This window comes from Cololabis saira, chromosome 5 (genome assembly GCF_033807715.1).
Source record: "Cololabis saira isolate AMF1-May2022 chromosome 5, fColSai1.1, whole genome shotgun sequence".
Taxonomy (NCBI): Eukaryota; Metazoa; Chordata; class Actinopteri; order Beloniformes; family Belonidae; genus Cololabis; species Cololabis saira.
In genome coordinates, this window is record NC_084591.1 from 30857752 (window position 1) to 30979384 (window position 121633).

At 39.8% G+C, this 121633-nt stretch overlaps 9 protein-coding genes, 1 long non-coding RNA gene and 2 other non-coding genes across 18 annotated transcripts in view; 6 read left to right on the forward strand and 6 right to left on the reverse strand.

The window, feature by feature from the left end:
- Positions 1 to 13561, reverse strand: part of man2a2 (mannosidase, alpha, class 2A, member 2) — a 21091-nt gene extending 7530 nt beyond the window's left edge. The window contains exons 1-11 of one of the 5 annotated variants that reach the window (XM_061721517.1): positions 13458 to 13561; positions 10630 to 11518; positions 9471 to 9728; positions 9220 to 9364; positions 8138 to 8309; positions 7757 to 7884; positions 7242 to 7415; positions 6638 to 6824; positions 2672 to 2849; positions 2270 to 2472; positions 1 to 169 (exon numbers count right to left, since the gene is read on the reverse strand). The exon at positions 1 to 169 is cut by the window's left edge and continues 14 nt beyond it. In XM_061721517.1, coding sequence (XP_061577501.1) covers positions 1 to 169; positions 2270 to 2472; positions 2672 to 2849; positions 6638 to 6824; positions 7242 to 7415; positions 7757 to 7884; positions 8138 to 8309; positions 9220 to 9364; positions 9471 to 9728; positions 10630 to 10761 — 1746 coding nt within the window. In that variant the 5' untranslated portion in view covers positions 10762 to 11518; positions 13458 to 13561. The other 4 variants (XM_061721515.1, XM_061721516.1, XM_061721514.1 and 1 more) reach the window with 4 other exon arrangements.
- A 3912-nt stretch (positions 13562 to 17473) lies between these two features.
- Positions 17474 to 24608, forward strand: unc45a (unc-45 myosin chaperone A). The gene is made up of 19 exons (XM_061722576.1): positions 17474 to 17615; positions 17696 to 17888; positions 19023 to 19198; positions 19311 to 19400; positions 19545 to 19712; positions 19963 to 20131; positions 20239 to 20409; positions 20566 to 20737; positions 20863 to 21163; positions 21758 to 21852; positions 21995 to 22136; positions 22267 to 22407; positions 22542 to 22669; positions 22748 to 22814; positions 22915 to 23028; positions 23132 to 23247; positions 23724 to 23841; positions 23920 to 24075; positions 24161 to 24608. The coding sequence occupies exons 1-19, from the start codon at positions 17592 to 17594 to the stop codon at positions 24440 to 24442; spliced, it is 2823 nt and encodes a 940-aa protein (XP_061578560.1). The 5' UTR covers positions 17474 to 17591; the 3' UTR covers positions 24443 to 24608.
- Positions 24609 to 25149: 541 nt separating this feature from the next.
- On the forward strand, positions 25150 to 29405 carry LOC133444058 (RCC1 domain-containing protein 1-like). Its single transcript, XM_061721519.1, has 8 exons — positions 25150 to 25419; positions 26248 to 26445; positions 27661 to 27820; positions 27915 to 28036; positions 28132 to 28233; positions 28406 to 28576; positions 28954 to 28983; positions 29121 to 29405. The coding sequence occupies exons 1-8, from the start codon at positions 25212 to 25214 to the stop codon at positions 29300 to 29302; spliced, it is 1173 nt and encodes a 390-aa protein (XP_061577503.1). The 5' UTR covers positions 25150 to 25211; the 3' UTR covers positions 29303 to 29405.
- Positions 29406 to 29415: 10 nt separating this feature from the next.
- LOC133444059 (calcium and integrin-binding protein 1-like) lies at positions 29416 to 32567 on the reverse strand. Its single transcript, XM_061721520.1, has 7 exons — positions 32401 to 32567; positions 32039 to 32073; positions 31864 to 31963; positions 31576 to 31729; positions 29954 to 30072; positions 29733 to 29821; positions 29416 to 29634 (listed from the first exon to the last, which is right to left on the reverse strand). Exons 1-7 carry the CDS (start codon positions 32449 to 32451, stop codon positions 29613 to 29615), a joined length of 570 nt encoding a protein of 189 aa, XP_061577504.1. The 5' UTR covers positions 32452 to 32567; the 3' UTR covers positions 29416 to 29612.
- A 4975-nt stretch (positions 32568 to 37542) lies between these two features.
- LOC133444060 (titin-like) lies at positions 37543 to 45733 on the reverse strand. Its single transcript, XM_061721521.1, has 4 exons — positions 45570 to 45733; positions 44995 to 45106; positions 38019 to 44282; positions 37543 to 37936 (listed from the first exon to the last, which is right to left on the reverse strand). Exons 1-4 carry the CDS (start codon positions 45585 to 45587, stop codon positions 37902 to 37904), a joined length of 6429 nt encoding a protein of 2142 aa, XP_061577505.1. The 5' UTR covers positions 45588 to 45733; the 3' UTR covers positions 37543 to 37901.
- Positions 45734 to 47277: 1544 nt separating this feature from the next.
- gdpgp1 (GDP-D-glucose phosphorylase 1) lies at positions 47278 to 51484 on the forward strand. The gene is made up of 2 exons (XM_061722577.1): positions 47278 to 47433; positions 49875 to 51484. Exons 1-2 carry the CDS (start codon positions 47364 to 47366, stop codon positions 50978 to 50980), a joined length of 1176 nt encoding a protein of 391 aa, XP_061578561.1. The 5' UTR covers positions 47278 to 47363; the 3' UTR covers positions 50981 to 51484.
- Positions 51485 to 55974: 4490 nt separating this feature from the next.
- Positions 55975 to 64630, forward strand: rhcgb (Rh family, C glycoprotein b). The gene is made up of 11 exons (XM_061721523.1): positions 55975 to 56349; positions 59747 to 59939; positions 60787 to 60937; positions 61294 to 61441; positions 61542 to 61708; positions 61863 to 62000; positions 62107 to 62243; positions 62372 to 62496; positions 62596 to 62669; positions 62890 to 62957; positions 63636 to 64630. Exons 1-11 carry the CDS (start codon positions 56127 to 56129, stop codon positions 63682 to 63684), a joined length of 1473 nt encoding a protein of 490 aa, XP_061577507.1. The 5' UTR covers positions 55975 to 56126; the 3' UTR covers positions 63685 to 64630.
- A 10076-nt stretch (positions 64631 to 74706) lies between these two features.
- On the reverse strand, positions 74707 to 82662 carry LOC133444705 (uncharacterized). The gene is made up of 3 exons (XR_009782735.1): positions 82528 to 82662; positions 80555 to 80809; positions 74707 to 75015 (listed from the first exon to the last, which is right to left on the reverse strand). It is a non-coding gene; the product is annotated as an uncharacterized LOC133444705 (long non-coding RNA).
- Positions 82663 to 88615: 5953 nt separating this feature from the next.
- trnar-ucg (transfer RNA arginine (anticodon UCG)) lies at positions 88616 to 88688 on the reverse strand. The gene has a single exon. It is a non-coding gene; the product is annotated as a tRNA-Arg (tRNA).
- A 219-nt stretch (positions 88689 to 88907) lies between these two features.
- On the forward strand, positions 88908 to 100481 carry polg (polymerase (DNA directed), gamma). 2 transcript variants are annotated; one of them, XM_061721526.1, is made up of 23 exons: positions 88908 to 88977; positions 90320 to 90917; positions 91079 to 91274; positions 91370 to 91537; positions 91679 to 91825; positions 91945 to 92024; positions 92123 to 92305; positions 92454 to 92596; positions 92718 to 92841; positions 93216 to 93440; positions 93687 to 93804; positions 94233 to 94313; positions 94434 to 94547; positions 94678 to 94838; positions 94916 to 94969; positions 95070 to 95187; positions 95314 to 95449; positions 96162 to 96408; positions 96494 to 96616; positions 96716 to 96884; positions 97418 to 97626; positions 97723 to 97883; positions 98595 to 100481. In XM_061721526.1, the coding sequence occupies exons 2-23, from the start codon at positions 90346 to 90348 to the stop codon at positions 98657 to 98659; spliced, it is 3594 nt and encodes a 1197-aa protein (XP_061577510.1). In that variant the 5' UTR covers positions 88908 to 88977; positions 90320 to 90345; the 3' UTR covers positions 98660 to 100481. The 2 variants fall into 2 exon arrangements, with proteins under 2 accessions (XP_061577510.1, XP_061577511.1); XM_061721527.1 differs by having other exon boundaries at positions 91679 to 91807.
- fanci (FA complementation group I) lies at positions 98065 to 110366 on the reverse strand. 2 transcript variants are annotated; one of them, XM_061721524.1, is made up of 37 exons: positions 110136 to 110366; positions 108730 to 108802; positions 108422 to 108552; positions 107545 to 107698; positions 107365 to 107422; positions 107142 to 107183; positions 106872 to 106995; positions 106648 to 106733; positions 106375 to 106507; positions 106191 to 106268; positions 105947 to 106083; positions 105197 to 105377; positions 105007 to 105094; positions 104786 to 104916; positions 104625 to 104695; positions 104357 to 104471; positions 104086 to 104208; positions 103854 to 103922; positions 103665 to 103766; positions 103406 to 103588; positions 102906 to 103027; positions 102649 to 102810; positions 102226 to 102405; positions 101947 to 102113; positions 101764 to 101834; positions 101505 to 101621; positions 101373 to 101424; positions 101158 to 101285; positions 100277 to 100342; positions 100102 to 100198; positions 99815 to 99999; positions 99669 to 99725; positions 99510 to 99569; positions 99339 to 99413; positions 99147 to 99242; positions 98936 to 99037; positions 98065 to 98802 (listed from the first exon to the last, which is right to left on the reverse strand). In XM_061721524.1, the coding sequence occupies exons 1-37, from the start codon at positions 110226 to 110228 to the stop codon at positions 98740 to 98742; spliced, it is 3972 nt and encodes a 1323-aa protein (XP_061577508.1). In that variant the 5' UTR covers positions 110229 to 110366; the 3' UTR covers positions 98065 to 98739. The 2 variants fall into 2 exon arrangements, with proteins under 2 accessions (XP_061577508.1, XP_061577509.1); XM_061721525.1 differs by lacking the exon at positions 108730 to 108802 and having other exon boundaries at positions 110136 to 110245.
- A 539-nt stretch (positions 110367 to 110905) lies between these two features.
- trnar-acg (transfer RNA arginine (anticodon ACG)) lies at positions 110906 to 110978 on the forward strand. The gene has a single exon. It is a non-coding gene; the product is annotated as a tRNA-Arg (tRNA).
- The last annotated feature ends 10655 nt before the right edge of the window (positions 110979 to 121633 follow it).

Sequence of the window (121633 nt, forward strand, 5' to 3'; positions counted from 1 at the left end):
GATGACAACATTTTCCTTGGCAGTGCCGGTGATGGCGTCGTGATGCTGGAAGAGGGCGACCGACCGCCTGGCGTCCACTAGCAGCGCGTAGTCCGACACCGGGAAGCGTCCTTCCATGCCTTCGTGCCGAGCGTTTGCAACCGCCAGACTGTAAAGGATTTCTGCCCCCCTGAAGGACGAATATGATCATTAGTGAGGAAATCTTAAATCAGCGACTAGTGTGTCCAGAATATTAGGGTTATGCAACATTGCTAGCGGTTCTTGAAAAGTATGCTTAATTTTATTAAACAGCAAAGCTGGTTTAGATAAAAATGAGAATTAAAGGCTCAATAAAGTATTTATGTAGTGGTAAAACAGTGTGGTTATATACCCACATAAAATATGACAGGATATGAGAGTAGCAGTATATGAGATATGTGATCAATAAAGGCCCTTTTCATGCTGAAAAAAGGAGCTTAAACAACTTCAAAGAATGTTGGCTTAGATTTAATTGTTTCATAATAATGCAAAAAAACTGTCCAGCTATATAGAGCATTTCAGAAATAACAGAAAAGACATCTGAAAGTGGACAGGTTTTAAGGGATTAGAACATGGGTGATGTGCTGTATTGCAATGGCACCATCAAGAACTCTAGTATGTAGGAGGATGAAACAGAGCCTTTTGTGCAGAAGAAGCCCATGCTGCTGGATATCCTCCCAGCCTTTTTTCTACAAGCGAAAAAGTGACGGTGTCTGCATTATTAACCTGATAGCGAGTTAAAATTACAGCTCCATGTTTAGAGTTCTGCAGCCCCTTATCACGCCTCTGACAGAACCGTTTCCTGACTTCAAAACACTGGCTGAACTGACTCTGGTAGCTGTAGCCTCTGGTGTTGCAGCGGAGCGAGGATTCAGGCTTCAGAACAAAGTTAAAAAAAAATGCAGAGAAAAGTTATCTGTCCAAGGTAAAGATGCAAAAACCCTTCTAGAGCAGTATCCCTCAATGCTTTTAATGAAGCACAAGCCAAGACCTGGGTTAAATGCATGCAGACAAGGAGGAAAGCTGGAGTTCAGGACAAGCTATAACAGGTCAGCTGATTTAGTTTAATTTAATTTGATGTAAATTATAACTGTGCAGCTCTTTTAACTTGCACTGTTCATATTTCAAGGTTTAGGTATAATGCCTGCTGTGTTTTTGAACCTGCATCGCTGCAGGGAAAAAAAAAAAAAAAAAGATCATATGCTTTCCGTGATGTTGGCATAAAAAGTGGGCACAGTCTTCGTCTCTGCTCGTATTTTGTGTTTTGGCATTATCAGGGTTTCGTATGCAAATTTGTTCAATTCTGATCTTTCTTTTAATGGAACAGTTCCTGAAAATGAAATGCTATCAAATAAGGTTTGTCTCTTAGGCATTAGATAAATAATAAATAAAAAACATAAATAAAAATGAAATATAAATAATGATGGGAAGATAGGGAGAAATGTTATGGCAACCCCTGGTTCCATCATTCAATTAAAGTTGCCCTGTGCCTATATTGTACGCCTTCATGTTCTTTGGACTTCAAAGACAACATTACATTTTTCCGAATTAATCCACGTACAAAAAACGGTCCATTGAGGAATTGTACAACCAACATCACTCAACACTCAGTACGTTCACATGCAGCGATTCAACCTGGTTGCAGATCGGTTGCAGACATCGTTCCGACTTTTAAACTGCATGTAAACACCTCAACCAGGTCAAGTCAACCTGGTCAAGCTGGATTCATCAACCAGTTTGGAGCACCTAGATAAGCCAGTCGCAACCAGGTTGTTAACGCCATAGATATTGCAGTCTGCGCATGCTCGAGGTTTTCCCCCGGGGGAGGGGATTCAACCGGAAGTGAAAGGAGACGACGCGTGCTCAGTAGTTGAAAAGGAGGCGGCGCGTGTTTAGCCATTCTTTAATTCTTCAAAACATGTCTAGGGGAAGAACTCATTTTTGGTCCGACGAGGAGACGCGTTTTCTGCTACGGCAGATGCAAGAGTTAAACATTTTGAGGTTCATGGATGGGCGGAAAAGTAGGAACGCGGACCTTTATAGCGCCACCTAGCGTCACGGAGTCAGCCATGCTCTGGTTACAGTGGCTTATTCAATCTGATTCAGTCTGATCTCAGAACAGCATGTATAATCAGACAAGTGATCCAATCTTCTGCATGTCATTATGTGATAAGATCTGCAACCAGGTTGAATCGCTGCATGTGAACGTACTGACTTATTCATCAGTGATGTCTTATTAAATCTGCCTCACCTCAAATGAGACTCAATCACACGATCCAGGCTTTTGTAAAAGGGACGCGATGTGAAATAACCAGTCCAGTAGTGGTCTTCGCGGTCCGCATAGGCAAAGAAATCTCCGCTGAGAACTGGATAGTCAGCTGGTCTGGATCCCTGGGCCACTCCGTTCACTTTGTAAACCGCATTGAAGTAGTCGGAGAGAGTCCCAAACTGAGCCTGGAGGAGCCACGTGATCCATGGTTGAGGAGGGAAGGAAACAAAAAACTTTTACTCAAACACAGCTGAACAACATAAATAACATATTTCATTGTTATTACGTGACAATACCTGATAAACACTGATGATGTGAAAACAAGAGAACTAAAAAAGAAAAAAATATTAAATCTTGATTGGTAAGAGCTGATCACTTTCTTGCCTGAACGTGCAGCTCGGGATGAGAATTCATGTAGTCAAACATCTTCTGATAATTGCCGTACTGCTGATCCCACTCCAGGGCCTTGTCATAGCGGAAGTCATCTCCCAGAGGAACGAGAAGCACCTTGCTACGGTAAAGTTTGGACTTTTTACGGTACTGATCCAGGAGCAACTGTGCCCTGCGCGAGAAGAGGAGCAGAGGAGAAAGAATATTCCAGTTTAGTCCGGTAATCACTTTGACCCAGGAAAGAAACTGACCCTGGAGACATTTTCCACAGGCACTTCTTCTGAAAGTTGCTTAAGGTTGGCTCCAAGACGGGGAGCAGTGCACCCTCCCTCATTTCATTCCTGCTCTCTGGCTGTTGTCACAGGCACAGGTCCAAATCCAAGTCGAGTTTATTCAGGGACCATTACCGAAAACAAAAAACTGGAAGACCAGCAGCCAATCTGTGTGTGTGTGTGTGTGTGTGTGTGTGTGTGTGTGTGTGTGTGTGTGTGTGTGTGTGTGTGTGTGTGTGTGTGTGTGTGTGTGTAAATGAACACCAATAGTATGCAAAAGCTAATATAACTTAAACATCATACAATAGATACAATACCCTAATCCAGTGTCTCCCAACCTGGGGTCCGGGCCCCCCCTGGGGGGGCGCCAGAGATCTCTGGGGGGGCGCGAAACTTTGTCTCCTTTGAGGATATGCGGTTGTAAAAATTATATTTATACATGTTAAATAAATTAAAAAAAATAATAAACACACCTAATGGAATACAGTATACAATACAGTAATCCAAGTCTGTATATATATATATATATATATATATATATATAATATATTTTGGTCATTTAAGTTATTCATCAGGATAAAAACTTATTATATCATTATTCAACATTTAATCATACTACTACTCCGACAGGTTGTTAAAGGAAAAAATTTAAAAAAAAATGTTGCTTTCTATTCTCTATATTAAAAGAGACATTTTTCAGAAATATTTTTATGTCCTTGCAGTTATTTGTGCGTATTTTATACATTGGTGACACAAAAGGAAGGTGAGAAAAACAAAGTACAGGGTAAACCAAAGAGAAATGTATCAAAAAAACATAATTAATGTTCATTTTTTCAATTAAACGTTTGTAACGAATAGCTTTACTCTTTTGGTGCTAGTATGTACGGGTCGGGGGGCCCGGCTGGTCTTAGACAAAAGTAGGGGGGGGGCTCCAAGGAAAAAAGGCTGGGAACCACTGCCCTAATCAATACTTGATGGTTTACATAAACGCAGAACAGAAATAGGTCTTTGTCACTACAATCAGTTTAAGTATGGTCAGGTCAAGACAACATGGGTCATGAAGTTGATAGAGACCTTTTTTTTCCCCAGACAACTTGTACCTACTGGACATGTTCGCCTTGTATATATGAATGAGCAACCAGGCGTGCTTTGACTTAAAAAGAGAAAAAGGATGGACATTTTACAAGACCTGTGTAACGTTCGAGCATCGCTTATAGCATGGCACAAGCCTGAAAGACACAGTCACCTTAGCAGATAGGCATGTAGAGCTGTGGTGGGAAATCCTACTGATCATATCAGCAAATAAATAACTGAACCGTCCAAAATGTTTTTTCACAGGGAAAACAGTGGAGCATTACCAAAAAAACTGTTCAGTGTATGAGCCAAACAAACGGCAAATTTATTCTGAATATTCTCTGGAGCATTTGAGTACCGAGCAGCAGGCTCTTCACTAACTCAGCAGACAAAAAGGAGACAGAAGAGAAGATAAGGAACCCTGGTGAAGTTAAAAATATCTATTTTCAAGACTGTACAACACAACATACAATGTATGATGTGTGTTATAAGAACATTGGTCTGTGCTACTAATGTCATCACACCAGGGCTATGACAAAGACTCATCTGTGCTGTGCATGAAACATTGCTCAATAGCACATTACTGAAGGATGTGGTAGCTGTGGTGCATCATTACCCTGCCTAGAATCTACACATTCAACACCAATTTCCACAATTTCTCAGTTTCTGATGCTTATTGGATGGCCAATTTAACTATTTGCGAATTAAAAGTATGGCTAGATCAAAATGGACCCATGAGGAGGAAAACACAGCACCTGGTTTAGTATTTGTAGCAGCAGTAAAACAGGTGTCCTCATCTAAAGCTGAGCATACACTGTGCGATATTTTAAAATCGTATGAGACTGCCCCATCTCACACTGCACGACTAGATCGCGGAGTTCAAAAGTTCACAGCCCACGATTTATGGTCTCACACTGTACGAGCCGATGCTCGGATGCGACCCGTCTGCTCACACTATACGATCATAATCCTCACGTCGGACCTCTCTGTACTAGAACTTGAGGCCGGTTTTGGGGCAGGGGTAGGCTGTTCCAACCCAAACGTGCGTCCTGCCCACCTGATCAAAGGTTATCCTTTATTTTTTTATAATTATATATATATATATATATATATATATATATATATATATATATATTAAAAAATGCCAAAATAGCTGTACCGTTTCTGATTGGGTGGGCACTGTGCATCATTTTTAGACACAACAAAGAACGCATACCGCAAAAGTTGTGTCTCGGTGGAGGAACCCGACGTCCCAGCAAAATGAGAAGAGAAAAAAGAGAAGTGTTCCGAACAGCAGACAGCGCACACACTAAAGGCTGATTTATGGTTCCGCGTTACACCAACGCAGAGCCTACGGCGCAGGGTACGCGGCGACCCGCACCATATGTGGAAATGCTGTCTTTTTTTGCTATTAAAACATGATTTGTAATGTGAATTTGCAACACTTAAACTACAAATAATAGTTTTTGACGTGGCATCAGAGATTGCGCATGCTCTCTGCAAAAGGATGAGGCAAATCGGGTCGCAGCTGCTTCAGCTGTGCGACTCCTTCACGAGGAGCGACCAGGATTTCAAACACGCTTGATTTTCTTGCGACCTCACGATTTGTGATCGGGAGCTGGTCGTGAGGTGTTAATCTCTCGTTGTTACCCCACGTATACTGCACGAGGCACGAGCAACAATTGGGTCAAAATCGGGCCCGATCAAAAAAAGTCGCACGACTGGAAAATCGGCTCAAAACGAGCCGATAATCGCACAGTGTATGCCCGGCTTAAGAGGAGCAGCAAGTCACTATTCATGAAGTGGCCAGGAGACGCCTCGCAACCTGTTTTCAAAACCATACTCCTGTTAGTCATATTACGCTCATTGTTACAATGTATCCTTCATTTGTTTGAGTGATTATTGTGGTAAAAACAAAACAAAATTGTGTGATTGACACAATGACACTACAGATACGGTCTTGCCGTGACTGACATTCATTCCTCAGCTTTGCAGCACACCTTCTTTTACCTGCATGACAGATCACAATGTCATCTGCAAACATCATTGTCCACGGAGACTACTGCCTGAGCTTATCTGTCAACCTAATCATCAACATGGCAAATAAGAACGGGTTCTGGGTTGGTCCTTGATACAGTCCGCCTTCCACCTGAAGCTCATCTGTTACTCCTACTGTTCACCACAATGCCGTCATGCTTCCCTAAACACCTCCTGTATTACTCAAACACCCCTCTCTGCCACTCCAGAAATACTCAATAATACGTGATAAAACTCATCCTCCCCTGGCACTTTTTTGTACACCATCTCCAAGCATCAATTTAAAGGCAACTAATCAAAAAAAGAAAAAAAAGGGGAGCCAGAGGCCAAAACAAATTTTTTAATATTTAAAGCTCACAAAGAAAAATCTCTTCTATTTCTGTACTGAAACATCCTATTAACTAAAATCAACTGACATGTACACTGGGGAAGCAAATATTTTTTTATTACTTAGCACTTCAGTGAATTTTGCTCTTTCAAACTAAAATAAAATAGATAAAAATATACAAGCCACTGCCAGCAGATTAAAATTACTCTAAATGTATTTCAACTTTAAGTAAATTGAATAAATGCTCACCTCTCTGCTACATTGGCCTCCACCACGGGTTTTGGTGGCACCTTCCAGGGACAGTTAATGCGACCTCCTGGTAACCTCTTGAAGTCAAACTGGCAGCAGATCTTTGGATCAGGGCCACAGGTGTGAGGCACATCGTAGCTGTAGAATGGCATCATGTGGCAAAAAATATCTGTGTTTGACCCAGAGTCTGTTAAATAAAAACAGAAAACAAAAAAAACAGTCAGTTTAAATTCATCCCCTGTGCAAGTCTCACAATGTAGCTGGCAATAAAACGATATCTTGTTCTTAGTATTAGTGATTGATGGCACGCTCATCCACTTGCTGGCTAACGGTATGCTCTGGGGATGTTTAAAAGTTATTCTGGATGAAACTGTAAAAGGTAAGAAGCATATCTGATAATTCCATTTAAAATAAATGAGCAGTGAATCTTTGACAGATATCCAGTTCGGTCTGAAATAATAAGGACGACAGCTCTTCTGGGGCCATGTACTTCCAATATTCAACTCTCATTCAAGTGCTATGATACATGTCACAACTTATCCTTCAATATCCTTAACGATTAAGTACATGCATGAGATAAAATGTTTGGTCCCGGTACACTCACCCCATGCCTGCCTCCACATGAACTCCAGACTGTGGGTTGAGGCAAAATGTTTTTTAATCGAGTAGTGGACCCTCTGGATGAGCATGCTGGTCAGGTTGGCCCTCTTAAGCACATAGGCCATGGTGGCACTGTGACCAAAGGGGTCTACCGCCCACCCGCTGCGAGGAGTTATACCTATGACAGCAGGCAGGACACAAGTATTTCAGACACACGCTGGATGGAGACAGGAACACAGTTTCAGGAAATCACTCTCCACAGTTGGATGCACTGAAAGAACCACAAATCATTTTATCACCCGCTGAGCAAGACGTTACATCTGCTGCATGTGGGATGACGGGCCTCAATTTCATTATCAAGCACCGTGAGGAGTGGTGTAATTTAAAACGGTGTGATCACAAAGGTCGTAAAACTTCCCAGACAGAGCGAAGCCTCAGAAATGTTTCACATCATCCCTCTGAATATAAATGAAAGATGTTGAATATTTAAGTCTTTTTTTTTTCCAATCGAGTGTATACCTAAATTTCTCTCCAACCACTGATGCCCTTCAATGAGCTGGTCGATCATTGCAAAGTAGTGAACGTTGGCTTCATCTGTCATCACCCAGCCTCCTGTGGCAATCTCTAGCTGCCCTCCAAGGATTAGCCTGATGAAAGAAAAGATTAAGAGAACAAGGTGAGGATAATCCAGCCCTAAAGAGAGAGTCACATTAACAGATAATACGCTATATTTAGAATTTCCACAAGCAGACAGCAAATACCAAGCACTGTGTAAAATATTTTACTGGGGGGTGGTATCGTCACAAGTCTCTACTAACTCAAGCAATGTTTTAGAGGGGAGGGGGGGGGCAATAATTGTCTTAACCATACACAAGTGTTGTACACAAAGCTGAGACTCACTTGCGCACGGCCTCCTGTTTATGTACGTCTGCAGTCTCCCACCACTTAGAGAAGAAGGAAATCTCAGACCAAATGAACTTCCTACGAGGATCTTCCGCCAACTTCACAACCATGTTGTTTAAAATATGTTGGGTCTGGTCCGTGTAATACTTGTCAAACGTCTTGATCCACCCTATAAACACAGGAACACAAGAGTTAACCATCTCCATGCATTTCTGCGGAGCGGACTGGCCTAGTGGTTGGGGCTTCGGGCTCATCATCCGAAGGTCGTGGGTTCGAACCCTGGCACTTTGTGCATCCTTGGGAAAGATGCTTTACTCTCGGCTTTCCTCACTTCACCCAGGTGTATGTATGTGAATGGGGAAGTATCCAGCGATAGACTAGCGTCCTATCCTGGGGATGTTACCACCTGTACGTTTGCGCTACAGAAACCGGAGATAAACACCAGCTCTATGGACCACAAGGCTCGAAAAGGACATACTACTAAGCATTTCTGCATGGCTGAAAAACAATATAATCAAGTCAAATATTCATCTTTGCTGTCAGCTGTCAATTTTTCTGAAATAAAAAACAACAATATGGAATCCTAAACACTTCATATTGAAATCTGTACAGCTCAAAATAAAGCCTACTCCAATTTTTAAAAGACAAAATGTGCAGGTATCCACAGCCCATCAACCTTTAAATAACTGTCAAGTTAGGAAATGCATATCACAGGCTGGTGAACAAGTTCAATGGACATGTCAGTCTAAAATAAAATATCTGTCCCATTGTAGCTACAAGTGTTTAAGTCCAAATATCTTCCTGATCTCATTATCAGTGGCCAATCAGTCTATCACTCCAGCATTTTACTGATAATGACAATGGATAAATACATTTTAAATGATTGACACAACGCTGTTTCTACACTCCCACTCAAGGAAGGCCTAAAGTAATTAACCTGACTTCAAAAAAAAACAAACCTGAAGTTTAACTTCTTCAAACAATATTCTCCCTGTACTCAAAGCTGTGCCCCCAGAAATACTCACATTAAACTATCAAAGCCCCATTTAAACATACTGAACATTTAACAAGCCTCTCACCTGGATCATTGTGAGAGTGAGGAACTACAAATACTTGTAGTGGTTCATCATCCCACTCATTAGGTTCATAAGTAATGTCAAAACCCTGTTTCCATACGCCACCGTCAGGGTTGTCAAACTCGAGCAGAGAGTACACATCCAGCATCTAAAAGTTAACATTTGCTTATTAGTATGACACCAAAAAATATGCATACAATGGCATCTACATATAGCTAGAAAAGCATATACGCTTTGAACTGTAGCTACTTTACCTGAACATCTGCTTGACCGTGGCTGACATCACTGAATTGGCAATCCTGGGGCTTGACAGCGAGGAAAGTGGGACGACCGTCAAAGGGTAGGACCCAGGAGCCATTGGCACTTCTGAATGGCAGGTGGCCACTGGGAGACACAGCTCCTGTGTCTGTGAGCTCCATCACAGAGTCTTTTATGTGGCTAATGATTTGATGGTTTTCCTCCAGAAGCTGCTCCAGCTGCTCTATCCGATTTTGCAGGACTGAGATTTGGCTCTAACAGACAAAAAAAAAAAATGTTGTGGTTTGTTTTTTTTTTTTTGTTTTGTTTTTTTTTAAATTACACTGCTGCATGCTTTCAACCCAACCATTGTTCTCTTCTTTTAGATCCTCCTTAGATCCTTTAGGTTTATTATGAAGCTACAGATATCTAACAAAGGTAAAATATGCCAATGCATTCAAACATTAGGAATGGGCGATATTTTACCGTTCATTATAAACCGTCATAAAAATTCCCCACGGTAAGAATTTGTCATCTCACGATAAATTGAGGAAATGAGAAAAAAGAAAGAAAAGAAAGAAAGAAAGAAAGAAAGAAAGAAAGAAAGAAAGAAAGAAATGAGCCTGAAAGAAAGAAAGAAAGAAATGAGCCTGAAAGAAAGAAATGAGAAAGAAAGAAAGAAAGAAAGAAAGAAAGAAAGAAAGAAAGAAAGAAAGAAAGAAAGAAAGAAAGAAAGAAAGAAAGAAAGAAAGAAAGAAAGAAAGAAAGAAAGAAAGAAAGAAAGAAAGAAAGAAAGAAAGAAAGAAAGAAAGAAAGAAAGAAAGAAAGAAAGGATTCCCTTTGATGACACTTTTTGTATTGGTATTTTTTTTATCGTCATTTTTATCGTTATCGGGATAAATGCCAGAAATTATCGTGATACATTTTTTAGTCCGTACCGCCCATCCCTATCAAACATACAGTACAATGAATGATAGTGATCTAATATGTCTGTTTGTATACTGTAGAAAAATATATTGTTTTCTTACAGGATACTTTTTTTTTTTTTTATAAATGCCTTAGAGATTTCAATCAATGTGCGTTTATGATTTTCTTGGTACATCAAACAATCAGAAAAACAGAGTACTGTAAAAAAAAGATAAAATGTTCACCACTAAAAGGAGGAGTTATTCTTACCCGTGGAAAGTTCCCTCCATTCTGCCGCCTCGCAGGGTCATGTTGAACTCGATCCAACATCAGATACAGTGAAAAGACAGCCACACAAAATATGGCCCCTCCACACACTGTCACCTGTTTCCTTAGCTTCATCCTCCCGCCTCTTGAACGCTCTTCTCTTCAGGATTTTTGTATTTTTCTTTTTTAACAAGCTTGCCTGGAGAGTTTGTTATCAGCACAAAGGGGGAAAAATGAACTCCTTCAAAGTGCAAAAATAAAATGATGTAAAGTATGTATTTATGCCAGTGTGAAATCTCTAGTCCCACTCCTGTGAGGCTTGCAGCCTCCACACACCATAATGGAGACCACAGTTATGGGGGTGGCAGTGGTAGCAGTGAAGAAGGGTACTAAATCAGTAATCACTGGCAAGAAGTCTGTGAGCTCTGGCCAAACCACATCCACTGGTGGTCTCCTTCAAAGTGGCCCTTGTGCTCCACACAGAAGGGCTCAAATAGGGAGACCTAGTGTCTCTGCAGCATGATGTGCGTTGGTGCGAGCCTGCTCCTCTGGTCTGGTCCCCACTCCCAGAGCAAAGTGCAATCCTCCAGTACAGACAGTCAGTGCCCTTTTCCTCAGCTGGTCTCCTGTGTCATAATGGTTTGCATACTGGGCAGAAGCAGTGCAAAGGAGTAGGCTGACAATGAGACCAACTCCGCTCTGAGCAGCATCAGCAACTTTTTCATCAAGCCTCAACTCTGTCCAAAGCTGCTCCAGGAATTAAAATGAGACAAATGTCATTTCTTTTCTCAGTGGCATAGCGATTGAACATTTACTGCGGCAGCATGTTTGGTGCATCTGTCTTTAAAGTCAGGGCCAGCTTTAAAAATCACATGAGGGGGGTCCTCTTCAACTGCTGAGAAAAATGTTAAGATAAGTTTAACCTACACAAACAAATATCCAGTCTGCCATTTCAATGCTTAGGCTTTCAGCGACAAAATCTAACTGAGTGGATTGCCTGGTGCTCCTAATAGGTGTTGTTATTTTCCTCAGAGTGTAAATCCACAGCCATAATCCGCTCACAGCTCACAGCCGAGACCATCTTAGACTCTCCACAGAGACTTAACCATTAGGCATTCATACCTGCAAAGACCGCCTGAAAAGCACCATCGATATCAGCTACGGCAAGACTTTATTTCTTAGACCATCTAGGGCCAGAAAACATCCAACTTGAAAGGGTTTCAAGTTTCACAAGGATGTGGATGACAGAGCCTTCAAACGACTCCAGCCCTGTGTTCATGTCACAGTATGCAAATGTGGAGCTTATCCCCTGATGCTCACAAGACTAGACTAGATAACCAGCAGAGGGGAACAGTCCAAATGGTCCAGTGTATATCGCATTTCCTCTGCCCAGTATTATCCAGGTTACTGACCGAGTGGTTAACACCATGTCAGTGACTCAATTTGGCAGGATGTTACAGGGTTCCTACACATTTTTCAAGGTCAAATTCAAGCACTTTTCAAGCACTTTCAAGGGTCATTTTCAAAATCTTCAAGCACCTTATCGCTGGGGTAATTTTTTTTCAATCACAATTATGTACATTGTATCATGCTGTAAACATCTAGTTATGTTTCATCTTTCACCAGGCCTGCTCTCAGTAGCCAGTGGACAATAATATGACAATAAGATGTGCAATAATATAAGATGTGCAATATCTGCCAGTCTACCTCACAACACTCCACCTGCTTTTTCTGCACCGTTTCTTCTTTCAACCAACTGTATATACTGTTCATATTCTGTGATTATACATATTTTATATGTATTTTTTATTTCTGACTTTTCAGTCTTTTTACAACCTCCCCTGCATGTGTGTGCTAAGTTACTGCTGACAACAAAAATAAGTTTCCCCACTGAGGGAGAAAATAAAGGATATCTTATCTTATCTTACTGATTTTATTTCTCCTTGTAATAACTAAACCATACAGTCTGATCCCAATTTTATGAAGGACACAGAGTTATAATTTCAAGCACTTTCAAGCACTTAAACTAAAATTCAAGCACTTTTCAGGCCTTTTCAAGGGTCATTTTCAAAATCTTCAACCACCTTATCGCTGGGGTAAAATATCTACAGGAATATATATACTCATAATTATTTTTTCCACTTTTTTTAATCACAATTATGTACATTGTATCGTGCTGCAAACACCATCGTTATGTTTCATCTTACTGATTTTATTTCTCCTTGTAATAACTAAACTATACAGTCTGATCCCAATTTTGTGAAAGACACAGAGTTATAATTTCAAGCACTTAAACTAAAATTCAAGCACTTTTCAGGCCTTGAAAACACAACATTGAAATTCAAGCACTTTCAGTGATCCCCAGCCCCCGTAGGAACCCTGTCCATCACATATAATACATGCATGTATCGCCTTTATCTCGTCTGAGCTCAAACGCAGTCGTCAATGACATTATCTCTGCTGGCCATGATAAGTGTCAAACTTAACCCGTCCCAGTCACGTCCAAGCCTCAGGAATAAAGACAGATATGCGGCTAAAACAGGGCTAGCCTTAGCCACCTGTGCTGGGAGAACCACAAAGTTACCACAAGTCCACTCACTCGCAAATTGCAGTCAAAGAGTGGGAGAAAAATGTGCATGAGACTGAGAATGCCCGGTGTGTTGCTGCTCAGACAGATGTGTCACAGCCAGCCCAGCCGGGCTGGTAACCAGGATAATTCAAGGAAAACTATTCACTTTCTCTATAAACCTCAGCCAACATGTATGTAAGACCTTCTGTCCCCCGTTTCCCTGCAAACGAATGAGGTTAAACAATAATAATAAGTACGTTACCCATCGAAAGACAATAATCCGGAGGATGTCAGCAGTCTCCGTGCCGTTAGCGCTGATGACAGATCACCTATTAGCACTTTTAGCTTAGCGCTTAGCACCGCCGAGCCGCCGCAAAGCATTGTGGGAAGAAAAAGACAAGCGATCCACCAACAGCTTGATACCAATACTGCGCATGCGTGTAAGCAGCAGGCTCAGATTTTAAGGGTTATTAAAATAATATATAAAATATATAAAATTAGTGATTTGATTTGATTTTTATAATCATTTTTTTTTTTTTTTTTTTTTTTTTTTTTTTTTTTTTTTTTTTTTTTTTTAGTGGCTTAGTGGTTAGCACTGTTGCCTCACAGCAAGAAGGTCCCTGGTTCAACTCCCAGGCCCGGCAGGGGCCTTTCTGTGTGGAGTTTGCATGTTCTCCCCGTGCTTGCGTGGGTTCTCTCCGGTAATCCGGCTTCCTCCCACAGTCCAAAAACATGCATATTAGGTTAATTGGTGATTCTAAATTGCCCGTAGGTGTGAGCGTGAGTGTGGTTGTGAGCATGGTTTGTGTTTATATGTGGCCCTGTGATGGACTGGTGATCTGTCCAGGTGAACCCCTGCCTCTCACCTGAAAATAGCTGGGATAGGCTCCAGCAGACCCCCGTGACCCCGCAAGGGATAAAGCGGGTATAGATAATGGATGGATGGATGGATTAGATTTTTTTAAGGATGAAGGTAACATGTAGACTGCACCTTTATTTTTAATTTTTTTTATTTCTTGAGGAAATGTTGTTATCCCCATGGAGGCAATTTGTTTTACTGTCAGTCTTTTCTCTTACTTCTTGCTTTCATTTCATTACTTTAATTAATCTTTTTGAGGGTAGGCAAATAATAAGCTTTGCTTCAGCCTACACCTTTTTCGGTCTAGATGGTATTTGTATATTGGACATTTTTTGTAATGTTTTCTTTGAACAGTGTATTAGTTTTCTTGTTGTCATTTTTATTCTTTTTTTTTAGTGATGTCATGACCGAAATAAACTAAACTAAACTAAAAAAAAAAAAAAGGGGGGGTTTGTAAATTGCTTTAGATTTGTGTTAACTCAGTTTGTCAAGATACGAGCTGTGACAACGGAACTGTTTCAGTAAACACATATATCTATTTATTTTTAATTTATTTATTTAGAATAGGGACAGCGCATAAACATTTAAAAAAGTACATACAGGACTGTCTCAGAAAATTAGAATATTGTGATAGTTCTTTATTTTCTGTAATGCAATTAAAAAAACAAAAATATCATACATTCTGGATTCATTACAAGTCAACTGAAATATTGCAAGCCTTTTATTATTTTAATATTGCTGATTATGGCTTAGAGTTTAAGATTTTAGATTCCCAGAATATTCTAATTTTTTGAGATAGGATATTTGAGTTTTCTTAAGCTGTAAGCCATGATCAGCAATATTAAAATAATAAAAGGCTTGCAATATTTCAGTTGATTTGTAATGAATCCAGAATGTATGACATTTTTGTTTTTGTAATTGCATTACAGAAAATTACAATATTCTAATTTTCCGAGACAGTCCTGTACATAAATGTAAATATGGCAGATATAGCCATCAGGCTAATTTTCATCTGCAGTCCCTTGTCAGGTTGATGTCAACAGAGTAAAAGAAGAAGTCACAATTACAAGTGCACAGTACATATAACATAGACCTAGAACTTACTCTACACAGTAACACACCTATATACATAAAATCAAATATACATAAAATGTTAAAATGATGGCTAAAAACAGGCAGTCTCTCTCTATCTCTCTCACTCTCACACACACACACACACACACACACACACACACACACACACACACACACACACACACACACACACACACACACACACACACAGCATATCAGTGTTGACACTGTTGGTTCTCCAGGAGCCACTTCTTAACACTACTTTTGAGAATGAGTAGTAGGATGGGGACTCTCTAATTGATTGTGTCACTGAATTCCACTGACGGGATGCGTTGAAGGAAAGACTCCCTGTCTCAATGCACTGATTCTAAATGGGCATGTGCAGTCACCCCTAGCTGCACCTCTAGTAACCCTGGTTGAGGTAGATTTGAGTTTGACGAACCTAGATAGAGGAGGAGGAGCTAACCCGTGCATGATTTTAAAAACCAAGCAGAGATTTTTGTATTCAATAAGATTTTCCCAGCTAAACAGATTATACTTTTTTTAAATATCCATATGATATTTCAAAGTATAGTCATGCAAAATACTATAGTAGTCATTTAGTTAAAACACTCATAATTATTAAACCTTAATCCAAAAAATGCTTTTAACACTTTGAGTTCTGCCAATATAATAAATAGATTATAAATATATAAAACGGTTACATTAGGGGGGTAGTGGTTGGTATTTAGATCAGGTCATAGCAAGTAACTCTTACAATTACTTGTTGCTATAAACAAAGCCCAGAATTCAAAAATGTGGCACTATTCAGTCAGATACCAAATTTGTTCAAAGTTGACCCAATCAGGCATAAAAATGTTTCCAAATTAATTTTTTAATGTTTAGAAAAAGCAAAAAAAGTATAAGGGAGACTGAGGCGAGTGGAATGAGGCAACTTTTGAGTTTATTGCTGTAATGTTTGAGATAAATTGCTAAATAACTGCTAACAATGTAAAGATAACTCAAATATAAACATGCTCAGTTAGGTAATCTACCAGTCAATGGGACAAAAGGTTCACTATTTTGTCCTTTATACTGAGTGCTTGCAACAAATGCAGGTCTTTAAAAATTGATCGCAGGATGTGCTTTTATTGGGCTTTTTCAGAGGCATTCCTGTGACTGTTCTATCTGACCTCCAGACATAAAATCTGAGAGCAAAATTCAAACAAAGTGCAGGTGAACAACCCTTGACAAGCGGTAAATATAATGGTGAGTCCCATTGTTGGCCCATTCAGTAATCTTTTGTGTTTATTAGAACAGGAGATGAGCTAACGCTTCAATAATAAATCAGTCGGGACATGCTGACATGACCAGATGGAGTTAATTTATTTTGAGTCCATTCCATGGAGACAGCTTACTTTAATGGGATCTACAAAAACTATTAAAACATTTAAGAAGCAATGATTAAGGTGTATGACATAGTTATTAGGTTCGGCTCTCAAGAGTGTACCAGTGATGACAGCATAATCTCCCACCAAACACACTGGCGATATGGAACAAATGTTTGCACAGCTGCTTTTGAGTTTGAATGCTGGAAGTCTCTGCTGTGTCCCTGGCCGTGTCACCGAGCCTCATGGATCTCCCGCAGTTATCTCTTATGCGTGGGGTTTCACAGAAAGCCCTGCCCCTGGGAGACAAACACCCATTGTCCAGGCTGGATATTATTTTCAATTAACAAAGCTCCCATGGTAATGTGAGAGTCCAAACAGGTATGGGATCTACCTGGCCTCCAAGGCAACAGACTCAAGAATAATAGTGCTTAACTTAACTACAGAGTTTTCAGGGGGACTGATACAAAGAGTGGCATACAACCCCAACTTCAGTGGTTTTACTTATCTGTGCTACATAAGAGTACAGCTAGTTATAGATAGATCCATCCAATCACTCAATAATTTTTGTATACATGCGTCAGTCCTGTTCAAGGGACAACAGATGAAAAATAGTCAGAAATATTAATTCATGTGCATTGTCCCTACCAAATAAATACCATTTTTTAAAAAAAGGTCTTAAACAGCTCATCCTAGCTGACACTATGTACTATGTCCTTTATAAAGCCTCACATAAAATACTTACTCCAACTGAATGCATTAGAAATAATTTCTTATGCATCTTATTCTCTTTAATGTCTTACACAAGTATCTTAAAATAACCTTCCTTGTATGTGCAAACTGTAGAAAGCCAAGGGATGGATGTGTAACCAAATAAAGAAAGGAGGGATGATTTCGCTCCTTCATTCCTTTTATGGTCATGTCTGGTGGGAGGATAGGGGCGGGGCTTACGTGTCGACGTCATCGCCGTGCAGCGGATACCCGGAAGAGGGGCAGGATAACCAGCATGTTTGATGAAAGTTGTGTGAAAATAGTGATATTAAACTGAAAATCCATCGTACTAAACCACTCCGAAATTGTATCGCAAACATTGAAGATGTGTGAGAGTGCGAAAGAAAAGGTAAGGGAATAATAGCATTTTCTAGAAGCTCTTCTTCCTAATCCTTGAAGTCCGTTGCTCACCTTTCCTCCTGAATTTAGGACCATTTGGCCCTAAAGGAAAAGGGAAACACCTGCTTCAAGGCAGGAGACGTGCAGGGCGCTCTGTGCAGCTACACCAAAGCCCTGAAGCTGACAGACAGCCCGGCAGACCATGCAGTTCTGTACCGTAACCGCTCTGCCTGCTACCTGAAGCTGGAGGACTACAGCAAAGCTGAGGCTGATGCCTCCAGAGGTTGGTCTGTCTGTGTTGCATTATTCACCAAAACACGGAATAAGATACCATCTATATTGATAATAATAATCACACATGTGTAATTTTGAATTGCTGAGACCACGCTTCAGTTACCTGCTGTACAGGCTGTCCAATACTTTTTATGGTCACTTGCAAATGTTCATATCAGGGGCTGTACATCATGCAAACTAGATCCCCGAATTTGGATGGTTGCCACAAAGCATGAACATTAAGAAAAAATATAGAAATAAACTGATCAGATTAAATCATAAACTAAAGATTGCAACATTTTAGGTAGAATAAGAATTGGGTTACTAATTGATCGTGAGACAACACTTTGGATTCCTTTGCTGTCTATGCTCAAGCTGAAAAAATTGCACTTCTTCCTCTTCTTCTTCTTCTTTTGCTTTCGGCTTTTCCCTTCAGGGGTCGCCACAGCGAATCAGTTGCCTCCATCTGAGCCTGTCTTCTGCATCCTCTTCTCTTACCCCAAATACCTTCATGTCCTCTTTCACTACATTTATAAACCTCCTCTTTGGTTTTCCTCTGAGCCTCCTGCTTGGCAGTTCATAACTCAGCATCGTTCTACCGATATATTCACTATCTCTCCTCTGGACATGTCCAAACCATCTCAGTCTGGCCTCCCTGACTTTATCTCCAAAGCCTCTAACATGTGCTGTCCCTCTGATGTACTCACTGAAAAATTTTCACAATCTGTATTATTATTAAGCATCAAACAATAGTTGAACCACCACACTAATGAACTACAAATCATTCACTCTTGTATCTCAAGTGTTTATTGGTTTACATGTGTCAATCTGGGACAGATATGAAACACGTAGACCAGTGAATGCTTGGATACAAGCGCTGATCTTCATGATGAGGAGCAACCAGAATACACAAATGCAATTGTCCCAATGCCTGTTTTATTTCAAATAGAACAATGGACTCTATTTAAGCGTAGGCAACAGCGAGTTAACGCTGAGTTATGGTTCACTTACTGAACACTGTTGTTTAGTGTACATTAACACAAGTAACTATGATACTCCACAGAAATGATCCGTCAGCATGAGTTCTGTCAAATGTGTGCGCGTCTCTATTGCTACAGTGAATGTCGTCCCTTTCCTTTTTCAGCACTTGAAACTGACCCCGGCGATGTGAAAGCTAGGTTTCGGAGAGCCCAGGCCTTTCAGAAGCTTGGTAGGCTTGACCAGGCTTTTTTGGATGCTCAGAGGTGCGCTCAGTTGGAGCCCAAAAACAAAGCTTTCCAGGATCTGCTCAGACAGCTGGGAGCACAGATTCAGCAAAAGGTAAAGTGGCATTGACAAGGCCGTGGATTTTTTTTTTCCTATTGTATTTGGAGCAGAATCTTCATGAAACTTTCACTCATCAAAGTTTTATTTTTTCCTCTCAACCCTTTAGTCACAACAACTAAACTCCACAGATGCTCGTGTGCAGCAGATGTTTTCCCTCCTCTTGGACGCTTCTTCCAAAGAGTGTGATCGACAGAAGGTTAGCAAGGTTCCTATGTCCAAACAAATATCACTCTTTCTTTCTTAATATATTTAGATTTTCTTCTTGCATATGTGAAAGGAAAATAAATCAAAAAGTTGTTTTTTTTTTAATAAAATTTTAAAATTCCCAACCCATTTTCAGGCAGCTCAGAATCTAGTGGTATTATCTCGAGAAGAGGCAGGAGCCGAGCAAATCTTCCGCAACGATGGAGTGAAGCTCATTCAGAAGCTTCTTCAGTCAAAGCAGGAGGATGTCATCCTTTCTGCCCTCAGGACATTAGTAGGCTTGTGCACGGGACATCAGTCGAGAGTAAGTGCAACGGCTCACTCTAAAGTTAGCCAGTGTATCATCTTTAAAGTGGTGTTTTTATCGGAAACATTGTTAAGGTGGGCAGTGCATAGTAATAGTAGTCATAGTAATAGCCATATAACAAGTGTTATAAGTCTTGTTCACAGGTTATCATCAGATAAAATTCATATGTACAAAACATGATTTCAACACTTAAAATGGATGGGTTTGTTTGGATTTTTAATGCTGACATTTGCTGTTTTATTGCCAGACTATGGCTATAGTGAATGAGTTGGGAATGGACCAACTGTGCGCAGTAATGGGTTCAGGAGCCTCCACTGTGTCTCTGGCTGCCTGCCACCTGCTGCAGGTGATGTTTGAGGCTTTGACTGAGGGCATGAACAGAGACATTAAAGGCAAAGATGAAGCTATACTTCCTGGTGAGTTTGACACATTTGTTGTTTATATCTGAACTTTGGATGTTGAGATACAACATGCTTTTGTGTTTGTCAGCTGTTTGTTGATTATTTCTATGAATTTTGCACAGAGCCTTCCAAAGAGCTACGTTCAATGTTACGCCATCTTTTGGAAATGATACCAGCATCTAATGTGTCAGGCCCGGGCAGAGACAGCGCCATTAACCTTCTGGTCAAACAAGTGCCTCGAAAGTCCATGAAAACCTCTGACAACTCTCTCACCTTATGGGTGATAGACCAGGGTATGAAACACGTCTGCAAAGTCTATTGCTTTGATAGATGCAAAACAACGCCAGTACACATTTATTACTTTATTATGAGAAGAACATATGTTTTTAAGCCTGTTTTATACTGGTTGACTGTTGCTGGATTAAATGAGTACTGTGTTTCCCCTACAGGACTGAAGAAAATCCTGCAGGTGGCTGGGACCGTTCCTGAGCTCTCACAGGGACCAACTCTCACTGACAACACTCAAATGAGCTGCTCCGTTTTGCTTAACAAACTCTATGATGACCTGAAGAGTGAAAAAGAGAGGGAAAACTTTAACAAACTATGTGAAGAATATGTTCAGTGAGTTGATCACCAGCATTTTCTCTTTCTAGAAGTGATTGTCAAAATAAAAGTCATTATCAACAGCTTTAAAAAAATATGTTGCATGAATAATTCTGATCTTTTTTTTTTTTTTTTTTGCATAGACAACACTTCAACCAGCATGGGTTAGATGGCAAGTTGCATGCCATCCAGACAGTGTCGGTGCTCCTTCAAGGGCCCAGCGAAGTGGGTAACAGAACTCTGGAAATGTCAGGAATGATGGATGCAGTAATTTCTCTCTGTGCCTCCGAAGATGTAACTCACCAGCAGGTTGCAGTGGAGGCTCTTATACATGCTGCAGGCAAAGCCAAGAGAGCCTCCTTCATCACAGCCAACGGTGTCGCTCTTCTGAAGGACCTTTACAAGAAAAGCGAGAATGACAGGATACGTGTGAGAGCCCTTGTGGTAAGTGTCTCAAGTAGCTGGAGAAAATTACATTTTTAAATATAGTCTGAGTAAAGTAAACATTTAATTTAATTCTGAGTTTGTCACAAAAGATTTGTAATCAACGGTTCAAATTAAAACAGGCATGAAGTATGTGAAAGCTAGCTTTCAAAATCACAAAAAAATGAGGATGTTTGTTGACAGATCTCATAGCAGCTTAAATGAAAGGTAAACTGAGCAGTTATTTTTAACAGAACCAAAGCTCTTGGATGTGAAATCCCAGACATGAATTATTTTGGTCATCTCACAGCTGTCAAATAAGTTTACAACATCATTACATTTTCAAACTTAAACTTTAACAGCGAGGCAAATTTGAAATATTTCAGTGCCAGTGTCTTAATGACCTTTCCCTGATCTCAGAGCAGCCCTAAAACTCCTGGATAGAAAATTGATTGAAATGCAACAATCTAACTCCATAATCCTGTCCATCTTCATTCTCAGTCTCTTAATGTCTTTTAGGCAGCTGTTGTGTAACACATATCCATGTAAATCTTTTTATATCCCTTAGTCTGAATCTACGTGAAACTTACAATTTTATGTGTGCTATAATGGCAGGGTTTGTGCAAGCTCGGATCAGCAGGAGGGACAGATTTCAGCATGAAGCAGTTTGCAGAGGGATCTACACTCAAGCTTGCCAAGCAATGCAGGAAGTATGTACCTTATATTAAATCTGGAATATGTGAAGAGATGTGTTACTCTATTTTTAAACGATCTAACTGAAAAAAAAAAAAAAAAACAGTTAAACCTTGATTTCATGGCCTGAATATTTAAGTTAGCCTCTTTCTCTCATAGGTGGCTGTGTAATGAGTCTCTTCCCCCAACCTCCCGTCGCTGGTCTGTGGAAGGTCTCGCCTACCTCACCTTTGATGCTGATGTGAAGGAAGACATGGTGGAAGACAAGAATGCTCTCTTGGCCATGTTTGAATTAGCAAAGGTTCCAATATTCATTTTATTTATAGAATATATATTTTTTGTGTTTTAGACACAACAACAAAACAAAAAAAACAATTAATAAGCTGGATTCACGACAGATGGTCTTATTATTTTATATATTTTTAATGCAGTCAGAAGACAAGACTGTGCTCTTCGCTGTGGGCTCAACGTTAGTGAACTGCACAAACAGCTATGATGTGGAGAAACCAGATCCTCAAATGGTGGAGCTGGCCAAGTATGCAAAGCAGCATGTGCCCGAGGAACATCCAAAGGTACCTTTTTTTTTCTTTTTTTTTTTCTTTGTTTTTCCTGTCACATAATGTATCTTTAATACAACCCAAACTTTTTCCTATGTCTGTAGGTTTTTTTTCTTTATAAAGTGAATATTTTCCTTTTTATATGTCAGGATGCATCTTCTTATGTGGAGAAAAGGCTGGTTAAGCTCCTGGAAGCTGGTGTGGTGTCTGCATTGGTGTGTATGGTCAAACAAGAGAGTCCTGCCCTTACTGAGGCTTGTAAAGAATGTATTGCCAGGTAAATTACAATAAGATAGGTGTTTTACACAGCGTATTATTCCTGTGGATTTTTGCTTAATACACTTTGTCATGGCAGAGTTTTTTTGGCTGTGGTGGAGCGGCAGGAAGACAGAGGCACAGTTGTGGCCCAGGGTGGAGGAAAGGTAGAACACCATGAAATATGCAGACCTTTTCATGCCCACTGATCTACAGTCCTTGTTTCGGGCGGATTAATAATTGATGTTTTGTATTTCACATCTGCAGGCTCTCATCCCGCTTGCAACTGACAACACAGATGTAGGAAAAGTCAAAGCTGCACAAGCACTGGCAAAAATAGCCATTACATCTAACCCAGAGATTGCCTTTCCAGGAGAGAGGGTAAACATACAGCCAGTAACACAAAGCACTTTAGTCATAAAATCAACTTGAAACCTTTTCTTTTTTTCACTTTGTTTAACCTCTCCTAACATTGTGTTGGCAGATTTATGAAGTGGTCCGCCCGCTTCTGAACCTTTTAAGTCTTGAGTGCACCTTGCTTCAAAATTTTGAGGCACTCATGGCTCTCACCAACCTCTCCGGCATCAGCGAAAGACTCAGGTTGGCCACTAGAGGGAACCCTTTACCAAGAAATACACAGACACTAGTCATGTTTTTTGTTTTTTGCTTTTTAAATATTTAATTTAAAGATTTCAAGCTCAACTCAATATTTTTTACAATACTGTCAAAATATTACAAATAAAACATTTTCTTCATTTTTTAGGGCAGTGACAAATGAATAGTCCTCATTAGAACTCAATTATTGTATCAATTCAAATAATACCCTGCCCAGCCATGTAGCATATTTTCAAATGATATTGCTGTCTCAGTTGTGTGATCGTACAAGGCACACCTGGTTTCTTCTTCTTCTTCTGGTTATGATTATGATTATTATTATGTTTTACACAGTTACATATTGGCACTTAAATTGTCTTGGTTTAAAGTCTGATAGTGTGACTTTCTTGAAATGCATCTTGTGTTTTAATGATCATAGTGCTTTTGAGTTTTTGAATTTAATAAGTATTTTTCTTCCTCAGACAAAAGATAATAAAAGAAAAAGCAGTATCAAAGATTGAAGGTTACATGTTTGAGGAACATGAGCTGGTTAGAGCTGCTGCCACAGAGTGCATGTGTAATTTGGTTTTAAGTAAAGAGGTAAGTCACATGTTATTAACCAAATAATTTGTGATACATGTCTGAAGAAACATTGTACTAACAGCAGTGTGTCCTCAGGTGCAGGAGCTGTACTTGGCCACAGGGAATGATCGTCTGAAGCTGCTTGTGCTTTACAGCGGTGAAGAGGATGACAGGCTCAGGAAAGCTGCAGCAGGAACTTTGGCCATGCTGACAGCTGAGCAGCCTGAGCTCTGCTCCCGCATCCCTGGAACTGTAAGAAAACCCCTTCAGCAACATTTTCAAGAACATCATTCACTCAGGTTTACCTCACATTACCCCTGTTTGCCTTTTTTCTTAGACAACCCACTGGCTAGAGATAGTGCAGGCTCTGCTGCTGAGTGAAATTCCTGACCTACGTCATCGCGGAGTGGTAATCGTTCAGAACATGATGCAGGCAGAGAAAAGCTTGGCTGAGGCACTAATGGAGAGTGAAGCCTTGGAGATTCTCTCTGTCCTTGCAAAGGGGGGAGGGGGCATACCAGAGCCAGTCTCCAAAGTTGCACAGAACTGCCTTGACCAAGCAGTGGAGTATGGTGTCATCAGAGGCAGGGATGGGAAGGAAACAGGAACTGAGCCCTGACACCACAGATGCACTATGTCGATGCGTCTCCAGGCAGTTTTAGCTACTTGGAGAATTATTTTGAATAGTAAAGTCATTTAATTTTTGTCACAAATGGGTTTCTGGATTTCTCAAGAGTCTTTTTTTTTTTTTTTTTAAGTAAAAATGATCAAGTAATTGAATGAAATGAGATATCAAATGAAAACCAGAACACACGTAAGTATTTTGTCAGCTCAAACGAGCTTTGATTCCTGTCACAATGAAACAAGTGCGAATTCCACTTGTGGACCAATAAGGCTTTTCTAAATTGTATTTCTTTTGCTAAAGATGGCTATTTTCTCATTTTCCAAATATGTTATTTTATTGTTATCCCACAGCTATATTGTTTGTAATTACACTTTGTTTAACGCACTACTTAACTCGTCATTTTCCATTGTTTTAAAACGTAAACATTGTGTGCTTTTGGTTTGTTTGCTTTTTGGAATGTTTCTCTTTTCAATAATATTGTCATTTCATCACATTCCTGGTATATTAAATGTATACATTTCTGTGTTTTAGCATTTGAACTCAGCACAAACGAAATAAATAAAAAAGAAATAAATAAAAAACGCGTGTAAGTGAATTTATTGACCCATTTGTTTTATTTTGCAGATCGGGTTCATTCATTGGCCACCATGCCGTTGTCAACACAACAGCGCATGCGCAACACTTCCTAGTTGCGTTATTAGCACAAACGGTGCAGGAGTGTTTCTGTGACAAACTGAAAGTAACGGAGGCACAATTTGATTAAATGCGCTGGTTTGGTTTTGGTTTCAACGCTTTTGGACAAATACGTGTCCAAGAGGGATTAGTAAAAGACGAGAATAGTGAGGCTGTAAAAGAAGTCAAAGTGAGTGAACCGACGGAGCTGAGCTGTCATGCAGACAGAAGAGGCTGCTGCAGGAAACCTGCTCAAGTCAGGGCGAGCTGGAGTCGAACAGCCTGTTTGCATTTCGATGGTAAGGGAAAAGCCACGACCTTGTGAACCCAAGGCAAGTACGCATATTATTTAATCACAATGTGAGGTTGTGTTCAGTGGCGTCAATTCAGTGGAAGCTAAGGTATGGCAAGGTTTTGAGTCACAGAACTTAACTAGAGTATCAATCAACACGTCCAGCAAATACTCATCACAGAATTCTATGTAGCTTATCTGTGTGGTCAAGAAAATTGGAACTTTTTCAAATGCAGTCTCGCTCACCGCAAAAACTCAAAATCTTACCAGGAATATTTGTCTTATTTCTAGTTAAAATGTCAAATTTTTAGTCAAAAAATCTCATTACACTTAAAACAAGAGTCATCACCAGATGATTTCAAGTAAATTTTCACTTGAAATAAGTAGAAAAATCTGCCAGTGGGACAAAATTCATCTTCTCATTACAAGCAAAAAAATCTTGTTCCACTGGCAGATTTTTCCACTTATTTTAAGTGAAAATCTACTTGAAACAGGTGAGAATGGTTGTTTTTGAGTCTTGTCTTAAATGATATGAGATTTTTTTTTACTAAAAATTAGACATTTTAACTAGGAATGAGACAAATATTCTTGTTAAGATTTTCAGTTTTTGCAGTGTATAATAACTAGTGAAATCAATCATGTTGTTCTGATTTGCATTTGTAGTTATTCTATATGTATTAAGTAATAGAATAATCAATACAAATAGACACAGAGTAATTCCATAAATGTATTTAAAAAACAAACATTTACATTTTCCCTTGAAGCCAAGGTGTGGCGGCTGCCATACCTTGCCATACCCAATTGACGCCCCTGGTTGTGTTTCCCTGTCCGGCAGGAGACAGCCGTGTGAGTCTGGCAGGTTTCGGTGCGTCCATCTCCAACCAGTGTTGTGAAAGCGGCGGCTGCACGGATGCATTCATCACTGAATCACACCTCACACTCGCTTTCCCGGACAGGGTGGAATCCTGGGATCTGCAGAAGAAGGATAAAACTCCATGGAGCATGGAGGTGCCCTCTCAGGCAGGCAGCTCTGGTAATTATTATTTTATATTTTTAAAACTTTGTTTAATTAAGATTTTCAGTTTTGTTATAAAGACAGGTACTAAAAACAAGATTATGGTCAACATCTGTTTTTAAAGTCGCATGTGTTGAAATTCTGGGACATTGTCAAACTAAAAACTCTACAAATCATATTCAAAGTGAGAACTGATTCACTTCCAGGGAATTTAAAGAAAATGTTTTGTGACAGGGAGGGGGGTTATAATTTAAGAGGAAAATATAATTTCAAAAAACAATGTGTTCATTCTAAAAGGAAAAGCATGTGTATCTCAGTTGTTGGAGTGGATCTATGGAATGGGTTGGGTGATGGGTTGAAGCAATGTACAAATATAAATCAATTAAAAAAACGGTACAAAAAGGAAGTTCTGGGAAGTTATTTGGTTGAGGAGGAGTTATGTTAAGGCAATATGGTGTTTGTTAGCTGGTTATTCCCAAAGGCACAACCAATGGGAAAATTGGTAGCCTGTTAGGTAACTGCAGCTATTTATTATTAATATTTATGTTTAATTTATGATAGAGGTAACAAAGGGGCAGGGTTAAATAAGTTTTACTTCAACCTGCTCCTTTTCGGACACTGTTTTTTTTTTTTTTTCCCCCCTGTTACGTTTTTGTTGTTGTTGCTTTTTTTTCTGTATGTTTTGAATTTGTTTTAAAATCTTATATTTTTTTATGTGTTTGAAATAAACAATTCAATCAATCAAATCAATCTAGGTAGAGGCAGAACATGCATGAACTACAATATAAAACATGGTATGTACAATAAAGTAAGTGATACCCTCAGCAAAATGTAGTCAGAGATAACAACAAAACAAAAAAAAAACAAGTAGGCACTGTCACACATGACGCATGGGGATCAGAAGAAAAGATGCATGGTGGTTTTTAAATTGGTAGGCAGGATTAAGTGATTATGGGACTGCAGACAATTGAATATTTTCTTTAATGTGTTTCAGGAAAGGGTTGCACAATTTAGAAAAGGTTTTAGCAGAGCCTCTCATGGAATGCTTTATTTTCTCTAGTTTCAAAAAGTAAATCCCTTATCCAGTGAGTGAAGATGGGTGGGTGTGCCTCCTTGCATTTGAGTAAAATGAATCGCCTGGCGAGCAGAGTGGTGGTAATTATTATTTTTATCTGTTAGGTTTGTTCACTTGATCAGAAATATTAAGTTTCAGTAATTGTTTTTTTTCTGCAGCTGTGAATTTGCCCTTGGTTCCTGGCGGTTATGTAGCCTTAAAACTGCCTTTCTTCCGCACGTTGTCACCTCAACTCCAAGCCAAGAGCCTGGCACTGGGTGGGGAACATGCCACCCTTCTTACTGCCACTGGGGCTGTCTACACCTGGGGTCAGGGCAGGTACAGCTGTTACTGACACACAACAGACACTGGAGTATTAACACCTTCATCATATCCATTCTTGTGTGTTTGGTGACACGTGCTTATTTGGCAGCCACGGTCAGTTAGGGCATGGAGGACTCGTCTCTGAGGAGGAACCCAGGACAGTGGAGGCTCTCTGGGGGATGCCCATGAGCTCTGTGGCTGCAGGAGGATGGCACACCGTCTGCATTAGTGGCAAGTATTGAATAAAGATAAGCTAGGTCTGGTGCAAAAGATTACATCATAAACTGGAGAGGTAAAATTGATATTGCAGTGGCTTTTCTTCTCAGATGCCGGTGACCTGTATGTGTGGGGCTGGAATGAGAGCGGCCAGCTTGGACTTCCTTCACGAGGTCTAAGAAAAGCTTCGCAACAAAAAAGTTGTCAGCAAGGTTTGTAATGGTTAAATAGAAAGTTTTGATATAAGCAGACATTTTCATAATAGTAGTGGGGTATAAAAACACAGATAAATCATCCCCCAATAGTATAAAATTGTCTTCTGTACATTGCCTATTTCAGTGCTTTTTTAAGGCACTTGTTGATGGTATCTTCTCTACTTAACAGGAGAACTGCATCCCGATGCCAGCACATCTATTTGCAAGGAGCAACAAGAGGGGGAGAAACTTGAAGAGGTGTTCATTTCAATCCAGGCGTTCCCAGCTCTGCTGGATGTTAGTCCATCCTGTGAAATTAGGACAGTCAGCTGTGGCTCACGGCACACTGCTGCAGTAACAAGTAAGCTTTACATGGTTTACATGGTGTTTTTTCCCCTTATTTTCTAAAAGCTTCAAGTACAGTTTCTTACTTTTAGTGCTAACTTTGATAATAGATGGTGTTAAAGTTTCATAACTCCTGTATGAGCAGACCATTTGACAAGATACCTTATTTTGATTAAGGTGTTGCATGTTTATATTTTACCTCAGCGATGTAACTATGACCAGAATACTCCATCTTATAATGATTGTTTAGTTTTAAGTTTTTGAGGGCTTTTTTAAAATTATTATTAACAATGTGGTCTTTATCAACTAAATAATGGAGTTCTGTTGTCCATGTACATGCATTGCCTGATGCACTTTCTTTTCTTATTTATATGTCATATATTATCATTTCAGCCACAGGTGACCTCTACACTTGGGGATGGGGTAAGTTTTATTTCAGGCATTTAAACTGTTAATGAAAAACTAACACTAGAACTGCCAAGTGAATAAGACCTAAATGTAATGTATAATAAGTGTTTGTTGACCATTTTCAAGTGTCTCTTCTTGTATTATCTTTTAAGGTGAATATGGCCAACTAGGACACCAAACATCTGTCAGTTCGGATGAACCTCAGCTCGTGGAGTTTTTCAGGGAAAAGCAGATGCAGGTTGTTGACGTGGTGTGTGGGCCGTGGAACACTTTCACTGCAATTCTCGAGGAGGACGTCCTTGGACTTAAAAATACCACAAAATCCCCCACATGAACATCAACGGTTAACTTTGGTCAGGGTATCAGGAAGTACAAATTATGCCAACAAATACTTTGACATATGGAATTTAAAATATTTTGTATATTAAAAACACATTTGGGAATGAATGTTTTGTGTATATTTTTAATTATTAAACCATCATTAAAAATTAGTAATAAATTCCACACATAATATATAAAACAGTTAAGGCAGTAAAATTCACACGTAAAGATAATTTAAGGCAAGTATCTAAAAATATTTTTCACTTAAAATTAAACAGTTAAATGAGAAGGGTTGATGCTTTTCCACAGCCCGTAAGAGGTCTTCACAGCACGATCTTAAAAGAACTGCAGAGAGATTAAATGTTAATAGGTGTTAGAGCGAGAAAAATTGAGTTTCGTAAAATGTATATGCATTGAAATATTAAGTCGAGATTTTGATTCACCTGACAAAGTCTGGTGATCTTGAGATGACATGCTGAAACTCTGAGAGGTTCACAGTCCCATCTTTGTCAATGTCTGACTCCTCAAGTATCTAAATAATATACAAGGGAAACAAAGTTTAGGCCCACAATGCCTCAAGTTAGCACCCTACAACCACATGCTGTTTGAACTTAGCACTATTCCTCCATTTGCCACCAAAGATAAGGAGCCACATTGAACTCACGTTGCTGATGAGCTGTTTCATCTCTTCGCTGGATAGCCTCGTCTCCTCTGTCTCACCAGTCAAGCGGTTAACCAGCTTCTCCAGATCACCACAGTCAAGAGTTCCATCGTCATCAAAGTCTGAAAATGCCAAACTCATCAGTACACAGATTGGCATCGTTACATAACCGGTCGACCAGTGCTTTAAGTGGGCCGGTACGGAGCAGTACGCAGTACCGGCACTTCTAAATTTTACCCATCAGCGTACCGGAAATTATTTACTGTGTGCGGCGCGTACCGGTACTGTTCTTCCCAGATTCCCCATCAGTCAGTAACTCCCCCCGATCTCCCCAAAGTCTACAGGTTGGATTTGTTGATTAAGGTGTTTTGATGCTCAAAGCTTGCCGTACAGACGTAAAGGCGCGCTTGGCCAACCCGCGGCTCGCGTGCCGCATGCGGCTCTTTGGCCGGTGTCATGCGGCTCTTGCAACTTTATTTGATAGATGCAGTGAAAGACAGACTCGTAGGAAGTGGGTGCAAAATATGCCACAACTGGAATCGTGTGTACGCAAGTCGCCTGCTCATCCCGTTGAGCTAGACGGGCGTGCTCGCGGTTGTGACGGAAATAAGTTGGAGGGACAAAATGCACGGCCAAACGGAAATATGAAGGTAAACACAGGAGGTTTTTAACAGAGCGGGAGAGTTTAATATATATATATATATATATATATATATATATATATATATATATATATATATATATATATATATGTTTTTTCTTTTGATATATTGTTCAATTCTAAAAAGAGTGTTGTTATGATCTGCAAAACAAAGGACAATCTGAAGCTTACCTTTCCCTCTTTTTCCTTGGCAGGAGAAGTATTAGAGGTTGTAAAGAAGTTTAAATACCTGGGCCATAGAATTAGGGATGATTTCTGTGATGCTGATGATTTGCAGCTTCAGTGCTGTAAGCTATATGGCCAAGCCAATATGCTGGCACGTAAGTTTCATATGTGTACGGATAGTGTTAAGGACATCACTGTTTAAAACATATTGCACTCCGCTATACACTGCTCACTTGTAGTGCCATTACACAAGTGCTAAAATAAAAAAGCTACAGGTGGCATATAATAATGCTTTTAGAATTTTTTTTTAAAACTCCCTAGATGGACAAGTGCAAGTGTAATGTTTGTGACCAGTGATGTACCCACTTTCCATGCTGTATTGAGGAATTTTATGTTTAGATTTATGTGTAGACTGAAGGAGTCAAAGAATGTTTTAATTATGGCCTTAACTGACACGACACAGAGCGATAAAAGGTTCTCCTCCTGTTTCTGGAAACACTGGAGGAAATGTGTGTATGTTTTTAGCTAACTTGAATGGCACAAGGAAATGTTTGTATGTTTTTAACTTATTTGAAGGGTACAAGTGAATCTCTTTCTGTCTATCTTGTTTTGTATTCTGGACCCAGTGTCTGCAAATAAAGTTTATATATATATATATATATATATATATATATATATACACATATACAAATTTACATAGTCCCATATTTGTATGACTGGAGGGGGAGAGTACCGGCACTTATTTTTTCCCACTTAAAGCACTGCGGTCGACCAACTCGTATGTTATTAACTTATTTACCAAATATACGGAATGCATAGTGGGATTTGATTTCCAGGGTGGCGGAGTCACTGAAGGCACTCAAAAGGTCTAGGAAGTCTTCAAAGGTGAGGCTTCCATCTTTCAGATCAGATGTGGAGAATACTTGGCAGATCCTGTCTTTGAAAGGGTTGGACTGGGATGGAAACAAGTACAAGGGTCAGTTCAGGATGACGACACATCAGTCACTCCACAACAGGTTACAGGATCAGCAGCTATAAAAATCATAATACCGTGTTTCTTCCGTCTTACTGTGTAACATGTTCTCACCTTAAGCTCGGGCAGAGTGAGAATCCTTTCCAGGGGAAGTCTGGCACTTTGAAGACTTTTCTCCTCTCTAGTGAGCAGCTCTGTGAATCTTTTGTGTGCCCTAAAAACAGCAACAAATTAATCACTAATCACAATACAACGTGTTCAGTTAAATGGCATACATCTTATCACTTACAGGAGGATTTCTTGTTTGGTCAGGAAGGTCAGCTCCTATAAGCAGAAGTTTAAATCATTATAAATACAGTGATGACTGCTAATCTAGACTTTTTCCCCGATTCACTATGTTTATTACGTATTTTGAGAAAAATGCCAGTGAAGTTATGTTTAACTTACAAGAAATACTTTGACGACAAAAGTCAAAACAAAAAAAAATAGTTTTTTTTCTAAGGCAAAGCTCTTAATAATGTTGTTTTGCCTTGTTTAATGTAGTTAGGGTTATTTTAGTTTTTTGCGACTGAAAAAAGAAACTGTTTCCAAACTTTAGCCGCTTGGTTGATATCCGTGAAACAGCAGTTAACATAGACAGTGATCACTCACCTGATATTCTGATAGCATGTCCTTTCCAAGTTGACTCGCCGTAGTTCCCATCTCGAAGGTTTGGATTAGAAATTACGCTTTAGTTTTTGTAAACATTTAACAATTTTCGATCCACCCGAGGCTGCTCGGGTTACTGACTTCCGGTTTCTGCCGAGCGCGCTCCCGTAGCGTTCACGCGCCTGTAACCATAGCAGGTAACAGTTTCCATCGTGACGCGGGTCATTGAAACCTGCTGCTATAACCTGTCCCTATACACTTTCTCACTGGCCTCAGTGGCGTCAATTCAGTCGAAGCTAAGGTATGGCAAGGTTACGAGTCACAGAACTTAACTAGAGTATCAATCAACACGTCCAGCAAATACTCATCACAGAAGTCTGCTATGGAGTTTATCTGTGTGGTCAAGAAAATTTGAACTTTTTCAAATGCAGTCTCGCTCAGTGCAAAAACTCAAAATCTTACCAGGAATATTTGTCTTATTTCTGGTTAAAATGTCTCATTTTTAGTCAAAAAATCTCATTACACTTAAAACAAGAAAAATAACTTGTTATTTGACCATTTTCACCAGAAAAATAACTTGTTATTTGACCATTTTCACCTGTTTCAAGTACATTTTCACTTGAAATAAGTAGAAAAATCTGCCAGTGGGACAAGATTTATCTTCTCATTACAAGCAAAAGAATCTTGTTTCATTGGCAGATTTTTCCACTTATTTTAAGTGAAAATCTACTTTATTCTTTATTAGCATTTGTAGTTATTCTATATGTATTAAATAGAATAATCAATACAAATAGACACAGAGTAATTCCATAAATGTATTTAAAAAACAAACATTTACATTTTCCCTTGAAGCCAAGGTGTGGCGGCTGCCATACCTTGCCATACCCAATTGACGCCCCTGCTGGCCTCTGGTCTCAAACTGAACATTTCAAAATGTGAGCTTCTGCCAGTTAAAGGTTGTAGACAGTATCTCAGGGATCCCCGTCAAACATAAGATTAAATATCTGGGTATTATAATTGAAAAAGACCAAAACTCTAGATTGTCTGAAAATTTTGATCCTCTAATTGCTTCAGTCCAAAAGAGATTTAATCTTTGGCTTCAGAGAGATTTGACCATTACTGGAAGATCCTTAGTAGCTAAAGTTGAAGGCCTCTCCAGACATATACAGCTATGGCTCTTGATGTTTCAAAAGACATATGCACAAAAATAGCCAAAATTGTATTCAATTTTATTTGGAAAAAGAAAATACATTATATTAAGAAAGGTGTGATGATAAACAAGTTATGCTCTGGCGGCGTGTCTTAGATTTCACTTCCCTAAATGCTTCCTTCAAGGCTTCCTTCAACTTTTCTTGAAAAATTCCAACTCAATTTGGAACTTTATTACTGCCCATTTGTTTAATTTATTAGGAGGACAAAATTTTCTGCTCAGATGTAATATTTCCAAATTACCTGTGAAACTATCTAACTTTCACAGCCAACTTCTATTATCCTGGTCCATGATGTACACACACAATTTCTCTCCCCACAAATATTTCATTTGGAACAATCAAGATATTAGATTCAAAAACAAATCTTTATATATTAAGAGATGGGTTGATAATAATATTTTACTGGTTAGTCAACTATTGAATGACAATGGTCGATTACTCAATTATGAAGAATTTCTTTCAATCTATGGTTTTCCTGTTACTGCTAGAGAATATTCAGTTGTGTTTGATGCAATACCAGATGATGCTAGAAGGTTACTGTGTTTTGCTCCTAAAGGTAGAAATTGCAATATTCCAAGGTTGAATCCTGATGACGTATATGTTGGTAATATTTGTCCTTTACTAAGTAATAAAACTACGAATCATTGCATTAGATATATTATACAGAGAGATATTGTTTCTAAACCTGCAGGAATAACTTATATAATGAGATGGATTGGAAAAACACATGGGTCTTGTCAAGAAAATGTATTATTACAAACAAAGTAAGAGAGGTTACTTTTAAAATACTTCATAGATACTATCTGTTCTTTTTGTGGTAATGTGGATTTGCACATTTATTATATATTCTGGAATTGCACATATACTCATGTTCTCTGGATTGACCTTAATAATTTTATAAATGCTAAAGTTGATTCTTCCTTTAAGTTGAGCATTCAACATGTACTATTTGGTGTATCAAAAAATGATATGACCTTCTCTTAATTATTGCTAAATATCATATTCACTGTACTAAATTTGCTAGCCAACGTCCAAATATCTATCAAATCTCAAAGCTAGTCTTAAACAGAGCATAAACCCCAAAGCGTTTAAAACGAGAAGCCTATGTGAAAAAATATGATATTTCCTGATCTTTTCTTTATTTATTTTTCCTCCTAAAGCTGTGCAGTCAAAAGGTACATGTTCCATGCTTGCCTTTGGATTTTCTATATTAGGTTAAACATTTTGGTTTTGCTACTTTGGCATGCAGTTCATTTGGAATTATTGTACTTTTCACTTCACAAAAAATATATTAAATATTTATGAGTTAAGAGCAACATTATAGATATACATAATAGATTAACACAATACAAAACAATACAAAGAAAAAAATCCAAAGATCAGTTTTTTTATTTTTTATTTGTTAATAATAATAATAATAATAATAATAAAAACAACAAAAAATGTATCTTCTTATTCTTATAACAATTCTTATCATTATTATTAGTAGTAATACTTGATGTATGTATTTCATACACGCAAGATGTCCAGTTAGGTTCAGAAGTATTTAGAAAATCATAGTTTTTATGATTTTGCCATTATATGCCCCAATTCATTTTAAACAAAGCATGTGGTGTATGTTTTGTTCCTTTCCTTTTCCATATTTTTTCCCCTGTTGTTCTGAGATCTTAGTTTCATCTGTCCGAATATTGCAGACAACATGTAAGCCCGGTCACCGGTCCTGTTCATAATGTTTATGGACAGGATTTCTAGGCGCAGCCAGGGGCCGGAGGGGATCCGGTTTGGGAACCTCAGGATTTCATCTCTGCTTTTTGCAGATGATGTTGTCCTGTTGGCTTCATCGGACCAGGACCTCCAGCATGTGCTGGGGCGGTTTGAGGCCGAGTGCGACGCGGCAGGGATGAGAATCAGCACCTCCAAAACCGAGGCCATGGTTCTCCATCGGGAAAGGGTGGCGTGCCTTCTCCGGGTGGGTGGAGAAGTCCTGCCTCAGGTGGAGGAGTTTCAAGTATCTCGGGGTCTTGTTCACGAGTGAGGGAACGATGGAGCGTGAGATTGACAGACAGATCGGTGCAGCGTCCGCAGTTATGCGGTCGATGTACCGGACCGTCGTGGTGAAGAAAGAGCTGAGTCGAAAGGCGAAGCTCTCGATTTACCGGTAAATCTACGCCCCTACCCTCACCTATGGTCATGAACTTTGGGTAGTGACCGAAAGGATTAGATCGCAATAATAATAATAGATCGCGGATTAGATCGATACAAGCGGCCGAGATGAGTTTCCTCTGCAGGGTGGCTGGACGCTCCCTTAGAGATAGGGTGAGGAGTTCGGTCACCCGGGAGGAGCTCGGAGTCGAGCTGCTGCTCCTTCACATTGAGAGGAGTCAGCTGAGGTGGCTTGGGCATCTGTACCGGATGCCTCCTGGACGCCTCCCTAGGGAGGTGTTCCAGGCATGTCCCTCCGGGAGGAGACCCCGGGGAAGACCCAGGACACGCTGGAGAGACTATGTCTCTCGGCTGGCCTGGGAACGCCTCGGACTCCCCCCGGAAGAGCTGGAGGAAGTGTCTGGGGTGAAAGAAGTCTGGGCATCTCTGTTGAGACTGCTGCCCCCGCGACCCAGGAACGGATAAACGGCAGACAATGGATGGATGGATGGACATGTAAACCCTCTTGATTTACATTAATGAAGACTTTTCTTGATTCTAGAGTTTGACAACAAGTTGTTTACCTTCTGCACAGTATTGTTGAAGTCTGCTGATGATCTGACAGGGTTTTCAACAAGGACATGTCTCTTGGATAATTCACATTTCTTGTCTTTTGTGGTCTTCCAGACGTTGAGTTCACCAGTGCTTTATCTTCTTAAGAATGTGTTGATTTGTCCACACATAAGCTTTTTGCTGTCTTATAGGTTTAATCTACTTGTGACCTCCCTCACATTGAGATCTTCTTGGACTATTACTGGTTCCAATCAAAAAGCTGCCAATGATAACTTGGCTCCTGAAATCAATTCCAAACCTTTGATCATTTTAATTTGTGTTAAAGTAAAGAAGGCATAGACTTCACCTACACACTTACTGTAGGTACATTACCCTTTTGAGTCCCTGAATATGGAGGTACTTTGCTTGAAATGACTGTAATTCCGACATTGTAAATGCTATATTTTTGTGAAACCTCTTAAATTAAAGCTGAAAATCTACATAATAATTAGATCTTGATTATTTTATTTTAAATCTATGGTGTGTGTTGTGAATTGTGTATAAAAGCAAAGTCATAAAAACTGACTTTGCCCAAATACTTCTGGATATATCTGCATATTTAGGACTAGAACTTTTTATTCCTGACATTGATAAAGAAATTAAATATATAAAAAATTGTCAGCTGTGGGGTAAAGTCATAACTTTTTTTTAAAAAAAGGCTATGAATTAAGAATGTTAAAAGTGATCACAGTATATATTTTTTTTTAATTATTAAAAAATGTATGTTATGCATATGTTCTTAATCTTTGTTGCCATAAGTTTCTTTCTCAGTTACAATTCAGGCTCAGTGGCGTAAAGATATAGAGAAACTACTGAAATTGCATTACTGCATCAGACATCTCCTTTGTAACACTTTTGGGTCTTGAAATGAAAACAGTTACTGTAATATCACAGCATGTCTTGTTGCCCTATCAGTTGTTTTATAATTATTAATATGTTCCCGTTTTGTTTTTGTGTCTTGTACGTTCAGTTAGTCTGTAACTTTGTGTTTTGCTGCTGCCTACCTAAAACAGGTCTCTGTTGTAAATGAGACCCTGGGTCTCAATGAGATTTTACCTGTATAAATTAAAGTTATAAATAATAATAAAATAAAACAGGTGATTATTTCATTGTATTCTAGTTTAAAAGACAAATAAATACATTTTTTCGCAATGACTTTCCCTGCTGCACAATACAATTAATACATTTTCAGATGAATATCTTTGAATTTTATTGTCATTTGAAAGAAAACAGTGCAACTGGTTCATTCTGATGCTATAAAAATCTTAATTACTGTATGGTCTCTAGAATCAGCATTTAAAAAGTTTGCTGTAATAACTTGATAATATAGAGGCTTTTTATTTAGTTATCAAACACAATATCACAAATCTTTCACTGACTGAGAAAATACATTTAATAACACAATACGTTTAACTTAATCCACAAATATTTAGAACTAAATTAACACTTCAAAGGAGAAACAACAAAGGCATTGCAGATCAGAAGTGATCTTCTCAAAAAAATAGATGATGGTTCTTGCAATAATGACAAGGAAACAGCCTAGGCTCCTTGGTTCGTCTCCCAGTCTGTTGTATCTGGAATAGGACAGTAAGAATTATTTATAAATAACATGCAGAATTATATGCAGGTGAGATAAAATACAAAATATTTGTATACCTGTCATTTTGGCCCCCTCTTGGGTCTCGGCTGGAACCCCAGTGCCATATTCATTTACACCAGTGACTCTAAAGAAGTAGATTCTTCCCTCTTCCAGGTCAGACACCTTGTAGGAGGACCGGCGGCATTTGTCCGTGAGCCTTGTCCACCCCTTTCTGCTGATGTCACGTATGTCAACAAGATAGTGCTTCACCGCGGCTCCTCCCTCGTTCTCTGGGATGTCCCAGGTGACCGTGGCAGAGTTCTTGGTCACATCTTTGACAGTTATGTGAGAGGGGGGACCAGGTGAATCCAAAACCCTCACATTTAGGGTTAAAGATGCAGATCCAGCATCATTTTGCAGTTTAATTGTGTATTTTCCAGAATCATCACGTGTTGCTTGCTCCACTGTGATGGAGCTGACAGTCCTGCTAGTGTTGATAATTCCTCGGACCCTAAGGTCTACGTCTGCTTTCTCCCATGACACAGTGGGAGTGGGTTTGCCTGCAAAAGGCACGGTCAAAGTAAAGGAGCTGTTATCTTTAACAAGCAGGGTCTTCCTCATCTCAGGGGAAATGTCAAACCTTGGCTTCTCCTCTCTCTCCATGGCAACTTCAGGATCAGTTTCAGGGCTGGGCTCACTGATACCGACCTTATTCATGGAGATCACTCTGAAGACATACTCTGCCCCTGTTATGAGTCCATTTACTGTAAACTCTGTCTTATCTGTGTTATGAACACCAATTGTCCAGTCTCCCGCGGGTAATTTTTTTAATTCAACTTTGTAACCTGTAACTGGTGCTCCACCATCAAACAGTGGCTTGTTCCATGTCAGAGTGATGGAAGACCGAGTTGAATCATTTACAGATGGCTTTGCTGGAGGAGACGGTAGAAATTTTGGATCCTCAGCCAGCGTTAGGGGGCATGGTGGACTGGGTTCACTTAGACCACCAGCATTTTCAGCGAAAACTCTGAATTCATACTCGCATCCCTCATGCAAGCAGGAGGCTTTGACTCGGAGGTCATAGACTGTTTTTTTATTGACCCTGACCCAACGGACACCCTGCTTCTCCCTTTTCTCTACAATGTAACCACTGATGCGACTGCCACCATCAGAAGCAGGCCTCTTCCAACAGATAGTCATGGCGTCACTGGTAGCACTTGTAACCTCAACATCTGTGGGAGGAGAGGGGGATGTGTAGGGATCTAGCGCCTTGATTGGTTCACTTTCCAAAATCTCACCCTCCCCATATTTGTTCACTGCCTTCACCCTAAAAAGGTATTCATTTCCTCTGACCAGCTTCGTTATCTTACAAGTAGTTGTCAGTATATCCCCATACACAAGGGTCCAGGCAACACGACTTGTTTCACACTTCTCAACAATGTAGTACATGATCTCAGAACCACCTGTCTCATGAGGAGCTCCCCAGGACAGGGTGCATTTTTCTGCTGACAGCCCAGACACTTCCAGAGGTCCACCAGGAGGACCTGGCCTGTCCAGCACCTTACAGGTGACACACTTAGATATTGTACCACCTGTGTTCTGCAGGGTCAGAGTATACTGTCCAGAGTCTTTCCTAACAGTCTCTCTGATAACAAGGGAGGTGCATGCTTTTGCTGCAGTTATCTCAACCCTTCCCTTGCTGCCAATATTTCTTCCATTTTTTGACCAAAAAACTGTTGGGTTAGGGCGGCCTGAGATGGAAGCATCTATTTTAATGAGGTCTCCTGCTTTGACAACCAAAACCTGTCTAAACTTGTCATCCATGATCATTTTGGGCGGCTCCACATCATGTTGCACTGTAACCAGTCCAGTGGTTTCAGAAGGTGCACTTAAGAGCTCAGCTGCATTCTTTGCTACAACACGAAAGTCATACTGTTCACCCTCCGTGAGGCAGGTCACTTCCAAGAAGGTGTCCTGTAAATTTGTGAAGTTGCACTTCAGCCAGCAGCTATCTGGTAGTTCTTTGCGCTCAACAATGTACCCAGTTATTTTGGCTCCGCCATCATATTCTGGTTTTACCCATGAGAGTGAAACCGAAGTATTAGTTATATTGGTGACTGTGAGGTTGCCCGGGGGGTCACACTGGTCCCTTGCTGCTACAGGTTCAGACGGATTGCTCCATGGTCCAACACCTGCCATATTCTCAGCACAGACCCGGAACTCATATATCAGACCCTGTTCAACACTTGTAACCTTGTATTGGTTCTCTGTCACCGGGTTTCTGTTTAGTTTTGTCCACAAAATACTGCTTTGATCTTTGCTTTCAATATGATAACCCACAATAGGGCTCCCACCATCACTTTCTGGTTTGCTCCACGTAATGACCACTGCAGACTTTGAGGCCTGTATAATATAAACATTTGTTGGTGGAAAAGGTGGTTTGAAAGGATACTGGGCAACAACGGATTCGGTTTCCACAAACTGGCTCTTCCCATAACGATTCTCTGCAGCAACACGAAACTGATATTCAGTGCCCTGGGTCAATCGGTTGATTTTGATGGATAATCTTGCCACTGTAGCTGAAACAGTATGCCATATTATGCTGCTTGTATCTCTTTTCTCTACAACATAATTAGTGATTTCACACCCCCCAGTGTGAAGTGGGGGTTGCCATGACAGAGAGACAAAGTCAGCACTCAAATCATCCACACTGAGGTCAGTTGGTGGTCCAGGTCTTTCAAAAACATTCACAAAGATTTCAGCTGATGCCGTTCCAACAGAGTTGGTCATAGTCACTTCATACACGCCGATATCAGTCCTGGCTGCATCCTTGACAGTCAGTTGAGATACTGAGTCAGATGTCTGTACATTTACCCTGCTTGTCTCTTTCAGTAGTTTACCCTCTTTTTTCCAAACTACTGTAGGTAGTGGCAGACCCTTGACTGGAACATCAATCTTCAAATCATTCCCTGCCTTCACACTGAACGTGTTGGACAGAAGAGTAATGACAGGCTCCGAACTTGTATCCATAACTATAACAGGTGCCAACAGGGACTTTGGTTCACTCTTCCCTTTTTCATTGACAGCACTCACTCTGAAGAAATACTCATTTCCTTTAGTCAGCCCATCAATAGTCATCTCCAGTACCTTACTCTCTGAATATTTTGTCCATGTTTCATCACCCTTGGCTTGCATTTCTACAATGTAACGTGAGATTTTGCTTCCTCCATCATGAGCAGGCTTCTCCCAAGTAAGTCTTGCATTATTGGAAGTGACATTACAAAGTGTGATTTTACCAGGAGGTGGGGGAGCCTCAGAGACTTTGACAGGCTCCATGGTCTCTACTGGTACTCCAGTGCCAAACTCATTTACAGCCAGGACACGGAAGTAATAGAAGCATCCTTCCTGTACATTTTCAATCTTATATGAAGTCCTCATACAGTTGCTACAGACGCTTGTGAATGCCTTCCTGGACTCTTCTCGCTTTTCCACAATGTAGTGTGAAATATTTGATCCTCCATCAATAAGGGGTGATTCCCAGGAGATGGACACAGAGTCCCTCTTTACATCTTTTACTTCTAAATTTGTTGGTGCACTGGGAGAATCCATCACTCTAACATTGATGAATGCTGATTTGGAGCCACTACAGTTCTCAGCAGTCAACACATACTTTCCACAATCATTTCTGTTAACATTTTCTATCAGTAAGACGGTATAGGAGCTTGTTACCTCAATTTGGGCACCCTCACTTAGACAGCCACCTTCCTTTGACCATTTAACTATTGGGTCTGGCCTTCCCCTGATGGTGACAAAGAGACGTAGGGTTGAGCAGGCTCTAACATTAATGATTTTCCTTAAGGAACTTTCCAGCTCAATCTCAGGTGCCTCAACTTTCTCAGTCGGTATCACAGATCCAGGCAGATCCACATGTTCTCCGACTCCAGCCCCATTTATTGCACGTATACGAAAACTGTACTCTGCATTTTCCGTTAGTCCTTTGACGGTGTAGTTTGTGTCTTTTACACCTGTGCTAGGTGTGCATGTAATCCATTCATCTTGTGTGGCTCCTTTCATCTCAACTACAAATCCACAGATGGCTGCTCCACCATCATAGATGGGTTTTGACCAAGTCAATGACGTGGTACTACTGGAGTAGTCTGTCACTTTGGGGTTGGTGGGTGGACCAGGGGGGTAAACAGCTTCACATACTTTTATATACTCACTCGGTTCACTGGGTGCTCCCACACCAGCTGCATTTTCTGCAAGGACTCTAAACTGATAATAATGTCCATTTGTGAGCCCTGTGCATCGGAATCGCAAATCATTAAGCCTTCGTTTGTTGCATTTCGTCCATCTGATACCATCTTTGTCACATTTCTCCAGGATGTAGCCATCAATTTCTGAGCCCCCATCACTCTCAGGCCTTTCCCATGTTAGCAGTACAGAGTCATCAGTCACAGCACCGGCTGTAGGAGTAGACGGCGCGCTAGGTGTTGTGAAAGGATTTTGTGCAATGAAGGGCTCTGATTCAAGAAAGTCACCAACACCAAATCTATTCACGGCAGCAATTCTGAATATGTATTCTTTGCCAGGCCCCAGTTTTGACACTTTGTAACTCATGGCTTCAATGTTAGAATCTACCCCTGTCCATGTAACACGGCTGGTCTCCCTTTTTTCAATAACAAAGTGGGTGACAGGGGCACCACCATCATTTAGAGGAGGGTTCCAGTGAAGATGACACTTCTCTGCACTCACAACTTTCACCTTTAGATCTCCATCAGGAGGACCAGGTCTGTCTAATACTTTCACATTAACTGGAATAGATATACTTCCACCAATGTTGGTGAGGCTTAACACAAAGCGTCCTCCATCTACACGTGTGCAGTCCCTGACAGTGAGCGTTGTATGGGTGAGGGTGTTTTTGAACTCCATTCTTGGTGTAACTTTGTCAATCTCCCTTCCGTCTTTCATCCATATCACTTCTGGAAGAGGTTTCCCAAAGTAATCGGCATCAATAATAAACGTCTCCCCAGACTGAACAGCAGTAGTAATCTTGTACTTAGGGTCAATGACAGCAGTGGGTGCTTCAATCACATCTTGAGCCAGGATGATTACACCTTCAGAGGGTGTACTCCAAACACCAGCACCATTCTTCGCGGTTACCCTAAACTCATACCTTTGCCCCTCTGTCAGCCCTGTGACCGGGAATAGATTCTCAATAACATTAGTGAAATTTGCCTTCATCCATCTGCCATCTGGGAGCTCCTTCTTTTCAACAACATACCCTGTAATACTACTTCCACCATCATACTTGGGTTTTTCCCATTGGAGTGTAATGGTCTCTCTGGTTACAACGACAGCTTCAGGTCTACCAGGGGGATCACAGCGGTCTCTTGCCACATAGCATTCAGATGTTTTACTAGACGGACTGAGTCCAGCAATATTTTCAGCAAAGACTCTGAATTCATACTCAATGCCTTCCTCCAAGCCGCTTGTTTTGAAGCGAGTATCAGTTATAACAAACTTGTTTAGTTTGGTCCATAAAATACTGTTCTTCTCTTTACGTTCAAGGTGATACCCAGTGATGGGGCTGCCTCCGTCTTTGACTGGAGGCTCCCACTCAACCACCATGCTGTATTTTGTCACAGTAGACACCCAGGGGGTACCAGGAGCAGCAGGCACACTGAATGGATATTGTGCCATTACAGCTGGAGAGGTGATTGCAGAACTTTTTCCATACCTATTTTCCGCAAACAGTCTGAATTGGTATTCACTTCCTGTCTTCAGCTTGGTAACCTTGATTGTGGTTCTCACCGTTGTTGCTGACACAATCTGCCAATCTGTGCTTGTAGTTTCCCGTTTCTCAACTACGTAGTTGTCTAGCTGACAGCCACCTGTATATTCGGGTGGCTCCCATGAGATGATGGCATAGTCAGAACTAATCTCATCGATCCTCACAGGCCCTTTGGGTGGATCTGGCTTTTCAAGAACAACCACGGTGACTTCTCCAGTGAATTTTCCAGCATCGTTACTTGCTGTGACAGAGTACTGACCAGAGTGGTCCCTTGCAGCATGTCTGATATGAAGGACAGTTAATGACGCTTTAGTTAAAATCTCTAGTCTTGATGTCTCTTTAACTGCCTGACCATCTCTTCTCCATTCAATCTTTGGTGTTGGGTGCCCAGCCACAGGGATCTCTACTTTCAGATCTTGGCCATTCTTTACCGTGAATGTGGTAAAAGTTATCTGCAGTTCAGGCTTGACAGCATTTTCTTTTTTTGTAGCAGAGGCGGTCTGGACTTGGAGCTGGTTTCCTTGATCTTCTGCAGAAGAAGGCTGACCTGGGTTGGAGAAGTATAAGTATTAAATAAAGTATGTCTTTTGAAAAAAGAAAATCCCTTCAGAAAGACAATCTGAATGTCAAACACACAATATTCATTTTGAAATACGGATGTATTATTTCACTGCCAGTGAGAGCAATGGTCAGCTCTCTTTGTAAAGTAAAGAGAACATTTGTAGAGAGAAAGGTCAACATTAACAAAGGTGGAAACAAGAATTCATTTTTGGTGTTGATTGGGACCACTTTTCTAACAATGTTCAAATATAGCATGTGCGTGCGTGCGTGTGCACTCTTTTATGGAGTATCTGAGCATTTCATCTGTCAAAAAATGTCATAAATAAATATGTCAAAAGCATAACATTTCTTAGGGATTTGAAAATACAATTTTGACAGTAATATAAATTGTATGACTACCATTTGAATCAAGGTACTGTTAATATATATAACAAAAGGCTTTACAAATGTATAGAATAGAATATAAATGCTTTATTTATCCCATGTGGTGCAAAAAGCTAGGATGAAAAATGTAATATGGAAAAAACAAGTTTGAGATATGTACGGACAAATATCTGTACAAATATAAATAGCTGTAACAATCTATGGTCTTACACTGTCACACTTACACATATGACTAACGTGTACATGATTTTATGTGTAGAAAATACTGTAATGTTAATTTAAAATATCTATTAGTGGGTGAGTGCCCAGGATACCTTGGACAAAAGGTCTGGAGGATGATGAAGCAGCTGCTGTGAGCTCTGCATCAGACTCCTGTGTCGTGTTTCTATTTGGAGCTTGAGCGTTTGGTCCCGCTTCATCTTCCACCTACAATAGGGAATGGGTAAAAGAAAAATGAAAGCGAAACGTGTTCCCTTTGAGAAATCAAAGGCAAGCCAACACAAAATGTTTTCCTTTTTTTCTTGTTCTAAGCAGAAATTCCACATTAAATGGTGTAATCCATAGCCCCTTTACAACTGTGTTTGGGGAAACTTTCCAACATGTTTGGAAGCCATCTGATTGTTGGTAACAGCAACACTTGACAGTGCTAAAAATAGATTTAAGATCCTGCAGAGCTGACTGCTATCTGCTTTGCCAAACACAGGAATGTATATTATTATCTTACTCTCAAAGTTCTAATTAAATAGTTCACTTTAAGAAATCATCAAAAGGAACAATCAATAAAATAAAAAATAGTTATGACACTACCTGAAATTATTCTATACTATGCTACAATACATTTGAAGACACAAAATGTCAAGTAACCAATGTCAAGCTCAGCTTTACTTACAGTTCTGGTTGTCTCCATCCTCTTTTTCACTTGAATTTGGGATATATATCAAAGTCAAGCGCGCTCTCAAAATCCAGCTTGTTCATATAGTTTGCCAAGAAGCACAGAGGGAGATGAGTCCATGGGTGAGCCCCGAAACTTGTAAGTAGACACTCACAGCCCACTGCCTGCTTTATCTCCAACAGCATTGAATGACCAAAATAAACACTGAGCTGGGTTGGTCAGCTGCTCATTCTTTCAGAATTAGTTTAGCCCATGTGGGTCAACTATGAAAAACTGGAAAGTTACTCAAGGGTTAGATATTGTGCCCCCACTATTATGTGAAATTAAAGGATCACATAACTTTACAAGTCAGTTGCCTTCTAATTATATTTGAATATGTGTGTAGTCATGCTAGGGTATATAAGTGAGTTGTCCAGAGAAAAGCAATCAATATACTATTATATATAGGGTGTTTAAGTATAAGGTCCGAGTGGGACTAGGAGTTTCATGTCCAAGACCAGAGCACTTCTTTTCAACATGGTAATAACTGAAAAATTAATCAAACAAGTTCTTACAATTCTGTAGTTTGAGTTAGGAGTTGTATCCATATTTCTTTTTTTATAGTAGAGGAATGTTTCACTACAGCTGAAGTGTTTCTAAGTATGATCTTATTTTCAGTGGACTTTTCAGTGAACATGAGCATTAAACCCACTTTAGCTGGTGAGGTTTTGACAGTTCACTTCACATTGTTTAGTCTTGAGGAGCTTCTCTCACTTGCAATTTAAGTAGGCTTCATTGGGTAATGAATAGACATTTTAGACCTATCATTTAGATTGTAATAATATATTGAAGTTATTAAAGAACTTGCACTCCCCCATGACTTCAGCGCCCACACCCTTGGTGGGGTTGGCAAAAGGGCCTTTCTGTGTGGAGTTTGCATGTTCTCCCCATGTTCCCTTGGTAGCTAATGTGAGCTACCCTCACAAAAACATGCACACAGTCCTGGGCACATACACATACATGCCCCCTCTGGCCAGCCGGGGCGCCAGATGGGGTGGGGGAGATCTGGCCGGAATAACGTGATCCTTCCATGCACTACGTCCGGCCAGAGAAACCCCACCCTGTCTGGTGAAAAGAAGCGGCCTGCTCACTCCTCGGGTTAAGGAGGAGACTTGAGCTCAGTGCAGGGCCCTCCTGGGGTTGGTAGAGGATGGCAATGCCCAGGACTGACTTAGGTAGGAGCACGGGGTGGTAAAAATGAGAAAAAATCGGGGATAAAAATATACATATATAAAAAAAAGAACTTGCATTCAGTATTAATCAAACTGACTGCTCTGAACTTGTTTACTATGAGTTAATCTGATAGGACACTGCTTTCCTGTGAGTGTGAAATGTAAATACTTCATGTAAGTTCCTTATGGTAATAGTAAGCTTTAGTATGCCCTCATCTCTTTACAGCATTTCTGTATATATATTGACATTTTACATGGAGGTCAATGGAAATTGACCATGAAATTTACTCACTTTTACAGCAACCCCCAGTGGTCACTCGAGGAACTGCAACTTTAATTATTTTCCGAGTTCAAGCAAAGATTAGAATGTTGGCGCTTGTACTTTAACACAGTACTTTACAGGCGATTCAGTCCGAGTTTGGAGTTTAATTCAATTGCATAAGCATTTATTTTGAAAAAAGAAACCGGAAATCCAGAAATGCCAACGAGGCGGAAGCGGGCCTGCTGCTCAGCTGGTCCGGCTCGGTTACCGGTGGTCCTCGGTTTGTGGCGACTAGATACTTCAGCCGGGCTGATACAGATGTCTTCAAAAGGGCCAGTGGGCTGTCGCTTTCAAGATGTTGACTCAAAGCCGAAGTCCAAAAGTAGAGGTGAGATCACTAAAAACATGAAAGCTCTATTTACTTTTGTTAGAATTTAAGGTGATTACCTTCACGCTGTTCATGTCAAGTTGCCAGTGACTTGTTTATAAACGAAAATATTAAGAATACATAAACTAAAGTTTCTGTGTCATTTTACCTGTGTCATTTTACCAGTGGCGGCTGGGGCAAAACATTTTTTTTTTTGGGGGGGGGCGCAATTTACCTTGGCGTACATAGGGGTGTAACGGTGCAAGTTTGGTACAATAAGGAAAAAAGAGGTAGAAAATAATATTTTGGTCCTTTTTTAATATTGAAAAATGTAACCATCCAACAATGGCTTATTGGTCATAGGTTTTAGTGAAGCAGTTCAGTTCTGCTGCAGTGGAAAAAGAGAACTGAACTGAAGTAGGGGTTTATCATTTCAACAAGTCCACTGTTATTTTGTATTGTTTTTTTTCTTCCTGGTTTGGGTTCAGTTTATTTTTACACATTAGAGAGAAAAATAACATTAACATTTTTTTGTTTTGTTTTTGTTTTGTTTATTCACTTTCACACATGTGAATTGGTCTCCTGGAGAAGCTATCAAAAGCTTATGGTAGGAGCCAATGAACATACATACAGTAGGCAGGAATACATACATACACTTGCACTTAATACACACATAACACAACAAAACAACATGCACATTATACTAGACTACCACTTACATGCAACGTATCACATTACAAACACTTAACATGAAACATTTTGTGATCCCGGAGTGTACGTTTATATATATATGAGCTTAACAATTGATTCTTTAACTGCCGTTTAAATATGGAGATGGACTGTGACTTTTTAAGGTTATCATTCAGCTCATTCCAAATCTGTGTTCCCCGACACACAACACTCAAACTTGTTCCCACAAGTTTACGTTTTTTCCCTATAATGAGGTGTTTGTGTCTAGTTTTGTGGGTGTGCTGGGGAACGGAGATTGGGATGAGTTGAGTTAGTCTGGGATTCAAACCTGAGACCACCTGATATATTGTACATGCATTATGGGAGTAGTTATATTCTTTGAGTCGAAGAATACCATAGTGGGCAAACAGATGTCGAGTAGGTGAGTTAAATTCAGTCCAAGAGATGGCACGGATAATTTTTTTCTGTAAAACTTCTAATTTTTTTAGATGACTGGGGTAAGTATTACACCAAATAATATTGCAGTAATTTAAATGAGGTTCAAACAAAGTTTTATAAAGAGTGAGAAGGGCAGAGCGTGGAAGCAGGTGTCTCAGTTTGAAAAACAGACCGACATATTTAGATAGTTTTTCCACTAGGTGATCTATATGACATTTAAAATTTAGACAGTCATCAATGAGGATTTCCATTGCTCTGTCTGGAATTTATATTATTTGAAAACATAACGTTCCTTTCTTACAGATATTTGATCATATACAAAATCAACAAATATTATTTCAAAAGCAAGTGTTATTTAACCTATTTAAAACAGACATAAAAATCTGTTTTGTGTAGTTCGGTTTGATTTTCTAAAAAAGACGGGGAAGGAATTGTCCAATCACATTAGATAAAAAGGGACGCACTAGACTGCGTCCCTTTTAAGAATCTGATTCAAACCAATTAAAAGAGATCCTCGGGTCACGTGATTATCAAATGGATTCTGTTTGACAGGCACCCCTTCCGGAAGTAAATAAAAAACATTTTGTAACCAAATAAATATTTAAACAACATTTTATTACTACTGACATTCACCCAAAGACTGAAATAACACCTTCTTTTAATAATTATATGCATCTTACACATGTTTTTTCTTTTTCTTATTCTTCTTCTCTTGATTTGATGGGGCAGCGCCCTAGCGCCCTCTACTGACCAGCCGCACTGCTTTATACTCATAAATATGACTTGCTTTTGGGTATTTTGAAAAGTGTAAATCCTCGTTTGGGAAAATGTTTTTAGAGTATTAATAAATAAAACATTTATAGGGTACAACTGAGTACACTTTCCTCCTGCAGCTATCCTCAAATCGTGAGTGACCACATTTATTTTCTTCTCTTCTTTGTTCATTTTCTTTGTTTTGTTCATTCGTTTCGTTTTCTTCTTATTAGTATCTTTTGTTTAGGAAGTCTGCCTTTGTTGAAAAGGATAGGCAAAATAAGCCATGAGGCTTCAGCCTATACCTTTTTGGTCAAAAAAAAAAAAAAAAGGAAATGTGTACATATATATAATATATATATTTATACCTGTGTGTATACTGTACATATACAGTGTGTATGCAAACATCTTAAAATGTAAATGACCAAAACAAAATAAACTAAACTAAAGTACAGATTAGTTCATGTTCACTTGTAAATAGATCTGTCGGGGAGGACTAAGGAGAAAAATACTTACAATAACACATTGGCCTCGATCTATTGTCAGTTCTCACATCTCCCTGTTGTTCTGGTTTTGAACAGATCCAGCCATGCCACACCTGTTTGTGTACAGCCGCCAGGACTTTGTCAAAGCTGTGTGTCGTCACAGTGAACACTGTCCTGCCGCGGTGGCAGTGCCGACAATGTTCGACTCTACTCTCCGAGCTGGCTGGACTCAAAGAATGGAGAGGGGGCTCTTCCGCTACCATCTTGGGGATTTAGAAACTCGTATCCTACCGGGTCCAAATGGCTATGTGGCTCAGCTGAATATTCAGCGAGGGACAGAAAGAAGGAAGCCTGAGAAGATACTGAGCATTCAGCAGGAGTTTAATGCCAGCCAGTTCAACTTCAACAAGATAAATCCGGACGAAGTTGTATTTGAGATGACGAAGGACACGTATGGAGACACGACTTTACGTGATGAGGGACAGTTGTCTGATCCCTGCAGAGTGGTTGTATTGATCAATGTCAGCCCACTGGAGTTTGGACATTGTCTCTTTGTTCCAGATCCCTCACGCTGTTTCCCACAGATCCTGACGAGGTCTGCAGTCCAGGTTGGGATTGACTCTGTGCTCCTAAGCTCAGATCCGGGTTTTCGTGTGGGGTTCAACAGTCTCGGAGCATTTGCATCTGTCAACCATTTACACCTTCACGGATATTACCTGGACCATAAGCTGAAGATAGAGTCCATGCAGGTTAAGCCTTTGATACCTGAAAAGGGATTGTATCGTATCCAGGTCTTTCCTCGAGGATTCTTGTTTTATACAGAATCAGAAGACGTAGACAATGTGGCAAAAGCCATCTGTCAATGCACAGATTTTCTTGTGAATGAAGATATTGCTCACAATCTGTTCATGACCAGAGGTTGTCCACCATGCCGGCGCTTTCGGAGAAAAAACGATAACATTTTAAGAAATGGCGTACGTATTGCCATATGGCCTAGAACATCCTGCTTTGGTGCCAAAGAGGAATCTGCTTTCAACGTTGCACTTTGTGAACTGGCTGGGCATTTGCCATTCAAGAACAGAAAGGATTATGAGTGCACAACTGAGAAAGATGTCATTGATACAGTACAGAAGTACCTTTTACCGGATGACGCATTTGTCAGGTTGGAGGAGAAGCTCACTAATCACTTACTGACTTTATAATGCGTGGACAGAATTAAGCCAAACAATGACATCACAAGCCACATCAGAAGTCAAACATCTTCACACAGCTAAATAAATAGACTGCATTTACATTGGGATCTACGGTACTAGTTTTGTTGAGCACTTGAAGTACTTTACCCTACACGCCACATGTTCTGCAACAGTTTCTGTACTGTTCTTTCCAAGTCTGTGCTGGGCTCTTTCTCCATCATATTCACAGTCACATATCAGTCAGAATGTACCCAAAAGTCTTTTGTTGTGAAATGGATGTGTGGATTGACCCATCTAACAGTCCTGCAAACATTTGGTGATGGCTAGACAATGTTTTTTTTTTTTTATGAATATTTGAACGCCTTTGGACCACTGAATTGAAAATGGTTTTAGTTTCATCACAGAACGCATGGGTGACACCTGCTGGTACAGTGGTTGTACAGCCTTGCATGTGGACTGTTGAGTCTTGTTGAATTGAGAAAATTACTTAAATAAAGCTGATATCTAACTTAATTTAATGTCTGCTTTTCTTCATTGCCTTATGAAGTATCTTTAAATGAAGTGTTGAACACAAACTAACATATTAATCATACACATATTAATTGGGTAATTCATTTAATCAAAATAACTACATTGTGTATAAATTAGATTAATTTAGAATGATGGTATTTGGTACCATATGAATAAAGTTGAATTGAAATGGTGTGTAATTATTGATCATTACACACTTGACACAACAAATATTTACAGGGTTCAATGAGACTGTGATGTAATTATTAGAATATAGTATTTGGGATGTTATTTATTTTTTTACTTATTACTGGTGTGATTGGTGCATACAAGTGCAATGCATTTTTATGATATAGGCTCATACAAAAAATAGTTTCTCCACAGTAGATGGTTTAAGACGACTTCCCTTTTTTTGAGACAGCTTCCTCATCTTTGGAGAAGACCGGTATCCTAAGGGGTCACTCACATGGTTTTTCCAGATTTGAAGCAAGCTTTGCACCACTTCACAATGATATCTGGTGGAGTCTGAGGCGTGGTCCGGAGACTTGGAATCAGGGGCAACGTCACTACAGTTTTCCAAGAGTGGTGGAGTTTGGCTTTCACTAGGGGAAGACTGTGCTGCAGTGGTGCAGGTTATTGCAGCAGCAGCAGCAGGTACACTGGCTGTTTCCACTCAGCTCATTATTTCCTCCTGCTTTATAAGGAGATATCTGGATGGACACAAACAAAACTGTATTATCTCTAAAAGGTTCTTAAACTGGATTTATTATGTGTTGCTGAAAGGAACCAACAGTCGCTACACTAAACTCTGCTGGGATCCAGTGTTGAGATTATTAAGTTATTTCATCTATCGATTTGTTTCCACTAGCACTGTTTTCTTTTCTTTTCTTTTTGCCCCTTCACACAATTTTCAAACTGATGTATTCCAGTGGGAACTTTCTTCTTTTGACTTCACCACATTTCAGACACCTCCCACTCCCACCCCAGACCTCAAATCTGTTTCAAACTCTGAGGAATTTTCCTCTTTTTGCCTTCTCCCTCACACGGTTTTCAAACTCATGTATCTAATATGGGAACTCTCTTTTTTTTTTTTGTTTCGTTCCTGTTGTATCTTCCTAAAATAAGTCACTGTCCACACATGAAACTCTGTTTGTGGTGTTAACTGAGCCAGCTTGCAACATACATGTCTTATCTCAGTTTACAGTCTTCTTCTTCTTCTAACATCCTTTACCTCCAACATCCTCAGCACGCCCCCTCCTGGCTGGACTATTAGGTACTGCAACATACGTGTTATTGTTGTTAACTCCATATAACTAAATGTAAGAACAAAGAATATAACTGCAGGAACAAACGCAAACAAAGGATCCGCTGCAAGTTCCCTTTTTCTTTTAACCGTCTTCATATTTCAGTTTTATTCCTAGATCGTTTCCAATTTAAAATTCATGTCATAGTTTACAAGCACAACAGCAACATTTTAATGTTTTGTTTCAAGAGTTTTTGGGATTTGCAATATTATCGTTATTCAACTTTTCATCAGTGTCATGTTTTATGGTTGAATTACGTTTAAATCTAGTCGAGAAACTGTATTTAATCAAAGTCAAGTTGGGGGATATCTCCACTGTTGGTGGAGAACGAAAGGGCAAAGATCCTGTGGGACTTCCAGATCCAGACCGATGAACTGGTGATGGCTAACTATAGTGGTGGTTGACAAACTCCCACACGGCAATCCCAAGCAACAGCAATATCAAGAAGGAACATGAGAAGCTGGAGCAGTACCAGGGGTTGAAGGAGGAAGTAGAGAAGATCTGGAAGGTGAAGACAGCAGTGGTGCTGATAGTAGTTGGAGCACGTGGAGATGTGACCTCCAAACTGGGAGAGTTGCTCCAGCACATCACAGGAACAACATCCGAGATCTCAGTCCACAATATATATATATATATGTATATATATATATATATATATATATATATATATATATATGTATATGTATATGTGTGTGTGTATGTATATTGTCAAAGACACAAAACGGAGAAACGTTCCTTTAAGCAAGCCTAATAGGGTTGCTGAAAACAAGGAGAACCAACATAACACATGGTCTCTGAAGGGCACATCAATTGCTAGAGTGACATCACCACGGCAGCAGCGTAGAGCTGAGCTGAAGGATCACTAGATACCTGCTCATTCATGTGAATGAGGCTCCTCATCAGGGAGCTCAGACTGCTTATCAGCTATGTTCACATACTATATCCTATTTCCAAGGCTTCACAACATGTTTAACTAAAAACATAAAGGAAACAACCAAACTTGTGAGTGATTTAGCTAAAGAAATGCTGAAAAGGGACCCCTGTGCCTTTGTAAAGCCTTTTGAATTGGCTTTGTGTATGAAATGTGCTATACAAATAAACTTGTTTGCCTTGCCTCAAGTATATTAACTTTAAGCAGAATAAATACCTAATTCATCTTACCATACAGAAAACTTTTAGTCGCCTAGTTCTTTCATGATCCCTCCAGGTGAACCTCAGATGACCTCAAGTTACACAGTTTAACCCGAAGCTGAAATGTGAAAACTCACTGAGGTTAGAATGTATTTATTAGTTGGCCCTGTTGTATTAATATATTTTGTTGTTTTCTTTTTTGTTTTAAGGATAAAACAGAGTATGAGGCATTGTTTTCCTTTAGGTTTTTCTCAATAATGTCTTACTTTAGGGTAAAACTTCGTTTTAAAATGTTTAAGACATGTTTTGCATTTGTTTATCTTTTATGTCTGATTTTTTTCCAGCACCCTCGAGGATTTTTCATTTCACAGAAAGCACATGATGTTTTCTGATCCAGGTGCTTTTCTAATTCCTGTCTATTTGACTTTACTTGCATTGTATTTACCGTAAGTACAGTTCATGGATCGTTACTTACGTATTTGCATTTGTCCTGTTCTTGTCGTGCTGCTTAGTGCAAACACAAAAGCACTGTACCTTACCTTTATGAGAAAGTAACAAACACTACATTTATACATGATAATAATACTCATGAATATTTTATTTGTCTTTTTTCAGATAAAACGAATAGAACGAATAAATTGTCAATTACCGTGTTTTCAGTTTTTTTTGTCCTGAGACCAAATCAAACGAGAAGTCTCTCCCTGTTTCATCTGTAAATTAAAATAATTATTTAAAATATCTTGACTGTCAGTTAGTCACGCAAAAAAGTTTTTACAATAAATAAAAAAAATCACATTTTGTCTAAATAATTAAAAACCCTGGCCATATTTTTGTCATTGGTACTTGGATATTTGTCTTAGCCTTGAATAATTTACTTTTCAGTTTAATTCATTTTATTTGAAGCTCCCAGACCCCTGAGGTTCATCTGGATCTGGTTTGTTGTGTCTCCCAAGAACCAGAACCAAGCAAGGTGAGGCAGCGTTCAGTTATTCTGCTCCTCACCGGTGGAACAAACTTCCTGTAGACCTGAGGTCTGCTCCAACTGTAGATCCTTTAAATCAGGCCTAAAAACATTACTGTTTACTCAAGCATACTCCTAAATTAAATACTTACCTGCTGGACTCTACTGCCCTTATTTTTAACAGCTTGTGCTTTTTATTATTTTACTTCTTTTCTTATCATCTTATTCATAATTTTATTCAATTTTATTTTTTATTTACTGTCTAATTATGTCTTGCCACTTTTAATGTCAATGTAAAGCACTTTGAATTACCTTGTGCTATATAAATAAACTTGCCTTGCCTTGCCTTGCCTTGTACAACACCAGTTCTCAACTAAAGTCACCCCCAGTCACTTTACACAGAAAGTAAAATAAATTCAATGCAGTCCAGTTATACAGTCCAGTTGATTGTAGTTCAGTTCTAGTCATGAGTCTAAACATGAATCTGTGACGGCTACTGCATCAAACCTCTCATGTTTCTCTCTATTGAGGTTACACATAATTTACAGTTCATTCTTCGCAGGTGCAGATTTGCACAAAGTAGATGAGAAGTTCTCCAGAAGGAAAAAAAACAACAACAGGAATAAAAATGCAGGTTCTGACTGGAATTGCTGATGAGACGTGTGTTTTTCAGGTGACTGTTGATTTTGACTGACTTTATGTTAAGGGAGGAGAGAAGGAGTCCTCCCTAAAACTCGTGGTTAAACTTGATCGACACTTTCAATAAATTAAGCGGATGAGTGTGAGCAGCACAGCTCTTAAAAAACGCTCTTAAAATAGTTTTCTGGTTCCTTCTGGATATAAAGGATGTTTGATCTGACCTACAAAAAAATAATAAGAATGTCAATCAATGTTAGATTCATGTTTTTTGTTAAAAGGATACTTAGAATATTATTTGAAAATAATATCAGTAATAATACACTCACCATCCACTTTATTAGGTATACCACAGGTGCATGTACTGAGGCAGTGTAACTGAAAAACACGTCCCTGTCAAACGTCTGGCACCTTCCTCCCGAGCTGAGGGAGTGGCGGGAGGAGTGTCTAGGCTGCTTTAGACTTCACTTGAAGATGCTCCGGACTGGACAGTGTGTGTCACTTACAACTTGCTGATGGCAGGAAAGCTGAATAATTCAAGTCTTTAGAGATTTAAACACTTTCATAGGATATTTTAATTGTAATTATAAAAGATTTGAGATAAGCAGAAACAATGGGAGCTGTTCAAAGCTTCAGGGAGATGTGTGACCGGACAAAAAACACTAATGTTCGTCTCAGTCTCCCGGCTGTTTGTATAGTGTGGCAAACAGCCATGATCATCTTGTTTGGGGTTTTTATTCGGTACAACGCGGAATCGGACACGCACTGGATAGAGCACAGGAAAAAGAAAAATATATCCAGTGACATTGAGAATGATTTCTACTTCAGATATCCAAGTAAGTGTGTTTGTATTTTATAAAAGATCATTTCAAATTAGTCTATGATTTCCTATACTAACATAGCAGCTATGTTTATTCGGTAAATATTCTGATTAATGCTCTGTTTAATTATGTTAATTCTCACTAATCATACTTCTCATATTGTGATGACCTTTCATATTATCCCATATTGCTGACAAAGATCTGACACTGGCAGGTGCGTATTTCCCCGAGGAGTTCTCTCCCCTGAGCCGCTTTTTTTTTTCTTTCACTAAAGCTGACGTATCAAAAGCTTATTATTCAACCTGGGTAAAGCATATATCTAATGTTACCCTTTAAGTGTCTTTAAGTGTCTTTGTATTATGGAACTGAGATGTGTTTATGTGTGTTCTCCATGGGTGCGGTTGTTGTGTACAACACAGAACCCCAGAAACTGGTGTCAGTGTCAACTTATCATGAAACCATCTCATATCCGCTGTTATAAGTTGATGATAAATTGCTTTCATGGCACAGTTTAGTGTGTGAGATCAAACAGACCATATCACGAAGTCATGAAATAACGTGGCATCTTCTGTCAGAGTCGGCAGGAAACTCCAGAGGCCTTCGTGTGCTGTGACAAACACGGACTGCAAATGCGTTTGGTTCAAATACCACAATGAAGACTATAATGTTTCACAGGATGGTGGGAACATATCGTGTACCTACCGTGCAACTGAAGAGTTTTTCCTGATACAGGCTGGCAGATGGTGGCATCCACATTTTATGGTTATTACATAACCATAACCATGCTTGGTGGGAATTATTCATCCTTTTAGCAGTGAAAGTTGAATCAAAGCCATTCTCTTACTATCTTCACTTTCACAGTCAGCAGATCCAGCAACAATTTTAACCTCCTCAGGCACCTTGTGTATCATCATAGCATGTCAACAGTTCATCACTGTGTAACAGTAAACACACACTTCAATGTCATTGAGTCATCTTGACATGATACTTCCTCTTATGTAATGAGCCCTCATGCCACCCTGCATTGTGCGGGCATGTTGCAAAAGTAAACTGTGTACAGTCACGTACAGTTTCTCTTTTGGCCAATCAGTTCTTCCACGTGAGTTTACAGACGGTCTAGAAGAATGCGACCTTTGAAAGTATTGCATAGAAAAGAATAACGGAAACATGCTTTCACCTTTTGACTGTGTAAGTCACAGTTGAAAATAGAAACTACGATCAAACTAATGTTATATTTGTCAGGTCTTTATTGAATGTGCAGGGTAAGTGCAGACAGGAAAAAGTCTTGTATTTTCCAAACTATAGAGCTTCTTTCAGCAGCAGCATCCTCCATCAGATTTTCTTGTAATTGCTCATTAGTTAGTTCAGCTTGGGTTCCCTGTTAAAAAACAAAAGATGTGGACTGAGCGTTTTCCATTCAACACACTGGAAGTAATGAAAGTCACAAGTACAGTGGAGCAAAAAAATATTTAGTCAGACACTAGTTGTGCAAGTTCTCCCACTTAAAAAGATGAGAGGCCTGTCATTTTCATCACAGGTATATCTCAACTATGAGAGACAAAGTATATATATAAAAAAAATCCAGAAAATCACATTGTCTGCTTTTTAAAGAATTATAGTGGAAAATAAGTATTTGGTCAATAACAAAAGTTAATCTCAATACTTTGTTATATAACCTTTGTTGACAATGACAGCGGTCAAATGTTTTCTGTAAGTCTTAACAAGGTTTTCACACATTGTTGCTGGTATTTTGGCCCGTTCCTCCATGCAGATCTCCTCTAGAGCAGTGATGCTTTGGAGCTGTCACTGGGCAACACGGACTTTCAACTCCCTCTAAAGATTTTCTATGGGGTTGAGATCTGGAGACTGACTAGGCCACTCCAGGACCTGGAAATGTTTCTTACGAAGCCAGTCCTTCGTTGCCTGGGCGATATGTTTGGATCATTGTCATGCTGAAAGACCCAGCCACGTTTCATCTTCAATGCCCTGCTGATGGAAGGAAGTTTTCACTCAAAATGTCACGATACATGGCCCCATTCATTCTTTCCCTTACACGGATCAGTCGTCCTGGTCCCTTTGCAGAAAAACATCCCCAAAGCATGATGTTTCCACCCCCGTGCTTCACAGTACGGTTGGTGTGCTTTGGATGCAACTCAGCTTTCTTTCTCCTCCAAACACAATAAGTTGTGTTTCTACCAAAAAGTTCTATTTTCGTCTACAATTTAGTTTCTCACGTCCTTTGACAGCTCTTTGGTCTTGGTCATATGGGAGTTTGGAGTGTGACTGTTTGAGGTTGTGGACAGGTGCCTTTTATACTGATAACCAGTTAAATACATTAATACAGGTAACGAGTGGAGGACAGAGGAGTCTCTTAAAGAAGAAGTTACAGGTCTGTGAAAGCCAGAAATCTTGCTTGTTTGTAGGTGACCAAATACTTATTTTACCGAGGAAATGGACAATTAATTAAGTAAAAATCATACAATGTGATCTCCTGGATTCTTTCCCCCCATTCTGTCTCTCATAGTTGAAGTGAACCAATGATGAAAATTACAGGCCTCTCTCATCTTTTTAAGTGGGAGAACTTGCACACTTGTTGGCTGACTAAATACTTTTTTGCCCCACTGTGCTTAGCAGATTAATATGTATGTAAAGAATATTTGATGTGGGCCGGACAGCAGAAACTAAAAGGAAGGAACAATGAGGGGGAATTTTTAAGCTCTTTCTGCCAAATTAAAAGTTTTCAGCTTATTAGTTTGTATGGGATATCTCAACTGAACAGTACTTTTGATGTCATGTTATAATTAACAATTTGCCTGTATTAATAGTTTGTAGCTCTTATGCTGCAGATATGTGGCTTCAGGGTTATCATTGTTCCACATTATGCAACCTCTGATTTTTATTGGTCTTTGAAAGATGGTCATTGGTTTCTGCCTTGACATAAGTTAAATGTTTGATATAGTTTTGAAGGCATTGTTTAATAACTGTAAGACATCCAGGCTCTGAGTTGACATAGCAGCCTGAACCGTTTGTCAGATAAAACCTCAAACACACTCCAGGGAAATCCTGTCCCTGAAACAACCCATGAATGTCCAACAGTGATGCGAGGATAATTTGTGTTGAGACATCCTGTACCTCACAACTTGACAGATAACGCTGTAAAGCTTCTGTTCATTTTATTCTCTTTAATCGCGATTGCTCATGTACCGTATTGTTTCTTTCAGCCTACACTGAATCAGCCTTTAAGATTTACGTAACCTTAATCGTATCCTCCACAGAAGGATCTAAAAGGAAAGACAAATCATAAAAATATATCCACGTTCAGGTTTTTCTTGAAGATGAGACCTTACGGCCTCTCGGCCTCCACATTTCCAGCTCATTTCCAACCATCCTACTCGATTTGTCTGCCTCCTAGGTTTCCAAGATGTGCACGTGATGATTTTTGTTGGGTTTGGCTTCCTGATGACCTTCCTAAAGCGTTACAGCTTCGGTGGAGTGGGTTTCAATTTCCTCATCGCTGCCTTCGGCCTCCAGTGGGCTCTACTGATGCAGGGCTGGTTCCACTCCCTCGACTACACTGACGGAAAGATCAAAATTGGTGTTGAAAAGTAAGTGCACAGCTAATATTACAATTTTATCAGAACATGCAGGATAACAACACTGCACAAACATAAGAGGTAGCCACCGATGGTAATATATCCATTAAACGACCTGTCCTATTCCTACATTAAGCTGAATAGATATGTTTTTAGAGGCTAACTTTAAGAAGGGCATCAATTTACCAGTATTTATGTAATAAGGAAAGTTATGTTGCTCTGCTCTGCTCTGTCTGTTTAAATTTCCAACTTCCTGGAGAAAGTTCAAAGAAAAACAAAAATATTAACAAGAAGTTGGATTTCCTAGCTGAAATGTGACAAGGAACTGCTCTCTGTTATTAGTATGTCAAACACCCGCATATAAAACCGATTATGTCCATTGTTGCCCAGTTCTTGATCTTTTGTTATATTTACGTGGAAATATACCCTATGGGAACATGTTTCCTCCTGCATCGTTTACATAAGGGAAATATATGAAGGCGGAAAAACCAGTCCAACTTTGACAGATTGCCAGCAAGATTATTTCCAGCCGCATTAGGTTGAGTGTTTGTGGTTGGAAGGTAAACAGAAACTCAGCCTCGTGAGAAGAGATGATACAGCTGAAGAGCAACCAATTCACATGTGTGAAAAGACATGATAGGTGTGTTTTGGTGTAACTAACCAGAGGGAGACAATGGGTGTTCTTGATCAGGTTTTGATTCACTCTTTTGAAATAATGTAGATTTTTGAGTTAAAGTTCCTACCTGGTGCATCATGAGAAAAAATGTATTGTGTTTCACCAGTGCAGATTACTAATAGTCCCTTCTGATCTCACATTGATTTGTTTATCCTACATATTTAGTCTGTTTTGTCTCCTCAGCCTGATCAATGCTGATTTCTGTGTGGCTGGCTGCTTGATTGCTTACGGAGCGCTGCTGGGAAAAGTCAGTCCCGTCCAGTTGATGGTTTTGACTTTATTTGGGATCACGTTGTTTGCAGTGGAGGAATATATAATCCTGGATCTTATACATGTAAGTTGCTACGACATCTTTATATGGTAAAATGATTATTTGCCCCTGCTGCTTGTTCATCAGAAAGATGCAAACGCAAATAAACCATGCCTAAACTTTGAGATATGATATTAGCGGCTGTGCTTTATGGGCACCCATATAGTGCTTTTATACATCTGGCAGAAGATTCCTGCTGAAGACATAATGTAATTTAAACATGTGCAACCTTTCAACACTCAAATTCTTACCATGACAACTGTCCAAACTCTATGATAGCTAGTGTAATGAAAATAATCTGTGTTATATGAATAATGAAATATCATGATTAACGTATGCATTCTTTATGTAATTTATGGTCAAATATTATATCTCTGAAGGCCAAAGATGCTGGAGGGTCCATGGTGATCCACACATTTGGAGGATATTATGGTCTTGCCATATCGTGGATGCTGTATCGGCCAAACCTGGACCAGAGCGACCGCTTGCAAGGCTCTGTCTATCACTCAGATATCTTTGCTACGATTGGTGATCATATACTTTATGCTTTTGATGAATATTTTTCTTTTTCTACTCTCAAATTACTTTTCATGGATTGACAGCAAACCCTAAACTGATTTCTTACTAGGCACGCTCTTCCTCTGGATGTTCTGGCCCAGCTTCAACTCAGCCATCACAGATCACGGAGATGGGCAGCACAGAGCAGCCATCAATACCTACCTGGCTCTGGCTTCAACTGTGCTCACTACCTTTGCTGTTTCAAGCATCTTCCAAAAACATGGGAAGCTGGACATGGTAAGGATAAGCAACTTCAGCGCTCCACACTTCCCAGTGGTTTTAAACATTATAGACGGGTGCAGCTTCAAGGATTTATCATACTTATACCATATTCAGTTTAAGTTTATCTGTTACTGACATGTGATAAATGCTTTCTATGGCTTTCTGGCAGGTTCACATCCAGAACTCCACACTTGCAGGAGGCGTAGCCGTAGGAACAGCAGCAGAGTTCATGCTGATGCCCTATGGGTCTCTTATTGTAGGATTCTTATGTGGCATTCTCTCCACACTTGGATATATCTACGTCACAGTATGTATTTAATGTTGTTTCATAGCTGTTATGAGCTGATGACAGCTGGACTCTAAGCTTTTTACTTTTGATAAACTCAGGAAAAAGCCACATATATCTCTTTCAGCCATTCATGGAAAAGCACATGAAGATCCAGGACACATGTGGAATCCACAACCTCCATGCCATGCCAGGAGTTATAGGAGGTATTGTTGGAGCCATCACTGCTGCAGCTGCGTCAGAGTCAGTTTATGGCCGTGAAGGGTGAGTTCTTGTTTTTTTTATCTCTTACAAAAAGAAACCAGTAGGATATGTTGCTATAGCCCTTTTAAGTCTGAATGAAATAGCCCTTGTGGAATAAAATCCAAGTTCCCTCTTTTTTTGTCTTAAAGGCTAATTAACACCTTTGACTTTGAGGGTGATTTCAAAGACACAGTCCCCACAATACAGGGCGGTTACCAGGCAGGAGGCCTCTGTGTGGCCATCTGCTTCGGTGTCGGCGGAGGCATCCTTGTTGGTGAGGAAAACATCCCTGTTGGACAGAATACCTGTGAACCAGTTTGCTCTGTTCAACAGAAAGCGTGCAACAGGGATTCTTTGTTTACATTTTTCTCAGGCGCTATCTTGAGATTACCGATCTGGGGAGACCCTGCAGATGACAACTGCTTCGATGACGAGCCATACTGGGAGGTGAGAGACACATTATTACATCAATATGGTTTGAAACAGTTTGGCCGGTAGTGAAGTCAAACAGAGCGAAAGATGTTTAAAATTGTATTTGGTCTGTCCTGTATTTAAAAATAAATTTTTACCTTCATGACTGATTTCATGCGGTATGTCGTCAGATACATTATGTCACAAGGGAAAATGTTGGCGTTTCTGAACTATATTTTGACTGTGTTGTCTTCAGTTGCCACAGGATGAGGAGAGCATCCCACCCATCCTGCAGTACAACAACCACATGCAGAGCAAAGATGTGTGAGTGTCCATTTCGTTTATCCATCAACAGCGTTCTGGTCACGGAAATTATTTTCTCATACTAAACAAAAGAGGCAAGAGGCAAATTCTTCTGCTGGGGAAAAAAAGGTGATACTTTTGGTGTCCTTTTGGTGGCAGCAGAGCCCAGTTTAGGGGGATGGCCCTTTGTTGTGAATATGTATTTCACCTATGGAAGCACAGTGTGAATGCAAGGTGAGGTTGTGGTTGTTGACACTGTGAAGTCGTGGAGACGCAGAAGCTGTGGGCTTGATTACAAAGCAATGACGCCTGTGCTGATGCTGATCTTTAAATCTTCCATGTGAAGTTCCTCTGTGCAGTTTGTTGATGGGGGTTTCCACAGATCACCTTCACGTGCCTGACTCATCAGTGACCTTGAATTTATGCTACAATCCTCACGTTTACACTATAACCAAAATAGAAACTATCAGAGACATGGGCAACGGATCCCATTTTGATTAAACCTTAACAGATTTTAAACATATTTTACATCCACCTGGCAGGGTGAGACAGGCCAAATATTCGTTTTCAACACTGTTAGAATGATACGTTCAACAATTTTCTAAATTACTATGAACTACACAGTTTTAATCACATTATGCAATGCCTTTCTCTTCATGTTATTTTTTTTAAAATGTATTTGCTTATGTATTTTTCCAGAGCGGAGTCAAATTTCACCATGGAGCAGGATTCTAGGCCTCGATCATGATCGATCTCTGCCTTGATCATCCATGGCCGTCTCCTTTAATTCTCCCACTTGACAGAAAGATTCATTTGGTGCAATTACAGCCTTCAAATCATCACCAGCAATTTTTCATATGTGTGTTAATGAGTATAGTTTTGGCTTGGATGCACTTTTTTTCAGCTGTTGGCAGTGGGTCATCTGTTTTCCAAAACAATTTTCCAGTTAAATCGGTTCATCTTAAAAAATGAAGTAAGTGACATTACATTGATTTGAATGATTTCAAAATTGAGTAAATGTACTTCTGCATTACATTTTTCCTTTCAAGATACTATTCCCAGTGCTCTGCTGAAACTTATTAATTTACTTTTAAAATAAAACACCACATTTTGCTTTGTTTTTCATCCAAACCCAACTGAGTTGCTGAATTTTCATCTTAATTTTCTGATTTAAATATTTTATCTGCCTAATGTTAAAGATCTGCTTATTTTGTCATTTTCTTATTTACATACTTACAAATTATAATTTTAATGTCATAATGTAAAATGGCACTGAGATCATTTTTGACTGTCTTCGTACTGAATTTTTACTACCAGATTTGGTTTTCTTGTAACAGGTTGTGAATTTTAGGAATATAAAAACTGTCATAATATTTTTCGACCTAAATATAATGTGAAATTAATAATATCCCCTAAAACCTATACTTTGATCCACCTTGTTTAGTATTTATTTGAAAATGTTATTGATGGTTTGAAAGACAATTAATGTGTACATGTAAGAGCATGATTAAGTGCTTATGCAATGGCCACCTCTTACCTACAGGGGATATAATCATTGAAAAATGTTTTAGTTCACACATTTTTGTTTGGGATTAATGTCTTATATACTATTAATAAATGCAGTGCCTTTACAAGCTAAATTTGAGTGTAGAGTTGTAGATGTTTTCATCCACACAATAAATCTACAAATTGAATTTTTCTGAATTTCATACATTTAGAAACTGTCCACGTTCAAATATTTGTCATACTCTTTGAAGTTTGTTAACGCTAACTTTGAATGAATTAAGATTTACCAGTAAATTGTTGTAACTGTATGATGTGTGTCTCTTTGTTAACCAAATCTTAATAAGAAAGCATGTTTGGCCACTGAAATAAAGCCAACATTGAAAGAAAAGCTTAGAAATATATCATCCTCATTCCAGAACTGTTATGCGTCTTCCTCTTGAGTGGGGTCAGACCAAGGGTAAAGTTCACACCCTTATTCCTCTCCCGGGACTTTGTGGTGACCAAAAACAAACTAGAGACCAGTATTATTATTCTGACTTGTGTCAAAGGGTTGCAGAGGACCACAGATGCTGACACTGCCTAAAATTCACCCTGAAGTCAATCATTTTAAATTGACTGATCACTAGAATTTCCAAGTATCCGAGTTTTTGCAAACAGCGGTACATTTATTCAAAGATATTTAAGCTTCCGCTTGATTTTACATGATTTTTAATTTGTCTTCAAATTTCAAATATATAATTTCTGCATGCGGTTTATGTCTGCATCTGATAGCTACCCTTCCATCCACAGATTCCTGATCACAGCCAGATTTCCATGTGTTTCGTCTCCTGTCTAACTGTCTGGGGTATTTCATTGGCTGAAGGCAGCTGCTGCCTACGGTGGGAGTGTGGACGATTCCCACACATGAATTGCAGCGAGGAATCCATCTCCTCTTCCAGTCTCTTTGCTAACAAAGGCGGGCTTAACGCTGTTTTCTTTTGTCATCAGTAACGTGTTTGAGTAAAGGAGGTAATGGTGCCACAAGTGCCCCAATTAAACGAGATGCAGTCCTGCTGGGAAGAAAAGCCCCCCCCATTGCCCTTGATACTCCCCTACACACACAAGCGCACACTCACACACACAACCCGGGCCTCTTCTTATCCTTCCCCCATGCATTTCCCGCCCCAACTCTTCTCATGTTTATTCATCAGACACTTAAACGCCAAATACAGAGGTCTGTTAAAGCTAAATCAGAGTTTTTTTTTGGAAATGATGCCGGCCTTTCCCTATGAGCCCTAGGTAGCGGGGCCTGACGGCATCATGGCGTCGCAATTTGACTTCCATAGGAGGAAAACTGTAGGAGGAGAAAAAGACCACAGGGATGGTGAGACTGAAAAACTTGGGCATAAGTGGGCATGAATGGAGGAATGAGGCCTCACTTTCATTGCTGTTGACTAACTGCCTGACATCCGGGCTCAACCATGATGGTTGATTGACAGGTCGAGAGAAGGAAAGGCTGGGAAAGAGACTGCAAGATAGGAGTGTTGAATAAGAGCTGCACAAATCGTACTCCCAAACGGGGAGCCGCCAAGACGCTCATTAATTATAAAGAACATGCCATAAGAAGCACGTTGCCTCTCCATACCAGTGGTGTTGTGGTACTGTAATCCTCTATACACTACATTGTGAAATGTACTGGACACTACACGGCTAAACAGAATGCGTGGTCGAGCTGGAGAACTTGATTGTTGTTGTTTATTTTGTTCTTTTATTATTTCCATGCGTGAGAAAACAGTATGTTCTGTTGAACTGTGATTACATCATCGGCGGCATATTCAGGTCATTGTTTTCTAGATATTTGTCTGTCCCGCTGTGATAAAACGCTGCTGAATCCCCTTTAAAGTTACTCAAATTTACAGCAGTAAAGTAGTATTCAGAAGTCTGTGTTCATTTTGTAATAAAGAAAGCAGTTAAAGCTGTTTTGAAAAGAAACCATTAGTCCATAAAACTGTTTATAAACTGTTCAGGACTGCACTGAGTGCACTCTTTTCTTTTTATACTTAGCCTGCTCATGTTGTACAGCTTCAGTGTCCCCAAAGGGTGCTTTCACAGCAGGAGCTACAAAACTTTACTGACGGATGCAACGCTAAGAAAACCTCCCTCACTGACAGTCCTGTCCCGTCTCCTTTTGGTATTTTGAGGTGATTTATGATACTTGGTACTCCATTACACCTCAGAGAGAAATTCATCTTAACATTTGTTTGACGAACATAAGAAACAATTACAAATCTGATAAGTCTATAAAAGACAACTGCTGGGGCATTTAAAACAGTTCAGAGTCACCTTTATTCAGTTATTTATTTATTTTCATAATAAGCCAAAAGTTTGGAATTGCTGGTAGAGCAGATGTCAGGTCAGACAAGCTGCAACGTCTTGCAGCATGTGTCAATTAAACTAATGACCTAGGAGATGTTGGTCTATCCTTGTTGTTTCACAATCAGCTGTGAAACTTGTTATTTACTGTTTGAGATGTACCTTTTCCTGAGAACTCCAGCAGACCCCTGTGACCCAATATCGGAATAAGTAGGTATAGATAATGGATGGATGGATGGATGGATGGATGGATGGATGGATGGATGGATGGATGGATGGATGGATGGATGGATGGATGGATGGATGGATGGATGGATGGATGGATGGAAGAATTAATTTTGCATGAGCTTTATGCATTTTCATAATAATTTAGCTTATAATACACATATCAGCTTGAACAATATTACAAATACATATTGAATTTAACTACTTTTACAAAGTAACATTGGAGTTTTTTTCACAGGTAAATTCCTCTAAATGACCCTAATAATCTTAAGGCCTGAAAGGGTAAACTAAATTACCTCACATTTGTTCCTCATGAAGCAGAACATATAACTTTTACCTTATTTTACCACTTACACAGGCAAAATTATGCATTAATCCATTATTGTCAGTCTAACGTTGCCATATTTAAACGTTTATTCATTCAGAATAATTATCTTCTTGAACTTTTAGGCTTTTACTGGTTTACAATTATCAGCTTGCATGTTGTAAATTTCATTGTAGATTAAAATAACCTGTACGTTTTCAGTATATCTTCCACTAATGTATATCAGTGCTTTGCACCCCACAGCTCTGGCCACCGCAGGTTATCTTCAGGCCTCCTCACGCCACAGAGGCTGCTTAAGTGTCCCTATCGGACCACAGTGGAGAGGAACAGCAGATTAACCATGATCCTATCCGCACACCGCTAGACCCTTCATACGCTCCGTTACACCAGCTTTTAAAAGGAGGTAAGGATGCCATTCAAGCCCATGATATGAATCCCAGACGTGGGGACAAGAACAGAGCGTTCACCTCGGTTGCATAGAAAAAAGACCCCTTTCTGACACCCTCTAATTCTGGTTGCTACGGGCTTCTGGGTTCAATGGTGGACTCCTGTTGTGAGGGGACAAAGCCTCAGTCACCCGGGGATGGTTGCTAGGGGAGGCAGAATGTATTGGGAGGGACGGGCTGCCGTTGTCCCAGACGAAATGTCTCTCTTAAAGTAGCCAAGATCTGGTGATTGACAGGTGGCTACACGCTCCACTGCAGATCACCCGGGAGGTCTGTGGGGCCTTGTATTTGTGCCCATGAATTTGAGTCTGGGTCAGAATGTGAATGTGTCTGTAGCGGTTTGGTTGGCAGGAGGAATATATCTGTCATCATAAGATGGAGGCACCGGTTCATACCTGTAGAAGGAGCTGTGTCTCTACTGTCAATAACTCTTGAAGTGTCTTCTGCTAAGTCTTACATTGACATGTCCTACACTATTCCATTTATTTAAAAAAATGTTTTTCCTAAATTCAAGTGTTCTTCTGTATTCTGAGGAGGAAAATTTCTTAGGGATCACAGTGTATTTAAACTAATATAACCCTATACAGTCAAATTAATTTTGCTTTCTACAATTCTTGTTTATGGTCAGGCTTTGCACATTTATTAAGATGAAATAGAAAACAGATATCCTTGGTTGGTGATCACAGCAGAAGCTCCTATTTTGGGAGGTGTGATGAGTCAAAACAATAAATTTTGCAAGATGCACCAAATTCAAATTTACACCCAATTTGATCAAGAAATTGAATTCAAGTTAAGCTTTATTAAAAGAGAAAGTAAGTTAAACAACAGCTTTGCTTATCTGCATACACAAGATTAGTGATATTCAGTGTCTCATTCAGCCCTCATTCCCCCCTCCAGGGCAAAGAGGCGAGTGGGAACAAACAGGGGTCCACTGTGTCCCCTTCGGTAGACGTCTGGGGCTGTCTGGGGTCTGTGCTCCCAGACGCAGATCCTTCCCACCCATCAGACGCCGGCCACACCCATCCCCGTCCCCCCAACCATCTCTCCTTGACCTTGACTCCCCGTCACAGCTGCCCCCCAGACAGTCAGGGGTCAAATGCTGAATACTGAATGGGGAATCACGCTCTGCTGGAATCTGGTTTTGAATTCCTGTACAGATAGGAGGCGTTACTGTGACAAGAAATACAGAATTTTGAACAATGTTGAGTTTTATTGGATTTTAATAGTATTTTTTAAGCATCTGCTGCAAAAAGACTAAATACATTTTTATATATATCATGAAATAACCAAAATACAAATCTTTTACCTTTCAGCTTTCACTGCTGACTCACACCATCTTCATCCAATCACAACAAAACAACAGCGCCAGTGTCATGACAGGCCTGCCTCTGTGTGTGTGTGTGTGTGTGTGTGTGTGTGTGTGTGTGTGTGTGTGTGTGTGTGTGTGTGTGTGTGTGTGTGTGTGTGTGTGTGTGTGTGTGTGTGTGTGTGTGTGTGTGTGTGTGTGTGTGTTGGGGAGGCTGAAACCACGTGGCTTTCAAAGATGCCAACCGACCTAGTGTGCATCCTTTCAAACCCCTCACTAAGAGCATGCGCAGTGTTTGTTTCTCAGTATCACCAGTCCTTCAGGATGCCCAGTCTCTCCACATCGCTCTCTTTTCCCTACTTTTTATTTCTTGAGGTCTTTGTTTACAAAAATTGGCCTCGGTTTTTTTTTTTAATAATTTTTTTTGTTCATTAAAACACATCGGGATCTCCCACCTCCCTCTCTCACATGCAGATTTGTCAGGCAGCTGCAGCAGGAGCTTGATGGTTTGATGAGGCGGTTCATACACGAGTGTGTCTCTATCACCGTCACAAATGTGTGCCACACTAACGCCAAGGCAAATCATATACATATTCACGAAAATACAAAAAGTCCTCCCCATTGCTCATGTAAGTGTGTGTGCGTGTAAAAAACAAGATTTATTAAATTAACCAAAACCAACCATTGACTTTGCTTTATTTGTTCATTTATTTCTTCGTTTACTAAATGAAGAGAGAGCTTGAGGCTGAGGTTGCATTTTGCGTTGAATCTTAATTTATCTAATTTATCAGAATCAAATTTTGATAAACAAAATGTAAAAAAAAAAATACTATAACATGAAAAACTAACCACAAAATAAAAAGCTAAATATACGTATATTTGAAAGATACATTTTAAAAGACGTAATTTCCTTTTGTAAGGGTAACCGTGCTGTCTTCTTATTTTTCAGATGTAAGTCGTGGTTAAAATCAATTTACTCTGCGTTTCATTTTATAACGCTTATAAAATATAAAATATTCGTTATTTTAAAATGCGTCTAGTTTTTGTTTTGGACGGTATACCTAAGCTACAGGACATAATAACTATTTCTGCAGTAGGTTACAAGGAGTTTTTGTATTAATTGTAACTTTAAGGCTATTTACAATTATCAACCTGATATATAACTTCCCTTTATGCTCAACTTTTACCATCAAAATATTAGTAAGAATTCAGTTTCATGTGAAGCCCCACCTGAGCCAGGACTGATGTTTGTCTGTCAGAGTCAGAGGACCGACAGCTGTTACTCCGTTTATTCCTGTAATCCAGCCCGAGAGTGTCGGGTCGTGATGTTATCACAACCCGAAGGCGCATTTAAGATGTAATCACCGATGTAAGGACGGAAATCAGACATGCAAATGTGCCTGTGGCCAATTACTTACCAACAGCGATGCTTAATCTAAATCATCAGGATACATAAAGTCCATTTTTTTCTCGTTCAGAAGCCAAATGAAAAGCACCTGAGTAAGGAAATGATGCTGGGGTTTTTGTTGATTGGTTCTCTTTTTTTGGCATAGATTACGAGGCTTGTGGAAAATGTAGAAAACGTGCAGGTTAAACCCGAAAAAAATGAAGATAAGTGAATGATTGTAACACAAGTTCCTTTAAAGTCTGAGATAAATTATATGGATTAAAATGAACACGAGAACATTACGATGAACCGACACAGCATTTTGTTTAAAACCCTCTTATAGCCTTTTTACATGAGTATATTTGAGGTTTGAAAAATCCGGAGCTTTCTTCTGTGGGTCAGATTTTCTCTTAGCGCTGTCTTTTCAGCACCGGCTTTGCTGAACACGTCTCTAACTGTCTTTACATTTAAAAAAATGTAATCTTTAAATTAAACATAACTAGAGACAGTACTGTTTTCATTGGATGAAATTAGCCCGTGAGTTGGATAAGAAACGCAGAACATTTAGGCTGCTGTAACCACATTTATGCCTGCAGCTGTTATGTACAATTTCCATAAATGAACCGACTTGTGCACGTTATTGATGTGTTTGTTAACTCTATACTCATTATACTGTTATTTAAGATCATTTTTGTACTGATATTTTTGCATTATTTGATATTATGACCAGTTATTTTTTATATTTACACATGTACAACCCACAATTATTTAGTGGTATCATAAATAATAGTAAATCAATAAATTAATAATAAAAAAAGAATCTGGGAAATTCAAAATAGTCTTGATTAAGCTCTCTGGTGCAGGAACTAATTAATTATAAATAAATCCAGCCTCAACGAAAAGGTGCTCTCCTCTCAAAAAGGCTTCTTTAGCTTCTCTATGCACAGGAGGCCCAGAGGCAGGGCTGTGTGTGTGTGTGTGTGTGTGTGTGTGTGTGTGTGTGTGTGTGTGTGTGTGTGTGTGTGTGTGTGTGTGTGTGTGTGTGTGTGTGTGTGTGTGTGTGTGTGTGTGTGTGTGTGTGTGTGTGTGTGTGTGTGTGTGTGTGTGTGTGTGCAGTAAAAGGCTGCACAGTGACTCCTATGAAGCAGTGGTGGGCTGGGTGATGAGAAAGGACTTGTAGGATGCATTAAATGAGCCTGATTAGAAGCATAGGCAAGGGCGAGGCGAGGCTTTGACTGAAAGGCTGGCAGGCAGCCCTTGAGTGATACTATTCACATCCTGGGAGAAAGGTCAGTGTCAGAGGAGTTCACAGGCCCCCATCTCCATTCTTATGCTAAAGGTTCGTGCACATGGGCTGATTTCCTTCCTGGAAAGAGATACGACCCGCTCCCACCAATGCCTTCTTTCCCTCCAAAATGTTTGGCTATGTCAGCTTGGCCAATGTGATTTGCCCTCACTGTTTCTCTTTCTTAAAGAAACCCAAGTTCATTGTAATCTAAGAATATTGCTTCAAAAATACATGTATAAAACTGCGGAAAATAATGTTTTATTCATATACTCACATATAAAAATGTCAACTTCATTTTTTTCTGTGATCTCTTTTAAGAGTGGATATGCTCTTGATTGTGCCTCAAGTATGTGTTGTTTCATTCATTTTTTTCTCTAGTTATGGCTTTTATTAACTTCTTTTATACAGACTTCTTTGTGGATTTACTTGTCTTTCTATGAAGCCACTGGTCACTTGGGAATCACAGGAAATAGCCACTTAATTAGTTGGCCTTGACCCTTGGTTTTAGCTCAAGCTGCTTTTGACCTCTGCAACTCTCCGGCCTATTTATTGTCCTCTGGGGAACTGTCCACACCGTGACCCCTGACCCCCTGCTGGCCTGGGACTTCACCAACAGGTCCCTGACCAGCTGCCCCCTCTCAGCAACACATTCATCAAACCACTTTTACCCCAAGCACTGGGTTCAAGCAAGACCGGGTAAAGAAACTGACATGTTTGTTACTTCTGGAACTCTTTGCTGCTTGTTTGCTGATGGAAACATATGCCAGGCACATATTTGTAAAGCCTGTGAAGTAAAACCAACAAACAGTTTTTAATGATGAAAACCATGCCAGTGTAACAGTATTTATAACATTACGTGAACATTTGGGCTTTCCTTCAGTCCAGGCTCTACAGAGGCTGCTTTCACTAATTGGTTTCCTTTCATCCAGAGAGGGGAACTAATCACCAAAATCAGCCGCTGTAGTGCTTGGACAGAGTAAAAACGTGCCGATTTGTTCGTGGGCCTCTATGAGTGAGAACTGCAATACTGTGAGTCTGATCAGATGTTCATAAGAGACAGTTAGATTACATTTTAGTGCAGTTCAGTTTATGTTTTTTTTTGTTTTTATTTCGGTATGGCATAATTAATTGGCCAATATAGTTTCTTAAAATATATATAACATTCCTGATGGATTAGAGTTGTGTTAATTAAATTATTACTAAATAATATTTACTTTTGCACTTTACCAGAGAGATTGATTTTTCCTGCAGGATTTTCTTCATTTCGCCTTTTGATTGAATTCCTCTAATTTTTCATTCATCAGTGCAGCTTCAACACACACATACATATATATATAAATAGAGAGAGAGAGAGAGAGAGAGAGAGAGAGAGAGAGAGAGAGAGAGAGAGAGAGAGAGAGAGAGAGAGAGAGAGAGGACATTTCTGTTGCTGTAGCAACCTATCATATATAAAACACAACTATTTTGTTGCCAAGTACATATGGTTATTATAACACTGCATAAAATGCCTAAAGGGATGCAATTATTGCTATTTTATTATATTATCCTTCTGACTGTTGTATATTTTTTATTTATTTATTTTTTTTAAATATTGCAGGGCCTATTAAAATATGAGCACAATTCAAGAAATATTCAGTCAAAAAGTCACGAAGGTTACTTTTTTTAATGATAAGAAATGTACAATATCATGTTCTATTGAAACAAAATGTTTGGTTATTTTTATATCACTGCTTGTTTCTACACACAGAGACAGAAATGTCCCTGCTTTGACTCCACATGTGTGACCAATTGATGCGTGACTGGACACAGACAGGAACACTGACTGAGGTCCGACTAACACCAGAACAGTCTTATACACTAAAATTAAAACTGTTTATTTTTCATGCCTTAGAAACAGTTTTTATCCAAAAGCCACTATGACCTTGAACTCTAAAAACTGCTTGATGTCCTTAGTATTATATCATTCCCGCAAGGTGAAATACCCAACTCTAGTCAACCAGTTCAGTATGTACATATAACAAGTGCAATCTTTTTATATAGTTTACTTTATATTTATACATAACATACTGTTTATTACTTTCTATTGTTATTTTATTTTGTCATGCCCAACACTGAGTCAACAGCACCTTTCAATTTTGTTGTACCTTGTAAAAGGGACAATGAGAATAAAGATGTATCTTATCTGATCTATCTTATCAAAAGGAGCTTTGCAATGGCAAAACAATATCATATTGCAAAAATACGTTTTCCTTGTAATTAAAAAATGTATGTAAGGTATTCATATTCTTTGATTACTGTCAAAGCACAACAAAAATCTGCTCATTGTGTGCCTATAAAACAAACAAACAAAAACACATTTCTCCCAAAAAGTAAAACAAGTCCACAGAAGCGGTCCTTTTTATAGTATTTTTTTAACATTTGGCGGGGTAATTTTGTACATGGACTTTTCCAGCTGACAAATTTTTCTTTGCCTCATCAATTCAGTGCACGTTACTCTGTCTGCTCCTCCTAATTAAAACTTAATGTAGGGTCACTCAAACACTTTCTCACACCATTTTCAGGCACATTATCATTTAAAATTTGAAGGCCCCTCCATAAATGTTAACAAAGTGGTGTTTATCTAATTCTGTTATATAATCATTTCTTTTTTTTTATTCATTTAAGCCATGACTCTGTTAATAAGCATATTCTTTAATTTAACATTAGTTTACTTTTAGTACAAACAATGCAATAACCATAGACTGAGTATATAAAAGATGATTTATTTTTTTTACATAATCTGTGAGAATAATGCAGCATCACAATCTGATAATTATGTCTACTGGACAACAAAATAAAATACCCACAAACCTAGTAAGGGGATTCACCACAGACAATAATATTTAGATATTGTTTTTATTGCACAAAAGTCTACTTTATCATTATCAAGACCACATCAAATATCATCACACTTTTACTGTACAAGAAGATAAAGTTAACAAACAAAAGATGATTTGAAAAAAATCAAAAAATTACACATCTTATTGAGGGTAAACATAAGGAATATTTACTGTAAAGCTCTTATTAACACACAGTCTTTGCCTAAATAAACCTTTCAATCTTAGCTACAAATTCCTCAAAGACACATCCAGAGTTGTACATTCAGAATAAAACAGCAGTAGATAATCAACATAATAATCTCATAATCTTTTGAGTTTGGTCCTTGAGATCCCAGGTGAGAGGGTTGAGAAGTGGCTGTGAAACCCTGAGAAAAAAGACAGAGAAAATCATTCAGAACCATTACATACATCAAAGATTCAGACCAATAATTAAAAGCTTTACGAGAGTAACGCAATTCCAGAGCTGAGCAGTCGTTAAAAAAACAGAAAACACTTGGAAGTAAATAAATCAAAACGGAAAAGAAAATGCCCCAATGGGTAAGAACCCTTTAGAAGATTTTGTAAATCTTTCTATGCAAATCTTTTTGCTTTTTCTAACACTGATGAATCTGTTTTGTTGTTATGGCTAACTGGCATTCACACATCAGACACTGGAGGAAGTATTTCAGAAAAACAAACTTCCTTTCATGCACTGTAAAAAAAAAAAGAAAGAAAAAGAGGGGGGGTACTCTGCATGTTCTTCTCCTCTATTTTCAGACTGTATGTGTGGAGGGATCTTATGGCTTTTATCCCCACAGGGAACCAGCGCAAACTCTTTCTCTGTCAATTTTCACCCACTCCCCAATTCAGATGAGCCCTTCCTCCCTCCAACCCCTCAATGAAGGATTTGTCCTCATTCTCTTTGTCCATCGCTGACATCTTTTTTTTTTTTTTTTGACTGCTCCCTCTCTGCAGACGGCATGCAGCGTATGCAAATATGCGCTCTTTCATTCGCCAGACCCTCCTCTGAATGAATGCCACCTTAAATGAGGCCACACTCGCGCACATTTACAGAGGGGCCAAGGAACATGCATGCATTACAACCGGTGCATTTGCATGCTCACTCTGACATGCAGTCAGTCACACATCAAATGCTAAGCAGTTACAATGAGCAGACACAGAAACTGGTGTGACGGCTCGTTTTATCTACATGTTTAGGAATGTGGTATCCAACAAGATCAGTTATGGAAAAGATATGTCAAGTTTCGCGGAACGTCATTCACCATAACTCTTTGTAGTTAATTTAGTCAAACTGCATGTATTACAATGCAATTTTAGAAAATGCAAAGTAATACATGCAGTTTGACCTTAAGAAAGTTGGTGTAAGTTCACATTTCAATTGCACCTATATTATAGTAGTATAAAAAAATGACTTGCAGCTTCATTTAATCAAGTGTCTTTACATAAAAAAAATCCACATCAAGTCCCCTACTATTCATGGGAACTGCAGGAAACGATTTGTTTTTCATTTCAATGTAACAAAAATAAATGTGTCTTCTACATAACACACACACACATATATATATATATATATATATATATATATATATATACATATATACACACATATATATATATATATATATATACACACATATATACACACATATATATATATATATATATATACACACATATATATATATATATATATATATACACACACATATATATATATATATATATATATATATACATATATATATATATATATATATATATATATATATATATATATATATATATATATATATATATATATATATACTGTATATGCGTTTTGAAAAGGAAATACAATTAAATTCATTCAAAATGCTCCCAACACAGGATTTTTTAAATCTTTACCTACAAGTGTTTTACTGCAATAGTGACACACAAACACAATAGGTGTCAGGATGTGCAGGATGAGGGTGAGAACTGAAACGCGAGGGGTCCAGAGGAATGCACCGAGGGAGAGGTGCAGAATGTGCAACTCCGGATGAAATATAGTGGTGACTGATGAACTAACACTCCCACGCCGGCCCGTGTCATCTGTGAGCGTTTGTGTGAATAGGCTGGAGTTTGTGCATGTCTGTGTGTGTTGCGGGCTGGGGGGGGGAAGTCGACGTCTGCTGGACAACTCTGACAGTTTGCCCTTTTCAATCCTACATTACTGAACCGACTGGCCTCTTTCCCATAGCAACCCTATCCGAGGTCAAAGGGTATGTACTCCTGACGCACCAGCACCAGCTCTTCCTGGTCTTCTTGTACGCCAGGGTGGCTGCAGACACTCCTGACTCCCAAACCGGCTGCAGACAGACAGTCTGCACACATGAACTTGAACTTGAGTTGTGTATCCATCTTATTGTAAAATAGAGATAAAGAGCTACAGAACAGTAAAGCAGTAATGAACAAACTCGCACCCGCACACAAAAACGGTCACGTGAAGATGCACATTTTTCACCATACATCGTGTGATGCTTACAAAGGTGTTGCTGTATTAAAGGCTCAGTCACCTAATTCTTTTCTACTGCCATTGGAGCGTGTAGGACCCATACTCTGGGATGCAACAGCCAACAGTCCTAATCTGAAAAGCCTGTGATGTAGGAACTTCTCCCCATCTTCCTCTAAGATGATTAACGTTGGGTTTTGTGGAAGATTAGTCTCAGCCAAGGTTTCATTAAAGAGCCCCGATGAGCCTCGCTTGACCCACATTGGACCCCGTCCAAATATGGGCTGGGCGTTATACACCCCAGCAGAGCTGTTAAAACATCAATCAGGTCCACACACAGTAAGAAGGTAACCCAAGACCTATGTGGCATTAACATTTTATCACTACTATGGCTACGCTGCTTCGCCCACACAGAATGAGAAGTGAGCGCCAGTTACTGTCACTTCATCATGTCATACATTATAATTTCACCGCAGTGAAAATCCCACGTACCAAAAGCGATAATGAATAACAGAAGTAAGGAAGGAGAAAGAAAGGAAAGGTAATCATCTTTTATTCTGCCATTTTCTTGAGGGAAATCTATTTTTCTGTCAACTTCAGAATTATGTACGAGCGAAAGAGAACTGAGTGAGTGAAGACTGAATATTTAAGTAACGGTGGCTGCAGCGGGCAGAAGAAGATTCAGGGGTTGCTCAGATGCTAAATCCTCCTGACACGGTGTCAAAGCTGCTGACCTCAGTCTCCAGTCACTCTTGATTGAAGACTCTTTGTTTCAGAGCAGATTAAAACCAGACCGTGAAGCAGTTTTACTGAGTTTTATAAGGATAGGATAAGGATAGGATATCGAGATCAAGAGGAGTTTACATTGACTGCATATTCATTTTTTTCTTCACGTCCCTTTTCTTGCATCCAATCACTTGAAGAAATCAGCTCGCTGTTGTCGTTAGAAAAAAGAACGTCTGCGTTTTTGTGTGTCACTTGTTCTTCACATCCGACTAACACGTGATTCCTCTTTTAGACCTATTAAAGATGCACACATTTTTCTAACAAATGTGCTTCAATCACTGCCTTGTTCTTGTCGACTGCCACACACCAATCTTCAAACACACACACACACACATACCACACACCACACAACAGTCCTCCCAGCTCCTCGAAGTAGCTTTAGCACATCAGCAGAGGTAGCGCTACCAACTGAAACATGGCTGCCCATGTGCTACACCTACGGACTCCTTTCCATGCACACGTCGGTCTTTAACCCTTTCTGGATAGGCTTGTGTTCGAGCTGTACCTTTCAAAAGCAACCTTTGGCCCTTCTGTTTTCCTAACATACCAGGTATAGCTTGGAAAAAAAGCTAAAATACCTCTAACTTTAAGTTCTTGACAAATTTTCCTGAGGCAATATGCTGTACATCACACGTGAGCAGCACAAATGCTATTAGAAAGACAGCTCTGGGTCTTTTACATGAATAAAGAGAAGGAATAATCCTTTGACAAGTGGGCTGCACATGCCTAACATATCCTGTGGAAACACACAAACGGTATGAAGCCCATTAATAATCATTATCCGCAGGTTACATCACTCAGCTTCTCGGGGCACACCCACCGCCTCAGCTGAGTCATTCATAGTGATATAGTGTGCCGCCAACTGTCTTGTGGGATTTTCATGATCAGGTCTTTTTACAGTCTAATACGAATGTGTAGATTCTGTTTCCATTTAGTACAAATTGTAACCTGATGCTAAATTAAGATAAAACAGAGGAGTGCATGCCAGATGGTGGACACACTGCAAAGGTTTAAAACAGGTTTTTTTTAATGATGAGAAACACAATAATATCATTGCCTTTCTGTGTGATTTACTATGAGACAGCGTATAGCCTTATATGCATAATATGTATGAATGCATGTACGATGCCTGGGAAATCCCTCTCGTTTAGAAGAAAAAAGGGCATCTCCATGTTTTTCAGACATGCATGAAGCCTGAATACTCTAATGAACAGTCAGGTGGCACTCCAGGACCTAGACTACCCCCCCCCCCGCCATTACACAGACACACATATCAAACACGCATGCACTTGCCCACACATTAAAACTCAGCGGCTCACCCGACCCCAGTGATCCACACGACAGTCTTATGTCTCAGGCATCTGCTCATGTCTAGTCTGGAGGTGTGTTTCCCACCCTGCCCCCCAGCCCAGGGCCTGCTGCACCACCAGTTCCCACAATAGTGGGAAAGGAGGCTTTTCGAAGGGAATGGGTGGGGGTGGAGGGGGGTGTCGGGGGGGTGTTGCCAGGCGGGCAGCTATTGAAGGGGGAGAGAGTGAGGGAGTACGGTGCTGAATAATAATGTGGAAACGCATGGTGGTGTTCATTAACACACAAGCGGTGCACCTGCACATGCTGGCCCCGGACACACGCTCACGTGCCTGGCTTCTCTGTCTTGGGTTGCTGCCAGAGTCACCGGGGGTAAAGGGCAGCTCTACGCCACGGTGTGTGAGTCTGTGTGAGTCAGGACACTTGCTTTTTGGTGGTTGATATTTGCCGGAGTCATTTTGTGACAGAATTTTTTGATGGGTGATATTTTTAGACTTTTATTCTGCATAGTGCTCAAAGTTCCTCATCGTAAAAGACAACGTGGTGCGAGAAACTGTACTTCATTGAGGATTAGATTAAATGTTATAGAAATATATTTGTATAAAATGAGTCTAGTTTATTTGGATGCAGATAAATAGATAAAAACTGTACATTCAACATTCACTGTTGTGCTTCTGCACAGAACACACACGTGTGTTTGAGTCCACATATATGCAGCTTAGGTACTCTACTCAGATAAAAATGCTGCAATTACACTATCATGCAACGTTTTTTTTGCAAACCAGTCTATTTTGTTTTTACACCAAATAAAATCTGAGACTCCAAAAGGTTTTAGTTTAAAAAAACCAAAACAATTTTGGTATCATTCCCCCCGCAGCATACAAACATACTAAATGATGCTGCACTACATGTTACACTTTCACGACCAGATTGTTTTTTGCAAGAATGAGTCGTTGAGGTTTGTCGGGTGGAAACGTGGCGTACGCCACTGCTCGGTTTTCATCAGTGAGTACAGAAGCACCACGGTAAGAGAGGATGGCAGGTTTCCTTCAGCCAGTGCCAGCTCATTAATTTTGTTTTCTACCCAGCCCCCCCATCACCACAAACTATCACCACCCATCCTCACCCACCACCCCCCTCAGCATCACCCCTTAACTGCTAATTAGCAGGAGCAGAGCACAGAAGAAAAGAGCGAGGCCATGTGTGACTGGGGAGGAAATAGGAAACTATTCTTTCCTTAGCCCCCCCCCCCATCACACAAACTGTCACACCCTCCTTCACCTTCTGGTCACCACCATGACCACCACTGGTACCCATCAGAAAAGCATGATGCAGCTCACCTCGAGTGCCAGCCCAGCCATTTTAGGTGTCGCAGAAAACATCTCCCAAGATGGCTCCTTTGAGCGCGCCCATACTCCAGGGACGTGGGAAGGGTCTTTGTCTGCCTCCTGGCACAGGACGAACTTCCCCACTGCCAATGCAGATGGCATCAGGGGCTCCTGGGTAAAGTGGGTGAGGGCGAGAGGAGCCGGCAAATCCAGACCGACCGCTTTTTACACCGTCTCTTCATTTTTTTCTGTTTAGGAATCCCAAATCTTTCGATGTGAATGAAAAGGCACAAACAGAAGCAGAACAGAGAAAACAGAGAAATAAAAAAGTATTTTAGAGATTTCAGTGCAAACATAGCCTTTGAGTGGATTCATCTTTATACATGTCCTGCCTTGAAGAAGCCGCTGTAATTTTCAAAAGTAATGAACTGCGGTTATAAATCCACTCATTAGCAAAAATGTTAAAGCTCTGACCAACGTTTACGACGAGCGATTCCTTGTTATTATGTTAGTCCGTTTTTTTAGAGCACTACTGTGTACTTTGCTGCATCAAAAAGAATCCCTCAAATCGTAAAGGAACAAAGGTTAAATCAAAGATGGTCAAGTGTTTTAACTCCCACTCTTTAAGGAAGCACACCAAGTTCTCACACTACTTAAAGCCAGGGAAGCTCTGGAGAAGACTTGGACAACAGCCTTTTCACATATCTGACTGTGAAATGAAGCAATTAGCCCGTGTTGACAGCGAGCTCTGCCGCATTACGTATTTAACAGAGTGAATAAAACTCATCTCACTTTGGTGCTCTTTAAGCTTTAGCGGCTTTCTCCGGGGTGAGTGTATGCACCGAACAGCGCTGAAGTACCAAGTTGAAAAGTTCAGCTCCCGTCTACAGGATAGCCCCGGCCTTCTCATTGATTCAAGAGACAATGTATACCAAAGCCCTCAGGTTTTACTTCAGCTTTAAATGCAAACGCCAAGATTTTCTTTAACCTTGTGCTTCGCCACTCAACTCCACCATTTAGAGGGTTTATGGGGGCCAGGACAAAGCGTTAGCTTCCGCTTTCTTCGCTTTAAGCAATGTTACGGTTTAAAATGCATGGTCAAAATGAAAAGTATCTAAGTTCTGACTGGTTGCCAGGGTAACATGCTAGCGTACATCAAAGCAGGTTGGGGCAGTGGCACCTTTCACTTTCCACATGTGACCAACAGTGATTAAATTCAACAATAGACACTTTAAAACAATTTTCTTGTACACTTACAGAACGAAAAGCACAGGTGTAAATAACAAATTAACGGGACCTGAGTTCTGCTTTGATGCCTCTGTTTTAGGCTCCTAATTGTGTTCAAGCTGACTCGATTAAACTCACTTTAACAGAATGTAATCTATTCACCCGTGTTCCTCATGAAAATCAATATATTAGACATTCACTCAATGAAAAAGTAAAAGTGTCACCAAGTCCCCACAACATGCCTATGTGGTGCTGTTGGGGTTCTCCTGAAAATTAGAACGTTTGAAAGTTCAATTTTGAGTCTATACTGGTTCTCTCCAGCCACTGAGTGACCTGTTTAATATTCAGCAGCATCCTGGAGAGGACCTGAATGGACAGGCACCCTAAAAAGTGGGTATATTTTTAACAGAAAGAATTCAGTGAAGTCGAAAAGAATACTTGTATAAATCCTCATATTACAGTTAATTAAAAGAAATGAATGTACTGCAGAGACATAGTATACAGTACACGGTAGCATGACTTCCTCATCTCATAACAAACACATGGATAATGCATGATCTGACACATTCTGCAAAGAAAGACCTCTGCTGATGTTAAAAGGCTGATGAAACTATACACTTACAGCACTTTAGAGGGAAAAAATACACTACAGACACAGTTTTGAAATCATTTCAGTCAGCCTAAAATTTGCACTGAATGTATATTGCATTACACGATTATTCATATTCAACAGACCTCAAAGCTGAACTTTTTCTTACCTTTTTTATTTATTTATTTGTTTGCTTTAAGTTCAAATCCAGTTGAGGAGCCACTCTTTGCTCTCTGGACTGGAAACACCGCCATGGAAGTCATTTCTACTTTCGGTTATCTAGCTTTATGACAGGTATTTAACACTCATACAGCTAGATAACCAAAGACAAAAACAGACCCCCTCTGTCACATACACACATGCTGTAGGCCGACATGATGCTGGCGTGATCTGTGAGGAGGTGAAGCAGCATTAAGGCCTGTAACATTTTTCCATAATCTTCAAAAGAAACAACAACAAAACTTGAAAAAAAGTAACATTCTGTATATATGCAAATATAAAAGATTTTATCTAAGTTTATTATAGCATTATTTTACTATTAAACCCTTTATGTACTATTGTTTGGTGGTGATAGCCCATAATGTCTGGCAAAGTCCTATATTTTTTAATTATGTTAAGTTCATTTTGTTTTTTGTTCATGTTTTTTTTACTATAATTAAATGTAGTAAAAGGCTTAATCCCCTATTTCCAATATATAAATAATACAAAGGGAAGTACTTGACCTATAATAACACTCATTTTATCCAGTATCTTGTTGTAATGAACAAAAATAACAAATTATTTGTTTTATCATTTTTTTTAAATCTAGTCGAAGCTGGCATTTGAAGTATCACTGTGCACTAATAATTCAAAAATATTTACATGAACTGCAATAAATCTAAACTTCAACTGTAAAGTGTAAGACTTCTCTCTTTCTCTCTCTTTCTCTCTATTTAATTATCATTATTATAATTATAAATAATCTATGGCAGCATTAGCACAAAATAGATGAATATCTTGGGATTTCATTGAGTGCAGCTATAATACATCCAAACACTCAATCGAATAACTATGGGTAATTTGCTCTAAATTGATATTTGGCTTCGGCATAAAGTTCCTCATTTATATTTAGAAGTTTACAATAACGAGGCAAGTTTCCTAACAGGTTTTTGTCTCTAAATTGCTGCTCTTGTGTGTGACTAAAGTGTGACGGCCTGCCTGCGTGACCATGAACCTGAGCAGCCTCCACGATGCTCCGTGATCAACAGCCGGCTCCAAATTACACAAGATAAATAAGTCAAAATAACCTCCAAATCGAAAATTGGGTTGGGGTTTAAGATGCTTTAATTTTCTCCCGGCTGCTCAGTACTCCCGAGAGAAAAGAGCTGCTACTTTTTAATGAGAGTTGTGACTGGCCTACTTTTTCTTAAACTAGACTATTTCACATGGCGAGGATTAATGCGCTCAGGCTATTATGGAAACCAATTTGTTCTTCATTGTAGTAGGAAATCGAAGGACGCAAGGGACTTTAACACTATAGTAAATTTTACAACGATTTATTTTTATTTTTTTTTTTAAAGATGGTATGTTTCCCCTTTTTATATGAAACTCAAAACGTTTCTATTTTTAAGAACATGTCTACTGCAGAAAAAGTAAATAAATAAGCTAACGAAGCATTCATCTTCAGTTTGAATAAACATTTTGCATCAAGGGGAGATGGAGCTGGCTTTTGCACAGATAAAGCTGGTAAACATGGTGATGTACATATACATACATATGCTGTTCCGTTTCCGAAAGCGTTTCTTACCTTTATTGGAAGTACAACCAACTCTGGCGACAAATGTCCTCAACTTTAGGTCGTGCTGATTTTTCCAGATGGATATCTTTTTTCCTTTTTTTTTGCCATTCCATCGGGGCCTTGTAGAGAGAGGTGAGCAGTCGCCCAGCTCCATCCTCGGTCCTCCAGCTTGTGTCTCTCCTCTCCTCCCGAGCGCTGTCTCCACTGAGGACCAGCGGCTCCCGCACTGACGTCATGTTAGGACCTGCGCGGCGCGTCGACCAATCACAGCCCTCCGCGCCGAGACGTCGACCAATCACAGCCCTCTCTCGCCCATGCGCTGGTAACACAACGCGAAGCCTGATTTATGGTTCTGCGTTACACCAACGCAGAGCCCACGCCATAGGGTTACGGCGTGGCGCTGCGTTGGTGTAACGTGGAACCATAAATCAGCCTTTACTCGCTCCTCGTTTTTCTGAACTATTACATAGCCCACGTGTATGCAGTAAATTATATTTATATCTGTACAGTCAGTACTCGAGTTGTAAAAAAAAATCAGGGGGGGTGGTGGATTTTATCATATCGGGACTGATAATTTGTGTTAATTACAAATAATATAATATATTACAAATAATAGCACTGACCAAAACACATGCAGAAATACTGCAGGAATGACATATCAGCAGTTAAATGCAGCCTTCTGTAAGCTTTAAATATCCACTGGGCTTACATCTAATACATCAAAACACAACAATAAAAAACAGTTTTCTGAACTTATCAATATGCCTCTGTCCTTCACAGGATACGTAAAATGGATCACTGCGAAAACTCAAAATGTTAACAAGAATATTTGTCTTATTTCTAGTTAAAATGTTTCATTTTAGTAAAAAAATCTCATTACACTTAAAACAAGACTCATCACTGGAAAAAACAAGTAGATTTTCACTTGAAATAAGTAGAAAAATCTGCCAGTGGAACAAGTTTTTTTTTGCTTGTAATGAGAAGATAAATCTTGTCCCACTGGCAGATTTTCCTACTTATTTCAAGTGAAAATTTACTTGAAACAGGTGAAAATGGTCAAATAAGTTATTTTTCTGATGTTATTTTTCTGGTGATGACTCTAAATGTTGAAATAGCAGTAAAACCACATTCATTGATGAAATGACATAAGGGATGGAAAGGGGGGGTGACAGTTTTACAGGGGGGATGATTTTGACCGTTTTTATTTCAGGGGGGATGCCATCCCCCCTCATCCCCCCTCAATTCGAGTACTGCCGTAAGGCCACCAAAGCATGTCCAACCTAAGGCAGACCTGATGAGCATAGGCGTCCAAATTGAGTTGGTGGATTATTATTATTATATTTTATCTTTCAGTTTGCACTCGTTTTGACTGTGTTTATGATAACCAGTTGGAAACTGGTCATTTAGACTAGGATTTCAGCACATGGTTTACAGCCTGGGATCAGATGTGAGCTTTCTTCCTAAACAGAGGATCTGTGTTTGTCTGAGGTTTTTCTGGTGAATGTGGCCATACCCAAGACTATAGAGTAGCAGCCGGTGTCCTGCACGTATGAGATGCTTCTCTGCTTTAACACACCTGATTCTGATTAATGGACGAGATCAGCATGTCATCAAGGCCTGCACAAATCTGATAATGACACAGTCCTTTGTATCAGGGTGTGATGAAGCAGAGACACATCTGAAATGTGCAGGACACCGGCCCACGAGAGCCGGAATTGAAGACCAGTAGAGGTTTAAAGTAATTAGTAATCTTATTTTTCCCACAGAATTTCAACAAAGTAAATATTCCTGGGATCAATGCTAAAAATGTTAGATTCATGCAACAGCCACATTTACAGCACGTTGTTTCGAAATTTAAGATGCAAGATTGGGGAAAAGTTGGACTTCTAGTCCACTTTGTATCTTTCGTTCCCACTGCATTATACTATGGGAATGTCCTGCAAATCTAATTCCAGACTCAATCATATATGAAATTGCAGTTTTTTGCCTATATAGAGTACTGTTCTATATACCAGGTGAATAAAAACTGACGATTGCTGTTGGGTATCACAGAGGGCAGTACATTGTTTATAAGATGTAAGGTGCGGCACAACGTATTTGTTTTTTTTACTGTTATAGGCAATATATTTAAAAAAAAGTAATGGTGATACAAAAACTTTAAAATCCAAAAGCTTGAGTGAATTGTCCTTTGCACTTTTATGTAACTATAGCAACTTGACACTTTGAAGCACACAAACCTTCCTCCACATGAGACGTCCAGAGACTGTAGTTGTGCTAGTTTTGAATTAAACTGAACTGAATCATACTTTAATAATCCCCAAAGGGAAATTATATTGATGCTGTAAAAGTTCAGAATATATAAATAAGATCATACCGTAATTCTTCTTCTTCGTGTCCGGCCGTCCTCAATATCATGTCCTTTCAATGGAACATAAATAAATAACATAAATAATTAAAATGAAACCATGAACTGTTTGAACTGTTTGAGTGTAGCAGAGAGAGACCAAGGCATGTTTGACATCTGCAGGGGCCCCCTGAATGTTTAGAGCTGCAGTGTTTGTAGCCTGACGACTACTGAACTCACAGCCAGTAGTTCAGTATCGGGGCTGCAGAGCTGCTCCTTTGCAGTAACATTGCAGCTGTTCTTTACAAACACTACAGTCCCTCCTTCTTTTTAGTCTTACTGTTGTGGTTGCAGTTTATGTCTGCCAGTATGGTCTGAAAGCTGTGTTGGAGCCCAGAAAATAAAAGAGAGTGCTTAATTTCCAACAGCGCACTTCCATTTTGTATGCAGTATTTTATCCTGAAACTCTTAAAACTGCCAGAAATATATATTTTCTATTCATTATTTCAAAATAAATTAATTTGTCACTATAGCAATACACTGACAGCAATAAATGCATTTTTTAACGGACACAATAGACGGACCAAACCCCAAACCCTGTGCACCATGTGAAGTAGACCACCTGTGTACAGAAGCTTTCACAACGCATTTAGGCTGTTGTGGAAATTCTGGAGTAAATGGCAGCTCTACATCTCAGTCTCACGCACACATAAAGCCGCGCAGCTTTACAGGCACAGTAGGAGACTGACTAAAGGAGAAGAAAAATATGATTATAATTTTCCCTGGCATTTTAACAAAACAGAACATGCTGAATGGTGCAGTCACGCACAAGCTGGAGGATGTGCTGTCTCATAAAACAGCACTTGTCTCAGAGCTGGCCGTCAGCTAGGCCTTACAGTGCAGGATAACCAGTAGAGGCTTGTCACTTGGAGGGGAAATACTTGCTACAACCACTTACTGGTGAAGGCAAAAAGAGGAATTTAAGAGGGACATTATGTGGCATGCCAGTGATGTATATGTGGAGAATACACACATGTAATATGTGACTCACCAGCCATTTAATCTCAAAATCAGCGCACAGATGAAAAGCTAAAATGTCTGTGGTTCTGCTTCTGTGTTAGTGTCCTTACTATTCCTGAATGAACACACCCAGAGGACAGCAGTCGCTTACGTTTCTGGCCTGAAATGCCTAGAGGTTGCATTCATCCTTGTCAGTCCTTGGCAGATAGGCGGCAATGAGGAATAAGTGCCCACTGGCTATCTAAAATCCAGTGGGAAATGACTGAGAAGCTGACTTTATTTTACACAATGAAGACTCCATATCTGACTTTTTGGATGGTGATCTTGTCATGCTGATCAATGATTCTTAACAATTTGAATTTATTCTTAAAGCTCTATTAAAATAATCTTTTTAAAGTTGCTTAAGGTCACACTTGGTTTTGAAAGTTCCTGTTTTTTGAAAACAAACAAATGAAAATTAAACCAAGTATTTGCTTCAGTCGTTTTTATTTTTTGAAAAACCTGAGAAAAATATGACTTGGACCATTATTTTAAGACGGTGAGTATTTGCACGGTTGTTTTACTTTAAACATTTCTTGTGATTGTAGATGTTGTTCTGTATGTGCAATAAAGAAGTTGGCTGGTGTGTTGGCGGATGTTGAATCTTCGGTATCACATATGCTAAAACTGGCATTGGAAAATAGTTTGGTGCCGTGACCGTCTGGACTGATGCATCTGGCTTCATGAAGTAGTTGGCACAGGCACAGTTTTCTTTGATCTCCAGTTTTCTGACTCGTCTCCACTCCTGTGAAAGTCTTGCTGCTGTACCATGATCACTTCTGCAACAGAGAAATAAACATGATGCAATCATGTAGGCTACATGTTATAGTGTAAGCCTCTCCACATCCTCTTCTTGTTACAATGGCCAGCTCAACATCTTGGACACTGTCTACTATTGTGTCATATGTCTCATATGTCGGTCAAGAAGCAACCATAAAAATATGTGAGCTGATATGTGTCAGAAAATAAAGCTGATTCTAGTACAGTCACATACATTATATGACCAGAACAGTACTGTATTTCCTTTACTCGCTGGAATATGAGAACCACACTAAAAGTTAAAACCATGAAAAAGTGCGACCGCGGCAGGACTCGAACCTGCAATCTTCTGATCCGAAGTCAGACGCCTTATCCATTAGGCCACGCGGCCGATACAAACGGTCTGCGCATACCATGTATAGATAGATACACCATTCAGACATGTTATGTATATTTACGTATATCAATATTTCTCGAAAACGAATGTTGTATATATGATGTATATAAAGGAACTGCATTAGTAAATACGCGATATTTGTCCAAAGATCTGGTATTAAAACTGAAAACCGTGCATTCATCCAGACCGCACGGGGTCACTAAAGCTGGTTGCCTTGCTCGGTTTTACCAAGACTCTGGCAACACATGCTGTAGTGTTGCATCCAGTTCATAACATAAGCAAGGTGAGCTGCGTGTTTTACTCTTAAAGTCTCTCGTACGTAGTTAGGAGGTGTTGGATTTACAGTTTGTTTTGTTGCTCGCAATTTAGTTTGCGTGAGCGAAGTGTTTGTGTGTGTGTGTGTGTGTGTGTGTGTGCTAAGTGTACTGCTGCCAACAAAATAAGTTTCCCTACTGAGGGAGAAAATAAAGGATTATCTTATTTTATCTTATCTTAAACACGCGGGGAGTTGGCGGCGCAGCGCTTTGATGTCGTACTTGCTCAATGGTTGTGTAACTTACAGTTGGATAAATTTCCCAACTTACCGGTAGTTTTTTTATACTTTAATTTTTATTGTAGTTTTGTGTTATACAATACACGTAATGCAAAACGCAACAAAAAATTCAAAGAACAAAGCAGTCATGGCTACAGGCATCCATCATTTTTATATCAGTGATTCCTTAGGTATCTTTCATCGTGTCATAAATTATCAATTTTTCCCATTTTTCCACAAAAACATCCCCCTTCAGTCTAAGTTGATAGGTCATTCTTTCCATAATATAGATCTCTCTTATTATTTCTAGCCACTGGTTTATATTAAGGGATTCTGTCTTGCACAAGTTTCTTGTTATTGCCTTCTTGCTTGTGATCAATAATATTTTAGCTAGATATCTATCTCTGTCTAAGACACAATCATTTATACTTCCTAGGTACATTACTTTACTTTCCCCAGGTATTGCGTATCCCAATATATTTTTAACTGTGGTGTGTACATTTTCCCAAAATAGATCAAGTTTATAGCAGTCCCAAAAGATGTGCGTATGATGTGCTTCTCTATTTGCACATAACCGCCGGCATGGTTGCTGTGATCCAGTCTGTTTAGTCTTCACATTAGGTGTAATGAAATACCGTGTTAAGTTTTTCCACGCAAACTCTCTCCACGCCCTTGAATTTGTAGTTGTCCGTTGTGTTTCACACATGTTGTGCCATTCCTCCGGTGTAATGACAATATTCAGCTCCTTCTCCCATTTCTCCTTGATGTATGGTGGAGGAAGCTTCTGAGTCTCTTAGGCCTCTCAAATTGCCCAACTTTTATTGCAGTAGTTTTAAGCGTGTGATAATGAATTTGACTTAACTTCTTGAGAAACGTTAAGAAATATCAAAGTGCTTTATGGGGGGTAAGGGACGGCACAAGGTAATGGAGAGAGATGTATTAGGGATATTGTTAATGATAACATCATTAACATCAGAACAATGAGCTCGATGTTACACATTTATTGGACAATCTATCCAGTACCAAAAACCTACTTCGCTACATTTCATTAAAGGCCATAGACTTAACAAAACTGTGTCATCCTTTCTTCTAGCTTTTTAGAGAAATGCACATGAGGTGATGCTGCATCTGGTACGCTGTCCCCTGCAGAGGACTCTGGTCTCTCTCCGATGGAGGTATCCACGCTACTTCTACTCCACCAAGCCTTACTCGGTCCAGGGCGAGGACCCCACAGAGACCCGCCTGAACCCTCTCAACATCCAGATGCTGTCGAAAAACCTCCATGAACAGATCTTTTGTGGAACACAACCACAGTACAATGAAGAAGCTGTGGAGCGCAGCATAAGGCACTTGAAGAAACATGAGTTGTGGGGGAAGGAAGCTTCACTCTTGCCTGATGTTGAACTTAAACTTCCGCCAATGTATGGCAAAAGCATCGATGAGCACTTTCGCATCCTGGCTGAGAAGCAGAGCCTTTCCTACCTTGAGGCTGCTGAGAAGCTGCTGCGGGCCGAGGTGCCACCTATGCCCCGAGAATGGAGCTGGGATGTTGGCTGGACCCGCTATGGGCCGGATGGAGAGAGTCAGAAAGTTGATTTCCCAGACGAATCTGCTTTGGTGTTTGATGTGGAGGTGTGCACAACGGAGGGACAGTGTCCTACACTGGCTGTTGCTTTGTCGCCCAGCAACTGGTGAGAAACAGGACACAATTGTAAACGTCAAACATGCAAAGTGAGGAAAACGTTTTGGTTGTATGTTAACCATCAGTGCATACTAACAAAATGTTAAAAACATATCAAATGGGATATAAAGGCACAGGTGCAACACTCTTCATAACGTTCTTCCCTTTTAGGTACTCCTGGTGCAGCAAGCGTTTAATTGAGGAGCGCTACTCCTGGTCGAACCAGCTGACTCTTGCTGACCTTATTCCATTAGAGACTCCATTCAACTCTGCCCGCCCACCAGGTGGTCAGTGGAAGGACAGGCTCATAGTGGGCCACAATGTCAGTTTTGACAGGACTTACATTAAGGAGCAGTACTTTCTAAAGGTTAGTACTTAGAAGGCTGTGGTGCATTTTAACCTTCTCTCACGTGTGGCCCTTTAACATATAGCTTTACAGCACCTCCTGTACTTTCCTGTAAGGGTTCAAAGGCACGTTTCATGGACACCATGAGCCTCCATATGGCCATCTCAGGGCTGACAGGGTTTCAGCGCATACTGTGGATGGCCAATAAGCTGGGTAAAAAGAGGGGTCTTCAAGAGGTCAAGGAGCACCTTAAGAAAACCGGACAAAAGAGGGAAGGCCCAATGGTTAGTGTCCGTTTGTGTATCTGTTATTTACCTACATGCCTTGTGAAATGAGGTCAGGGCTCTTATTTCTGGTATTTTCAATACTTTTATACTTTTCTTTATGTAAGCAAAACTCCCCATGTCACATGTTTTTGTGTATAGATTGGCTCTTGGGACTGGGTGAATATTAGCAGCATTAACAATCTGGCCGATGTCCATGCGCTGTATGTGGGAGGGCCGCCGCTGAAGAAAGAAGCCCGAAATATCTTTGTGAAGGGAAGCATGATGGATGTGAGGAATAACTTCCAGGTTAGGTCTGACAACTGTATAAATGTTTTTTTTTTTGTCTCATTACATCTTGTAGATGACTTGCTGTTGTTTTTAAGTACAGTTGTGGAAGATAAATTTGCTTTGGCTTCCACCTACAGGAGTTAATGCAATATTGCGCTCTGGATGTTCAGGCTACACATCAGGTCTTCACGGAGCAGCTACCCCTCTTCATGGAGAGGTTGGCAAATGCCAAACCATTCATCACTCTGTACAGATCTTCCTGCCAGAAGTAAGGCTTTATTCACCGAGTTATTCCAACCCTCTCTGTTTCATAAGGTGCCCTCACCCAGTGACGCTTGCAGGAATGCTGGAGATGGGTGTGAGCTACCTTCCTGTCAATCAGAACTGGGATAGATACCTGGAAGATTCCCAGGATGTTTATGATGAGCTTCAAAGGGAAATGAAAAAGTCTCTGATGACTCTGGCCGATGATGCTTGCCAGCTCCTGCAGGACGCCAGGTGAGACGAATGCTTGATTTAATGGCTATTAGTATGTGGTAGCATTTTTAGTAAATCTACGCTAAATATGTAGCTCTGTGTTTACGAGACTAAGAAGATTTGTACTGTATGTAAACATTAACCACGCATATGGCTTGTGTTTTTGAAGATACAAAGAAGACCCTTGGCTTTGGGATCTTGAGTGGGATGTACAGGAATTCAAGCAGAAGAAAGTGCCAGCCAGCAAGAAGAAATCCTCTAAAAAAACAGCCGAAAAACAGACCACTACTCCTCTTCCAGACTGGGAAAATGGTAAAAAAAAAAAAAGTTTTTGTTTTTGTTTGCTTTTATAACAAATGTAATTAAAGAAATGCAGAAAGAATGTTAATAAAGTGAAAGATGAAGTCAGTCATTCGAGATGTTGTGATGTTAGACCCCGGGCCCCCATCTGAGGAGGAGATGGCAGGTCCTTGTCCCAGCAGGTTGGCTGTTGAGAAACTGAAGGAAACAGTGAATCGACTTCCTAAGAGAAGGCAACACCTGCCTGGACATCCAGGGTAAGAGTCATTCATTTATTGATTCATGTATACATTTATTGATTCATTCCAGACATGTCAAAATCATTGGATAGAGCATAACAATATTAACACTAGTGTGTATGTGTGTGTATGTATGTATATATATATATATATATATATATATATATATATATAAAGATATACAAGATAAACAAATCTGTTTTCAATGAATGTACAGAGAATAAATCGAATAAATCTATACCCAATGTTGCACACACCTGTCTCTAGCTCTCATATATATATATATATATATATATATATATATATATATATATATATAATTCATTTCCAAGTCCTCCATTTTCCGCTCATTGCATGAGTTGGTCCTCCTCAGTTCTTTTGTCGTCCTTCAGTTGGTATCGTAAGCTGTGTGAGAAGATGTCTGAGGAGGACAGCTGGTCACCTGGAGCCAGCCTCATCAGTCTCCAGATGAGACTGACACCGAAGCTGATGGGTCTGACGTGGGACGGTTTCCCCTTGCATTACACAGAGAAGCACGGGTGGGGCTATCTGGTACCCGGACGCAGGGATAACTTGGATTCTCAGGAGGGAAACGTGGATCCTGTGTGCCCATACAGGTATTAGGCCCGCTGGTCTTCTTGTAAAAAAACACGCTTTCACAGATAACAGAGCTACGCTGAATAAAATCAGTAACAAGCATTAACATACACAACGCACCGCTGACATTTTCTAAAATTTCTGTGTTTTTCTGTGTCAGATGTGTCCCACGTTTTGAGAGCCCATGCAGCCATGTCATAAGTGTTAAGTTTTAAAAAGTGGAAGTAGTGCAGGTGTGTGTATTGAAGCCTTGGTGTTTTCTACAGAGCTATTGAAGCTGTTTACAAAGAGTACTGTGAGCAGAACAGCAAGGAGCAGCTTGGGTTTCTGGACTCCAGCCCTTCAGAAGACCTCATGTTGACGGACAGCACTGTGTGGGCAAAGGTGCATTACGCATAATTTAGTTGATGAAATTAGGTTTTTTAAAAGTCACATCTCAGTAAAACCAAGTAGAGCGTATGTCAAATACAAATTGATTTTGAATTTAAACAACATACTCCCTGATAACAGGGCGTTCTACAGTGCCCCCAAGGGGTGAACATCAGAACCTGTTATTTTGAAGCAAGACCAGCTTTCTTAAAGTTAATATAAATAAAAATAATATAATGGCTACCTTTTCAAGGCAAAAAGTAATCTGGGTTTTTGTATAACTATTTTAGATAGAAATAGTGTGTTATTACTTAAATTTAAGTTCAATAGTCTGATCTTAAGCACAGTTTTGCTGAAATGTAGGATTCAAGTAACTCTTTCCCTCATCATTATTAACAATTTACCTAGACGCTCTGAAACGTGTTGCTTCGTGTCATTTCAAGGTGGAAGAGCTAAGTTCCTTGGAAAGTCTGTCAGAGGAAAATGGCACCAGAATCATAAACAATTCGACAAAGAAAAAGAGGGTGAATATCACTTAACATTACACGGCATGAGCATATCATTTTGAACTCTTTTGCAGCTTTGTTATCATGGATTTGTTATGTGCTTCTTTGTATGACATTGGTTGTACTCTTTATTAACAGTCCCAAGATCCACATCATGTCCACGAGGAGAGTCACTGTCATTATCACCATGGAAATGGCCCCTACAATGATGTAGATATCCCCGGTTGTTGGTTTTTCAAATTGCCTCATAAGGTAAAGAGAATTATTGTAGTGTAGTGTTTTGTCTTTTTTTTTTACCTTGGGCTCCCGAACAATTAACATTTATTCAACATTGCCCCACCAAGCTCTTTTTCTCCATCTGACTTCCTATTTCTGTCGGCAGGATGGTAATCACAACAATGTGGGCAGTCCTTTCTCAAAGGACTTCTTGGTTAAGATGGAGGATGGTACTCTTAGAGCAGGGAGAGGTGGAACCAACGCAACACGAGCTTTGGAGATCAACAAAATGATGTCCTTTTGGAGGAATGCGCACAAACGTATCAGGTAATAAGTTACTCTGATGGGAATCAGCTTTATTGATGCTAAAAGCAGTGAATGTGAATTTCTCTGTTCGTTCATAGCTCTCAGATGGTGCTGTGGCTGAGAAAGGGAGAACTTCCTCGGAGTGTCAGCAGGTTAGTGTTGCATTTCAGTAGCAACATTGAAATTATCGATCACTCAGAGCGAGGGGAGGGAGGAGTCACTGCTGCGTGTAACAAGCATTGTTTCCCTAAGACACCAAGACTTTGATGAAGAGGGCAAGTATGGTGCTATATTGCCTCAGGTCATCACTGCTGGGACGGTAACTCGGAGGGCTGTGGAGCCAACGTGGCTGACTGCTAGCAATGCTCGGGTAAATGTCAGATCGGAAAGTGACACATCTGATGATTTAACTCTTAATTTTGGGATAAATTGTTGTTAGGTAGTAGAGGAATTTATTTTGTGGGCATGTTTTCTTTCTTTATCTATCCCACCCCAGAGAGATCGTGTAGGCAGTGAGCTCAAGGCCATGGTGCAGGTGCCACCTGGATATCACCTGGTGGGAGCAGATGTAGACTCTCAGGAGTTATGGATAGCTGCAATCCTCGGGGAGGCTCACTTCGCTGGAATGCACGGTGAAATTTGTGTCTTTATTATTTATTGCTTGCAAGTAGGTAGGGCTGGGCGATATGGACCAAAAGTCATATCTCGATATTTTCTAGCTGAATGGCGGTACTCGATATATATCTCGATATTTTTTCTGTGCCATAATTGGGGTTTCCCCCAAAGCATTATAGCATAGCATCTCTGTTAGCTTCATTTTTTTCTGAGGCAAACCCTTAAAAAAACAGTCAGTTTTAATACAATGCCTCGTGCCAAATGTCACACAGGTACCTTTGTTAACAGAGATCTGCACAATATCAAAATGTATAAAACAAATGAAATAAAAATAAACTGCCTGCATATATAGAATAAAAATGCTTCTTGAATAAAATAAAACAAATATCCCTTTCCTGCATAACAATTAAATTAAAATACACTGTACAATTAATACAATGTAGACATTAACAGGCAGACTTTTCCACTGAGGTTGACAGTTGTGCAAATAACAAAACATTTGTGCAAATCTCAAATAAAACATTCAAGTCAATTTGTCACAAAATAAGCTATATCAAAATCAAAAAAAAAAAAAAAATAATAATAATAATTTAAATCGATATAAACGATATTGTCTCGTACCATATCGTGTTTGAAAATATATCGATATATATTAAAATCTCGATATATCGCCCAGCCCTACAAGTAGGTTTGCTTAACAGCAACTCATGTTTATTGTCTGTGGTTCAGGTTGTACAGCGTTTGGTTGGATGACCCTTCAGGGAAAGAAGAGTCAGGGCACCGACCTTCACAGTCGTACGGCTGACGCCGTGGGCATCAGCCGAGAGCACGCAAAGGTGTTCAATTATGGACGTATATACGGTGCAGGACAGCCCTTTGCTGAGAGGCTGCTGATGCAGTTCAACCACCGACTCAATCAGACAGAAGCTTCCAGTAAGGCCAGGCAGATGTACGCCTTAACCAAGGGTATACGCAGGTAAGCTCAAGAAATGTAAGATTTTGTTTTTAGCCAACACAGTGGCGCTTTAGCCCCACATTTTTGTGTTTATGCCATTTGTCAGATACCAGCTGTCTGAGGAAGGTGAATGGCTGGTCAATGAACTGTGTATAGATGTGCAGAGGGAGGAGGACGGATGTGTCTCCCTGCAAGAACTGCGGAGGATCAGTAGACTCGCCTCACAGTGGTACGAGAGCAAGCGAAACAAAACACAGACATCCATCTGCAAACACTTGTCAGGAGCCCCTGCATATCTTCTTTTTTTTCCTCCTTTACACCCTTTCAGCTCTCGGCGAAAGAAGTGGGATATTGTTGGAAAACGTGTCTGGGCTGGAGGTACGGAGTCAGACATGTTCAATAAACTGGAGAGCATAGCACATTCGACCCAGCCAGCTACTCCAGTTCTGCACTGCCGGATTAGCAGAGCTCTGGAGCCCAAGGCCGTAAAAGATGAGGTAAGACAGTGCAGATCAAACAGATTAACTGCAAACATCCAGTTCATCATCAGCATCATGGTATAAGACTAACATGGGCACATTGATGGTGTATTATAAACAGGGGTGCACACAAGCCGGTACTCGAGGGCCAGTCTACTGCACGTTTTAGATGTTTCCCTGCCTCAACACAACCCTGATAGACAAGGCTGTGTCACCAACAGAGCTGTGTAAACCTTGATGACATGTTGATGACGACCAGTGATTAGAATCAGGTGTGTTGAAGACAGGGAAACATCTAAAACATGCAGTAGACTAGCCCTCGAGTACCGGCTTGTGTGATTATAAAATATGTTTATTTTTACTGTCTGGAGTTAAATTCCCAGTTTGAAAATAAGTGCAGGATCGACTGTTTCATTGGCTTTTTCCTTGAATAATGATTACATATATTCACGAGGTGGAATGAGATCTAATGTCACTGATGATGGAGGCTCTAGAGTACATAATAAGTGCTTTGCCTTCAAGATTAAATGTAACTATTTCTCTGTTTTCAGTTCATCACCAGTAGAGTAAACTGGGTGGTCCAGAGCTCTGCGGTAGACTACCTCCATCTGATGTTGGTGGCCATGAGGTGGCTCTTTGAGGAGTATAACATTGATGGGCGTTTCTGCATCAGCATCCACGATGAGGTGCGGTACCTCGTCCGCAGTGAAGACCGTTACAGAGCAGCGTTGGCACTTCAGATCACAAACCTGTTGACCAGGTCTGTTTGGAGCTTGGTACATGTTCTTGCCGTCTCTCAGACCAGCTTTATCTGATAGTTTGGTTGTTCTTTTCGGTTCCCCCCTCCCTTCTGCAGGTGTGTGTTCTCTCATGCACTAAACCTGCAGGACCTTCCCCAGTCGGTAGCGTTTTTCAGTGCAGTCGACATTGATCAGTGTCTAAGGAAGGAAGTCATCATGGACTGTGTGACTCCCTCCAACCCCACGGGTGTGGAACGAAGATATGGCTTTTCACCTGGTGAGTTCTGAGCCTGGTCATTAGCCCTTTTCATTAAATAATAATATTCCAGGCATAGAAAAATGTTGTTTTTTTTAAGTTTAATAATCAAAGTCCTAGAGGTATGAGGTGTAAAAAAAAAAAAAAAAAAAAACAGTAATTTCTATCTGAAATAAAACCATATCAGACTCAATAAGCATTGAAGAGTGTCAGCTCAGTTTTATTTTTATGACCTGTTAAGAGCTCTGAACAAGTTGAAAAACACAAGTTTTCAATTAATAACTTTACACATATCTGCTAAGATAAGAAATGTTCCATGTATGTTCAGAAAAATATTATAATAAAACAATAACTTACAAAGCTTCGGTGTAAATAAACACCGGATGCATGTCCTTGCAGCGGAAACCATCGATAATTCCTCTTTGCTTAGTGTAGCCATCTGAAGTACTAGAGTTATACTATATTTTAAAGAAGAAATTATTTAAACACTTTTAAATCCTTAAAAACAACAGCTGCTCCATCATGACATTGTGATGAAATTAGGCAGGAACTCAAATCATTTCTTGACAAATATTCAAATAATGTAAACTAGAAATAGCAGTTGTAATATATATCGGGTGTAACTGCATGGACTGTTTTGCATTTAATACATAAAGACCAGTTTCTTTGGAATAAAGTGAAATAAAGAAACATAAGCACTTTTGAAAATTAACATGTTCCAACATTCCACAGGTGAGGCCTTGGACATCTACCAGATCATGAACATCACTAAAGGCTCTCTGAATAAAGGAAGATAGTCGATAATGAACCCCGCTGAGGTTCCGCAGCAGTACAATCACACGGCTGCAAGGAAACTGGAGAGAAGACTGATATCAGTTCACCGTTTTCTCCTCTTCTGCTTGGGTTCCTGTGTCTCCTCCGTGTCTTGCGTGTTTGGGGCCTGAAAGATTCAGAAATACGGACGCTAAAAACCACTTTGCCAAATACTTGCAGCTCTGACTGCAAAAAGGGAAAAGCGCATTGAAAATTCTGTTTAAAAAAAGAAAGAAGTGGTGGATGTGACTTTCACTGACCTCCTGACTCTCATCCTGCTCCTGCAGGGCTGCGTCCAGAGTAGCAGCATTGATGCGGAAATCTCTTGAGGTGCTCAGCTTCATGTATTGCATGAGATTGACCTGGACAAACGTGTACAGATCTTGATGAAACGTGACACTGTAAAGACTGTATTTCTCTAAATGCTTATGTGGCTTCCCAACCATCCCACGTAATCCAGCTCACATATACCTTTGATTTCTTTGAGAGTGTGATGAGAAACTTCTCATACTGTTCGATGCTGAAGATCAGGTTAGGCATGACCTTTGTCTCACGCAGAAGCTTTGCCTATCAAGAGGGGACAAAAAAAAAGACTTTTTGATCCAAAAAGTAATATTGTAATTAGTCACTTTAATTCTGCATTTTTATGTGATGAGTCCGTACAGAAGAAGCAGTATTCGCATCATTCTTTTTCTTTTTCTTCTTGTCATCTGCACCTCCACCAGTGGATTCTCCACTCTAGGCAAGAAAAAAAAAGGGGGGGGGGGTGGAGTTGTTTTTGATGTTCATAAAAACAAAAATGTGAAACAATCTCTGAACTGAGGCTGGCTGTACCTGTGCATATGTGATAAACGTGTAGCACTGTGGGGTGAGGTGGGAGCCAGATAGTTTCACCTGCAGAGAAGACATCAAATTGGCAAGAGGGAATGGAAAGAAGCTAGCAAGCGGAGACTCCTGTAAATTAAAATTTAAGTGACAACATCTGGGACATACCAGCTTCTCGAAGCGACTAGGCAGGACAGGGTGCTGATTGGGACACACCTGGATGTACTAATGTGAGATACACAGAAGAAGAAAAGTGGCATCAGGAAAAAGCCTCAGACGTTCTCAGCAAGGTTACAGATGGGACAGATACACACGTATTTGACCAGGGTGGTGAGGATGGTGTAAGTACGACTCAGTTCCCTCAGCAGTGTAATGGTGCACGTTCCCGGCAGAAGGGCTGTCTGGACCAGCTCATTTAACGCCGTCAAGAGAGTCCCGAGCTGCAGCGTCACCGCTTTCTCAACTGGGTCTTGTTGGCCTGCAGTCTGGGTGGCTTCACCTACACATGCAGAATATAACAGCAGATGTTTTAGAGCCTTTCACTGGTGAACTCCAACCCCTTCTACTTTAATAATTATCCTTATTGTAAAAGGTTTCTTACCAGAGCCAGATTTATCAGAAGTTGTCTGACTTTTCTTTCTGGCAATGAGCCAGTCCACCTCATCGAGCACTCGGCCAACTTGAGACAGGACCAGTAACTGGGACAAGATTTTAAGGAGTTAGCACTCTGGGGTGAAATGTCAGGGAAGTGTTAAGTCAAGAATAAACAAACTTACTGCTGCTGTTGTAGCAGTTTTCATGTTGACAATAGCAAAATGAGACTGTTTTTCCACCTCGACATCCTGATTTAGAGCAAGAAAAGGCAGTATGAGAAATAGTTCCAACTACAGACAGGTACATAGACTGCATTGTTGTTCAAGAATATTGACAATGCACTGTAATAAAATATTGTTTTAATAGAATAAAGTTGAGATAAATATAGTGGCTGTGAGTAAAAATGTGTTTTATTCTATAATTAAATACATTGGTATACTCGGAGTGGAATCATTAATAAACCACCACGTCCACCTTATTGTCCAAATATGGGACTTTGCAGCACTGACAGACCCAGCCATTAGGACTGTAAGGATCCATCGATCAACATAGATGCATTAAACAATCCACAAGCATCGATACAAAATTACAATATCAATTAAATATAAGTACATGCAATCCTCATCAATACATGTTATTTAGTGGACTTTTGTAGTCTATTTTTTTAAAGGAACAAATCAATTTTCATTTCATTATCTAGGTGAAGCCAGAAAAAAAAAAGAATATATTTCAGTTATTTACAACAATGTGATGTGAATGGAAGTGATGTTAAATGAACATCTGACATTGTCTCGTATTGATCGCTAGGTTTTTTGTTTTAAATCATATCTTGGCAGACTGATATCAGCGAACCCAGAATTGTCATCCAGTTAAATGATCTTACTGTGATGAAACTTGTGATTTAAACCCCTACAAGCAGTAGGGGTTTAAATAGTAAAGTAAATAATTTTAAATCCCTACTAATACTACTAACCTGCCTTCTTGTGAATGTTTAAAAAAAAACAAACAGTTTTTAAAGCCCAAGTGCTTGTGTTATGACATTGTAAAAGATAACGCCCTTTACCTGGTCAATATCTCCCAGCTGGCTGTGGATGTCTTGGCAAAGCTCCAGCAAAAGGCTCACAGGACTCTTGTAAAGGATGTGCAGGCTGAAGAGAAGAGAGAGCAACCCTTTGGAGAACGCAGTGTCCTCTATACAAAAAAAAAGAATAAAAGATTCAAATACACTTCAGGACTCAACCTCTGGTCACAAGGGAACTAAGATAACTTATCACTCACCAAAACTAGTCTCTTTGCAGATTTTCACAGTCCACGTAATCATCTGTGTGAACTGTTGATTACATATAAATTGAATTAAAATGAATACATTTCACATTGCCTGATGAAATGCACATGTAAGTGTGATTGTACCTGCTTGGAGGATGGATTCAGCTGACGTGAGAGTACACTCAAAATACTGACCAGCAGCTGAGCTTCTTTGCTGTTAAACTCCTCCTCACCTCCACTTAATAGTGTGAACAGCGCCCTCTTGTGGCAAAAAAAGGAAATTTACTTTATGTGTATTCTGTGCGACAACATTTGAGTGGTTCCTAGTTAATAATTTTGAATAAAAACATCTGATTCACATCATTTAGTATTTTAGACAGAAGGGAAGGATTTGAGTATGTACCTGAAACTGTCTGATATAAAAATAGTTCATCTCTGTTACATCATCTTGTTCGGCATCATTTTCTGCAATTTCTGTAAGCACACCAAAATATACATTTATAGAATTAATTTACCCCCTATTTTCAGCTTTAAATATTATTATTTTTCTTTTTTAAAGAATACAACTTTTCCAGTGCTGCCATACCCATAGCAGAGAGGAGCTGGGGCATCTTGTCTGGGTATCGCTGCTGGCAGGTTGTGAAGATCTTCAGGATACCCTCCAAACAAAGCTGGGACAGGCTGGAGCGCTTCTCTTTCTTCCCCGCCTCCTCCACCACACTGGGGATGTTTGTGTAACGCCACATCAGCACGCTATGAAGACATTAAAACATTTTCTGTTGCATTCAGCCCTAACATTGCCCCCAGGCATGATGCCCTTGTGCAGTCAATTAAAAGGCGGTTATCTAAGCTCAGGGATTTGCACCTCGTCATGTCACAGAGGAAGCGGAAAGTTTTGTCTGAATTCTGTCCATCTGGACCATCTGTGTGTCCCGTTTCCTCCAGCTGTTGGATCTTCTGTACAACTACACTTAGCGCGTACCGCACAAATTCTCCACTGGAGCGGAGAACTGAGAGGGCCTCCTCTCTGCTTTGACTGTTGTCCCTAGAAAACAAAACAAAACATATATAATGCTAAACATAGTTAAAAACCACAATGGAATTTGGAAATCATCAATTTTTTCAAACTTGCACAGTAACTGTGATGGTCATTTTAATAAATTACATGTAGTCTTCACATTGTATAGAACTGTCTAAAAATTATATCAACTGCTCTCTTGCTCTCGTGCTGATTTTATGAAACATATTATAACGCTTATATCAATTCCAGCAGAAAAAGAGTCTTTACCTGAAGAGCACAGTAATGAGCGTTGATACGAAGCCCATAGAGAGTAAACTGCGAGGGGTCTTGTGTGAGGAAACTCGACCCTTTCCAGATTTCTCCTTCAAGATCTCAGACAGTTTGTGGGATCGGCTAAACAGCTCAAGAAGGTCTTCAAAGTTACTTTTACTGCAAGACAGAAGCAAGCTCATAAATGTTTTTCTTGTTTGTTTTTTTTTTAAATTACCACTACAATAACAGTGCATACAAAGAAAGGTAGTTACTTGTAGTTTGCTTTGATGAAGTTATACTCCATTAGGACCTCATACACGCCCATCACAAGTACAGCATAGATGTTATTCTTCACTCCAACGCTTGATCCCATTGAAAACTCTGCTGACTTGTCCTGATAAGTATAAACAGTATAAATCTTAACATAGTGCCTCCAATCTAAAACTAGTATATTGAAAGCGCTGTGGTGAATATGTAAGTGAGGAACGAACACTGAATCTTCAAATCTAAAAGTAAAATATTAGTTGTTCTTGTAATAGATGTTTGAATCTTTATACTTGTACATTGAGCTACACATTAAATGTTCACTCCCCCGATTATGTATTCCAATTTAAAAAACAAAACAAAAAACAAGAACTATTAGTGTGCCTAATTTTGCAGATTTAGAGTAACTTTGACAGACAAGAGAACTAATATAATTTAAATCATGCTCATCAGGGATAAGCTGAGATAGGACAAGCCCTGCAAAGAGACTGAACTCAGTTCTCCATACCAGCTCAAAGTCTTCCAGTTCACACTTGATCATGCGCCGTGTCATGCTCTGGAGGATTGTCTGTAGGTCAGATTGATATCCCTCCTCCTCTTCCTCATCATCATCGCTGTCATTGCAGCTGGCTGACTGGCGCATGTTCTTCAGCCACAGCAGGCAGTTCACGGTGCAGCTCACAAGATGTGCCTGAAACAGAACAAACGCCGCTTATAGCACACGTGTACACAACGCTGCAAAAAATTAAACAGCCCAAATAGATCACCAGGGGCTCCTGGAGAAAGACTTGGTCCCCATGAGCAGTGATGCATGGCTCCAGTTTCACCGGGGGCAGCAGGTCCTGTTCTGGCTCGTAGTACCGCCTCAGCTAAGGATCCAAAGACAGGACATATTCTTGATGCACGTATGCACAACAGAGTAGATACCTTTTTTTTTATAATGCAAACAACTATACCTGTGAGAGGAGAGTCTGCATGATGGAGCTGGCAAGTTGAGAGTTGCGACGTAGAACATCATAGAAACCCTGAAAAAAGACAAGAATTTGCTTCCTCAGTCTTAAACATACATATTTTTTTGATAAGAAAATTTTCTACAAACCATATAAGACTGTCATTACTATAGCAATGTTTTTTTTTAGAAAAAACGTAACCATCTCATGAACGTAGGATTTAAAAGAGACCCCTGACCTCATAGAGCATGAGGCGCACATCGGCCTGCTGGCCAAGGCAGCGACGCAGGCTGCTGAGGATCTCCAGACAGAACGCTTCGTTGGCAGCAGAGTTGTAACGACAATGAACATCAACTTGGACCTAAGCAAAGGTCAAGAGTACAAAAGACAGTTATTGTCTGACATGGGACATTGAACCAGAAGCTTCTCATCTGCTGACAGTTTCCAGTGCTGTTTACTACATGTGCAGGTCTGTAAAACCGTGTAGAGTGGAACCGAAGGAAGAGTACCTGACTGGAGGAGATTGCCTGACTACATTGACTGGAGGCCAAGCTGCCCAGCACTTTGAAGTTCTTCAGCAACAACAAGAAGCCGGTCACTGCAGACTTCCTGCCATCCAGCTGACTGATGGTGATTTAACAAGAAAACCATGTTAGAAGTTATATTTTTTAGAGATGTAAAATGCTTCTTTTTCATTTTGCTTTCAACTCTTGACTAAAACTTGATTCATTTACTGCACTAAAAACTTTAACTGATTAAGAAACTTGTAGTACATACCTGGAAAACATGGCCTTGCGAAGAACTAGAATTAAAGCATCTTTCAAAGACATACTGACTTTGAGTAGGGGCTGGAAATTAAACATAAAAATAAAGAAATGAATACAAACTTTAGATAACATGAAGGACTACACAGCACACCTTTACGCGTTTGTTTTTACCTGTACAGCTTTCAGCAGACCCTGAACGGTGGTCAAAGGCAGGTATGACAAGTGGTCAAATGTCTCCGTGAGCTTGGAGGAAGACTCCAGGAGGATCATGGGAGCAGAGGCCACAATGTCAGAGAACAGGTCTGACAGAAACGTATAAAGAAATGTCGTATCATGAATTCGGCAGTATTGTATACCTAAAACCCAGCACCACTAAATTGCACTTGTATTACCCAAATAATGATTGACAGGTGAAGCCGTCTTTGTGATAAGACGGTTCAAGACCTGCTCCAATATCTCGCCTCTGACTGACTCGTGCACCTGTTGGGGACAGACAAACGCTCCCGTGAGAAAGAACAACATAAACATGTGGTCACTATCAAGCGTCTACAGTGGGACATTTCCATCCAGACCAGATGTTACCTTAAAGCTCTGTAGGAGCACCTGTCCTCCCAGCTTACACGCCTGCTGAGCTGGGGTTCGGGCAACGCTAACAGGTCCCTCTGCGGCTTTACCAAACGGTCCAGGTTTGGGTCCAAATGTGTCCATCAGGAAGAAGCCCAGCTGCACCAATCCCTCTGTGACATGATCCCACCCAAACACACTGCACAGCAGAAAGAATATAACCCATATGAGGAGGCTAAATACAAATTATTTGTTTGTGTTTCACAAAATACTATTTTATATATTTCATTGCGAGTTACATTTGCATCTTGACTGATTATTGCAAAAAATGTTGTTCTTAAAGTGGCCACAAGTTTGGGTTGCTCTCATCATGGAGGTGTGTTACAACCAAAAACGTAATAACGGCCAATAATGTAATAATTTTGGCCATTTCAAATCATGTAATAAAGCCAATAGTGTAATAATGTGCCAATACTGTAATAAAACTTTTGAGTCAATAATGTAATAACTTTTTGCCGATAATGTAATAATTTTGTAATAATTTTTTAATACCAGGCCAGTAACGTAATAACCAGCCAATAATGTAATGCCTTATTACATTATCGGCAAAAAGTTATTACGTTATTGGCTCAAAAGTTTTATTACATTATTGGCACATTATTACACTATTGGCTTTATTACATTTGAAATGGCCAAAATTATTACGTTATTGGCCATTATTATGTTTTTGGTTGTAACAAGGTGGATCAGTAGATGTTTTATAAGCACCTGTTCTTGATTGTGTCCAGTGTCATCTGAGCCACACCACAGTGCTTAGGCAAGAGGTCCAGAAGGAACTTTGATCCTTGCTGCAGCTGCTCCTCCTTGAAGCTCTTGATGACTACTCCTTTTAAGAGTTCAAACACCTATCCAAAACAGGGAAAAAATGAAGGGCAAAAAATTTGCAAAGAGGGAATGAAATATGAAAAAAAAAAGCCTCAAATGTGTCAAGGAAGAACAGTAGCTCTCTCACCTGCTCTTCATAACGCTGAATACGTGTCACTGAGAGCAACAGGGCAACACTGAAAGGACACAAGTCTCCATACGCTGTCTGGAGAAATGCAACATAAGACACATGAGATATAGGACAGGCTACTAAGCAGCTATAACCAAAATGGATAAATGAATGAATGAAAGAAATACACAATAAATTAAACCTTCAGGCTTTTTAGGAATTCTCTGCCCAGCTCATGGTCCAGTCGTATAGCAAAGACTATGTGGAGGATGACGGTCCCCTCCACATGCCTTAACTGGTCCTGTGGAATAGATTGAACCTCTAGATCCAAGCTCCTGAGGGAGAGGAAATACAAGGCCATAATCAGGAAATGAAGTGTGCAACAAGGTTTAACACGAGCACAATATAAGCTGCTTGAAGAATAATAAGAATTAAAAAAAATAAATTAATAAAAAAATAAATAAAAATCACTCACTCTCCATGTCTCTGCTCTTCTTCTTGGCAAATGTCTTGCCCCTTAAAATAATTGATGATACCATCCAGGACCTGTTTCTTACAACCCTAACCACAAAAAAAGTAAAGAAAAACAACCAAAACAATGCAGAAAAAATAGTTTACGGTATATAATTAAGAGAAAAAGATGTGTGAATATCTTCAAATACAGAGCATGAAAAACACCATGTTGTCACACACACACACCTTAGCAGATAAAAGCAGCAGCTGGTAAACCAGGGGTGGGATCTCCTGCAGATCCAGTTTGGCGAACATTCTCACTACTTTCTCCACCAGAAATTGCAGCTCCTCCGACGATAAGGGCACATCCCTAAAATGAGGTGAATTTAAATCAAACTAGGATACCGGAAACCACACAATGCAGAAACCCATCAAACAACCAAGAAAAACAGAAAACACAAAGATTATTCTTAAGGAAAGGCTAACAAAGACAAAACATGTCATAAAAGGTGTTACCTGAACATAGTTGTCAAATGAATAACACAGTGTGGGTCCCATCTGCATGACACAGATAAGAAGAACAAATAAGCTAGGTTGATCATTTCTATTTGTAATTATGAAGCTTTAAATTGGAAACTAAGTTATTAAAACTGTTAATAAATCCATATTTTTATATATCGCTATATAAATCCAAGTCATTATTATCATTATTATTATTATAAATGTGACATGCTCTCACCTGCTCGAGCAGAGGCTGTTTATCAGCTGTTTCTTGAATTCCTCACCATTAAGTTCCCCTAAAAACAGAATAAACCATTAACTTTTAAAAAGAGCACCTTGTTGACATCCCCATCCAGTCTTGTAGTGCTCTGCGCTTTATTTGGCATGACTTTACAAAGTGAAGTTAGTTTGCATTTACCTTTTCCGTATGACAAGGATTCACACGCAGCAAGGGCTGTCAGAACAGTAGGAAATAACTCCAGGGATTTTCCATTTCCCATTTTCCCCACTTTAATAGCATCAACAAATAGAGATGCCAGTTGTGCAAGAGATGGTCCAGAAAGTGTATGAGTCTGTGTAAAACATTTAAAAGGTAAAATAAGAATTAAAGAGAGATGATCATATTTGTATCCATGCACTGTTGTAAATGTGACTAGAAGGAGATATGATGACCCGATTTCAAAATAAAAAATAAATACAAGAGGCTAATGTTTTTGCAACCAACAATTAGGAATAATTTGGAAATTACATATCTGTAGCTCCAAACAGCCAGTTAAATGCCAACTCAATCTTTATTTATATAACACATTTCAGCAGCCTAAGTTGACCAAAGTGCTTCACAGTATTAAAAATGAGTAAAAGATAAATACAATAACGAAATGAACTAAACCACATTAAAATAGGGAACGATAAAAACTAAAAAATTGTAGATAAAACAAATTAAAACTGAGAAAAGTGAAATATCTTTCCTCGTGTGCCAAAAGCCAATATGAATAAGTTAGTAAGTAACTTTACTTAAATTAGTTGTAATTCCTAAATGGTTAATGCCATACTTTTGTGAAGCCTCTTAAATTATCGCTGAAATTTTACACTATGAAAAAATTATTTCAAATCCACTGTTGTGGTATAAAAAGGTTAGAATTCATAAAGACTGTCATTGTTCAAATACTTCTGAACCTAAGGATAAGACTCAAAAGTGTTATAATTCCCAGGAGCAAACTGGAGTGATGCATTGTATCTACTATATAAAGCATTTTATTGTTATTATTATTAATATTATTATTATTACTTTTTACCTCAAGCATCAGCAGTCCAATGATTTCAGCTGCAACCTCAGCCTGAAGGTCCCCTGACTCACATAGAGGGATGCAGTGCTGATACAGGAGAAGTCTGCGATTTGACCCCTCAGAGGTATTAGTTGAAGAGCCTGAAGAAAACGAGCACATACTTTACTTTTACCGCCCTCCATACTTAATACTACAATAAATGCAATTATCCTTGTACATATAATTTATCTAACTGGAAATATGAATGAATGAATCATTCATTCAAGTACTATGGTCCTGGAAACAAGTGACAACAGAAACAGTGCTGGTCACTGTACCTTTTAGGATGCCTTTGATCACAGGACGGACCGTCTTGGCCTTTAGTGCGCTATTAGTTATGACAGAAAAGAGCTAGAAAATAGGTAATAGAAAAGATAATACTGGATAAGCAAACATACATTATCTAGAGGCAGTCAGTTCACAGAGTTTATTCACAAATAATTTAAAAACACAAATACAGATAACAATCAATTGAGGTAAGTTTGTAAAATGGGACTCCCCAGAAGCTAACTGTAGCTGATGAATAGGGGCCCACTCACACAGCAAAACAACTATAAATTACACAGATACATATAATAATCTTATTACCTAAAAAAAAAACCCCACACACAATAAAACCCTGACACCTCCTCAGATTTCCTAGATACAAAGATATTCTTGTAAAAATAATACATTCAGTCAGTGGAGTTAAACTATGGAACAGAATGGATTCAGAATTAAAACAGTGTCCAAACATTAACCAGTTTAAAAACAAATATAAAAACATGATTCTCACGAGGTACAAAGAGGAAGGAGTTTAACGGCCTGCAGATAACACTATTGGGTGAACGGATAGATTTGTTTATATTTATGTTCAGAAATGGGCAGCTAATTATATGTGTATGTATGCATGTGTATATATATATATATATATATATATATATATATATATATATATATATATATATATATATATATATATATATATATATATGTGTGTGTGTGTGTATATATATATATATATATATATATATATATATATATATATATATATATATATATATATATGTGTGTGCGTGTGATTATGTGTGAAAGTAGATATATAAGTAGATAGCAGATGCAGTTAATAGAGACAGTATAGTGTAAATAAGTATATTTATATAAATATTTATATGGGCATGTACAAATATATAGAAATATTCAACTATATATATGTATGTATGTATGTATGTATGTATGTATGTATGTATGTATGTATGTATGTATGTATGTATGTATGTATAATTACAGTATATAATAATAATACTGTTATTTAGCAGTGTGAGTACAGTGTGTAAGTATTTATAAATATGGGTTAAATGATTAGTGAATGGGGGTAGGATTAAATAATTTTACATTTCTTTCTACTCCTTTTTTGCACATATAAATTAAGATATCAAGTGTTAAAGGATGAAATTCTTTGTTTTGTTTTCTTAAACTTCTCTTGAAGTGTTGTTTTTTTACATGTACAAAAATAAAATAAATCAAATTTTAAAAAAAAACCTCTCCATAGCTCTACCATTTATCTCTATTTGTATATGTTCAATATTACTTGGGTTTCTATTTGAGCGAAACAAAACATAGTTAGTTTTACTGATATTTAAAGATAATCTATTGCATTTAAAGCAGGAGTCGGCAGTGTAATGACATGTTAAATGTGTGTTACCTGCTCATTGGTCAGGGAGGACAGGTACTTCTGAAGGGAAGCCGTGTTGTCTGCGTCTGACAGAGACACGATTTTATCTATTTCTGCCCTCATGTTCCTCCTGAAAAGACACTAACGTGGAGCAGACTACAATCCGGATAGTGAATAATAAATCTCAGCAAACTCGTGTGCTCGTCTATCATTAAAATGAGAGAAAAAACAGAGGGTATCAAGAGGACGAGACTTTTTGCTTTCATAACATCCGAGTCGGAATTCCCGCCAGGGAGGACTCTTCCTGTTTGGCTTCGTGGTTGCCAGGTCTCGATCTGCGTATCCCCCAAACACTCAATGTGAAAAAAGACTTTGCTCCATGTGATTGAATGTCGTCAGCAAAATAAATTGATTTTACATAATTGACATACACACACACATATATATATATAATTTCTAGCTAAAATATAATATTTAGGTGTGGTTTGTATGTCGTTATTTATATCCACCTGTCAGTCAAGTTTTAGGGACGCCTCCTTAAATAGATGTGTACAGGGTTGCCACGTCGGATAAATGTACCCTCAAAATGTTTGTAACTCGTTCGCGTTTAGTTTTTTTTTATTCAGTTATGTTTCTGTGTCTGTCATATTATCATTATATCACTTTCATGTATCTATTTTGTTTAAATCATAACAATAACCTCCAGGTTTTGGAGTTTATCTATCGATGGAGAACGACAACGTTCACATCTTCGTGGAGGAACGCAATCAAATTCTTCCTGATGACAACACACTTTCTATGGGCCAGTGGCGCAATGGATAACGCGTCTGACTACGGATCAGAAGATTCTAGGTTCGACTCCTGGCTGGCTCGATATTTTCTTTTTTTGTTATTATTTTAAAATTAATTTTCACCAATCAATCAGCGCTCGCACACCTCCAGCGCTCCAATCCAGTAATTGACCAATCAGGAACGAATATGAACTCCACAATATTTACCCGTCTAGACGCAAGATGGCGGTCGTGGATGAATGTTATAGCGGTCATTGATTTAATCTTCTGACCGATTTTATTCTTATGACAGCTTCTACTAAAATACAATGAGCCAAATAAAAATACAAGGAGCCCAAGCAAGAAAGAACAATTTATAGAGAGCAAGTTGAATTTGAAAGAATGTGTATATACTCAGGGGCTGCAGCGGCTCAGGTGGTAATGATCGAAGGGTTGGGGGTTCGAGCCCCGCTCCCCCCACTCATCCTAGGGAAAGACACTTCACCCTCCAGCGAGGGCATCGCTGGAGGGTGAAGTGTTGGTGGTCGGAGAGCGGTCAGTCTGCCCCAGGGCGGCTGTGAATAGTTTACCATCACCAAGTATGAATGAACAATGCGAGTGCTTTTAGCCTCTTGAAAAGCACGATATAAATCTAATCCATTATTATTATTAAATGTGCAAAGATATGTGCAGTCTGCAATGTGTGAAAGGTGGTTATGGATGTTTCAAGTTCAGTTTCTTACTTATGTAACTTATGCAAATGAAATTCCCCCCAGGAGTTAAGAGGGGGAAAAAAAAAAAACGAAATGTGGCGCGCTGGAGTCGCGGCGGACGGTTTAAATAAATGCATTTGTGTGTATGTATGTAGGCTATGTATGTATGTATGTATTATTACTTACCTAGGCAAATAATTCTTTCATGTGTTGGCGGTCAAACTTTCCACTTCAATAACTTTCGCTGCACATGGTGGGTGTGGCGCCTGCGCAATAGCTCTCCCTATCAGTCATTGATTTGAAGGATCTCATTCTCATTGCTTTGAAATGAATGAATCTGATTAACATGAATCAAAGAACATTCAGATGAATCAAACAATAAAAAAAAATATTGAATGGAGATAAACACGATTGTTTCATTTCAGAATGGGCTTTACGAGCGTTGGTCTTCCCGGGAGTTAAGGGTGGCTCGTATGTTCTTACGACCTTGGTCAGCCCTTACTAACACAACTGACCTTTTTCCTTTTTCAAAAAAAAAACAAAAAAAAAAAAACACATTCAAATAATTTGTGAATAACCTGTGTCTTAATGACAGTAATGTTGCCTGTAAAAGGGTGTTTGGGAGAGCTAAATCCTTAAATGAAGGTTGGTTATGTACAAATCTACACTGCAGATTAAAATCATTTTTTTTTAAATATACAAGCTTCACCTTCTCTGCAAAGGCTAATGATCAAAACAAAAATATATTAGCAAGTCAAAAATCATGTTTCGCAGCATTTCATTTATTGATTCTTTCCACAGACGTCAAAACCAGTGTATAGAGCATAACAATCTTAACACTCGTATGAATCTATCTATACACACATTTTTTTTTTTTTTTTTCAACTTTATGTTTATTGAGCAACATTTTCATACATATCACACGCTTCAGATGTCACACGATCTCCTTTTCATTTTTACATTCTACTTTCAAACCAGAAAAGGAAACAATAGCAGTACTGGTAACAAACAAGACATAAAACATGTCATTCTTTTCCTCCAACAGGGACTTTGTGCCTAAAGACCGTTTAGTTACCCAAGAAAAAGAAAACAAAAAAACAAAGAAATAAAAAAAAAAAACAAAACAAAGAAAACAAAAACAAACCAGCCCAACGGGCTATAGATGATAAAATACACACCAAAGTTAACATAGGACAACAGCAGCCATAGGTTCCCATCAAATCCCCAGTGGATCACCCGACATGCAAGATGATAAGATCCGGTAAGAGGTCCCTCCCGCACTTGCTCCTCACCAATCGTCCCCAACCACCTTCAACCAAGGCGCCCATCGATCGGTAAACTGTACATTTTGTAATCTTAACATAAATGTTATCTTTTCCATCGCATAAATTCCCTTAACTACTGTCTGAAACGTGACTACTGTTGGAGGGTCTTTCTTAAGCCAGTTCAGGGTTATTGCCTTTTTGGCAGCTGCAAACAATATATGTAGCAGGTATATCTTTTTCCTGCTCATCCCTGCGTCAGGAACAACCCCAAGGATGGCCAATAGTGGGTCCCTGGGTAGAGAAACAACAAATACTTTGTCCACTAAGTCGAATATCTCACACCAAAATTTGTGCAATCGGGGGCACTTCCAAAATATATGTGTGTGGTTTGCAAAGCCTTCCCCGCACCCTCTCCAACATTCACTTGTTCGATTGGGGTCTATTTTGGAAAGGATTACAGGGGTTCTGAAGAATCTATGGACTATTTTCCACTGGTATTCTCTCCATAGGTTTGCATTAGTTACTTTGTGTGTTTCAGATGTAATTTTGTCCCAAACCTCCTCCCTTATTTCTATTTCAAGCTCTGCTTCCCATTTTTGTTTGATATGTAGGGTGTTTTCTTGTTTCATGGCAGACAGTATTCGGTATACATTAGATATTGGTCTCCCTATGTGCTTTCCATTTTGAATTTTTTTCAGGTATTGTTCAATCGGGGAGTCGGATTTTTTAATGCGGTTCCAGTCTGGGTGTTTAAACAAATAACTTCTTATCTGAAGATATCTATAGAAATCCGATCTTGGCAGGTTGAATTCATTCATCAACTGTTCGAATGTCTTCAATTCCTGGTTCTCAATGAGCTGGTGAATGTAGTCAAGATTTAGATGTCCCCATCTTTTGTACCCTGCATCCAATTTTAGAGGTATAAAACCCTTTAAATGAGCCACACCCGACAACACTGACACATCACAAGGGAGGCCAAAGTTCTTCTGCACCTCTTTCCATGCTGCTAGAGTAGTTTTTGACCATCTACCCAGAGTCTCTTCTAGGGATTTATTTTCAGTAAATGGAGCCTTAGATAAAGGTGCCAGAGTGCAGCGTGACTTCTCAAGTTCCAACCACCAATATACACACATTTTGAACCTAAAATCCCTTGTAAATATATGAATCCAGTTTAACTGAACGTACACAAAAGTACATTTATATCCAATGTGCACACACCTCAAATCCTCTTAACATGTCTGAAAAGGGGTGGGCAGAAGTAAAAATGTAATCGTACCCCCTTCTCCAATATTCCATAATTTAACTTTATATCCATCTGTTTGAGTCGCATGGAGAAAACAAAACAAAAAAAAAAAAAAAAGGTGAAGGCCTAAAAAGGGGATCGCATGGATGATACAGCTGGCTTTTTGAGATGAACAGCCATAGGAGCAGAGAAGAAAAACTTTGATAGCATCACAATCCAAGATGGCAGCAGCTCTTTTGTCTTTGTCTGATGTTTGTTTGTTACTGAAGTTTTTTATTGGATGTTAGCATCATTTTAGGCCTAGAAACTTTTTTATCTTATTTTAACTAAGGTTTTTAAATTGCTCATTTATAATATCTTGGTCTACCTGGGCATTGGAAAACTTTAATCCCAGCTCAACACCACCGGGCTCCGGCAGCAGCTCTGCTACAGCTAACCTCCACCAGGCTACCAGCCTCCAGCTCTGCTACAGCTAACCTCCACCAGGCTACCAGCCTCCAGCTCTGCTACAGCTAAATCTCCACCAGGCTACCAGCCTCCAGCTCTGCTACAGCTAACCTCCACCAGGCTACCAGCCTCCAGCTCTACAGCAGCCGGCCTCCACCAGGCCTCCGGCCTTCAGCAGCCAGCTGGCTTCTTCCAGGCTACCGGCCGTAGTTGGTCTCAACCAGCCCTGCAACTGCTAGCCTCTACCAGCCCTGCAGGTATAGTCACCTCCTCACTAGACACACTGACCTTCATGCATTATTCTCTCCCTCTGGAGTGAAGTCTATACAGAGATAATGTGTTTTCCCCTGGTCTTGCTTGTTGCTGCGTTGACTCTCGGGGACTTTAGCAGCTCTCCTGGGTTATGTACACCAGGGAAGGTGTACCCCCCTCTGATTGTTCCAAACTCTCAAATGGTTGCTTTATTCAGAGACCCAACCGTGCAGGCGCCATCTCTCTTTTACACAGATTCTTTTAACTATGACAAATGGTTGTGTCTTGTTTGCATCTCTGTTTTGGAGACTAACTTTGTCCATTCAGGAAAGTCTCTTGTTTTATTTGCAATTATGTTACACTCTAAAAAGGTTCCACTCAGCAATCACAATGTAATTAGAAAACGATACTTACTGTTACTCTTACTATTGATTTCTGGTTTGCAGCCAAACCCTGGCCCTGATATTGCTACATGTAACACCCCTACTGAGTTTAAGGATAGATCTGGGCTAGGTGTAATCCATCTGAATATTCGTAGCTTGCTCCCAAAGATTGATATGCTCCGCATTTGGGCCAAATCAACTGACGCAGACGTCATTGTCTTGTCTGAAACCTGGCTTAGTAAATCATGTTCTGACAAAGCCATTTCTATTAAGGGATACAACGTTTTCAGGACTGACCGTCCCAAAAAAGGCGGCGGGGTTGCAATTTATTGCAAATCTAAATTCACTGTGAATGTATTGCAGTCCAAATCAGTCTGTAAACAGTTTGAGTTCCTGGCCATTAATCTTGAGGTGTCAACCAGGTTTTCTTTAACTGTGGTGGGTTGCTATAGACCACCCTCAGCTGTTGCTGAGACGCTCACGTCTTTGACCCAGCTGTTAGCTGACCTGAACTATAGTGAAGTCATTTTGACTGGTGACTTAAATTGGGATTGGTTAAAACCTTCATCTGATGCTTTCAAAGATGTCTGTGTTTCAATGAATTATACACAGCTTATTGAGAGTCCCACACACCCCAACCTAAAATTTCCAGATAAATCTTCACTAATCGACTTGTTCTTGACCAATGCTCCACACAAGTACTCCATGGCAGGCATTTTTGCTAATGATATAAGTGACCACTGTGTGATTGCTGCAGTCAGGAATGCAAAAGTTCCTAAAACTAAACCCAGATTTGTGATTAAACGTAACATGAAGGCATTTGTTGAACAGGGATTTTTTCATGACCTTTATGACTTTGACTGGGAACGTATTGAATTATGTAATGATGTGCAGAACGCATGGGAGTTCTTCCATGAAGGTTTCTCCTCTCTTGTTGATAAACATGCTCCCTTCAGGAGGTATAAAATAAAAGGGAGAGACAACCCTTGGTTCACACCTGAGCTATCTGACCTTCTGCAAAATAGAAATCTGGCTTGGGCCACAGCCAGAAACACCGGGTCCGAGGCTGATTGGCTTACTTTCAGGCGACTCAGAAATCGCTTTACTTTTCTGATCAAAAAAGCCAAATCGAACTTCTATCTCTCAGCAACAACGGAAAATTTAAATGACCCCAAAACATTTTGGAAGGTGATTAAATCCATTTCAGCAGATGAGAATCATAGTGACCTCCCATCCAGCATTGTTTACAATGACATCACTATATCTGATAGGGCTTCCATGCTTGACTGCTTTAATAAGCATTTTATTTCCTCTGGCTCTCTGTTCTCTCGTTCTTCTCCCCAAATTGACTCACCAGCCGCAGATTCAGTGCCTTCTGCTATAGGTGCTGGTCACATACCTGCTGGTCATTCTTTTTGTTTTACATTGTTCACAGTGGAAGAAGTCCATAGAGCTCTCCTTTCTTTGGATATTACGAAATCCGCAGGCCCAGATGGGTTAGAACCTCGTTTTTTAAAGTTAGCTGCTGACTTCATTGCTAAACCTGTCCAATGTATTTTTAACCTTACCATCACTAACAATTGCATTCCTGCGATTTGGAAGGTTGCTCATGTTCTTCCGCTTTTAAAAGGAGGGGATCCTACTTGTTTGAATAACTACCGGCCAATTTCTAAGTTGTGCATTCTGTCAAAGGTCCTTGAAAGGTTGATAAATGATCAGTTGAAGGACTTTCTCCAAAAAAACAATATTCTCTCCCCATATCAATCTGGTTTCAGGAAGCAACACAGTACCATCACAGCCTCCTTAAAAGTCATAAACGACCTAATAGAGTCACTAGACAACAAGAAATTCTGCACAGCCCTTTTTGTTGACCTCTCCAAGGCCTTTGACACTGTGGATCATTCCATCCTGAAACAAAGATTGTTGAATATTGGTCTGTCAACACAAGCAGTTGGTTGGTTTGGTAACTATCTGTCAGACAGATTGCAATGTATACATTTTAATGGTAGTTCTTCTACAATGTTAAATATCTCTTCTGGTGTGCCCCAGGGCTCTGTTTTGGGTCCAATTTTGTTTACTATTTATGTAGATGTACTTGGCAGAAATGTCCCTGATGCTAATTTCCATTTCTATGCTGATGATACTGTCATTTACTGTTGTGGTTCCACCCTTGCTGAGGCTCTTGGCTACCTACAGACTGCTTTTAACTCTGTGGAACGTCAGCTTGTAGAACTGAAACTTGTTTTAAATGTTTCCAAAACCAAATGCATGATCTTTTCAAATGGCAGGAAGATACCTGAGCCCCCTCCCAGTGTATTCTCCCTACAAGGAAATGTGATTGATTTTGTGCCTTGCTACAAGTATCTGGGTGTTTTAATTGATGATCGGATTTCTTTTAAATCTCATATAGAGAACCTGATCAAGAAACTAAAGCTTAAGCTGGGTTTCTTTTATCGCCACAGAACATCCTTTACATTTGCTGCCAGGAAGAAGTTGGTTAGTGCCACTTTTCTTCCCCTACTGGATTATGGCGACCTTCTTTATATGCATGCCCCTGCCAAATGTCTGCAATCTCTGGACTGTGTGTATCACGGTGCCCTGAGGTTTGTCACAGGTTGTAAAGCCCTCACTCACCATTGTACCTTATATCGCAGAGTTGAGTGGCCCTCATTGGCTGCACGGCGTCTCTCACACTGGCACATTCTTGTATATAAAGCCATTTTAGGTGTACTTCCCCAATATTTGTGTGGTTATATTTCAAGAACCCAGAGCGCTTACTCCCTACGTTCCAACGATTGTTATGTGTTGAGTGTCCCCAGGGTTCGCACTGAACTCGGCAAGCACTCTTTTATGTACTTTGCACCTTTTGCCTGGAATTCATTGCAGAGCACCCTGAAGTTGAGAGATCTTGTTTCTTTGGGATCATTCAAGAATGTTATGAGTGACATAGAGTCGGCCTCATACCGTTCTTGTTCTTGTTCATGAAAGCCCCATTATCTAGCTCTACTGATTTGATCAGATTATATTCGGTTTATTTTATTCTTGTTTGACTTGGTGTTTTAGGTAATTCTGTACTGTCTGTTTTAACTGTTGAAACTCAATGTTTTAAAGCTGCTGTCTTGGCCAGGCTTCCCTTGTAAAAGAGACCATTGTGTCTCAATGGGACCGACCTGGTAAAATAAAGGCTAAATAAATAAAATAAATAAAATAGCATCCTCCTCCTGTACCACTGCAGATCAGAGCCTCTCCAAGCTGACGTGTCCTCACACAGACTGAGAGAGAGCTGGTCTGCGTCATAAAATCAGGTAAGATATCCAGAGATGTCTCTCCCTCAACAGTGCACACTGTCCCAGCTCAGCTGCCTACCTCCACCCATCACAGCCCCACTTTTCAGTTGGTAAGATGCCCAATCAGAAAACTCTGACCAAGGCAGTAAGAAGGCTGGTGTCCCCTGTCAAAGTCCGACCCTGCAAGTAAACAGTTTTTAGAAATTCAAAATGTTTATTTGCTAGTTCTTTTTGTCTCTCTCTCTCACACAGACAATCTTGTGACACTGATGAAGGATCGCCTTCATCAGTTTTTGGTCTATCCACTGCTGCAGCCTCAGCCCCCTTTCTGCCTGAAGTGGACCAGAGTTGGATCTCAGACCCTGTTCAGGTGGACAGCCCAAGGACTTTCTGAGCTGGACTTTAGTCAAGTTGATAAAGTCTGGTGGTATCCTCCTCCTGTACCACTGCAGATCAGTACAAACAGTACTTTGGACACCCACTTCAGCTGTGGATGCCAAGAAAGCTGTGGCAAGTCAAGCTGACGTGTCCATGCGCTGACTGAGAAAGATCTCATCTCAGCTGGACTCCATCAAAAGATCAGGCAAGTGGTTGCTTTGGGGACCATTCACTTTGACATCCAAGTAATTGGTCTGACGGAGATGTAAGAGGAAAGTCATCAGCTGGAGCCATGGTATCACCTCCCAGTTTGACATCGGCCACAGGGCGCAGTTCCCCTGCGTTTTAATCTCAAAACGTGCCTGTGATTTTGAGTTGGTCACCTTGATGCCTCAGCGAGGCCTGGGCAACAGCCAGATCCAGGGGAAGCTGCAGGAGCGACATGCAGAGGTCTGGCTGGAAAAGTCAGTTCACTACCTGACAGACATGGATGACGATGTGGGAAATGAGCATTGACAGGTCATCATGTCTGTGCTCACAGCCAGTGAGGGATTTGGTTTTGGGCCAATGATTGAGGGGCTGATGACTCGTTTTGAGGTGGCTGGGGTTCCTCCACTTGAAATTTTGTATGTGGACAGAGACTGCTGTAGCAACACGCTGTTGAAGAATGTTTTAGAGGTGGGGGAACATGGCAATTCAACTGGATATCTGGCATTTCATGAGAAGGTACGCTGTAGACCGAGTCACACCAGGTGTATGCCTCCATGAGTCGCCTCAGCAGCTGTATTTTCATGTGGGGCCAGGAGGATCTGACCACCATAAATAAGGCAAAGCATGCAGAGCTCGATGGAGATGCCAGGAATCCATCCGAGGCTGATGTTCTTTGCTCCATCAGTCGGACCGAACTAGCGCTGCATTGCAGACATACCACCTAAGGTACCCTCGAGACCCAGGCTCTTATTGAGGGCCTGATTCAAGCCTTCGATGGGGACAACAGCCGTGACACTCTGGGGGTTCCACTTATAAACACTGCCCGCATGAGGGAAATAGTTAAATCCCAGAGGAAGCATGTGGCCTGCATCCAGGATCCCCCAGGTGTGCAACTGTACCTGCAGACGAGTACTATGAGGAAAGGAGGACAGCGGTTACCAACCTACCGCTGTGACAGGGGTTCAACTTCACTAGAGTCATTTCATCTACACCTAAACAGTTTTATCCCCAGTAACTTTGTTAATCCCAATGCTCAAAAGAAATGAAAATCATCACTTACTAACTCCGTGATTTTTATTTAAATTTCCAACCAATTGTTCTGTTTTTTTTCCAACTCTTTAAAAAATTACGCTGGCAAGTGACGTCTTCTTCCAAGCGTACCTGTTGGATGGCCTTGTTGCAGCAACAACAGATGAACAGACACATTCCTATAATCATCTGCTGCATCATGCTTGCAGAGGTGTCAGGGTTTGAAATTCCCCCTGTTTTGAGTTTCAGTTTTGTCCCTCCCGTTTCCCATCTGCCCTGATTGTCTGCACCTTTTTTATCCTGTTTCAGTTGTGGTTTTTGGTCTGCCTTTTTTGGATCCTGCTCAGCAGCGTTTTTGGTTTTGCTTAATAAATCCTGCTTTTGGTGAACTCCTGCTCTCCAGAGTTTGGGTCCTCAACAAACCCCATCGTGACAGAACGGACCAGCCAAGATGGACCCAGTAGGAGAGTACAACCTTTTCGAGTTCTTCTGCCGGGAAGCGAAAAAGAACATGCACCGGGTCGAGGAGGAGGCGTCCCCCTTCAGGGGAACACGCCTGGCTCTAGGTCGTGACAAGAGGTTCTCGGCACGGAGATCATCCCTTATGTCGGACCAAGAAAATACACTGGTCACATTTTCATTCAAAAATGACAATTTTACCAGCGCTTATGTTGAATTCACCGGTGTTAAATTAACACTGGACAGTGTGTGTCCACTGACACTTTTACAATAGTCAAGTATCTAAACACTGAACCGCTGATAAGCACAGAAAGTCCAAAGCACAAGAAAGTCCAAAGCACAGCCAAACCTAATAGTCCCACAGTATCCACGTCTCAGTTTAAGTCGCAGGTGCAACAGGAGGGGGCCTCCACGGCTATTCCAGTTGCAGCCTTTATTCAGCACGCTTCAACTTCAGGAGACTCCGACAGCGCCACAAGCTTCACATGTGTCCGACACTCCCTGCAGGACAGCTCCATCAAGTGACAGTAGTAACTGGAAGAAACACATGACGGCGTCTTAGTGGCATACACGAACACAAATGAGTAGTCACGTGCCCTTACTTACCTCATTATGCTTTGTGTTTATCACTCCATACGCTCCATACCAGTTTTGGCCACGGTTCTCTCCCACTTCCCTTGCTGCACTCCTGCCGCTAGTCAGAAGCCTCTCCCGTTGGTCTCAGCCGTGTCTTTTCTGCCTTCAGCCCCCTCCGTCACTACCAATCCCGAATAAAAGAGGCGTGGTCCTTCACAGCTGTGCATAATTGAAATTAACGCCAATCAGTGTCTCAACTACACATATAATTAAGCACAAATCAATTATACTCTTTCCAGTACCAAACTAAGTGATAAAAAGATGAATACAACACAAAGAATTGGCTTCATAATCTTGACAGTCAAATGTGAAACAGTTGACAATGTGTCTTCATAATTTTGACTTTATAGCCTACACCACAACAATGGATTTAAAATGAAACAATCCAGATGTCAATACACTGATATCCTTCAGCTTTTATGGTCGTTGTGTCCACTTTAAATAAATTTCACCGGA

What these genes read in the sequence shown, in the direction of transcription:
- LOC133444059 (XM_061721520.1), bottom strand. Translation starts at nt 32,451, where the DNA reads ATGGGAACTACGGCGAGTCAACTTGGAAAGGACATGCTATCAGAATAT. An exon ending in TCACTCTGCCCGAGCTTAAG is followed by an intron (nt 31,730 to 31,863) that starts GTGAGAACATGT and finishes TTTCCATCCCAG; the next exon opens with TCCAACCCTTTCAAAGACAG. An exon ending in TGAAACAGCTCATCAGCAAC is followed by an intron (nt 29,822 to 29,953) that starts GTGAGTTCAATG and finishes TATATTATTTAG; the next exon opens with ATACTTGAGGAGTCAGACAT.
- unc45a (XM_061722576.1), top strand. Translation starts at nt 17,592, where the DNA reads ATGTGTGAGAGTGCGAAAGAAAAG. An exon ending in CTTGCCAAGCAATGCAGGAA is followed by an intron (nt 21,853 to 21,994) that starts GTATGTACCTTA and finishes TTTCTCTCATAG; the next exon opens with GTGGCTGTGTAATGAGTCTC. An exon ending in CCATGTTTGAATTAGCAAAG is followed by an intron (nt 22,137 to 22,266) that starts GTTCCAATATTC and finishes TTTTTAATGCAG; the next exon opens with TCAGAAGACAAGACTGTGCT.
- polg (XM_061721526.1), top strand. Translation starts at nt 90,346, where the DNA reads ATGCTGCATCTGGTACGCTGTCCCCTGCAGAGGACTCTGGTCTCTCTC. An exon ending in CTACCCCTCTTCATGGAGAG is followed by an intron (nt 92,025 to 92,122) that starts GTTGGCAAATGC and finishes CTGTTTCATAAG; the next exon opens with GTGCCCTCACCCAGTGACGC. An exon ending in AAGATATGGCTTTTCACCTG is followed by an intron (nt 97,884 to 98,594) that starts GTGAGTTCTGAG and finishes AACATTCCACAG; the next exon opens with GTGAGGCCTTGGACATCTAC.
- rhcgb (XM_061721523.1), top strand. Translation starts at nt 56,127, where the DNA reads ATGGGAGCTGTTCAAAGCTTCAGGGAGATGTGTGACCGGACAAAAAAC. An exon ending in CGGCGGAGGCATCCTTGTTG is followed by an intron (nt 62,497 to 62,595) that starts GTGAGGAAAACA and finishes CATTTTTCTCAG; the next exon opens with GCGCTATCTTGAGATTACCG. An exon ending in CACATGCAGAGCAAAGATGT is followed by an intron (nt 62,958 to 63,635) that starts GTGAGTGTCCAT and finishes GTATTTTTCCAG; the next exon opens with AGCGGAGTCAAATTTCACCA.
- LOC133444060 (XM_061721521.1), bottom strand. An exon ending in CTCCAGACCTTTTGTCCAAG is followed by an intron (nt 44,283 to 44,994) that starts GTATCCTGGGCA and finishes TCTCCAACCCAG; the next exon opens with GTCAGCCTTCTTCTGCAGAA. An exon ending in AGAGGGGGCCAAAATGACAG is followed by an intron (nt 37,937 to 38,018) that starts GTATACAAATAT and finishes GTCCTATTCCAG; the next exon opens with ATACAACAGACTGGGAGACG.
- LOC133444058 (XM_061721519.1), top strand. Translation starts at nt 25,212, where the DNA reads ATGCGCTGGTTTGGTTTTGGTTTCAACGCTTTTGGACAAATACGTGTC. An exon ending in AGCCTGTTTGCATTTCGATG is followed by an intron (nt 25,420 to 26,247) that starts GTAAGGGAAAAG and finishes CCTGTCCGGCAG; the next exon opens with GAGACAGCCGTGTGAGTCTG. An exon ending in CTCTCAGGCAGGCAGCTCTG is followed by an intron (nt 26,446 to 27,660) that starts GTAATTATTATT and finishes TTTTTTCTGCAG; the next exon opens with CTGTGAATTTGCCCTTGGTT.
- fanci (XM_061721524.1), bottom strand. Translation starts at nt 110,228, where the DNA reads ATGAGGGCAGAAATAGATAAAATCGTGTCTCTGTCAGACGCAGACAAC. An exon ending in AGCTGGGAGATATTGACCAG is followed by an intron (nt 100,343 to 101,157) that starts GTAAAGGGCGTT and finishes GCTCTAAATCAG; the next exon opens with GATGTCGAGGTGGAAAAACA. An exon ending in CTAGTCGCTTCGAGAAGCTG is followed by an intron (nt 99,570 to 99,668) that starts GTATGTCCCAGA and finishes TCTTCTCTGCAG; the next exon opens with GTGAAACTATCTGGCTCCCA.
- gdpgp1 (XM_061722577.1), top strand. Translation starts at nt 47,364, where the DNA reads ATGTCTTCAAAAGGGCCAGTGGGCTGTCGCTTTCAAGATGTTGACTCA. An exon ending in GCCGAAGTCCAAAAGTAGAG is followed by an intron (nt 47,434 to 49,874) that starts GTGAGATCACTA and finishes GGTTTTGAACAG; the next exon opens with ATCCAGCCATGCCACACCTG.